At 37.4% G+C, this 123,976-nt stretch overlaps 7 protein-coding genes across 14 annotated transcripts; 5 read left to right on the top strand and 2 right to left on the bottom strand.

The window, feature by feature from the left end:
* The first annotated feature begins 8,701 nt into the window (after positions 1-8,701).
* On the top strand, positions 8,702-11,477 carry LOC137056348 (serine/threonine-protein kinase pim-2-like). Of its 2 annotated transcripts, none has more exons than XM_067430399.1 (6): positions 8,702-8,884; positions 9,039-9,133; positions 9,216-9,266; positions 9,522-9,903; positions 10,000-10,179; positions 11,364-11,477. In XM_067430399.1, the coding sequence occupies exons 1-6, from the start codon at positions 8,764-8,766 to the stop codon at positions 11,411-11,413; spliced, it is 879 nt and encodes a 292-aa protein (XP_067286500.1). In that variant the 5' UTR covers positions 8,702-8,763; the 3' UTR covers positions 11,414-11,477. The 2 variants fall into 2 exon arrangements, with proteins under 2 accessions (XP_067286500.1, XP_067286499.1); XM_067430398.1 differs by having other exon boundaries at positions 10,995-11,445.
* Positions 11,478-26,471: 14,994 nt separating this feature from the next.
* Positions 26,472-29,483, top strand: LOC137056236 (serine/threonine-protein kinase pim-2-like). 2 transcript variants are annotated; one of them, XM_067430254.1, is made up of 6 exons: positions 26,472-26,623; positions 26,780-26,874; positions 26,957-27,007; positions 27,250-27,631; positions 27,728-27,907; positions 28,722-29,483. In XM_067430254.1, exons 1-6 carry the CDS (start codon positions 26,503-26,505, stop codon positions 28,811-28,813), a joined length of 921 nt encoding a protein of 306 aa, XP_067286355.1. In that variant the 5' UTR covers positions 26,472-26,502; the 3' UTR covers positions 28,814-29,483. The 2 variants fall into 2 exon arrangements, with proteins under 2 accessions (XP_067286355.1, XP_067286356.1); XM_067430255.1 differs by having other exon boundaries at positions 29,091-29,483.
* A 4,192-nt stretch (positions 29,484-33,675) lies between these two features.
* Positions 33,676-76,171, top strand: sun1a (Sad1 and UNC84 domain containing 1a). 6 transcript variants are annotated; one of them, XM_067429957.1, is made up of 21 exons: positions 33,676-33,843; positions 54,062-54,238; positions 56,593-56,792; positions 56,906-56,932; positions 57,309-57,536; positions 57,849-57,953; positions 59,615-59,746; positions 61,331-61,411; positions 65,124-65,172; positions 65,871-65,926; positions 66,030-66,172; positions 66,480-66,743; positions 68,978-69,070; positions 69,289-69,362; positions 69,474-69,618; positions 70,342-70,605; positions 70,731-70,815; positions 72,751-72,866; positions 72,990-73,157; positions 74,164-74,256; positions 75,451-76,170. In XM_067429957.1, exons 2-21 carry the CDS (start codon positions 54,135-54,137, stop codon positions 75,565-75,567), a joined length of 2,544 nt encoding a protein of 847 aa, XP_067286058.1. In that variant the 5' UTR covers positions 33,676-33,843; positions 54,062-54,134; the 3' UTR covers positions 75,568-76,170. The 6 variants fall into 6 exon arrangements, with proteins under 6 accessions (XP_067286058.1, XP_067286059.1, XP_067286056.1 ...); XM_067429958.1 differs by lacking the exon at positions 33,676-33,843 and adding an exon at positions 34,284-34,436; XM_067429955.1 differs by lacking the exon at positions 33,676-33,843 and adding an exon at positions 51,013-51,132 and having other exon boundaries at positions 75,451-76,171.
* Positions 76,172-77,817: 1,646 nt separating this feature from the next.
* rac1a (Rac family small GTPase 1a) lies at positions 77,818-91,317 on the top strand. Its single transcript, XM_067430727.1, has 6 exons — positions 77,818-78,136; positions 78,720-78,791; positions 80,655-80,772; positions 81,309-81,371; positions 81,793-81,952; positions 90,051-91,317. Exons 1-6 carry the CDS (start codon positions 78,102-78,104, stop codon positions 90,179-90,181), a joined length of 579 nt encoding a protein of 192 aa, XP_067286828.1. The 5' UTR covers positions 77,818-78,101; the 3' UTR covers positions 90,182-91,317.
* A 3,126-nt stretch (positions 91,318-94,443) lies between these two features.
* On the bottom strand, positions 94,444-103,339 carry crym (crystallin, mu). Its single transcript, XM_067429405.1, has 8 exons — positions 103,012-103,339; positions 102,777-102,927; positions 101,650-101,712; positions 101,465-101,566; positions 101,197-101,380; positions 96,927-97,048; positions 95,492-95,576; positions 94,444-94,876 (listed from the first exon to the last, which is right to left on the bottom strand). The coding sequence occupies exons 1-8, from the start codon at positions 103,281-103,283 to the stop codon at positions 94,812-94,814; spliced, it is 1,044 nt and encodes a 347-aa protein (XP_067285506.1). The 5' UTR covers positions 103,284-103,339; the 3' UTR covers positions 94,444-94,811.
* Positions 103,340-104,380: 1,041 nt separating this feature from the next.
* Positions 104,381-108,092, bottom strand: snu13b (SNU13 homolog, small nuclear ribonucleoprotein b (U4/U6.U5)). The gene is made up of 3 exons (XM_067429399.1): positions 107,856-108,092; positions 107,449-107,569; positions 104,381-104,798 (listed from the first exon to the last, which is right to left on the bottom strand). The coding sequence occupies exons 1-3, from the start codon at positions 107,856-107,858 to the stop codon at positions 104,536-104,538; spliced, it is 387 nt and encodes a 128-aa protein (XP_067285500.1). The 5' UTR covers positions 107,859-108,092; the 3' UTR covers positions 104,381-104,535.
* Positions 108,093-109,166: 1,074 nt separating this feature from the next.
* Positions 109,167-120,908, top strand: uqcrc2b (ubiquinol-cytochrome c reductase core protein 2b). The gene is made up of 14 exons (XM_067429235.1): positions 109,167-109,290; positions 110,705-110,791; positions 111,898-112,047; positions 112,136-112,200; positions 112,496-112,552; positions 112,663-112,787; positions 116,741-116,838; positions 117,926-117,983; positions 118,078-118,173; positions 118,509-118,708; positions 118,793-118,873; positions 119,492-119,568; positions 119,676-119,829; positions 120,595-120,908. Exons 1-14 carry the CDS (start codon positions 109,258-109,260, stop codon positions 120,676-120,678), a joined length of 1,365 nt encoding a protein of 454 aa, XP_067285336.1. The 5' UTR covers positions 109,167-109,257; the 3' UTR covers positions 120,679-120,908.
* Positions 120,909-123,976: the final 3,068 nt, after the last annotated feature.

Consider the following 123,976-nt stretch of genomic DNA (forward strand, 5'->3'; position numbering starts at 1 on the left):
CAGACACGGCATGTTTTAAGTCTGCTTTAATGCGGCTTTGCGTCTTTACACAGAATTTTGAGCAGACACAGACCCGCTTTAGAGCCGCCTTAACTCGGCTGTGTAAAGGCATCTTTAGTGCTATCATTCAGTGGGATCTTGTTGTATTCATTACCAGTAAGGACACACTTCATCAATCCTTTCACAAAGGTGATGTTTAGACTTCAGTATTTTCAGAACTACATCTCCATGAAAATCGTCAAACCCTTCAATTGAGTGCTGGAGGAGTTCAGCATTTTATCCATGTAATGTGTTTTTGGAAATGGTTAATTTTCTTTATGACAATCAGACCATTCATGCAGTGTTTGTTTTGTTGTGGTTGTTTAGGTTTTTACCATTAATCACTCTTTGCACCATTATTACATTTCATCATGAATTTTCACTTTTTGGTTCAGGTTTCACTGATGTTTGGAGACATTTGTACACAAACCATGAAGTGTTTTCTATTGTGAAAGTCTTTTATTGTGTTATATTCTCAGATCATTTTAAAGTTTATTGCTTAAATGTTTAAAATTGTTAAATAAAGACATATGTGTTTTAATTGTGTCAATTTGTCTTGAATTAGATTTCATTTTGTCATTTTAACAATAAAAACTGCCATGTTCAATTTACATTATCTAATGGCACACAAATGCAAGTATTCTGGGATTGTGATATGATCAGAGTTTACTGGATGGAGATTCAGAAGATTATTGGTCAATCTTTTGCCCTTTCTCTGAGTATCTTTTGAACTGTCAAGCTGCAATTTCTCTGCGTTTATGATTTTCACCTAAACTCTAATGCTTTCTTGCATATTTGTTCTCCTAGAACTTAGGAATGTATGTTGAATGCCTTTATCTCTTGATTTCTGTTCATTCTGGTCCTGTCGCTCATTATACCTTCAGATTGTTCACCATTGTATGTCACAGTTACTGTGAGATACCTGTCCCACTGTCGTGTTATTGTAAAACTATTGCAAGACAGATACAAAAAATGGCACATAAACATGGTATATTTTAGCAGTGAAAAAAATTTCAAATACGTTTTATATTATTTATGTCCTTGTTCAAGCTCTTTCTGAACATCTGCATGATTGAAAATGTAATGTTGAGTTTGTTCAATAAAAAAGTGAATATTAAGTGACTTATATTTTAGATAGATGTTAGGCATTATATTTTACATGATCTCATGTACTGCACATGATGATTTTACATGTCTAAAGTATACTTTAAAAAGTATAAAACTTGCATTTCAATGAGGAAAAATGAACTGAATGCACCAAGAAAAGCTTTTGACAGAGCACAGTACCCCAGAACAATCCTTCTCAAACCTGTCCAGGACCCAGTTGTTCAAAAGTTTGGTCTAGATTTGGAAAAGCCGTGTTTTGCTATCCAGAATCAGGTAATCTTTCTTATCTTTGTGCTGGAGCACTGCTCATCTGGATTTGCAGTGCTCAAAATGGGGTTACTTTCCATAATGTAGAATGCTAGCTGTAAAGAACCACAGGTATAGAAGAGTCTAAATCTATTGACTCTCTTCATTTTAAATTGATATGGAAAAAAGAATTGGAACAGCAGGAAATCTTCAATACAGTCATACTCTACAGGAGGTTTAACGTTTGTTTTGTTTTTTTAAATGAGTTGGTTGAAAAAAGTTTAAAGGGGAATTCTGTTTGTTTCTGGATTATTAGTTTGATTTTTAAAAACTTACATTTTTTTGCTTTCATGTGATTTTTACATTTTTCAAACTTCCAAGCGTCATGGAAGCTGCATTAAACAACTTTTCTCTCATATAATATTAGGAATCTTATATTGTTCCCAGTGTTAGTCGTAATTGCATTTTTACTAGTAAGAATTCAGTTGTTGAGCTCTCTAATTCAGTTCTTACCAGTAAAAATGCAATTAGCCTACGAGTAGCGCTGGGAACAATTTAACAATTGAAGATAAACTGGCTTGCCAAAGTAAAGGGCGAATTAAATGAATAGACTTTATAATAAGATTATGTCCACATTTGTCCTCCCTTGTGCCGTTTTGCGCATTTTGGACAGAAGCAACGACTCAATCCATTAGACTGTAGGCGTTTGTGCAATGAATCATTTTTTGTATTATTTTCGGTGGAAAAATAATTCCACCGAAAATAATAGTCTAATAATAATAATAATAATAATGACTGTTCAGAAACCATACATCTTATTTTAAAAAAACGTCAAAGTTAAGTTTGTAGCTATTTAATAAAGTATTCAGATTGGATGTGTGATCACGTGCTTTGCTCATGCACGTGCAATTTTTGTTGCTACAGCGACGTGTGTTATGAATTCTGAACGCATATACCATAGACATGCGCGTGCATTTTAGTTGCTATAGCGACGCGTGATATGAATTCTGAATACAAATATACACACGCCAACCGATCGCTATCTGTTGGTTCAATTGACCAATTCACGCACTTGCAGAATATTTTCTGTGCTGCTGATTTTGCGATTTTGAAGCAAATTTCGGAGAGACTTTTATTCTTGAAGAACATCGGAAGATAATATCCTTTAAAAAGTTATATTTTTGTTCATTTTATCTTTGAAGATACTTTTAATTTATTATTCTTTTATTATTTTAGAAGGAGTTTGGAGTTTTATTAAATTTTTTTGTTTAATTTTTTTATTTTGGGAGGCAGTATTTCTAAGGAGAGTTGTAGATTATTGTATTTTGTATTGTATTGTGTTTTGTGTTGTGTTGTTTTTTATTGCAGTTTGCACTCGAAGGATGTCGATGGCTCACATGATGGGTGAAAGAGGAGGTGAGTGTGCTTTTGGTTTTCACTTGTTTATGGTTTGATGTTGTACAATGATTGACTACATTAATGTGAAGAAAATTGTGTAAGGTTAAAAATTCCCCAATGTTCTCTGCTTAGTGATCACATGTATTTGATTCCTTGCATATGAAATAAAACTTTTCAATTTGAGTAACGTAACTATAGTAACAATATTTGTTCACTGACATTGATCACTGACATTGTTTATTGATTATTATTGAAAAATGACCAACTAACATTATGTGATATGTGAAATATTCCAGACTCAGGGCGTTCCAGATCCAGAAGAGCTGCTTTCTCTCAGATGGCTGGTCAGGAGATTTGGGGACCCAGTTCTGATGACCGCGATCCGCTGCCAGACCCGACCCAGATCCAGGCCCTTCCCAGATATTTAGCACCTCCGTCTCTGTCTGAGTTTTCTGTTTTTGTGTCCACAGGTCAGGCTGACAGGAAGAGGACGCGGCAGAGCGACAGCCAACAGAGCTCAGATGATGATGAACATCCGCTCACTTCATCTTCATCTAAATGCTCTTGCATGGGTCAGAATAGTATTTTAATAAAGAAGTTATGGCTCCATTTCTATTTCTAATTTCAATGGCTGATTTGATGTCTAAAATTTTCCAGACTCAGGCCACTCCAGATCCAGGAGTGGATCGGACAGCTTTGATTGGTCGTGCCCTCCGCTGCCAGGTCAAGTTCCTGTCGAGCCAACAGGGACTTATAATGGCCGAAATGTTCAGGGTGCCGTGGAGGCGTCTATCCTGAACAAGATCTCAACAGGTGAGACTGAAATAAGGCTGGCCAGTGTAAAGTGTACAGACAGAGATTTTGCTATTTCATGCATAACTGCTTCAAGTTTTTATCATGGTAATGTCCGTTCACATTTACTGTTGCTCAGAACAATTTCGCTGAAAGTTTCTTAATTTTTTTAGAAAAGATTTGAATTGGACATTCGTCTAACATTTTCAGAACATCTAGAGAACATTCAAAAGTAAAGTTACCATAATGAAAAAGTATAAACTAGAACGTTCCTTTAACCAAGAAAAAATAAATATGTTTTAAACATTTAGGGAACATTTAATTTTAATATTAGCAATCTTAAATTGTTCCCAGTGTTGCTAGTCATAATGGCATTTTTACCAGTGAGAATTCAGTTGTAGACATTTAGCACCTCTGTCTCTGTCTGAGTTTTCTGTTTCTGTGTCCACAGGTCAGGCTGACAGGACGCTGCAGAGCGACAGCCAACAGAGCTCAGATGAGGATGAACATCCATTCTCTTCATCTTCATCTTCAACTTCATCTAAATGCTCTTGCATTGGTAAGAATAGGCTTTTAATAAAGAAGTTATGGCTCCGTTTCTATTTCTGTCTTCAATGGCTGATTTGATGTCTGACATTTTCCCGACTCAGGCCATTTCGGATCCAGAAGAACTGCTTCCACAGAATCTTCGCTGGGCATCATGTCATCCTTGTCCCTGAGCAGCAGAGGCTCGTACAACGTCATTTGGAGGTGGAGCGGCGATGAATCGGACAGCCGAAGGGAACAGGGCAGGTCTGACAGCTTTGATTGGTCGTGCCCTCCGCTGCCAGGTCAAGTTCCTGTCGAGCCAACAGGGACTTCTAATGGCCGAAATGTTCAGGGTGCCGTGGAGGCTTCTCCCCTGAACAAGATCTCAACAGGTGAGACTGAAATAAGGCTGGCCAGTGTAAAGTGTACAGACAGAGATTTTGCTATTTCATGCATAACTTCTTCAAGTTTTTATCATGGTAATGTCCGTTCACATTTACTTTTGCTCAGAAATGTTTTGCTAAAATTATTATTATTATTTTTGTTTAGAAATACTTTAATTGGACATTCTTCAGAACATTCAAAAGTAACGTTACCATAAGGCAAAATTATAAAATAGAATGTTCCTTTAACCAAATTAAAAAAAAAATTGAAACACTGAAAAAACTGGACGTTTTGAACATTCAGGGAAAATTTAGAAATAACGCTTTCTTAATTTAATATTAACATTAGCAAAATGTTCTCAATAAGCCAAAATCAATTTTTGAGCAAGTTCATAACCAGCCAGTGTTCAAAATGATCTTCTTACCTTAGTCCGATTCACAGCGGTAAGCTTGTAATAATGTTTTATAATTTGAGTGGTACTGGTGGGTTTCTGCTGGAAATTCGAGCATGTCTTTGCGTCTTTACGTCACATCTGTATAAAGAAGGAGTCCGGCTAGTAGTAGTATCGCATCTGAGGATGCTGCAGGTGGCGGATCATTTATAGCCTTTACTCACAGCAGCTGAAATAATTAAACTTGTCATTTTGATGGCGGATTGTAATCCAGAAAGGTCCAAACGACAATCATCAGTGACAACTGGAGATTCACTCGTAGTCAAAAGCAAAAGATTCGTCTGTACAGAAATTGAAACCTGCAGGAAACGCTAAAACACGCTAAATACATGTAGTCACGCAATACTGATGTTTTTAGCATGAACAATTTGAGAACAAAGTTTTGCAGGGAATTTTTTTTTTTTGTCATAAATTTAATGGAATTGTTTTTAGATACTTCACCTTTAAATTCATGTTTTTATAATTCGTGGAATTGTTAATTTGCAAATCCTTAATTATTCATCATAGCCCCTAAGCTAACTGAGTAGCTACAATCAATTCATTCAGTTTATTGACACCCCTTCCGTTAAAAAAATATAGGCATTTAATTCAGATGTATTTCATTGATTTGATTTAAAAGAATCCATCGGAAAAGTGAAGACAACGTTTTGAAGTTTTATTTTATTCATATAGCCTAAAGATAATTTTATTTGGATAATTTTGTTTTATTACCATACAATATTCCTAACACCTCTACCTCCGTAATATTTCAGTCCGGATCGGCCCATGACAGATTAGTTAAACTGTTAATAACTTAAATAATCTGTTAAATGTGTTTTGAGTACAAATATTTCTTATGATTAAATTAGCAATTTTAATATTAGCAATCTTAAATTGTTCTCAGTGTTACTAGTCATAATGGCATTTTTACCAGTGAGAATTCAGTTGTAGACATTTAGCACCTCTGTCTCTGTCTGAGTTTTCTGTTTCTGTGTCCACAGGTCAGGCTGACAGGACGCTGCAGAGCGACAGCCAACAGAGCTCAGATGAGGATGAACATCCATTCTCTTCATCTTCATCTTCATCTTCAACTTCATCTAAATGCTCTTGCATTGGTAAGAATAGGCTTTTAATAAAGAAGTTATGGCTCCGTTTCTATTTCTGTTTTCAATGGCTGATTTAATGTCTGACATTTTCCCGACTCAGGCCATTTCGGATCCAGAAGAACTGCTTCCACAGATTCTTCGCTGGGCATCATGTCATCCTTGTCCCAGAGCAGCAGAGGCTCAGTCAACGTCCTTTGGAGGTGGAGTGGCGATGAATCGGACAGCCGAAGCGAACAGGGCAGGTCTGACAGCTTTGATTGGTCGTGCCCTCCGCTGCCAGGTCAAGTTCCTGTCGAGCCAACAGGGACTTCTAATGGCCGAAATGTTCAGGGTGCCGTGGAGGCTTCTCCCCTGAACAAGATCTCAACAGGTGAGACTGAAATAAGGCTGGCCAGTGTAAAGTGTACAGACAGAGATTTTGCTATTTCATGCATAACTGCTTCAAGTTTTTATCATGGTAATGTCCGTTCACATTTACTGCTGCTCAGCACAACTATGCTGAAATTTTCTCTTTTTTTGTGTGTGAAATATTTTTATTGGATATTCGTCAGAACATTCAGAGAAAATTCAAAAGTAATGTTCCCATAATGCAAAATTATAAAATAGAATGTTCCTTTAACCAAGAGAAAAGCATTTTTGAAACATTGAAAAAAACTGGACGTTTTGAACATTCAGGGAACATTTAGAAATAACGCTTTCTTAATTTAATGGTAATGTTAGCAAAACATCTCAATAAGACAAAATCAATTTTTGAGCAAGTTCATAACCAGCCAGTGTTCAAAATGATCTTCTTACCTTAGTCCGATTCACAGCGGTAAGCTTGTAATAATGTTTTATAATTTGAGTGGTACTGGTGGGTTTCTGCTGGAAATTCGAGCATGTCTTTGCGTCTTTACGTCACATCTGTATAAAGAAGGAGTCCGGCTAGTAGTAGTATCGCATCTGAGGATGCTGCAGGTGGCGGATCATTTATAGCCTTTACTCACAGCAGCTGAAATAATTAAACTTGTCATTTTGATGGCGGATTGTAATCCAGAAAGGTCCAAACGACAATCATCAGTGACAACTGGAGATTCACTCGTAGTCTTTAATTCAGATGTATTTCATAGATTTGATTTAAAAGAATCCATCGGAAAAGTGAAGGCAACGTTTTTAAGTTTTATTTTATTCATATAGCCTAAAGATAATTTTATTTGGATAATTTTGTTTTATTACCATACAATATTCCTAACACCTCTACCTCCGTAATATTTCAGTCCGGATCGGCCCATGACAGATTAGTTAAACTGTTAATAACTTAAATAATTAGCAATTTTAATATTAGCAATCTTAAATTGTTCTCAGTGTTGCTAGTCATAATGGCATTTTTACCAGTGAGAATTCAGTTGTAGACATTTAGCACCTCTGTCTCTGTCTGAGTTTTCTGTTTCTGTGTCCACAGGTCAGGCTGACAGGACGCTGCAGAGCGACAGCCAACAGAGCTCAGATGAGGATGAACATCCATTCTCTTCATCTTCATCTTCAACTTCATCTAAATGCTCTTGCATTGGTAAGAATAGGCTTTTAATAAAGAAGTTATGGCTCCGTTTCTATTTCTGTTTTCAATGGCTGATTTGATGTCTGAAATTTTCCCGACTCAGGCCATTTCGGATCCAGAAGAACTGCTTCCACAGATTCTTCGCTGGGCATCATGTCATCCTTGTCCCTGAGCAGCAGAGGCTCATTCAACGTCCTTTGGAGGTGGAGTGGCGATGGATCGGACAGCCGAAGGGAACAGGGCAGGTCTGACAGCTCTGATTGGTCGTGCCCTCCGCTGCCAAGTCAAGTTCCTGTCGAGCCAACAGGGACTTCTAATGGCCGAAATGTTCAGGGTGCCGTGGAGGCTTCTCCCCTGAACAAGATCTCAACAGGTGAGACTGAAATAAGGCTGGCCAGTGTAAAGTGTACAGACAGAGATTTTGCTATTTCATGCATAACTGCTTCAAGTTTTTATCATGGTAATGTCCGTTCACATTTACTGTTGCTCAGCACAACTTCGCTGACATTTTTTTTTGTTTTAGAAATATTTTAATTGGACATTCGTCAGAACATTTTCAGAACATTCAGAGAGAATTCAAAATCTAATTCTCAATAAGCCATGAACTCAGTGGTACTTGTGCTGTCTGACACACACCCGAAACTTGCGCACAGAAAGCCGCTTCTCAGACGGCAAACAATCCAGAATAGAATTCTATTTCAAGACTTTTTGCTTTTGAATTGTCAAATACACAGAAAATTGTCAAACTGGCTGTCATATTACATATTACATTTATTATGGCATAAATAACACATAGCTATGCATTTAAAAATTAACGTTTATTTAAATATATTGTATTTAATATAACATAAATATATTATATTTGCCATTACCAGAACTGATTTGGTCAAATGAAGCCAAAAAGATCAGATAAAGCAAGAAAAATAACTATATTGTGACCACTAATATTTGTAAAATAAGATTTTGGGACATTTATGCAGGCATTATCTAGAAATCAGGAGGATAGCCTGGAAGTATTTCCATTACTTTGGATTTATAACATTACAGATGAAAATGTCAAAGTTAAATGTAAGTTATGTCATTATATCGTTGCTTAATTTGACGTCATTCAAATGAAAATCTTCATTTCAGAAAATCCTACAGAATGTGGGAAAGGGAAAAGAATTCGTTCTTTCTTCAAGAGGGTATGGAAGGCTATGAAGAGTTCTGTCTGCTGCTGTTGTCTCAGTAGTGCTGTGGATGTTGTGGAGCCTTTTTCCCCTGATCCTGAGCCATCATCATCTGCGTCAGATCCCTCCGGCGTCAAGCTAAATGATGGTAAATCGCTGATCATTATTTCTCCAACATCGTTTTAAACAGTATTGTCATCTTGTTTTTCACTGAAAATAATGCTTATGGCTTGTTTCGAGGAAATATTGAAAAAAAATTTTTTAGGTCATATATTTCTCATATTTTTCTGTTTGTTTTTCAGAGTCTTTTGAGTCTCTCTATAATGTGGGAGAGATGCTTGGATCCGGAGGATTTGGCAGCGTGTACAAGGGAACACGCAAATTTGATGGCAAAAAGGTAAATCTGACTGAATTGTTCAAACATTTTGCTCTTGAATGCATCAAAACATATTTCAAACTAACTTTCTTTTTTGTTGCAGGTTGCCATCAAGCAGTTAAGCAAGACTGAAAACAATCGTTATCTCTATATTGTAAGTTGGCCAAAACCTGAATATGTATTTAGTCGTTACAGTGCAGATTACTGTAGTTAATACACCCGTAGAAAGCATTAACTGTAAATGTGATTGACAAATAAGCCTAGAGGCACCAAATAACTTTGAGCTGAAAAGGCTCTTTTGAATGTATCTAAAAAGATACTTTAAAAAAAAGGACTTTTTCAAAGATACTGTGATATATTTTCTTCATATTTTTACTCAGCTAACCTTCTGATTAATATTTTTCTCTAGCCTGGGCATCCCAAACCTCTCGTTACAGAAGTGGCGCTGCTGCTGATGATGAGGCGAAAACCCATAAGCCCGCTCATCATACAGCTATACGAGTGGTTTGAACATCCTGGAAAATTCACTCTTGTTATGGAGTTCCCGGAGCCTTGCATGAGCTTGCGGGACTACATCGTTCGTAAACCCATCCTGTATGAACCCACAGCACGGTTCATCATGCGACAGGCTCTGCTGGCAGTACAGGTCTGCATCGAGCATGGTGTTTTTCATAATGACATTCATGCGGAGAATTTCCTGTTGAATGAAAGGACGTTGGAGCTCAAGCTGATAGACTTTGGCTGCGGTCAGCTATTTAGCAGTGATGGCTACGAGAGCAGAACATACGCTGGTGAGCATTTTGAGAGTGTGAAAACCTGAATGTAGTGACTTATTATTAAATGCTTTAAAAAAAAAGCTCATCAATGTGCAAATGTCTTGTTTACAGGACTACCGTATTACTGCCCACCTGAAGTCTTAACAGAGCCTCGTTTCCACGCCGTACCAGCAAATGTGTGGGCTCTAGGAGTGCTGTTGTTCACTATGGTGCACGTATTTCATCCCTTTCCCAATTGGAAACAAATCAGAGAAGCCAAAATTCCATTAATGTACCACAACTTATCCAAAAGTGAGTGAATCATATTGACAACATTGATAACACACACACACACACACACACACACACACACACACACACACACACACAAAGCAAAGGCTCTGAACAGAAACAGTTAAAGATGAAGTATGTAAGATTATATATAGCTCAACGTATAGCGAGAGTTTGGGGCGTGGCTACTGTAGCAGGTGGAGCCATGGGAAAAGAAATTTAGCTAAAGAAGTGAAAAACAAAATTCGCTGCATTTATACCTTACACAAGTCATGAACATGTCAAAGTGAACAAAGCATTGTGATACAAAGCACGCTTCAATAATAATAATAATAATAATAATAGATTTCATTTATAATGCAATTTTCATTCCGAAGAATCCCAAAGTGCAACAAAGGGAAAAAATAAAAAAAAATTAATAACAAGTAAAAATACAGAACAATACAAACAATCAACCAACACAGAAAACTGAACAGAAACAGAGCTGATGGTGAACAGAAAACAGAGCTAATGATATATCATAGTCATGCTCCCGTTCAGAAAGATACATTTTCATAAAGACAAATGCAACACCGCTGAAAGTATTCCTAATATGTTGAACCTTAAACAAGAGCTGTGTTTGTGATGTTGGGGAAGACATAATGAACAAAAGGGGCCGTTGCAAGGTTTTTTGAAAATATTATTTATTTTGTAATTCCGGCCTGTGCCACTAGTGTGACAGAAACTACATACTTCACTTTTAAAGTAAAGCTGAAGAACATTTTACAGTATAATAATCATGTTTTAGATGCTGTTTTCATAGATGAATGACTAACTCCTTATTAAAATTTGTACAGAATACAGGGATCTGATTAGCCAGTGCCTAGCCCGGGATCCAACTAAACGGCCAACGTTAGAGCAGATGTCACGACATAGATGGATGAGATGACCTTCTGTAGATTGGAGAAGTTCAGGAGATTCACTCGATCAGTGATTTCAGCAGGTGTGAGGAAGTGTAACAGACAGAGTAGGATTATTATCATTTGTCTTATTTCAAATTTGCGTTCTTGTTATAGTCAAGTCACCTTCATTTATGAAGTGCTTCATACAATACAGATCATTTCAAAGCGGCTTTACTGTAATAAACAGGGAAATATACAGTGTAATAAACTCTAAAAATCATGATTCATGAGTTGACTTGTTCATATAATCTTTGTATTGAATAGGAAACAACATACTTGCTGTCCTTGGTGGAGGGCTTGAGCTCGAGACTTGAGCCGAAGCCTGATGTCCAACCCCAACCTGACTGAGAACTCAGAGCCTGTCCACGTCTGAGCAAGAACACGAGAGACTGCAAGACTGGGAAGACGTCATCAGTCATCACAGCCACATTTGCTTTGATTTTAAACGTCAAGACAAGTCATCTTTATTTATATAGCGCCTTATATATGACCGATCTTTACTCACAGCAGCTGGAATATTTAAACTGGTCATTTTGATGGCGGATTGTAATCCAGAAAGGTCCAAACGACAATCATCAGTGACAACTGGAGATTCACTCGTAGTCAAAAGCAAAAGATTCGTCTGTACAGAAATTGAAACCTGCAGGAAACGCTAAAACACGCTCACGCAATACTGATATTTTTAGCATGAACAAATTGAGAACAAAGTTTTGCGGGGAAAATTTAATTTTTTCTCATAAATTTAATGGAATTGTTTTTAGATACTTCACCTTTAAATTCATGTTTTTAAAATTCGTGGAATTGTTAATTTGCAAAGCTTTAATTATTCATCATAGCCCCTAAGCTAACTGAGTAGCTACAATCAATTCATTCAGTTTATTGACACCCCTTCAGTTAAAAAAATATAGGCATTTAATTCAGATGTGTTTCTTTTATTCTGTTATTTGATTTAAAATAATCCATCAGAAAAGTGAAGTCAAATTTTCCAAGTATTATTTTATTCATATAGTTAATTTTTCCTTTACTACCGTACAGTATTCTGAACGCTTCTACTTCTGTTAAACGTCATCAGTCGCTGCCCAATACTGTTCCATTTCAAAGTTTACATCTAGCCAAGAATAGTTTAAATCCCCGGATGTGTCCTTTTATCAAGGATGCATCAAGAGGTGACTTTAGCCGACTTGAGACAGACAGGTATCCCAGAATGCATCTCGTGCCAAACAACAAGTGTCATTAGCAGAGGAGAAACCCAGTGTAATTTAAAAATACTACTGTTAATGTTTCACTAAATGTACTTGTTTAAAGTTCAAACCTGTGGTTTATTCATAAAGAGATCGCCTATTTGAATTTGATCTGCCGTTTTCAGAGTTGTGAGATCCAGTCGATCACCGGGCGCTCAGCGCTCTTTAACCCCTCTGAGAGCAGCCTTTCTTCAGCTAGTTCTTCTGATGTTTGCCGCTGACTCTGATGTCTCTGTAGTGGTTAAACATGAGATATAATTTGTCTAACTGGCAAATCATTTTGGCTGAGCTTGAGCAAAGTGAAGTTTCATAACTTTGTATTTTTAGGCTTGTTTAATAGTTGTAGCCTACTAGCACTGACTTTGTATGTTTGACTGGATTGTTTGCTTTATTTCTTGTATAGCTTCTTATACCCTTATAATGGCTATTTGATCTTACATAAACTGGCATTTAACAAAAAGAGACTTTTTTGTTATATTTAATTTTTTACACTGATAAATATATATGCACACTTATTGTCTGAACCACATATTGTTTTATATATTTTTTAATAAAAAAAGTAAACAAAAAGCGGCAGGGTTGTTTTTTATATTTTGTTTTGTCATAAATATACATGCAGTGAAGATAATAAAGGTACGCATTACCTGAACCACATGTGTGTGGTTATTAATATGTTTAAGATTGTTTTAAATGAAAATGAAATGAGGCAGAGTGGTGTTTTTTAATACTGTAGTTTAAAATACACATACAGAGGTATAGATAACAGGATTAGAGCGAGCTGAGTGACGCGATGAAGAACGCGCTGCAGCACGCAACAGTTTCAGAACCACGTCGTCCACAGAACCGTAAGTTAGCCGCGCTACCCATTCACGTGATTTTCTTTCGTTAAATATAAGCTTTCACGGCAGTTTTCACGTGGATTTTAATCGGAGCGATGTCTACAATATTTAACAACAATACTTTTTAATAAAGTCACTTTTCTGTTCATTCTGTTCTGAGATGAAACCTGGATGAAACTAGTGATCGACCGATATATCGGCGCCATCTTGTGGACGTTTTTAGAATTCCATACGCGCGCCATTAAAGGACAGCGTGATGATGAGTCAACAGCGGTGTTCAAAGGTAAAATAACCTGAATCCCTCAATTAATCAACTTTGTTTAACATAACAGTAATGCACAATTGAGATAACCTCAAATAGGATGTAATGAGATGATGGTATAGTTATGTAGTTGGCGCCAGGTAGAGGCGAACTCACTGACGGAGTCAGTCAGATAATCCGTCATCATGTCACAATAAAGATGTAACTTCACATGAATGAAATAAAACAGCCATGAATGAGAGCATGTTGAAAATAAAAGCGCCAAACTTATTTCTCTCTCTGTGTTAATTCTCAGTCGCATTGCTCCCGCATATAGGCTAGTCACTGTATGTAGGCTAAACAAGACCGACTCGTTTAAAACTCCTTAAATTATATTAACGTCTGCTATATAACATCGAATTAATTACAGCTCCCTGAAAATTAATTATTATGCCTATCTCCGCAAGACGTGTAACGTTAAGTTAAACGCAGAGATGAAAACAGCGCTCTGTCATCAGCATTTCATAGACTGGCACAAACATTCATTTTGATACCGTAGATGAGATTGACACTTTAAGAAAAGTAAACAAACCAGCGAATACAGCATAGCTTTTACAATGTTTGCATATTCCAGAGAATATTCACTCTTTAGTCTATTAAACACATAAACATTTTAAAACTGTAGTTTAAAATGAATTATTATATTTATGCTCATAGTTATGTGGAGTTGATAGACTCAACTCTCATTTATGTTCTCCATTTGAAAACATTAGACTATATAAATGCCTGTTGCCTGTTGTTAATATGGCCTTATTTATAAATAAAAAGGTAAAACAGCATTAATGTTAAAAAGACTTTGCACTGTATTAAAAAAAATCTGACTATTTAATGATGTAAATGTCTTGTTCTGTGTAAGCGAGTGAAACTGCAAAAATGACTCTGAAAAAAAAAAGCTCAGTTCAGTGCTGTTGCTGTAATTGTAAAAAACAGAAATAGCGCAATAAGTAAATATCGGCTCTATATTATCGGTTATCGACACATAAGCATACAAATAATCGGTATCGGTAAAAAAACAAAAAAAAAACCAATATCGGTCGATCACTAGATGAAACGCTGCTTGTCAATCAACAGTCATGGGAGGGGTGTCCGACTGTGTGGCGTTGGCTTGATTTGAGACAGGAACACATATAAGGAGATTAAAAAAACCACTGGATGGATTTTTTCATCATTATAGGACGGTTGTGTACATGCACTGCCAACACACATTTCCATACAATCAGCTTTTAAAAGTCCATGTACAATTATATGACTACTTTAAATCCTGATAAAGAATGTTTCTCTTATAAAAATGTGTTAATCAATTTTCAACCTGTCCTGATTTGTTGTCATGTTGGTAGTGTTTGTGTGTGTGTGTGTGTGTGTGTGTGTGTGTGTGTGTGTGTGTGTGTGTGTGTGTGTGAGTGTGTGTGTATATATATATATATACATACATGGGCGTCGGAACCATTGTGTGTGGGTGGGACAAGACCCACCCACTTTTTAAGACCAATGATATTGGACCCACTCACTTTTATCATCTCTAATTCAGCACATGTCTGCTTACATTGACTACCCTTTAACCGAGAAACTTATTATTAAACACATGTTAAACGCTTTATTTCCCCTTTTCTAATATTTTCTATTTTTTTTATTGAAAATAAATACCTTTCCGGTAATTTGAACCCGCATTTGGCGGGTTGGTTGGCGGGTGTTAATTGAGAACCCTGTTCATAGTCATCCTGTTTGATATTGAGACACACACGGATGCTTTTCAGATTTTCCATCGCAGCTTTCTCTCCATATTCTTTGCAGCCTTTAATACTCTGGATCCTTCACTGAATACCAGAAATAACTCAGTCCGGCTAAACATGTACTGTGAACAACTGAACACTTTTGTGACTAAAAGTTTTCTAAAAAGTATTTCCTTCTCAAGCAAGACAGTATTTGACTCAGTAGAAGCACATTGGGAGTGGCTTTGGACTGCACCATGCCCAGTGCATTATGGGTGTTGAGGTTTTCTGACTTGTTTGCCTAAAAGCCTTTCTACTAGCCTGGATGCCAGCCGAACTTAGCCCCGCCCACAATATTTTTAGGTTGGGCAGTTCGGTCTGGCCTTGCTCCATAGAGGAGTAATTATCCCCGAACAAAACACACCTCATAATCACAGCCCAATGGAGCAGTTTCAGACTCATATTCATACTAGAATTGAGTATGACCACGTCAGGCTACCTTTCTACTGCATAGGCAGCCAACTTTTATTTAAATCCCATTTTGCCAGCAGTGAATTACCCCTTTGAGTACACGTCACTTGGTTTGATCATATGGGTTGTGGATGTCATTTCATGTTGAGCTTTATTTAATGGGGCCTTTTTTATCGTTTTATTTTTTTCAGGGAAAGATGGAGCTGACTTTGGAGATTGAGAAGGAAGCAGATGGGAGACCTGCTGGAAAAGGCAGAGATGAGCCCAATATGAATCCGAAACTCTATATATAATATAACCTTATTATTATATACATATAACCTTATATGGAATCGTTTCCTCTGAACGGTTCACCTAATAATTGTCATCTGATGTGAATTAGCAATTAAAACACGTCTATATAAAGCAACTACCTAAAGGCTGAGGTACTGACAAAATGGCTGGGAAAAAAAAGATACCTTTCAAAAAGACAAAATCAATCACGACGAAGTCAATATCCTATTCTATCCTATCCTATTTTTCCCAGTCTTTGAAGTATGTTTTATACATTACTTATTTTATTCTTTTTTTTTTCTTGCACTTGAATAAAGTTAAAGGTGTAATCTGCCGGTTGTCCTGTAGGTGACCTCATAACTCTCTCTTCTTACGATACACTTCACAATTACTCCAGAGCACTCGATCATTTGTCTAGTGCTACTTAAGTTAGGATGCTTTTGGGAAACAGACCTTAATATTAAGATCACTCGTACGATTGTTTTTATGATCAACTTAGGCTGACGAAGCTTTTGGGAAACGCAGCTCTGGCTGACAGGTGGTTGTCACGACAACAATGTAGTTTAAGAGGGCACAAGTTCGCGTTCATTTACACTGAATCAAAACCGTTTCTATGTCGCTTTTGATATCAGGGGCCGTGGTGGGTCAGACACGGCATGTTTTAAGTCTGCTTTAATGCGGCTTTGCGTCTTTACACAGAATTTTGAGCAGACACAGACCCGCTTTAGAGCCGCCTTAACTCGGCTGTGTAAAGGCATCTTTAGTGCTATCATTCAGTGGGATCTTGTTGTATTCATTACCAGTAAGGACACACTTCATCAATCCTTTCACAAAGGTGATGTTTAGACTTCAGTATTTTCAGAACTACATCTCCATGAAAATCGTCAAACCCTTCAATTGAGTGCTGGAGGAGTTCAGCATTTTATCCATGTAATGTGTTTTTGGAAATGGTTAATTTTCTTTATGACAATCAGACCATTCATGCAGTGTTTGTTTTGTTGTGGTTGTTTAGGTTTTTACCATTAATCACTCTTTGCACCATTATTACATTTCATCATGAATTTTCACTTTTTGGTTCAGGTTTCACTGATGTTTGGAGACATTTGTACACAAACCATGAAGTGTTTTCTATTGTGAAAGTCTTTTATTGTGTTATATTCTCAGATCATTTTAAAGTTTATTGCTTAAATGTTTAAAATTGTTAAATAAAGACATATGTGTTTTAATTGTGTCAATTTGTCTTGAATTAGATTTCATTTTGTCATTTTAACAATAAAAACTGCCATGTTCAATTTACATTATCTAATGGCACACAAATGCAAGTATTCTGGGATTGTGATATGATCAGAGTTTACTGGATGGAGATTCAGAAGATTATTGGTCAATCTTTTGCCCTTTCTCTGAGTATCTTTTGAACTGTCAAGCTGCAATTTCTCTGCGTTTATGATTTTCACCTAAACTCTAATGCTTTCTTGCATATTTGTTCTCCTAGAACTTAGGAATGTATGTTGAATGCCTTTATCTCTTGATTTCTGTTCATTCTGGTCCTGTCGCTCATTATACCTTCAGATTGTTCACCATTGTATGTCACAGTTACAGTGAGATACCTGTCCCACTGTCGTGTTATTGTAAAACTATTGCAAGACAGATACAAAAAATGGCACATAAACATGGTATATTTTAGCAGTGAAAAAAATTTCAAATACGTTTTATATTATTTATGTCCTTGTTCAAGCTCTTTCTGAACATCTGCATGATTGAAAATGTAATGTTGAGTTTGTTCAATAAAAAAGTGAATATTAAGTGACTTATATTTTAGATAGATGTTAGGCATTATATTTTACATGATCTCATGTACTGCACATGATGATTTTACATGTCTAAAGTATACTTTAAAAAGTATAAAACTTGCATTTCAATGAGGAAAAATGAACTGAATGCACCAAGAAAAGCTTTTGACAGAGCACAGTACCCCAGAACAATCCTTCTCAAACCTGTCCAGGACCCAGTTGTTCAAAAGTTTGGTCTAGATTTGGAAAAGCCGTGTTTTGCTATCCAGAATCAGGTAATCTTTCTTATCTTTGTGCTGGAGCACTGCTCATCTGGATTTGCAGTGCTCAAAATGGGGTTACTTTCCATAATGTAGAATGCTAGCTGTAAAGAACCACAGGTATAGAAGAGTCTAAATCTATTGACTCTCTTCATTTTAAATTGATATGGAAAAAAGAATTGGAACAGCAGGAAATCTTCAATGCAGTCATACTCTACAGGAGGTTTAACCTTTGTTTGTTTTTTTAAATGAGTTGGTTGAAACAAGTTTAAAGGGGAATTCTGTTTGTTTCTGGATTGTTAGTTAGATTTTTAAGAACTTACTTTTTTTTTGCTTTCATGTGATTTTTACATTTTTCAAACTTTCAAGCGTCATGGAAGCTGCATTAAACAACTTTTCTCTCATATAATATTAGCAATCTTATATTGTTCCCAGTGTTAGTCGTAATTGCATTTTTACTAGTAAGAATTCAGTTGTTGAGCTCTCTAATTCAGTTCTTACCAGTAAAAATGCAATTAGCCTACGAGTAGCGCTGGGAAAAATTTAACAATTAAAGATAAACTGGCTTGCCAAAGTAAAGGGCGAATTAAATGAATAGACTTTATAATAAGATTATGTCCACATTTGTCCTCCCTTGTGCCGTTTTGCGCATTTTGGACAGAAGCAACGACTCAATCCATTAGACTGTAGGCGTTTGTGCAATGATTCATTTTTTGTATTATTTTCGGTGGAAAAATAATTCCACCGAAAATAATAGTCTAATAATAATAATAATAATAATGACTGTTCAGAAACCATACATCTTATTTTTAAAAAACGTCAAAGTTAAGTTTGTAGCTATTTAATAAAGTATTCAGATTGGATGTGTGATCACGTGCTCTGCTCATGCACGTGCAATTTTTGTTGCTACAGCGACGTGTGTTATGAATTCTGAACGCATATACCATAGACATGCGCGTGCATTTTAGTTGCTATAGCGACGCGTGATATGAATTCTGAATACAAATATACACACGCGAACCGATCGCTATCTGTTGGTTCAATTGACCAATTCACGCACTTGCAGAATATTTTCTGTGCTGCTGATTTTGTGATTTTGAAGCAAATTTCGGAGAGACTTTTATTCTTGAAGAACATCGGAAGATAATATCCTTTAAAAAGTTATATTTTTGTTCATTTTATCTTTGAAGATACTTTTAATTTATTATTCTTTTATTATTTTAGAAGGAGTTTGGAGTTTTATTAAATTTTTTTGTTTAATTTTTTTATTTTGGGAGGCAGTATTTCTAAGGAGAGTTGTAGATTATTGTATTTTGTATTGTATTGTGTTTTGTGTTGTGTTGTTTTTTATTGCAGTTTGCACTCGAAGGATGTCGATGGCTCACATGATGGGTGAAAGAGGAGGTGAGTGTGCTTTTGGTTTTCACTTGTTTATGGTTTGATGTTGTACAATGATTGACTACATTAATGTGAAGAAAATTGTGTAAGGTTAAAAATTCCCCAATGTTCTCTGCTTAGTGATCACATGTATTTGATTCCTTGCATATGAAATAAAACTTTTCAATTTGAGTAACGTAACTATAGTAACAATATTTGTTCACTGACATTGATCACTGACATTGTTTATTGATTATTATTGAAAAATGACCAACTAACATTATGTGATATGTGAAATATTCCAGACTCAGGGCGTTCCAGATCCAGAAGAGCTGCTTTCTCTCAGATGGCTGGTCAGGAGATTTGGGGACCCAGTTCTGATGACCGCGATCCGCTGCCAGACCCGATCCAGATCCAGGCCCTTCCCAGATATTTAGCACCTTCGTCTCTGTCTGAGTTTTCTGTTTTTGTGTCCACAGGTCAGGCTGACAGGAAGAGGACGCGGCAGAGCGACAGCCGACAGAGCTCAGATGATGATGAACATCCGCTCACTTCATCTTCATCTAAATGCTCTTGCATGGGTCAGAATAGTATTTTAATAAAGAAGTTATGGCTCCATTTCTATTTCTAATTTCAATGGCTGATTTGATGTCTAAAATTTTCCAGACTCAGGCCACTCCAGATCCAGGAGTGGATCGGACAGCTTTGATTGGTCGTGCCCTCCGCTGCCAGGTCAAGTTCCTGTCGAGCCAACAGGGACTTATAATGGCCGAAATGTTCAGGGTGCCGTGGAGGCGTCTATCCTGAACAAGATCTCAACAGGTGAGACTGAAATAAGGCTGGCCAGTGTAAAGTGTACAGACAGAGATTTTGCTATTTCATGCATAACTGCTTCAAGTTTTTATCATGGTAATGTCCGTTCACATTTACTGTTGCTCAGAACAATTTCGCTGAAAGTTTCTTAATTTTTTTGGAAAAGATTTGAATTGGACATTCGTCTAACATTTTCAGAACATCTAGAGAACATTCAAAAGTAAAGTTACCATAATGAAAAAGTATAAACTAGAACGTTCCTTTAACCAAGAAAAAATATGTTTTAAACATTTAGGGAACATTTAATTTTAATATTAGCAATCTTAAATTGTTCCCAGTGTTGCTAGTCATAATGGCATTTTTACCAGTGAGAATTCAGTTGTAGACATTTAGCACCTCTGTCTCTGTCTGAGTTTTCTGTTTCTGTGTCCACAGGTCAGGCTGACAGGACGCTGCAGAGCGACAGCCAACAGAGCTCAGATGAGGATGAACATCCATTCTCTTCATCTTCATCTTCAACTTCATCTAAATGCTCTTGCATTGGTAAGAATAGGCTTTTAATAAAGAAGTTATGGCTCCGTTTCTATTTCTGTTTTCAATGGCTGATTTGATGTCTGACATTTTCCCGACTCAGGCCATTTCGGATCCAGAAGAACTGCTTCCACAGATTCTTCGCTGGGCATCATGTCATCCTTGTCCCTGAGCAGCAGAGGCTCGTACAACGTCATTTGGAGGTGGAGTGGCGATGAATCGGACAGCCGAAGGGAACAGGGCAGGTCTGACAGCTTTGATTGGTCGTGCCCTCCGCTGCCAGGTCAAGTTCCTGTCGAGCCAACAGGGACTTCTAATGGCCGAAATGTTCAGGGTGCCGTGGAGGCTTCTCCCCTGAACAAGATCTCAACAGGTGAGACTGAAATAAGGCTGGCCAGTGTAAAGTGTACAGACAGAGATTTTGCTATTTCATGCATAACTTCTTCAAGTTTTTATCATGGTAATGTCCGTTCACATTTACTGTTGCTCAGAAATTTTTTGCTAAAATTATTATTATTATTTTTGTTTAGAAATACTTTAATTGGACATTCTTCAGAACATTCAAAAGTAACGTTACCATAAGGCAAAATTATAAAATAGAATGTTCCTTTAACCAAATTTAAAAAAAAATTGAAACACTGAAAAACCTGGACGTTTTGAACATTCAGGGAAAATTTAGAAATAACGCTTTCTTAATTTAATATTAACATTAGCAAAATGTTCTCAATAAGCCAAAATCAATTTTTGAGCAAGTTCATAACCAGCCAGTGTTCAAAATGATCTTCTTACCTTAGTCCGATTCACAGCGGTAAGCTTGTAATAATGTTTTATAATTTGAGTGGTACTGGTGGGTTTCTGCTGGAAATTCGAGGATGTCTTTGCGTCTTTACGTCACATCTGTATAAAGAAGGAGTCCGGCTAGTAGTAGTATCGCATCTGAGGATGCTGCAGGTGGCGGATCATTTATAGCCTTTACTCACAGCAGCTGAAATAATTAAACTTGTCATTTTGATGGCGGATTGTAATCCAGAAAGGTCCAAACGACAATCATCAGTGACAACTGGAGATTCACTCGTAGTCAAAAGCAAAAGATTCGTCTGTACAGAAATTGAAACCTGCAGGAAACGCTGAAACACGCTAAATACATGTAGTCACGCAATACTGATGTTTTTAGCATGAACAAATTGAGAACAAAGTTTTGCAGGGAATTTTTTTTTTTTGTCATAAATTTAATGGAATTGTTTTTAGATACTTCACCTTTAAATTCATGTTTTTATAATTCGTGGAATTGTTAATTTGCAAATCCTTAATTATTCATCATAGCCCCTAAGCTAACTGAGTAGCTACAATCAATTCATTCAGTTTATTGACACCCCTTCCGTTAAAAAAATATAGGCGTTTAATTCAGATGTATTTCATTGATTTGATTTAAAAGAATCCATCGGAAAAGTGAAGACAACGTTTTGAAGTTTTATTTTATTCATATAGCCTAAAGATAATTTTATTTGGATAATTTTGTTTTATTACCATACAATAGTGTTGTCAAAAATATCGATATTTCGATATATATCGATACTGGAATATCTGAAACGATACGATTCTCAGTTTTTACAGTATCGATATCAGCTGCGCTCTCCTCTCTGACCGTCAGCGAGTTGACACACACACCGGCATATTCTCACTCAGCCCGGTTAACCTCTGAGCACGGCGAACGCGCGTTCTGCTGGACTTTTTCCTCATGACAGTGTGTTAGTGTTAGTGTGTGATCGGTCTGAATTTCGCGCGGGATTGCACATAAATTAATTCTACTAATCACCGCAGATTTCGTGCTCACATCTGAAGCGCACACACATAGCCTACCGTAATAAAGCCGCCTCTGACATGATACAAGTGCAAACATTTGCTTCCTTTTCCAGCTTATTATTGGTCAAATACACTCAAAGAATTATCAGTGCGCATCTGGAAGAGTATTGACGTAAACACAGTCGGGAACACTTCAGGAAGAACGAGTAACAGGAGCAGTGTTCAGGATCCATGCGTCCGTTAGTCTTAAAGGGACCGCAGTCATTTGCTATTCAAACTACAAAAAGACAAACGATCAACTGCTCTTGACTGATCAACTTGTGTAACTTTAATAGTTTCATCTGTACGCTATTGAATTTTTTACAAAGAACATTATCCAATGTTGTTTTAAATGTAATTACTATGCATTTTTTTAATTCAGTTTCTTATCTGAATGTTAGACTTACCGGAAAAAATAAAGCAGTCTGTTTAATTTGTATCTTCTATTCTATTGCATGTATTTGCGCTATTGTTTGTAATCTGTTTATTTGTTCTTATTTTATTACTGTTTACTCGTCTTTTTAAATTCAATTTACCATTCGAAATCAAGCTTTTTTGTGCTGTGTGTAAGCTATTGCCACACAATTACCCTATATTGTAAAATATACATTGAGATAATTTTAATAGTAATTGATCAATTATTGTTCAAATCAAAACGATGCCCAACCCTAAGGAACATGCTGGCCACATTAATTTTTAGTAAAAAATAACAATGAATAATAACAAGTTCTGTTGTCATATTAAGCATCTTATTTATTTATTTATTTATTTTACTGTGGTATCGATTTAGTATCAATATATCGATATTTTAGTCTGATATCGTATCGAAGTCATAATTTTGGTATCGTGACAACACTACCATACAATATTCCTAACACTTCTACCTCTGTAATATTTCAGTCCGGATCGGCCCATGACAGATTAGTTAAACTGTTAATAACTTAAATAATCTGTTAAATGTGTTTTGAGTACAAATATTTCTTATGATTAAATTAGCAATTTTAATATTAGCAATCTTAAATTGTTCCCAGTGTTGCTAGTCATAATGGCATTTTTACCAGTGAGAATTCAGTTGTAGACATTTAGCACCTCTGTCTCTGTCTGAGTTTTCTGTTTCTGTGTCCACAGGTCAGGCTGACAGGACGCTGCAGAGCGACAGCCAACAGAGCTCAGATGAGGATGAACATCCATTCTCTTCATCTTCATCTTCAACTTCATCTAAATGCTCTTGCATTGGTAAGAATAGGCTTTTAATAAAGAAGTTATGGCTCCGTTTCTATTTCTGTTTTCAATGGCTGATTTGATGTCTGAAATTTTCCCGACTCAGGCCATTTCGGATCCAGAAGAACTGCTTCCACAGATTCTTCGCTGGGCATCATGTCATCCTTGTCCCAGAGCAGCAGAGGCTCAGTCAACGTCCTTTGGAGGTGGAGTGGCGATGAATCGGACAGCCGAAGGGAACAGGGCAGGTCTGACAGCTTTGATTGGTCGTGCCCTCCGCTGCCAGGTCAAGTTCCTGTCGAGCCAACAGGGACTTCTAATGGCCGAAATGTTCAGGGTGCCGTGGAGGCTTCTCCCCTGAACAAGATCTCAACAGGTGAGACTGAAATAAGGCTGGCCAGTGTAAAGTGTACAGACAGAGATTTTGCTATTTCATGCATAACTGCTTCAAGTTTTTATCATGGTAATGTCCGTTCACATTTACTGTTGCTCAGAACAACTATGCTGAAATTTTCTCTTTTTTTTTGTGTGAAATATTTTTATTGGATATTCGTCAGAACATTCAGAGAAAATTCAAAAGTAATTTTTCCCATAATGCAAAATTATAAAATAGAATGTTCCTTTAACCAAGAGAAAAGCATTTTTGAAACATTGAAAAAAACTGGACGTTTTGAACATTCAGGGAACATTTAGAAATAACGCTTTCTTAATTTAATGGTAATGTTAGCAAAACATCTCAATAAGACAAAATCAATTTTTGAGCAAGTTCATAACCAGCCAGTGTTCAAAATGATCTTCTTACCTTAGTCCGATTCACAGCGGTAAGCTTGTAATAATGTTTTATAATTTGAGTGGTACTGGTGGGTTTCTGCTGGAAATTCGAGCATGTCTTTGCGTCTTTACGTCACATCTGTATAAAGAAGGAGTCCGGCTAGTAGTAGTATCGCATCTGAGGATGCTGCAGGTGGCGGATCATTTATAGCCTTTACTCACAGCAGCTGAAATAATTAAACTTGTCATTTTGATGGCGGATTGTAATCCAGAAAGGTCCAAACGACAATCATCAGTGACAACTGGAGATTCACTCGTAGTCTTTAATTCAGATGTATTTCATAGATTTGATTTAAAAGAATCCATCGGAAAAGTGAAGGCAACGTTTTGAAGTTTTATTTTATTCATATAGCCTAAAGATAATTTTATTTGGATAATTTTGTTTTATTACCATACAATATTCCTAACACCTCTACCTCCGTAATATTTCAGTCCGGATCGGCCCATGACAGATTAGTTAAACTGTTAATAACTTAAATAATTAGCAATTTTAATATTAGCAATCTTAAATTGTTCCCAGTGTTGCTAGTCATAATGGCATTTTTACCAGTGAGAATTCAGTTGTAGACATTTAGCACCTCTGTCTCTGTCTGAGTTTTCTGTTTCTGTGTCCACAGGTCAGGCTGACAGGACGCTGCAGAGCGACAGCCAACAGAGCTCAGATGAGGATGAACATCCATTCTCTTCATCTTCATCTTCAACTTCATCTAAATGCTCTTGCATTGGTAAGAATAGGCTTTTAATAAAGAAGTTATGGCTCCGTTTCTATTTCTGTTTTCAATGGCTGATTTGATGTCTGAAATTTTCCCGACTCAGGCCATTTCGGATCCAGAAGAACTGCTTCCACAGATTCTTCGCTGGGCATCATGTCATCCTTGTCCCTGAGCAGCAGAGGCTCGTACAACGTCCTTTGGAGGTGGAGTGGCGATGGATCGGACAGCCGAAGGGAACAGGGCAGGTCTGACAGCTCTGATTGGTCGTGCCCTCCGCTGCCAAGTCAAGTTCCTGTCGAGCCGACAGGGACTTCTAATGGCCGAAATGTTCAGGGTGCCGTGGAGGCTTCTCCCCTGAACAAGATCTCAACAGGTGAGACTGAAATAAGGCTGGCCAGTGTAAAGTGTACAGACAGAGATTTTGCTATTTCATGCATAACTTCTTCAAGTTTTTATCATGGTAATGTCCGTTCACATTTACTGTTGCTCAGCACAACTTCGCTGAAATTTTTTTTTGTTTTAGAAATATTTTAATTGGACATTCGTCTAACATTTTCAGAACATTCAGAGAGAATTCAAAATCTAATTCTCAATAAGCCATGAACTCAGTGGTACTTGTGCTGTCTGACACACACCCGAAACTTGCGCACAGAAAGCCGCTTCTCAGACGGCAAACAATCCAGAATAGAATTCTATTTCAAGACTTTTTGCTTTTGAATTGTCAAATACACAGAAAATTGTCAAACTGGCTGTCATATTACAGAGTCGGTTATGGCATAAATAACACATAGCTATGCATTTAAAAATTAACGTTTATTTAAATATATTGTATTTAATATAACATAAATATATTATATTTGCCATTACCAGAACTGATTTGGTCAAATGAAGCCAAAAAGATCAGATAAAGCAAGAAAAATAACTATATTGTGACCACTAATATTTGTAAAATAAGATTTTGGGACATTTATGCAGGCATTATCTAGAAATCAGGAGGATAGCCTGGAAGTATTTCCATTACTTTGGATTTATAACATTACAGATGAAAATGTCAAAGTTAAATGTAAGTTATGTCATTATATCGTTGCTTAATTTGACGTCATTCAAATGAAAATCTTCATTTCAGAAAATCCTACAGAATGTGGGAAAGGGAAAAGAATTCGTTCTTTCCTCAAGAGGGTATGGAAGGCTATGAAGAGTTCTGTCTGCTGCTGTTGTCTCAGTAGTGCTGTGGATGTTGTGGAGCCTTTTTCCCCTGATCCTGAGCCATCATCATCTGCGTCAGATCCCTCCGGCGTCAAGCTAAATGATGGTAAATCGCTGATCATTATTTCTCCAACATCGTTTTAAACAGTATTGTCATCTTGTTTTTCACTGAAAATAATGCTTATGGCTTGTTTTGAGGAAATATTCAAAAAAAAAATTTTGTAGGTCATATATTTCTCATATTTTTCTGTTTGTTTTTCAGAGTCTTTTGAGTCTCTCTATAATGTGGGAGAGATGCTTGGATCCGGAGGATTTGGCAGCGTGTACAAGGGAACACGCAAATTTGATGGCAAAAAGGTAAATCTGACTGAATTGTTCAAACATTTTGCTCTTGAATGCATCAAAACATATTTCAAACTAACTTTCTTTTTTGTTGCAGGTTGCCATCAAGCAGTTAAGCAAGACTGAAAACAATCGTTATCTCTATATTGTAAGTTGGCCAAAACCTGAATATGTATTTAGTCGTTTCAGTGCAGATTACTGTAGTTAATACACCCGTAGAAAGCATTAAGTGTAAATGTGATTGACAAATAAGCCTAGAGGCACCAAATAACTTTGAGCTGAAAAGGCTCTTTTGAATGTATCTAAAAAGATACTTTAAAAAAAAGATACTGTGATATATTTTCTTCATATTTTTACTCAGCTAACCTTCTGATTAATATTTTTCTCTAGCCTGGGCATCCCAAACCTCTCGTTACAGAAGTGGCGCTGCTGCTGATGATGAGGCGAAAACCCATAAGCCCGCTCATCATACAGCTATACGAGTGGTTTGAACATCCTGGAAAATTCACTCTTGTTATGGAGTTCCCGGAGCCTTGCATGAGCTTGCGGGACTACATCGTTCGTAAACCCATCCTGTATGAACCCACAGCACGGTTCATCATGCGACAGGCTCTGCTGGCAGTACAGGTCTGCATCGAGCATGGTGTTTTTCATAATGACATTCATGCGGAGAATTTCCTGTTGAATGAAAGGACGTTGGAGCTCAAGCTGATAGACTTTGGCTGCGGTCAGCTATTTAGCAGTGATGGCTACGAGAGCAGAACATACGCTGGTGAGCATTTTGAGAGTGTGAAAACCTGAATGTAGTGACTTATTATTAAATGCTTTAAAAAAAAAGCTCATCAATGTGCAAATGTCTTGTTTACAGGACTACCGTATTACTGCCCACCTGAAGTCTTAACAGAACCTCGTTTCCACGCCGTACCAGCAAATGTCTGGGCTCTAGGAGTGCTGTTGTTCACTATGGTGCACGTATTTCATCCCTTTCCCAATTGGAAACAAATCAGAGAAGCCAAAATTCCATTAATGTACCACAACTTATCCAAAAGTGAGTGAATCATATTGACAACATTGATAACACACACACACACACACACACACAAAGCAAAGGCTCTGAACAGAAACAGTTAAAGATGAAGTATGTAAGATTTTTTTATATATAGCTCAACGTATAGCGAGAGTTTGGGGCGTGGCTACTGTAGCAGGCGGAGCCATGGGAAAAGAAGTTTAGCTAAAGAAGTGAAAAACAAAATTCGCTGCATTTATACCTTACACAGGTCATGAACATGTCAAAGTGAACAAAGCATTGTGATACAAAGCACGCTTCAATAATAATAATAATAATAATAATAATAATAATAATAATAATAGATTTCATTTATAATGCAATTTTCATTCCGAAGAATCCCAAAGTGCAACAAAGGGAAAAAATAACAAAAAATTAATAACAAGTAAAAATACAGAACAATACAAACAATCAACCAACACAGAAAACTGAACAGAAACAGAGCTGATGGTGAACAGAAAACAGAGCTAATGATATATCATAGTCATGCTCCCGTTCAGAAAGATACATTTTCATAAAGACAAATGCAACACCGCTGAAAGTATTCCTAATATGTTGAACCTTAAACAAGAGCTGTGTTTGTGATGTTGGGGAAGACGTAATGAACAAAAGGGGCCGTTGCAAGGTTTTTTGAAAATATTATTTATTTTGTAATTCCGGCCTGTGCCACTAGTGTGACAGAAACTACATACTTCACTTTTAAAGTAAAGCTGAAGAACATTTTACAGTATAATAATCATGTTTTAGATGCTGTTTTCATAGATGAATGACTAACTCCTTATTAAAATTTGTACAGAATACAGGGATCTGATTAGCCAGTGCCTAGCCCGGGATCCAACTAAACGGCCAACGTTAGAGCAGATGTCACGACATAGATGGATGAGATGACCTTCTGTAGATTGGAGAAGTTCAGGAGATTCACTCGATCAGTGATTTCAGCAGGTGTGAGGAAGTGTAACAGACAGAGTAGGATTATTATCATTTGTCTTATTTCAAATTTGCGTTCTTGTTATAGTCAAGTCACCTTCATTTATGAAGTGCTTCATACAATACAGATCATTTCAAAGCGGCTTTACTGTAATAAACAGGGAAATATACAGTGTAATAAACTCTAAAAATCATGATTCATGAGTTGACTTGTTCATATAATCTTTGTATTGAATAGGAAACAACATACTTGCTGTCCTTGGTGGAGGGCTTGAGCTCGAGACTTGAGCCGAAGCCTGATGTCCAACCCCAACCTGACTGAGAACTCAGAGCCTGTCCACGTCTGAGCAAGAACACGAGAGACTGCAAGACTGGGAAGAAGTCATCAGTCATCACAGCCACATTTGCTTTGATTTTAAACGTCAAGACAAGTCATCTTTATTTATATAGCGCCTTATATACGACCGATCTTTACTCACAGCAGCTGGAATATTTAAACTGGTCATTTTGATGGCGGATTGTAATCCAGAAAGGTCCAAACGACAATCATCAGTGACAACTGGAGATTCACTCGTAGTCAAAAGCAAAAGATTCGTCTGTACAGAAATTGAAACCTGCAGGAAACGCTAAAACACGCTCACGCAATACTGATGTTTTTAGCATGAACAAATTGAGAACAAAGTTTTGCAGGGAATTTTTTATTTTTTTGTCATAAATTTAATGGAATTGTTTTTAGATACTTCACCTTTAAATTCATGTTTTTATAATTCGTGGAATTGTTAATTTGCAAAGCTTTAATTATTCATCATAGCCCCTAAGCTAACTGAGTAGCTACAATCAATTCATTCAGTTTATTGACACCCCTTCAGTTAAAAAAATATAGGCGTTTAATTCAGATGTATTTCTTTTATTCTGTTATTTGATTTAAAATAATCCATCGGAAAAAGTGAAGTCAAAGTTTTGAAGTTTTATTTTATTCATATAGTTCATTTGTTAAGTTAATTTGATGTATGATTTTGTTTCATTACCATACAGTATTCTGAATGCTTCTACCTCTGTAATATTTCACTCGAATCGGTACATGGCAGCGCAGATTAGTTAAACTGTTAAAAACTTAAATCATTTGTTTTTGAGAAGGATAGTAAAAAGATAGATGATTGTAAAATACGACAATAAAATAATGACGAATGTCAACCTCCACTCCTTAATTAGCAAAATCATAAATGGGCTTTATATCTTCACCAGTCTACTAACCAGTTCATGATGCTTAGGCTATCGCAATCCATTTTAGCTTAAATTGTTCCCAGTATTATAGTCGTCACTGTATTTTTACTAGTAAGTAATAGCCTATTTCTCAAAATGCATTCTTAAGTCTGTACAAGAGTAAAATCATCAGTCACTGCCCAATACTGTTCCATTTCAAAGTTCTAGCCAAGGATATTTAAAATCCCCGGATGTGTCCTTGATCCGCCCCTTTTATCGAGGATTTATCGAGAGGTGACTTTAGCCGACTTGAGACAGACAGGTATCCCAGAATGCATCTCGTGCCAAACAACAAGTGTCATTAGCAGAGGAGAAACCCAGTGTAATTTAAAAATACTACTGTTAATGTTTCACTAAATGTACTTGTTTAAAGTTCAAACCTGTGGTTTATTCATAAAGAGATCGCCTATTTGAATTTGATCTGCCGTTTTCAGAGTTGTGAGATCCAGTTGATCACCGGGCGCTCAGCGCTCTTTAACCCCTCTGAGAGCAGCCTTTCTTCAGCTGGTTCTTCTGATGTTTGCCGCTGACTCTGATGTCTCTGTAGTGGTTAAACATGAGATATAATTTGTCTAACTGGCAAATCATTTTGGCTGAGCTTGAGCAAAGTGAAGTTTCATAACTTTGTATTTTTAGGCTTGTTTAATAGTTGTAGCCCACTAGCACTGACTTTGTATGTTTGACTGGATTGTTTGCTTTATTTCTTGTGTAGCTTCTTTTACCTTTATAATGGCTATTTGATCTTTCATAAACTCACATTTAACAAAAAGAGACTTAGTTGTTTTTTTTATGTCATTTAATTGTATTATAGTGATAATAATAATACATGCAGTGAATAAAGGTATGCTTTACCTGAAACACATGTGTGTGGCTATTAATATGTTTAAGATTTTTTTTAATGAAAATGAAAAGAGGCAGAGTGGTGTTTTATGACATATTTAGTTTTATTGTAGCTTAAAATACACATACAGAGATTGACGGATTAGAGCGAGCTGAGTGACGTGATGAAGAATGCTGCAGTTATATTAGCAGAATTGTAACTTGGCAAGTCTGAAATACCAAGGACACAAGTCAGAAGTTTGCATACTCGGTACTGAGAAATGGCCATCATATTCTTTAGGGCACTGACCACTCTTGATTGGTTCCTGCTGTATCAGTAGCCAATGAGCTGGAATGCTCAACCTTAAAATACTTTGCTAGCATTTGCTGTAATTGCAGCACAATTTTAGAAATCCTCCACCTTTCCCAGCTTTACCTGTATTGACTAAAATCGAAACCAGCAGCAAACAGGTCAATGAGAAATGGGGCCAGAATGGGTCCACAAGAACAGACAGAACAGACTCCAAAAATCCCTTTGTCTGTCTTCTCCCACCCCTGACCCTCAACAATGGGTTTAGGCCTCCAGAAGAACGGCTCAGTTGCCTGCAAAATTGACTCTCGACTTAATGCTGAGGGTCTGAGCATCTTGCTTCTGACCTGGTTGACTGATATTTCACGTGTTTAACTGTACATCAACAGACGTGAAGACCTCCAGCGGCTCCTGCATTTCCAGCTTCACATTCCACTCATCGTCATAGCTGACTGTAAAAAGATAGTTGGGATAAGTGCTAAGTTTGCTTTTTATGAAAAATGTTTGCTCCCGGTAAATACTATGTCTGCTGAGACCACAAAATCTCTTGAGACCCAAAGCATGCCCTCTTCACACTGAACCCTCTCCGTTGTTGCATTCTGTCTCTGCTTTGGAACCTCTTTATTTGCAGCTACTTAAAGATATTATAGTCAATATTAAACCATTGTTTGGCTCTCTTGGCATCACTCCCCCCCCCCCCCCCCCCACACACACACCCATGTAGTCTACCCCATGTAGAATACATGTAGTAACGCAATACTGTTTTCAACATGAACAATTTGAGAACAAAGTTTTGTGGGGAAAATTATTATCTATATTTTTTTTGACGTAATGAAATTACAATAATATTTTCGTGGAATTGTTACAATTTGTGGAATAATTTGTGGAATTAGCAAAGCTTTAATTATTCATCATAGCCCCTAAGCTAAATGAGTAGCAATACAATATGCAATCAATGAATTCTGTTTATTGACATAAACACAAATATTTTGATTATTTTGTTTTATTACACAATATACCTAACACTTCTACCTCCGTAATATTTCAGTCCGAATCGGCACATGACAGATTAGTTAAACTGTTAATAATTTAAATAATCTGTTAAACGTTTTTTTTTTAGAAAGATAGTGTTTATGATTAGATTAGCAGAAATGGAATAATTAATATTGTCATTATATTATCATTATTATATATTATCAGCTCATAAATCCTTTTCTCTTCCCTGATTGGTTTTAATATGGGCTTTGTTTTCTTTTCAGACTTAGAAGACAAAAGTAGAGATTTATATTCAATGATTTTATTGAAGAATATGGTATAATTGGTTTAAAACAGAACTATATTAATCTTACAAATACTATCCTTTCTAATTTTTTTTTTACCACTTTCTATTATCAAATTATGGAAAAAGAGTAGCCTATATCTGGCGCAACCACGACGTAGGACGTATAACAAGCGATTTGAACTGTGAGAGGCCTTACACTTTCTGTGTAAATTGAATACGGAAGGAGGTCTGCTGGAAGCTAGATATTTTACTTTACGTTAAGTTTAAATTATGGATATTTTTTCTTACACAAACCAATCGAATCACTTCAGAATGCCTTTATTAATCCCCCTGAGCCATGTGGAGTACTTTTATAATGGATGGATGCACTTTTTTGGGCTTCAAATTTTGGCCTGCCATTTACTGCCATTATAAAGTACGGAGCCATGCACATGACATGCAGTAAAAAACTATTAGGCTAAATCATGCGCACGTTTTACTAATTCGTTCCCTCGATTTATAAATAGTGCGCACATTTTACTAATTCATTCCCTCAATTTATAAACAGTGTGCACATTTCACTAATTCGTTCCCTCGATTTGCTAAATCGTGCACGTGCGTTTAACTATTAGTTCCCTCGATTTACCAATAATTACTAAATCGTGCACACAATTTATAAATCGAGGGAACAAATTAGTATAATGTGTGCATGATTTATAAATCAAGGGAACTAAATAGTAAATTGTGCGCACTATTTACCTTTTTTTCTTGCATGTCATGTAAGGGGCTCCGTAATAAAGCTTGGATTAGGTGGGATATGACTGTATTCGTCTGAAAGAAGAATTTCATATAAACCTAGGATGGAATGAGGGTGAGTAATTTTTCTTTTTGGTGTGGACGGTCTCTTTAAGGGGACTGCTGTGGGGGAAACACAAGTGGATTTTAATACCTCATAATAAATGTTAAAATCATGACAAAATATAGTAAATAGAAAATAAATTCCATAAATCAAAAATAATGACTAAAACTATATAACATATATTACAATAACCATTATTAATAATTACAAATAAATAAAACTAAACAAAACAAGGTAATGAAACGCCAGTTGAGCTTGGCGGATATGACGTCGTTTCTCAAGTTCAAGTGCGTGACGTGATATTTAAATAGCACCTGAGGCTTGATTAGAGAAATGACTCACCGTTAGCGCCATCTTATTGTAACGTGAAGAGAAGACAAACTAACGCATGATCGTTATTTTTAATAAACTGTAGATCAGGTTTTATAACGTTAGCTTCATATTTGATCTGAGAGGAAAATAACGACGTTTGAGCTCAGGTAAGTTAACGTTACTTTAAAATCAGTTTGAGCTGCTAACTGGCCAACGTTAGTCAACTCCGACAGGTGCTGCTGTTGCTTCAATATTTATAATAAAAATATTTGTAAAGCAACAATATTTTTTCATTATAGGAAAGCAGTTATGCCATATTTAGTGCGCCTAAACGGTATTTATTGTTTGCATTTCGTATTAAAACGTACACAATTTGAAAGCTGAGACTTTGTTTTCATATACGTTAAGTTTACATTTCTCCATGGCGTTTGGGACATTTATTGTGGGGTTTCATTCAGTTGCTGTTTTATTTAGTTGGTTTATACCTGTAGTAACATGAGGTTTCGGAATATCAGTGTTTGAAATGGTGTGTTTTAGTAGCTGATATTTAATGTTGGATGATATATTGTCTGTCATGTGCAGATATCAGTGTTTGTATTTCGCGGCGGTAAGCCGATGCTCTTCTCATTGGTTTGAGACGCCTTCTCTTGATGATGCGACATTTCAGCTGCTGGGGGCGGCCGCGTATATGGATTATAATGCTTTAACGGAGGTGCTGTTTCTTGTGTTAAAGATGAGATTCTGACGAGACCCGTTTCATGTAAGTGTCCTGTTTGTTCTCCATAGTTAAAGCGAAGACGCTGCATACGCATGAGACCGCGTATTGTCATCAAACCTGCTTGTGTAATAATACAACACAATGCTGGTCGATTGACTGCTCAGTTGCTTTGAGTATTTATCATTATTTTATATATTTTGGGCATTTGTATAGCTTAAATGTGTCCACGCTGCATTGTGTGAAAAATATGCTTATGGTAATTCCACAGCCAAAGGTACATGAGATCGTGGTTGTCATTGTACAGAGCTATGACTTCAAATTGTGTTGGATTTCCCCCCCTTCGTTTTGTTTGATTTTGTTTTTTTAATTAATTTTGTGTTGTTTGTTCATGCCAACACCACAGGCTACATAAGCATATTTGTTGCATGGTGTACACAGAGACGAAGGGTGTCAAAATTGTACCTTTAGAGGTACTACCCTTAAACGGACATCTTTGTACCCTTTTCTACTACAAAAGGATCATAGTTGTGCTAAATGTTCGTATTTATACTCTAATGGGCTAATATGGACCTCTAATAAGAACAAAAGTACAAAGATTGTCCACGTGACAAGCTGGTGTACCCCTCTAAAGGTACAAGTTTGACCCCCCCCCCCCCCCCCCTTTTTCTCTGTGTGCTTACAAGTATGCAAGCAGTGCTGTCAGAATAGAGCGAAGACATGGCATAGGCTTGTCTTGTATTTATATATTTTTAAGTGTTTTTATAAATGTTGTAGTTAGCTTGTCTAGAATTCTGTACTATGGAAAATCAAACTCATCATTTATAGGTTAGGCCTGTGTCTGTCAATGCTTGTCCTGTCTGTCTTGGTCTTAATACTTTATTTTTTTGCAGTAATTATTTGGACCAAGTTTTGTCTATACTTTAGACTATTCAAAATGCTGTTTGCATTTTGAATGCATTAGTACATTGTGGTTAGTTTGATGCATGAGTCCAACATTTACTGTTTTTTTTCTTTGTTTTGCCCATTTATTCTATATTATCTTGTAACATAACATCAACACTAATGCTAAAAAAAAAAATTTCATTGGTTTGAGTTGGGCAAACTTAAATTAAACAGTTCAGTCAAATTAACTTTTTATGTGTATTTTGCACTTTCTGTTTCAAGTTCACGGAACTGAACTTTTTCATTGTTTTAAGCTTTATGAAATAATTTCTTTTAATTTAGACAAACTTAAGTTTAACTGAAACTGGGCTGGGATTTCTATTTCCCGGCATGCTTTGCCCATGGCACTCGAAAGGGAGAGTAGTGCTTAATTTAAGTATTTTGTTGTTGTTGTTGTTTTTGTGTGTAAAATGAATGTTAAGTGAGAGATTTGGTAGTAGGGCTGCACGATTAATCGAAATCGAACCGCAATCGCGATTTGGCTTGTGTGCGATTATGAAAGCACAAAGGCTGCGATTTTAATTAAATAAATAAATGCCCAGTGTGTTAGTGAAGATCGGCTCTTTGATAAACGCTGCTCCGTCTGAAAGACTGCGAGTTTGAGTCGCTTATAAACGTGCGTTTGAAAAAGCAACACGAGTCAAACATCTTCATAAACCTGTTCAACAAAAGACAACGTTTAATAACATCTTTTGTTTTACCTCACTTCATCGTCAGTCAAGTGTTTGTGAGCTGATGTGGCTTCTCATCAGTGTGAGGCAGACGATGCGTTATTTTATAGCAGTCTATGTCAATCAGCACTGCATTATAATACACTTTATTATTATGAAAATACCCTTGACGGCTTGAAGAACTCAAATACTCCATATTTTGCTGCAGTCGTGTTTATTGTCGTCATGTTTAATCAAAGCGTCTCTCTTCTGTTTACAGCGTTAGCTTCACATTATGGATTTCCTGAAAACTAACGTCCATTACTTCTCTGAGGCGAATGTGGCGTTTTCCGCTCGAGGGCGACCTCTGGCTTTCAGTATTAATTAAAAACTTTTGGGTAATCAGTAATAAGAAATTAATGCTTAATACATTTTAAAACTTAATAAACTTAAACAATTATAAATTTGTTGGACAATCCATGTTTTTCTTCAATGTACAGGAGTTTTTTCCCCCACAGTGGATGCACAAGAGGTTCATATTTCGTATTAAAAACAGACTTTAAAGGGGGGGTGAAACACTCAGTTTCAGTCAATCTCATGTCAATCTTGAGTACCTATAGAGTAGTATTGCATCCTTCATATCTCCGAAAAGTCTTTAGTTTTATCATATTTATAAAAGAAATATAGGCTGTACCAAGTCTTTCCGGAAAAAACCGAGCGCCTGGAGGCGTATCGTGTGGGCGGAGCTAAAGAATGACAAGCACGCAAAGCGGTGACGTCCTCAAGCGTGGAGAAAGCCATGGCTCTCTCAGCAAATACAGATAATGATCCAGAATCTAATCTGAGGGAAATAAATTGAACAGGAGAAACGGCAACATCAGGACGTCCGTCTCTGTGGTATGTAAGTTACTGTATTTAATGGCCTCTCCACATTTCTGTGTGTTTACTCGCAGTGTATGAGGACATGATTCGGTTTATGGACTATTGTATGCGACTAGACCTTAGAAGTAGCAAGCATACTGTAACGTTATACAGAGAACAACAATGGAGTAACCGTTAGCGCATTTGAATGACGAAGCACGCGATCGTGTCGTTTACTGATGTTTACTCATGCGTCCGTAGCCAATAGCAGAGACATTTGAAGCAGTTTAAGTTAACTCACCGGCTGCTTCCAAAGACGGACCGAAACTTTATCGCTGGGACTGCTCCGTCAAAAACACACTTCTTTGGTATGATTTGGTAAAGTCCTGTGACAGCAGTAGCGTGTAAATCCATTTTGAGACGCAACTGAAACGATGTTGTGAAGCTTCCCGTCATTTCTGCGTTCAAATCGGTTCAAATGCAGCGCTGCCTTCCCGGAATGCTGTGCAGAAGCGTTGAAGTCGCTCGACGTCACCCATAGGAATAAAGTGGAGCGCGGCGCCACATAAGTGTTCACGGACGACTGGATCTGCATCTGAGGGACTGTTTACAGCGTGCTCTAGTCACGCGCGCGCACACCCTACCGGGAGAAGAGCCCGTACTGCCCATACAAGGACCTTCCGCTCTTATTAACGTCAAGTAGACCCATACTCGAAAAAAACTCGCCGAAACTTGTGAGAAACCGGAAGGAGTATTTTTGACACAGAAATACTCATCAAATGTCCAACATTAGTTTTTGAAACTTTGTCTATGTTTAGGATGGGAATCCAAGTCTTAAACAGTGTAAAAAGCTCAGTATGCATGAAACAGCATTTCACCCCCCCTTTAAGAATAACTCCTTAGGCTTAGACCTTTCTAATGTTTTCAGTCATAGGCTGTCTGCATATTAACAGGTAACCCAGCAGTTTTTTTTTTTGTAAAATAAGTTTCTGTAAAATATTACAAAAATAATAATAATAATTAGTATTAGTATTATATTGTTATATTTATTCTGACGTACACTTTTTTATTTGTAATTATGAAAATGTTATTGTAATGGTAATATTTCTTATTTTTAAAAATATTTTTTGCAGTAATAATAATCATAATAGTTATTATTAGTCACATTAATATAAAAACACAATGTTATATACACACACTTTTCATTTGTAAAAAATTATAATAACAATAATCACATTTTAAATCGCAATCGCAATTTTACCCAGAATAATCGCAATTATATATTTTCCCCAAATCGTGCAGCCCTATTTGGTAGTAATTAATGTTTCATGCAAATGTAGAAGAGTTTCTGTTAATGTGGGTTTTTGAAGTTGCCATCATGGCGACAAGTGATGTATGCAGCTTGTTTTGAGAGCAAGTACATTAAATGCTTTATACGCTGTCAGAAAAAATGGTACATTTCTGTCGCTGGGGCGGTATCCTAAGGTACAAAACCGAAAAGGTACTAATATGTACCTTTAAGGTTCTACTATGTACCTTTAAGGTACTAAATTGCACTCTTAAAGTACTGATATGTAACTTTTAAGGTACTAATATATACCATTTTGGGGTGAGTAATGTACAAAGATGTTCCTTTTCACTTTTGTAACTTAGGGTACTGCCCCAGTGACAGCACTGTACCTTTGTTGCATTAATTCAGCGAGTGCTGCAAGCTATTGTTAAGTTAGTGTTTTCTGAATTGGCTTGTTATAGCTAAGTTTATACTAAAAATGTTCACATTGAGGTTGCATGAAAATTAAGTTAAATGTTTGAAAAAGTGTACTCAGAACATTTGAAGTTAAGAACAATTAAAATGTATCGGTTAACCGATAACTTAAAAATTGACGCAACTGATTGGCTCATTTTGAGTTTTGCCAACTTATTCAGGTTTACAGCATACAATTCAATAGGTGTGTCATCATCATACAGTCTACATGCATGTCTTACCCAAGTTTTTTTGTCGTTTATTAGTTGTAGGTGTGTTTTGTTTCTTCAGTAGAACACAAATTAAGATGTTAAACTCCAACCGTTGTTCGTATAATGCATGTCAATGGGGTCTAATTATAAGAGCAACGGTTGGAGTTTAAAATCTTAATTTGGTCTGGGTGTAAGCAGATAATGGATTTGAGATTAAATAAACTGCTTAAGTATTGTTGAGCTTGTAGTATTAATTTTCACATGCAGTTACACATTATTGGTTAAAATAAAAGAAAGTGGCTGGTAGATTTTGAAATCTACCAGCAACAGTGGCCGGTGGACAAAAAAAGTTAATTTCCATCCCTGAATAGATTTACATTTTAAAATGCTCATAATCAGACTACACTTTTTTTTAATTAATTAAATGATTTAAAAAAAACTATTGTTTATGTTCGGGAAGTGTAATTTTTACAGTGATGCTTGCTAATTTCACACTCTGTCTGTCTAGTGTGGGTGAATCAGACTCTGAAGCATCACTCTGGATGTGTTTGTTCAACATTGTGGCTGAAATAGATTTTATCCAACATGTTCAAAAAAGTTAATTAGGATTTAAGATTTTTGCTGTTGTATGGGCTTGCAGTCGTTTACCCTATTGTTTTCCTAAGGATTTTTTTTTTCAAACTTTGAGGGGCCCTTAAAGGAGTACTTCAGTGCTGGGAAGATGAATCTGTATTTAAACTGGGTTATTAATGTAGTAGAAATGTGAAAATTATTTTATTTAGTGCTTTCTAGACTTTCTAGACAGAAAACGTATTTTTGTCTCATGGGGATGAAAGATAACAATTCCCAGAATGCTTCGCTCCCCTACAAGGCCACTCCCAAAGCCACGGCTACTAGATTACTGAATCACTGATCACTTTCCCACCGCAACTGTGTTCATTTTCATAAAATCAGTTCAGTTAGAGAGCAGACACTACAATTAAAAGCTGAACGTGGCTGTTTAATATGTGATTTAGCCGCTGAGGGAGTCTCACAGCCCAAAACGGTCTATTGACAGTCATGGTTGAGCTTTTGATGAGAGCTGAGGTAGACGCGTCCGTGGCATAGATTCACAGCGCATGTTCAGTCTGGTGCATTTTCAGTTCATGCCTTTGAAAGCTCCCATCCCCCACGCGTGAGTTGAAAACATGAGGAAATGGCTCCCTCTGCTGGCTGTAGTCTTTAACCTCTGGCCAACAATTCCTCCGATGGCAAAAATTGACGATATTTGCATCATGGGAGGAATTTTTCCAGAAATAAAATGCATAAATCTCTCGTCTCAGGGGGATATGAGAGGGGGGAGCACAATCATTCGAATATACACCAGGGTTTCTACTGATACAAAGCCATATGCTAATCGCTGAAGTAACCCTTTAAAGCATACATGGGCAATATACGGCCCGGGGGCCGGATCCGGCCCGCATAGTGCTTCAATCCGGCCCCCGCGATGTGCTCTGTGCTGGCAATTTGGATGGAAGTTGAATTTTTGTACTCAGGATTACAAATGAAATGTTTAAGCTGTTGATCGCTATGGTCGCATATATGGGATTTTTACTTCTGTGCCCCTGAGAGTACGGTCCCGCATGGTATTTAGAATGTTCAGTGATGTCGCATGCTGGATTCAAACTGTGCTTTTGCTCGTTGGTTGGCACTGAGCCAGAGACGGACAAGCTCAGCCTCAGCGCTGTCATATATCACAACTATGCAGTTTTTTTTTCACACTCATAATGTTTATTTTAGGTTTCAGACATTTCAATACACATAAGCACGAGTAAAACAATACATTTGGAGTAAAATACACACTGATGGCTGTGGAAGCAGCAATAAGAATCTATTCAAATATATTTTTTCCGAAAGTAATATTATATCAAACAAACATAGTGGAATTTTACTCTATTCTTGTCACAGTTTATTGGCCACTTTCTTGCATGTATTTCAGGAGAAACTGATGACCCGAATTCTCTGGGAATAAAAGCGATGCATCTGTAATACAGTGTTATTGTCGGTGCGGTGTCACGTGACAAATATGACACATTGCCATGGAAACATTAAGGGGGAACAATCTAAACTAGGAATTGCCTTGAAAAAACTCACTCGGGAGTCAGTTAGAATAATAAAATTAAGCGTGAAAGGGTCAATATATGCATAATAAAGGACACTGGCTTATCTTTTTATTAAGATAGTTATCAGTGTGTATTGATCATTGATGGTATAAAGTTAAGCCTCCTTAACAATTTCACGTGGGGATGATGATACAGCTAAATCAAATTTAAATTTTGTGAGACGCATAGAACCATTCCATGTTGTTCTTTAAACCTTAAGCAAGCATACGTGTGATGAAGTTGACCTGCAGTTAAATTGTGTTCCATTTCATAAAAGTTTTAAACAACATTTGTTAAAAAAAAAAGAAATTACAATAAAGGAATAATAACAAGTGAAATAAGCTGAATATGTTTTTTTCATTTAGTGATGAAGGTATCCCCAATTAAATTAGATAATTCCAAGCCAGATTGCCTGTATGTCTGTATGTTAATGTGATCTGCATACATACATTTGCAGTTTTGTTAATAGTTTTCGATCTTGAATAGCAACAGCTGGTTTGAATGAGAGTTGAAAAATATGCAGGGGGTAGTGTAGTAAATCCAGTTATTGTAACCTTAAAGTAGTCTATGTCAGACAGACCTAGCAACAAATATTTATCAGGCCTTGAATTAGGCTGGCAAAAGTCAAAGTAACTGTAGCCTTATACATATCTGCATTTAATAATTTTGTACGATTTAATCATGTAGCTATGTTTAACTGCAATTGTCCTGTGTGGCCCTCCGTTTACTTTGCCAAAGTAACTGTGGCCCTCAGACTAAAACTGTTGCCCACCCCTGCTTTAAAGGGTTAGTTCACCTAAAAGTGAAAATTCTGTCATTTAAAGGGGTGGTTGCATGCGATTTCACTTTTAATGTGTAATGTTTCTGCTTGAGCATAAACAGTATCTGCAAAGTTACAGCGCTAAGAGTGCAATACAAACGGAGATGGATTTAAAGTTACGGCAGTTGATTGACTATGAAAACGGCCGGTTTGGACTACAACAAGCTTCTTCCTGGGTTGGTGACATCATAATCCCTTGCTAGTCACCGCAAATGTGACTTTGCCCGTAATGGTAAGGGGTGTGGCGTTTCTGGCAACCTGTGCTTGGCACTTCAGCCAATAAAAATACAGGAAACTACATTTAGCCATCTAACCTATCTAAGACCATTGTGTTTTTCGGAGGGGTGGGCTTCATAGAAGCAGGAAGCAAACAAGCTGTTCAAAGGACAGTGGAGACAGCAGTGTGGAAGGTCAAATATAAGAAAAATGTTGTTTCAAAAAATAAAATAAGTGTTAAGACATCAATCAATGTTTATTTATAGAGCACATTTAAACACAACCAAGGTTGACCAAAGTGCTGTACAAGGTTTAAAAGAAAACAAAGAAAAACAATAAAATAAATAATGTAAACGAACAAAAACATGCACGCAAATAAACAATCAATAATAAACAAGGAGAGCCAAGATAGCATAAGCAGTGTTAAAAGCTAATGAGATTTATATGTATTTAGAGAAGAAGCGACTCTAATATAGGGAGGAAGGCTATTCCAGAGTTTGGGTCCAGCGGTAGCGAAAGCCGCGATTAAGTGTAACTCTAGGTACTGTCAGCAGGCCACGATCACGTGATCTCAAGTCTCGCGTCGGGCTATATGGAACTAACAGATCAGTAAGATAGCGAGGGGCTAGGTCATTGAGGGCTTTATAAACAAATAACAGCATTTTAAAGTCAATCCTATACTTGACAGGGAGCCAGTGCAGAGACATTAAAATTGGTGTTACATGATCATATTTTTGTTTCCTGTTAAGCAGTCTAGGAGCAGCGTTTTGGACCCGCTGCATTTGAGAGATGGATGCCTGAGAGATACCATAGTAAAGTGAGTTACAGTAGTCAAGCCGCGATGTGACAAAAGCATGGATTGCAATTTCAAAATTGCTCCTTAATAAAAAGGGTTTAACCTTATTGAGAAGGCAAAGTTGATAAAAGCATGATTTGACAACAGCAGTGATCTGCTTGTCAAATTTTAAGCTGGAGTCAAAAAGGATGCGCAGATTCCTGGCACACTGTGTATTATACAGGGTGAGAAATCCGAGATCAAAATCAAAGGCGCTGGTTTCCCTAGGGCCAAACATAATAATTTCTGTTTTATTTTCATTTAAAAGTAAGAAATTGCTTGAAAGCCATACCTTTAGTTCAATAAGGCAATCTAAAAGAGGCTGAAGAGAAAATTTGTAATTGCACTGTAAGGGGAGGTAGATTTGAGTATCATTGGCATACAGATGAAAGGAGACACCATATTTTTCAAAAATAGAAGCCAGTGGAAGCAAATACAGGGAGAACCGCACAGATCCAAGAATAGATCCCTGTGGGACACCACAACCAAGAGGTATGTTGGAGGATGAATAATGCCCCAGGTGAGAACATCTATTAGTCAGATAAGAGCCAAACCACTGTTATACAGTACCACAAAGTCCTACACAAGACTCTAAACGAGACATGTTATACTGGGTCCCATAAACACAACCAAGCCTAGAAAAAAACCACGGAACAACCCCTTTAATTATTCACCCTCATGTCGTTCGACACCGTACGACCTTTGTTCATCTTTGGAACGCAAATAAGATATTTTTGTTGAAATCTGATGGCTCAGAAAGGCATTTCTGCCTTTCCCTCTCAAGACCCATAAAAGGCACGTCGTTTAAAAGTATATCTCACTCACAGTGGTTCTGTAATAATTTTATGAATGGAAGAGAATAGTTTTTGTGCTCAAATTTTTTTGTAAATAATGACTTTGTTCAACTTTATTCTTGTCTTCCATCTGGGCCTCTGATGTGAACTCACGAAACACCATGACCCGTGCGCGAAAATATGACGTAGAGCCAGCGGAAGCGAGGAAATTTGTTTACAAGCAGAGGAAGACGCGGCATATCTGAGATGTTGAATTCTACATTAATTGTTCTTTAGTCTTGGCACAGTGCTCATAATGGTGCTAAAGTGTGCATTTCCTGGATGCCCAAAACGTCATTCTACGTCATTCTTGTGCATGCTTTGTGGTGCTTCAGGAGTACAATCATCTGCCCATCATTATATAAAGCTTGCCCTCACAATTTGATTGGTCCGAACAGATCTGGTTCAAGTAGTTAGTCCACAACGAGTCAAGTCCGGACCAAACTTCCCGACCTCAAATTTTTTGGTTGCAGGCAGGGGCGTAGTTTATGGGGGGGTGGGGGTAGGTAACCCCCCTCCCCCCCAATACTCAAGTCCATCAGTTACAACCCCCCCCCCCCCAATATTTCAACATGAAAATCATTTATTTTGTAACAATAATTTTGTTCCTAATCAAATATGACTATCATAATAAATCAGACACAAAATTCTCCCCCTCCATTGAATCGATTGGTAACGCCCAACCAGCGAGTCACACTTTCACCAAAACAACGCGAGTGGTGTTTGAATGGGAGAGACACGGGTAACGTTAGCGCCAAAAATGAAGAGAAGTGATGGACAGCAGACTATATTTAACTGCTGGTCAGAGAGGGATGCAAAAAAATAAAGCATGTATGTACTGAGAATGAGGTATGAGAATATTGTGTAATAGCTAAGTACACATGACATAAAATATTTAGCTAGCTAATTCATTGCAATGTATTTATATGCCCTATAACTATTAGTAAAAGTTACCAAAACAGCTGTCTTTTTTGCTAATTAATTTTTCAATAGTGTCTGTAATTATCACTGACAAAAGTATTCACATCGGTTTGTTTTCTTCCTAAATCATCTGACTTTTGAACGTATTGGATGAATGAACGATTTTAGTGACTCACTCATTAAAACAGTGAATCGCTGCCCCCTATATATATATATATATATATATATATATATATATAAAAAACCAGGCAGCACACCAACGTTTAACCCCCCCAATGTTCGAACCAAATTTACGCCCTTGGTTGCGGGGCTAAGTTCAGCTGGCATCCAGGCTAGTAGGCATCTGGCATCTGGTCAGAATCCTCAAACTGAAAGAGTGGTTCTTTGTGCAAGTCTGAATTTGTTTCAACCCATTTGTCATTGTGAATTTGGCTCAGGACCGATCAAGAAGAACAAACTGCAGACAGTGTCTGAGGGATCACAAATGCTCTTCTACTCTGCTGTTTGCAGGATGATTACAAAGAGAGAAAAATGCTGCCAGCTGCACCAGCAGGATAGAAGGGTCAGTACTTGATAAGATGACTAATTCATTCCTCTTTATTTTGGAATGAGAAATTTATTGGAAGAAAAAAAAGTCCATAAGAGAGAGTGCAGTAGTCAGCTTGATTTTTGCTAGTTGTCAAATGTCGCATCAGATTTGATTTTGCAGAAACCCATTTGACTTCAAGCATTTGTTGTGTAAACACTGACATTTACATGAGGATGACAGAGCACGCTTAAAGTTCAGCTAATATACATACTTTTCCGTTTGTAACTTTTAAAAATTATTTTTTCTCTTTTGTACTAAAATTGTGTGAAATCCTTTCACACTAATTAAAAGCTATAAGTATTTATTAATTTACTACTTAAGTCAGACACATATTATAATTATTTTTTTATAAAGTCAGGATTTAAAACTGTGATGAATTGAGAAATCAACTTTCCCATGAGCTTTTGATGTATAAAAGGTCATTGTAATATAAAAATATCCTGTAAGCTGAAAACGTCCTTGTTAGTCAAAGAAATGCTTTTCTTTTAACACCAGGCCAAGAAAACAATCGTGTTCACATCTTTACATCATCGCGTGACAACCTGCCTCTACAGTAGGGCTGAACGATGTTCTGTTTTTACATCAACATCGCAATGTGCGCGTGAGCGATAGTCACATCGCCGGAACATGCGATGTGAAGGGTAGTAGCCCATGGTGTATTAAGAGAACGGTAGCACACAGTAAACACAAGTTTGTTGCTGGAGTGACATGCACGTTCCGCATGCCTGCCTACACAGTGATTGGTTCGCTGTGCCGCTGTTTACCGCTCACATGCAGCCAACGTTCACTTGGGACTATTTCGGCTTCAAAAAGGAGAATGCTGACCAAAAAGAGGTACTTTGCTTGGAGTATCAGAAAGCTGTGGCCACAAAACAAGAAAACACCACTCATTTGTCTGATCACTTAACGCTAAAAAGGCACCACAAAGCTCTTTACGATGAATACAAAGCAGGGCTCGACGTTAACGCTTGTCCGGGACAAGTACGTTTTGAAGGGACAATTAAGAGAATTGTACTTGCCCGACGGACAAGAGCCTGATTAAAACAAAAAAGAACTAGCGAATCACCAAAATGCATGAATGTTTGCGCATTAATTTAGTGTAAGTGGCGATCGATAGCGATGGATAATATATAATGAACTGATGATAATAAGGTCGTGCTGTTGACGCACGTGTAGCCTCTTGAGAAGAAATTACAACACTTGAGCGTTTCCTGAATACCATCATGACTGAAAATGACACTGATTTCATATGACAGTTAAACAACTAATTAACATTCACTTAAAGTCACGTACATTTTAGATGCAATATTGAATGTTTTTGTTCTATTTCAACAGTGAAAATCATTCACAGCAGACCCGTAATGCGTCTCACTCACAGCAACAAGTGTGTTACTGAACGATTCAGCGTTTGAATGAACAAATCAGTGACTCACTCATTAAGACGGTCACCTGCTGCCACCTACTGGAGGTTTAGTTTCAGGTTTACACATACTTTCCAACATTTCTTTTTGTCACTTGTAATGAAGCTTGCTTATTAGTGAAATAAAAAATATAATGGAATGGTAATAATTGACTTTAGCCTGGATTGCTGGCTCTCAATATCGCAATATATATCGTTGGGGAAAATATTGCAATGTAATTTTTTTTCCAATATCGTGCAGCCCTACTCTACAGCAAGTCTTATTCAGTAATTCACGTCTAATTCACCGACTCATGTAGCTGCAAAGAATATAGCAAGATTGGTTGGGGAAGATCCTAATATTAGGAATGTGTGGTTGAACTTTATTTTAATTTTTAATGCTCAAGTTGGGGAAGACATGTTCACTTCATTTCGCTGCGGAATCGTTTGTAAACAAATCTCAGGTCGATGCTGGATTTGCAGACATTTGAGATTGTGTTTTAATGTTGTTTCTCTTATATTGGATCTGACAGGAATGGTCCAACACTTATGTGAGTAAAACAGTGTTTTTTATATGTAATAGTATTGCATTGTTATAGATTGTTTTGCTTATGTGTGCGTGTCTAACAGAACATACCTTTAGCGCGTTGGACTCAGACATGAATGGGCCAACGAAAGCCCAACGTCCTGTGGCTTTGTGTTTACCAGACGGGCTACCAAAACAGAAGCCCGTCGGCAGGCCAATATATCTCATAATATTCCTTTCTTGTTCTGCGGTGTTCTCTCTCTCTCTCTCTCTTGAAGGTTTTAACAACGATTCGATTCGTATCACGATTTAAGGTTGTCGATACGATTCAAGGATGGTATTGGTTCATTTAGAACGATAAGATCCGAAACAATTCAGTGACTTGAAATCGATTCAGTAAAAAAAATGTAAATCAGTGTGACTGAAATATACGTGCCGGTGAAGTTTCCAAGATTCCTGTTGTTTCTTTTAAAGGGGGGGTGAAATGTTGTTTCATGCATACTGAGCTTTTTACACTGTTCAAGACTTGTTTCTCACAAGTTTCGGAGAGTTTTTTCGAATATGGGTCGGCTTGACGTCGACAGAGCGGAAGGTCCTTGTATGGGCCGTACGGGCTCAAATCCCGAAAGGGTGTGCGCGCGCGTGACTAGAGCGAGAGAGGAAATGCACGCCCCATAAACACTGCTCTCAGGTTCCGATCCACTCTTCCGTGCAACACTTCTGTCGTGCCGCGCTCCACTTTTTTCCTATGGGTGACATCAAGCGACTTCAACGCTTCAGCACAGCATTCCGGGAAGGCAGAGCTGCATTTGAACCGTTTTGAACGCAGAAATGACGGGAAGCTTCACAACATCACGTACAGTCATGTTGCAAAAGTGGATCTCCACGGTCACTGCTGTCACAGGACTTCACAAAATCAACAGTTACCAAAGAAGTGTTTTTTGTCAGAGCGTTCCCAACGGTAAAGGTTTGCGGTCCGGCTTTGGAAACAGGCGGTGAGTAAAACTGCTTCAAATGTCTATGTTGTTGGCTATCGTCGCGTAAGTAAGCATCAGTTAACAACACGATCGCGTATAACGTTAGTTAATTTATCAATGGAGCATGCGATCTATGGTGTGTGTTTAAATACATTTGTTTAGCTGACCAATATAGGTGTCAGTTTGTTTATTGTAAAACCACCCAAACATAAACCTAGCGTTCTCACAAAGCGTGCATCTTCATTCAAATGCACTAGCGGTTACTCCATTGTTGTTCTATGTATAACTTTACACTAACCTGACAAGCCAGACCCACATCAAGATGTTTGGTCTGGAAACTCTCCATAGACAGGGCTCAATCCGAGGGGCGGGATAAACGGTTGTCTTTCAAACTCCCTCTGCACGCGATTGGATAGCGCTACAACCAACCAGAGCAACGAAGGTGAAACGGAGCTTGTTGATAGATTAAACATTCTCCGTATCTGGTTGGCAAAGCTTCGAACACATCTTCCCTTTTTAAGAATGACTTCTGTGCCGTTCTTTGTTCTTTTCTCAGAGAAAAGCTTAACTCCAAGTCTTCCAGAGTCGCGGTCAAAGCTGATTCGAAAGACTGCCTCCAGTTTCTGTGTTTACTAGAAGCACGCAAACGCAACTCGGCCGTCGTCATTATGGCCTCGCCCACCGACTCTATACACGATGTGATTGGCCCTGCAAGAGTTAGGGGAATACAGCTCAGAAGGGTATTGAGAGTTGCTAGACGACACTCACGGCCAGATTAGATTTGCTGCCGCTAGGGTGAGTCTAGATTTCTAGGCTAACGTTACACTGGTCTGACGTGCAAAACCGCTTTGCTTGCTACTGCTAAGGTTTAGTCGCATACAATAGTCCATAAACCAAATCATGTCCTCATAAACTGTGAGTAAACACACACAAATGTTGACAGGCCACTAAATACAGTACATACCACAGAGACGGACGTCCTGCTGTTGTTGCTTCTCCTGTTCAATTTATTTCAACCTACGGATTTGATTCTGGATCATATCTGTATTAGTTGAATCAGATTGATAGCTATGGTTTATTTAGGGTAGCGTTTTCTTCTCCACGCTTGAGGACGTCACTGCTTTGTGCACGCTCGTGATTCTTTAGCTCCGCCCACACGATACGCCTCCAGGCGCTCGTTTTTTTCCCAGAAAAACTCGGTACAGCCTATATTTCTTTTATAAATACAAAAAAATTAAAGACTTTTCAGAGATATGAAGGATGCAGTACTACTCTAGGTACTCAAGATTGACGTGAGTGACTGAAACAGAGTGTTTCACCCCCCCCCCCTTTAAGGGAATACGATATCAATTAATATGGATATAAACAAACAATTAAATAATGGCAAATGTGTTCACATTTTATTTGAATAAAGTGCAACCAACAGTTTAGGTTGAATTAACAGGAAGTTAACCTTTTCTGCTCTCATTTTCAATAAAAGTACAGTAAGTGCAACCAACATTCTTCTGCTTGTTTTTCTAACAGAAAAATATTACATTATTAATTTAAAAGTGCAACTAACATTTCTTTAGGTTGAATGAGCAGTGGCTGAACCTGCTACTCCTACAAACAGCGATCGACTTATTTAGAACATCTTAGTTTTTACTAAAGTGTGTTCTCACACTGGACCGCAATGGTGGCTTGATGATTTCTCGCTCGTTGGCTTCTCCTCTGTCATCCGCCATAGGTTTTGTTTTCCTTGCGCTGCTGCTGCTGCGTGCGACTGGCGTCTCACATATGCAGACTGAGTAACGTTTAACTACTAAGTCATTAAAAGAGCTAAGAAAAAACATTCATATAAAGTCTGATGTGCTTAAATAAAATGCGTTATTTCCCATTATCGATACAATCGATCGATTACCTTTTAAAACAATATTAGATCGATATATGTTGTTCGGAAGGCCAACTTGCCGAGCACAGATCGTTGTAGTTGGATCATAGGAATAGAAATCGATACATCGATGTAGTAGATGAATCGTTACACCCCTAATTACGGGCCATAATTTTATGTAATCCCTTAATGCTTTACAGTATGGAATTGTTATATGTTGATTAAATAAATGTTCCACTGTATGAAATGTGATGAATGCAATCTATATAAACCAATCGTGCGGGCTATGTAATACAAAAATAATAGTCCAATCAATCGCGGGTGTATGAGAAATAAATCATTGTTTGTGTGATAAAGAGGTTTACGAGGATTAGGATTATCCAATCCTAGCCGTGGGCGTTTACTTCCAAGTCTCCTGTGCGGCACGCCCATCAAAACCCAGTGTTTTGGAGAGAGCCTCAAAACCAGTGTAGAAAATAGCCTATTACTTATTAGTTATGATGTTTTTGAATGTAAAAAAACACACAAACGTTATTAGTTGACCTCAGACAACAGTATACTTTTTTTAAAGCCAGTTCACGACGCCTTTAAAACATTTAAAAGCATTCTTGCCAATGCATCAAAATTATCACAATCATTCTTGCAATTTTAGAAAAACAAAAAATATTTCAACAGAATTCACAAAAATAAACTTTAAACATTCAGAAAACCAGCATTAATATGAGCAAGGCATGAAAACAACTATCCAGTGCGAATAAAGATCTGTTAACTTAGCCAAAATGCACTCACACTGACCCTGGATCAGCAGAACACCCTGCATGTTACTGCTCCGATGTGTCTTGGCTGATCACATGTGATTGGATCACCAGAGATTAATACCAGGTCTAAACTGGGTCTGACACTAAGTTTCCTTTCCTTTTTTGATTTTTTTTTTTTTTAAAGAAGTTTTACAGATGCAATTCATCCCAAGTTCAAAGTACAGCAATGCAGCTTTAATGGATGGAGATCATGAGGGAGGGACAGGGACTGTTTAGTGGCTCACATGTCACGTATACAGGAGCTAAACACAGGAAGTAGAGCAAGCCTTCTTAATACGCTTGATCCCTCCAGAGCTCCTTGTGCCCGTGAGTGAGTACAGATTTTTTCCATGGGATGACTAGTGACGACACATGGGATCTGGAGAGCTGGGGTTGGACTGTGCTGTGTGTATTCTCTTTGTATTGATTGTTTTTAATATATTGATATAAAGGCTTAGCCTGAATCCTAGTGCTTTTTTATAATCATTTTAAGGTTTAAATGGTAGCGATTATCTGATGTTAATTATACATTGTCAGGTTACTGTTTAGCATGCATTTTGCTGCGCAGCTGCTTTCTGAATAGCCTTTGTCACACTGTAAAACCTCAAGTAAGCAGAACAGCTCCAAAGTTCACAGACATGAATGCTGGGATTGTTCCTAGAGAGAGATGGCAATTGCTGCTGTCCGTGAACCATTGGCACTAATAGATTGGAAACACTGAATTTAGAACTGACTGGGCACAGTTAGTTGAGAATGACCAAACTCTGTATTGCTTTTTTATTAACTTCATTGTCAGGTTCTGAGTTGGTTTTCTCCCTCTTAAGCTTTGTTGTGTTTGTTAGGTGTTGTGCTCTATCCAATCATAATAGAAGTTTTAACTCTGGAGTCTGAGGGTTTTTCTGGGCCCTAGGGGTGTTTTGACATGCCCTGACATTTGTTGCTTATTTTATTTTTATAATTTTCATGACTAAAGCCTATTTACACATTTTTCTGCACAAACTCTGCTACAACAATGTGATATACACTCACCTAAAGGATTATTAGGAACACCATACTAATACTGTGTTTGACCCCCTTTCGCCTTCAGAACTGCCTTCATTCTACGTGGCATTGATTCATCAAGGTGCTAAAAGCATTCTTTAGAAATGTTGGCCCATATTGATAGGATAGCATCTTGTAGTTGATGGAAATTTGTGGGATGCACATCCACGGCACGAAGCTCCCATTCCAACCCATCCCAAAGATGCTCTATTGGTTTGAGATCTGGGTTCTCATTTATAAAGCGTGTGTACACACAAAACGGGCCTGGAAACGTACGTACGGCAGTTCCCACGCAAACTTTGTGATCTATAAAAAACAAATTTGACAGAAGAATGTGCGCACCTTTAAGCAAACTTTGAACAGTCCGTACATTCTGGAGACAAAGGGAATTGGCGACACAGATGGTGAGGTCATGAACTGAAGTTAGATTGTATAAAATAAATGTGAGAAGAAAGTTTATAAGAATTAATGACATTTAATTTTACTCCATTGCATATGTTATATCCACATTATCATGAAGATTAAATCCAACAGTGTTATTTGTGCTGATTGTTTTAGGCTATAAACATCTAGTAAAATTCGAACGTAATTCAAAATGTATTAAAAAATAAATAAAAATAATAATCAGCGCTGCCTTACAGTCACATTGTCCACAGCGAGAGTGCGGGAGGAGATGGTGCGACTACGTGTGATACAGAATAGCATGAAATGCCTTTTTATTAGAGAACTGCAGAACACAGTAAACTAAATATTTCCCTTAAAGGGGTACTGCAGTGCTGGGAAGATTAATCTGTATTTGAACTGGGTCATCAATGTAGTAAAAATGTGAAATTATTTTTGAATTTGGTGCCTTCTGGACTGAGAAGAGACAGAAAATGTATTTGTCTCATGGGGATGAAAGACTACAATTCCCGGAATGCTTCGCTGCCTTGTGAGGCCATTCCCAAAGCCACCAACTTGATTACTGTAACTGAGTTGGAGAAGACACTACAATTAAAACTAAACGTGTCTGTTCAACATAATGAGTGAGTCACCGCGCGAGTGTCACAGCACTGAGCACTAACTGCAGGAGTCAGATAAATGAGCTGATGAGCTCTCATGATGAGCGCTGAGGTAATCGCGACCACACTCGCGGCATACATTCACAACGCGAGTTCAGTCTGGTGCGTTTCACTTTATGCCTTTGCAAGCTTAACTTTCATAGAAATTTATTTGAGAAGTTAAGACCTACATTGCTCACCATAGCTCTGTTTAAATGAGTGCCTGCAGCTGTGCTGTGAGTGTAATCTCCATCCCCCATGCGCAGGTTCAAAACATGAGGAAATGGCTCCCTCTGCTGGCTGTAGTCTTTAGCCTTTGGCCAAACATTCCTGCTATTATGCAAATGTTGTCAATTTGCATCATAGGAGGATTTTTTCCAGAAATAAAATGCATAAATCTCTTGTCTCAGGGTGATATGAGGGGGGAAAGCACAATCATTTGAATATACTCCAGGGTTTCTGCTGATACAAAGCCATATGCTATTCGCTGAAGTAACCCTTTAATGTACATATATCATAAAATGTCAATGTCTGCAAATACAGTCATGAAGCACAATCGCTACTCATCATTGGTCCAACTATTACGGTGGTCATTACAAAACCATCATGAAGAAGCATGTGTTCAGTTACAGCCACGCGGTGGGAGGACAGTTTTCTCTTTGCCTTCACCTTGAATGAATCTTTATTTTGCATACTGTAGTAAATAACTTTTTGAAAATCAATATAGCCTAATAAAGCACAAATGTAATATGTTGGGGGGAAAAAAAGTATACCTTCAGGTCGGACTATCTTTTTCTTTAATTCTGCAACTGTCCGTTCTGTCCCACTGACAATTGACGGCAGAAGCAATACTTTGCAACTCGCACTGCTTCTTTTTATTAGTGACCCCACTTCTGTGACTACCAAATAACTCAGTTTTCTGAGCCTGCACCTCACCTACAAGTTTTTCAACCTTAGTAAATGAGATATTAAGTTTTTTTTCCCCCCTCTTTTCTCACTTATTGCCATTATTCACATATATATAGCCATATATACACTCTTCCCTTTCTTGGATTAATTAATTTGCGGGTCGCTTGCCAGCTTTCCAGGTATATATGGGATTTTACTCTCATTTACTTGCCGATCAGCATTCATGAGGTGATTGAACACATGCTTCATATATATATTTATTATTATTATTATTTTTGTTATTATATATATTTATGTATTTTTTAATTAGTCTGGCACTTTTTCTCTCTCTCTCTCCCTATCAGTTCCAGCTATTCTTCTTCAGCGCTAGACTTTGAGAGGGAGCTCCAGATTGGGTCCGTATACGAGTCACCCAGGATGTCCAGACGCAGTCTCCGTCTGCACACCGGCACGAGTCACTATGGAGACGACGGTCTGCTTGACTCGTCACTCCACCACAGCGCCACCTTCAGCCACGATAAGTGAGTACAATTTGCCCATTAAAATCAGTTGTGGATTAAGCCAGAGGATGTTACTTTTAAAGTTGACAAGTTTAGAAGAAAAGACAAAATGATCAGCTAAACTTGGAGATACAGAGAAAAGCTACAATTTAAATTACATTAAGTTTTTCCAGTTGTATTTTTTAGACCACTAAGATTAGTAGTTCATTTGTCTAAGAGCTTAAAGGCTGGAATTCACTAAATTGGCAAGTACACACTTACTCTTCTGGTGATTAAATTTGCTTCACGCACACTGTATGCTGACCCTCACATGCACGTAAAAAGTTGTGCATTGTATTCCAACATTAATTCACTTGCTTGTCCCAAAACGTAAAAAAGCACCACTCTCCGTGACGCTCCCCGTGTGAAAATGGGACGTTTCAAACTATACCTCACAATATTAATGTGGTCGCTATCATCATGTCATATTTAATGTGTTCTTCTCTGTGTCCTAGTCTTTATTTGAGAACGTATGATTCCCAGTGCAAAGAGACTTACCAGATTACGAAGAAAATTTTTGGTTGGTGTCTTTTTTTTAAACAAAAAAACATTTCTTAAACCGTTTGTTTCTCAGAGATATTACTGAATTATAGTTTGCAGTTTCATCAGCAGAAGCCAGCTTCAAGTCTCACAAAGAGTTTGCAGGCCGCGCTCCCCCTCTACCTGTCCCTCTTATAATAATTTCTCAACAGTTTTCAATGACTAGCCCCATTATTTCTGCAAGGTGTATGTAGTGTTGTCAAAAGTACCGACCGCGATACCAAATCTGTACTGAAATTTTAAAAATGTGACTCTTTGAGCGCTGTTGAGCGGAATTGTAAACACCTCTGACTGGCCATTGTGCTCACGCGCTCATATGTCTGTGATTGGCTACTACGATCAGCGCTTCACAAACATGTTGTAAAAATACATCAATGATGCTTTTCACGGAGAGCTTGCACAGATAGACACGGAGTGTTTGAATGCAGACTTATCAGCCTGCCGGTCTGCTGGTTGACGCCTGCTTGTGCTTTCAAACGCTCCCTCTCCCTCTTTCAAAACACTTTCAAACACTTCAGTTTGCTTTCAAACCGCTGCCGTGCGTTGATCATTGTAGCCAATCACAGGCACATTCGATGAGCTCGTGAACACAATGACCAGTCAGAGGTGTTTACGATTACAGCTCAACAGTGCTTAGTCACATTTTTAACATTTCAGTACCGATTTGGTATCGTGGTCGGTACTTTTGACAACACTAGGTGGATGACTCTTATTGGCTCAGAGAAAATGAACAGTCATAGTAAATTTCCATTAATTGGCATTTTAATCAGATACACGTGTCCATAGAGTACTTGTTGATGCTTTCACCCCGGAAATTGGGCACATAGTGACCTTCCAGGTTTGGAGCAGGAGCCAGCTTACCCAGAACAAGAAGTCCACCCATCTCTTAGGATGCCTGTAATCCACCTCCAATACTGATCTGTAACGCAGAGTACTGCGTAGATGCACAGTTTCTCCAAGGTTCGAGTTGATTAAGCTCATGTGGTTTCTCTCAGTGTGATGTACAGGCAGTAGTACAGGCAATATTCATTCAAGATTCTTTAGTTTTTCAGTAAAAGGAAATATAAAAGGAATAAAATATAATATAAATGAAAGGTAAATCCATATTTCATCTCTGGAAGCCGGGCTAATTGAGCAAGCACTGTTACTGTACTCTTGGCATGTTAGGGGTGTGTGATACCTCCAAAATCCAAACACACGACGACAAGTTCTGCTATCAAGTGTTTAGCCACACATCCTCTTGTCCAGACCCTCAGTCACTCCTCAGAGACTAAACATATATTATATACAAACATACATTACAAAACATATGAAGAAACAAACAATCAGTGGTTGGATTAAGTAAAGTCATAACTGGAAAGACTTATTAAAAAATTATTATAATAATATTGGAGGATAAATATAGATTTTAAGGCTTTGCTTTATTAATTCAATTCGGACAATTAAATTTTTTATTAATAAAATCCAGCCTTTCAGTATAAAGTATAAATCTTTTTTACAGATGTATCTATCAATTTAAGGATGGGCTTTCCAATTATTTCTAATTTTGGGAATATGTAATGAAAAAAATGCATATAACACACATGCATACATTAACATAACAATTGCTGCAATAAAATGTATTTAAGACCTATAAATTGTGTAATGTCTGGCATTACCTTTATATCGACCATCAAACAATCCATATATTATATATTGATCACTGATGTTAAGACATTGGTTGGTTTTGTGAGCATATGAAAATGTTATACCTATTTTAAACTTTATTTTTATTTTTATAAATGTCTATCTTGTAGGACTCTGAAGAGCAGAAGAGCTTATCACTCTTTATCAGGGTCAACACAGGTGGCTCAGACCCCAAGGTCTGCCTCAACGTCAATCCTGCAGGCCCATAACAGCACCCTCAACAGCTGTGCACCCAGTGATGCCTCTCTGCTGTCCTCACTGCTAGATGAGTCCTCCATACAGGAACGCACTTTAGTTGACAGCTTCTGGGGTCAGTGCCAGCATACCTTCGTGATCACCCCGATGTTATACTCTGAGTTTAAATGAACTGAGATGGAGAGCTGAATCATCGATTTTGTAAATGTATTTGTTGTTTATTATTAGGCTTGGATGAAGACGGTGATGTCAAGGGTAAGTGTTTGCTCCAGCTGGGTTCCAAAGTTAAAATCTTTATTTTTTTCTTAGAGAAGTAGTTTAACATTAGCCAGTAAACAAAGACAGACTTGCCATGAGTTCATAGGATGTTTTAGTAATGTGTTTCTTTTGAAATGATGGATGAAGTAGATTGAAAGAGAATAATTGATGATTAGATGGCACGAAAGATAATAGGGATGGATACATGAATAGATTAATGGAAGATGACGGGGAGCGATGCATGGGTAGATAGAGGGATAAAAGGATAGAGGGTTTGAGTAAAGGCTTTAACCTGCATATTTTTCGACAAGTGACTTTGATAATGTAAATGTGCTCTGATGCTGTATGATCACCAAATAGTTTTTCATTTCAGACCAAACTATCATTGAACACCACAGCACAGTGGAGGCCAAAACACAGACTTCTACAGTACAGAACGGCTACATTTGCAGAGACTGCCCCCTCACCTCTCCCTTCAAGAACAACAGTTCCCATCATAATGCTACTGGGCATCAGGCATCTTTTACAGAGATACCCAGCACAGCTTCATTTCCAAACACTACATTGTACTGCAGGGACAAGATTCGCAGGAACAAACCAGGTGAGAGGGTTTAAAAATGCACTATAAAGTGTTTTTTTATACAGCCGCAGTGTAAAAGGTTTTTCTGTCTCCCAATATTTTATTTTTTGTTCATATTAAGCACATTACATTTGTGGGATACAGACAGTATTCATGTGTTCCTAATGTAGTGCAAACTCAACTGTCTTTTCTTTATCAAGTCCATGTCATCAGATTTTTCCTGGTGTATGGAATTGGGCCCTCACGAGTCCTTCTGCTCTTTGGATGCTGCTTTGATAAGATGTCTGTTAGTAATATTGAAGGCAACAAGCAGGCTTGACTTTGTGTCTGCAGGGGTACTGGGGATGTTGTATGAGATGTGCCTTCGTAACAGCAGGCGAATTGCTGCATTTGTAGTGTACATATGCACAATCCTGATGCAGACTGCTCTACTCAAAGGTATCAGCATTTCAGTCTGGTTCTCGCCTCTCTAGTCTGTGGTGTTTCTCACGGGATGGTTTATGCTTGTTTGGGAATCTTTCACCTGCTATAACATGTTTTCACTGTCAAGACATAAAAACAAACTCTATACTAAAGGTGCACTATACCAAAACTCTCCAGAATCCCTTATTGACTGCTATCTGTAACTTGACTGATTACTAAACACTAAGTTATAACAAAGTGTATTAGACTCAAGATGGCAAGTCATCTAAGCGGGCATAACTGTTCATTCATACACAAAATAAGGCTTTGAACACAATATAAAAAAAAAAAAAAATCCACTCATCTTGCAGATAGTCTATTGAGTCAGTTGGAAAATGTGTTTTGACAGCTGATGTGATATTGGGCAGGACATGTGCACTGCTTGTGGTGTTCTGCCCAAGTTTAAATGTTATTGCATAGTGGGCATTTGTGGCCTAATGGTTTAAGAGTAGGACCCAAAGGTTGTGGGTTTTGAGTCTCAGTACGGTCAGGATATGGAGTGAAAGAACAGCAGACTCTTCCACCCTCATTACTCACAACTGAGGTGCCCTTGAGCAAGGCACCTAACCCTCAATTTGTTCCTGGGCGCTGTAGTGAAATTGGCTCCCCATTGCTCTGGGTGTGTTCAATACTCACCGTTGTGTGTGTGCACTTGGATGGGTGAAATGCAGAGCTCAAATTCTGAGTATGGGACACCATACTTGGTTACACATCACTTAAACTTTTTATTTATTTAATTTTTTTCACTAGCTGCTTCACATCAATAGGGCATTTTACATCTCTGTAAATATCAAGAGGATAAGAAACTCTTGTTTAATCTTTACTCTGTGCTTGCTTTCTCTTTTCAGGGCCAAGCAGATACTCTTAACATTTATAAAGACCACTGCCTTGCAGCATGCAGTGTGTACAGCCAAGTTACTTATGATTTGATGGTATTCTATAAGCAAGCATTGAGTCACACAGACTTCAGTTTTGAACAATATGTTGTACAATATGCATTTATAAAAGCTACTATAGAACTGAATCTTGAAAAATTCTTTGGCCAGAAACATTTTATGCAAGTACATGTCCTCACACGTGGTCTGGTTGTTCATGCTTTAATGTAGTGATATCTCAGAGCTCAAGAAAAAAAAAAATCTCAACTCAAGGGGGCGATAGTTACTTTCAAACGTCTGTCTAGATGCTTTTGTTTGTGTACTTGCATAGTTTGTTTTTGGACTTAGACATGTTCTATATATGCATGTGAAGCAGCTTATTGGGGAGGGATGTTCTTCTCAACAACTATCACTGTTTGGTCATTGGGATTTAGCATAGTAAGACATGTTTACATCTTTTGTTGATCCTGGAACAACATTCCTGTCCAAAAACAGTCCTAACCCCTATACCCAAATCTATCCTAAAATAAGAGGGAAATTATAGGTGAATAAGAATTGTATAGAAGCACCTAACCCTTGTTGTAAGCCTAAACTCTAAAACTATGCCTCGTGGTCTGGTTGATTTGTAATGTTAAGGACGTTGATTCAGGAACATGTTTTAAAATCATGTTCACCCTCTCTAGCCACTGTCTCTCTGCACAGCACCATCAGTTTCAGATGCCTTTGACCATCATTGCTTAATACCAGTCCATGTTTCTCCAGGCCTGCTGTTATCTGTGTTTCACTGGTTTGTGCGAGTGTTTAATGGAGTTGTTCGCTCCACAGCCACTGTGCTGAAGAAGACATTGCAGTCTGTGCAGCAGAAGAGAGCCATAAATGGCTGTGCTAACAGAGGTATTAAATTCTTTCAGATCCTCTGGTGATAGGATTGTCCTCTTATTCGAACTTCTGTGCACACTGTACATACAGCCTGAAACACCATTTTAAAGACCTCACACTCTTAAAGGTGTGACATATTTTGCTTGTGATGTCACATCAACAAATTTAAGAAAAAATGATTTATTTTGGGAATTTGGGGTCATTTTAATAGAAATGTTAAGTCAATGGTTCTAAACTAGGCTCTTAATCGGTGACCGACCTTTTGTCTGCAGCGAACAATTCCGATATACCTTCAATATACAATATACCTTCAATATTGCAAGGAAAATAATCTGGCCCTCAAAACAAATGTAATTGAGGAGTCCTGATGTAAATGGCCCCTTTCTGGTATCCTTGCAGGCATCATGCAAAGGTTACAGAGTTTACCAGCTTTCCGTCGTCTTGCAATTGAAGTTTCAATAATGGATATAACTGTGCGTAACCCAGGTTAGTGGTTTTTATCACAGTGGTCTTATGTTAACATGTAATGCTTAAGTCACCCTAAAGGTGAAGTGTATCTTTTGTCACTTGCGGCATTAAACAGAACTTCAAAAAAATGTTACCAAACATATCAAACAGCACAGAGGACATTTTATTATTGTTTTATGGCAAAATGACCATCACCTTTTCCACTTATATCTGTTAAAGCTGCTGTCCGTAACTTTTTTTTGTGTTCAAGATTTACAAAAATTATATAATTAGACTGTACAACATGAATCCATTTTCCAAACAGTGTTTTTGTCTTACCCTGGATCATTATGGTACACTTATAATATGTGTTTATATTGGGACTATTTCAGGCCACTATTTCAGTACCGCTGCGGAGGAGCACAGTCCCTGCGTGATCCGCCATAGACATAAACAGAGAGAAATCGCTCTGGCTGTAATGTTCTTCTGCAAGACATGTGCAGTTCTGTTTATTAATCACTAGTGCAAAAAGTTATGGACTGCAGCTTTAACTGTAAAATATAGAGCACTTTCACAAATCAGGTTAATGCGTTTATCCAAAATTTGTCAAGATCTCACTACAAAAAAACAAAACAAAAACAATTGTACCCTTTTGTTAGTGCAATGACATCAGTTACTGGTTGAGGACACCATGTAAAATTTACTAGCCCCCCCCCCCCCCCCCCACACCCTTTTCTAAAGTTACTCCTGAGAAACTGGGAGTGGCTAATATGGCCTGTGTTTGTTTTACTCATCATCAGCTATCCCATGATGCCTTAGGGTATGCTAAGCAGCCCTTTTCTAATGACACTTTCTCACCCTCTCTCACTCATTTAACAGGCCGCTTTAGTCGCCACATCTCCTCCATGGTGTTTGACCTCCTACATCCACTATAACCTTAAAGTTTTCTTCCCCTGTAGATGTTCTGTGAAGCATGATTACACTGTGCATAAACAAATGCGCCTCTCCACTACGAGCACTGCCTTGGTTACATGCAAATCTCTTTCTGCTCGAGTCTGTCTGTGCAGAGCTATGATTGGAGGGATGGAGAGAAACTGATACTGAACTCTTGGTTTTATCTGATGTTTGTTTTCTCTCTCTGATTCATCATAGGCAATGAGAAATACTACAGCAATATGAGCGTTAAAGAGGTAGTGCTGCAAAAGGAACGGCCAAAGTTTAACGGCATATTGTGTAAGTACATATTCTTGACTTTAAGATATTTGTCCACTTCAAATCATTAGGTCTTGTTTAAAGTTGATACTATGGGGAAACAAAGTCATACAGGGTTGGAACATTGAGGGTGAGTAAATTTACTATTTATTTATTTTTTGGGTGAAGAATCTATGTAATTTCGATTGCCTTACAGTTGGGCCAAAGATAAGCTATAGAAATGTTGAATTATAATGCAAAAAAAATCAAAAACATAATTGTAATCAGTGCACCAAAACGCCTGCTTTTCACATGATTTTGACACTGTAATTGGCCGCTTCTGATTCCAATTCATTTACAATTGGTAATTGATTTATTGGCAAGGGTCCAATTTGCATGGCAGTGTATTTCTCATTGTAGGTATACTGTTTAATCATCCCTTAGAAAGCCACATTTTCTGCACAGCCACATTGGTCACTTGGAAAATTATTAACTAGTTTAAATGCTACCTCGAAGGTAGATGCAGATAGTCTTACTAGGTTGTGTAGCAGAGCCTGTTGTATACTCATGCATATTGGTAGAATGATTCATAAATGAATGTAGATATCACATGCTCAGTGTTTGCACACTAAACACAACTGCTGTATACTGCCTGTCTACTGTGGTGGATGTCATTAGATGATGAAGACCACAGCACAACAAATGTAGGTGTAGAACTTTAGCCTACCAGTTATTACATTTTTCAACCGTACACTGATTCTAACAGGTGATGACTGCAAAAGGAAGCAGAACTTTGCAGCGGACACTTCGCAGGAACAGAAGCCTGTAGGGCCCTTATGGTGGCTCATAGATTGTACAGGTTATATGATCATCACTTCTTACCCTAAATCTTGGTCCTTCCTAGAGCTTCTGGATTGGAAATGGTTGGCAAGCTAGTTAATGCTGCTGTATGCTCCTTCCCAGGGTTAAGGTCTTTCATGTTGTGACAGGGCTGTTCCCCAGCAGTTGTGGGTTTGTCCTGGTGAAGAGCTTTTAGACTTCCTTGCATGGCTACTTTTGCTTCCTCTTCTTTCTTTTTTTTCTTAAAAAACAAAAACCTTTTTTTAGACGCCAATGCTCTGATTCCATTTGGGAATCACTTGGTAGATATTCCTCTTCAGTTGCTCTCAGGACGATATTCATTTAGTTAAGGGTTGTATACTTGTGCTGTGATCCCCTTCATCCCCTTTGCTGTTTTTAGGTGGAGTGTCTTGTCATGCATCCAATGTTGTTTTTGGTTTTTTTTCATACTTATTTAAAACATCATATGCCAAAGATTTATGCAATGGAGTTCTTGTTTACAGATACAGTGTGGTCAGAAATCTGACATGGCCTTCATTTTAAATCTGGAAATAAAGTTTTTATATTTAAAACAATGAAACATCATGATAAAAATGGAGATATGCAATTTGGTGTTGAAGTCAGTACTCAAATGTAAGCAAATTAAACAGACTTGGATTTTCTTCAATTGATGCACAAGATGCTCTTTGCTGCTTTCTCATTTTTATATATTATTATAATTTAAAATTATTTTTAACACGTTACATGGTCATTTTTTCACTCCGTCTGTCCTTAAAGGCACAACAGCAAAAAGGGCCAGTTTACGTTTAAGACATTTATGTAAACATCCTCTTTGCATGTGAAATGCTGCACTTGCAGTAAGTTTGGTTTCATCATTTTGAACTGCCCCACTCCTTAATTTTAGCCTCTGTTTCAGAGCAAGACATTTTAGCAGCTTCATTAATAAATTGATAAGGGTGGATGTTTTTAAGTTTTATATTATTTTTATAATACAATGAACGCTTCTAAAAAAAAAAAAAATCATGGGAAAATTGATTTCTCATTACATAAGACCTCTATGTCCCCACCCTAAATTTCTACCCAGCAAGAAATGGCATTAACTTTGTAATCTATACAATAATTAATAATTGCATCAGTCCCCTTTTAAACTCATATGAATCTGGCAGCAGACTTTGGCTCATCCCCATATTTTATTCTGTGTTAAGCGCATTCTTTAATCCGCATCAGCCTCAAATGCAGAGGACAAAACACCCTTATTTTGCATCTTTTATTATTTTATTGTATTGTTTATTTTTTGTATGCTGATGTTATACATGTTATTATTGCCTTCTGCAATAAAATAAACATGAATCAAGGAAAAAAATGTAATGAAAATAAATGTTAATTACAAAGGTGGATGTGATCTAGCTAGTGCAAGAATATGTATTGCAAAAATTTATATTTTTGTGTAAAAAGATAAACTGCTTAATTCAACAGCATTTACAGCAATGTCACAAAAAATAATAATAATCTTTACAAACAAATATCTTGATTACTAAGGAACAAACAATGTAAGTGAATGGGACTAAATATTGAAGGCCATAGGGTCAGCCATCAAACACTGAACTGGACTAGATCCAAAAAGCAACAGTCTGAACACAAAGGGGTCTGAGACCACATTCCTACTAAAGTGGACCAAAAAGTATCCGAGTCCTCTTTCAGGTACAGGGACAGTGTGAACGTAAAGAGAACTGGGTCCTTTTTCACTTGGTTCACTTCTTGGTCCACTTAAAGGAGTCTGAATTTGGTTCTTTTAAAGAGGACCCAAGTGTGAAAAAACCGTGGACCAAAAAAGGATCGGAGTCCTCTTTCAGGGACTGGGACCGTGTGAACGTAATGAGAACTGGGTCCTTTTTCACTTGGTTCACCACTTGGTTCACTTAAAGGATTCAGAGTTTAGTTCTTTTAAGGAGGACCCAAATGTGAAAACACCCTGAAACACATGAGATTGACTTTTCTTACCTTGCTATAACTTCTTCAGTGCAATAAAATTGCTAAATTTCTATTTGTTACTATATAAATTTTATAATAAATCAAAATCAATATATATATAAAAAGAAATATAAAAGGGAGTGGAAAGGACAAACAAGCTAATGAGAGGTCCTCTGCTGCCATATACTGTTTATAATGGTAATTGTTATAAGTGTGTTTTCCACCAGGTGACAGAAACCACCAAACCATGGCACATTTTTCATGTTTTCTCCATGCGAAATAATATAATATATAAATTTAGAGCTGCTTTAAAGTAAAAAATATAGTTAAAAAAGTAATAATTATATTGTTTAAAACATTACACATGTTGAAAAAAATATTTACAAAAATATTACCAACATGCCAGTTTAATGACAGTTTCAGTCAATATGTTTGTCTATATTCTTAATGAATATTAGCTGTTTATTTAAAATCATTAGAAATTAATATTTAGTGATTGACTTGATTGGTATTGTAGAAAGTTGCTGTATTGTTCATGCCTCACCTGTATACACATTTTTTATTATTATTATTATAAATCATACCCTCATTTGGGGCCGAGCCCCCTTAATATTGAATTTCTAGAATTCCCCTGAAGTCTTTGTGAAAAGGTGACAAATGAATTTAATGACTTTGTCTGTCTTTGTTCATTCAATGCAAAATGTAAGTATTTCCACTAGTCTCAGATATTTTGATCTTACTGTATGTTCCATCTACTCTAATTTTAGGAGGCCTATTTTTTTACAGGATGATTACTATTAAGTGCAAAGTCTGTGCAGTTTGCCAGCTTTTTTTCTTCTTCAATATTGTGAGCATGACTTGTTGGTCACCCTAAACCCACTTAGTGCTCTGGATTAGCACAGTCAGTCTTTACTTATGGTTTATTTTGTGTGTCTTTTTCCAGGGAGGATAACCTCAGGAAGCTTCTTTTGGCTTGTCAATTTCTTTGCAAAGTAAGTTTTGTTCTCTTTTTCCCCATGTGTTTTTTCTTTTTCCACCATTCCTGACAGTAGATATGTTTCCATCCAAAGTTGGGAATTTAACTGATGAACTAAATTGAATTATCGCAATCGGGGAAGCCACTGTTGCTCTTTTTGCCCACATCATAAATGTCATTTTATCTTGCATTCAGATGTTTGATGTTTGGGTACGCTTTCATGTGAGATGCTGGAAGAAAATTAAACCAAATTTTCAAGCATTTCAGAATAATCAAACCAACTTTTGCTGTAATGTGCAATGAAATTGGTCTGCTGGTTAGTCCACTTATCCTCTGATGCAAAGTGACTGAGATTGGTTGTGCAACTAGGGATTTATTCAGTAAATGTTTCTATCATTGTTTAACAACAAAAAAAATCAATTAAGTGTATGTGCAATGCATAATTTGCCGCTTTAATGCACTTTGTTTTTTTGTTTTTTTAATGCAGTATTCCAAAATGCGCATAAAAATAGATGAATGGAAGCATAGCTAGTGTCTAATGCATCTCCATTGTGGTTATATAAAGATTATTTTATTTGTCAATTTAAACAATAAAGCTTATTGTCAATTTAATATTGAAAATCGTCTTAATTTGTGCAGTGGCCAAAACACTGCCAGTGTGTTGAAGTACAACGTGACTAAAAAAATTTAACCATTCTCACCATTCTCTTCCAGGTCTCTCCCAATGCTTTCAAAAGTCCTATTTCTTGTACCTCTCCTTCTGTTCTTCGGTGAGCATATACCATTTATGACTGCATACATGCTATTAATCTAAAAGGAAACAAGGTGCAGCATCCTAATTTTTCTGCATTTCTTCTGTGTCGTTCCTGATAGCTCTGTGCTACTGGGGTCCCTCCGGACTTTTGGCCATGCTGCCTGCTGCAAATGTGATGGAGTGGAGGGATGCATCCTATCTCACTCCTTCGACCATGGACAACTCGGAAAAGGGACAAGCTCCCACTGACACAGACTCTCAGGTAGTATTTAGCTTTCAAGATATTACTCATGTATTGTAGCTGATTAAATGGACTTTACCAATATTAAAGGGTTACTTTTAATAAATATATTAACTTTAATATATTAAAGTTTGTTAAAGTAAACTTTACTTTAATACCCCCCCCCCCCATGTTTATTTACTTTATGTAAATAAACGATGTTCTGGCTGATGCATCATACTGCACATCTTAACTGTATACCTAAATGTTACAATTTAAAAGTAAATGCACACTGTTCTTAAGGTATGCATCTTCCCCATCTTAACCTACCATGTATCACTCCTCCCAGAGGTCCTCATCAGCGTCCGTAGAGGCAGAGAGGCTGATGCGTTTGGAGGAGAGCCTGTCTCAGCTGTGGGATCGAGTGGCAGGGGGTTTGCTCAGGCAGGAAGAGCAGCACACGGAAGTGCTCAGTCTATATAACACGATGCGATCAGAGCTGCACCGACACACAGACAGAGAGAGCCTGGGCCAGTGGATAGGAGACCTGCTGGAGGAGAGATTCAGCCTGCTGAAGGGAGAAGTGCAGAAAGAGGCTAAGAACACACAGCAGGTAACATCATGCTTAATCCTATAAAGCCTACTCCATAATATTTCATATGCAAATTTCAAAGACCTCTATATTATTAGCTTGATTTCAACTTTTCTGAAAAACCTGTTGTACACAATCTACCCACATGCCTTTCATCCGATTGATAGTTTATACTTATTACAGTATAATTGTAAAAATGGGGGGGGGGGGTCTTCCCCCTCAATACAAAGAGCTTTGATCATCAAACTTAGAATTTAAATATCATTTTAAATGGGTCGTACACCCAAATTTAATTTAACATTTAAAAATAACTAACTTCTGGCAGACCACCATACATGTCGATTTACGGTGAAAGAGTAACCCTTGACCCTTGATGCATGCATATTCACGTATGCTGAAGCGCAGAGGACCGAGTAAAACAAAACACCAGTCATGTATTAGTCTGACTGATATTAGATTTCAATATAACATGAGGTGCTTGAGTTTGTTTCCCAGCCTTGCGATGCTCCTAAACATTGCATCAGTTACTCTTTTGCTGTAAGTTGACTTGTGTATGGCTCTCCACCGGAAGCTAGTCATTTTAGTTTATAAAGTTTTAAATATGGATATTTTTCCTACACAAAATGCATCACCTCCCTTCAACAGGCCTTTATTAACCCCCCGGAGCAGTTATGATGGATAAATGCACTTTTATGGATTTCAAAACAGAACTTCCCATTCACTGCTATTATAAAACTTGGTTTAGCTAGGACATTGTTTAATATAACTGATTGTATTCGTCTGAAAGAGGAATTTCATGTACACCTAGGATTACTTACTTAATGGGATATTTCTCAATAGTTTTTATGAAGTTCATCCTTAAAGAGTAACTTGGGTGAGCTAAACTCACTTACAGCTGTGAATTACAGAGAGAACTAGAGATTAATATCCTAACATAACTAACATAATATTGTTCTTAATTTAACAGCATTATAAACACGTTTCTATTCAGTTATACACTGTTGTCAAAAGTATTAGGACACCCCTCCAAATAGTTGAATTCAGATGTTCCAATCAATTCCATGGCCACATATGTATAAAATCAAGCACCTAGGCATGCAGACACTTCTACAAACAACATCTGTGAAGGAATGGGTCGCTCTCAGGAGCTGTGAATTCTAGCGTGGTCCAAGATAGGTTGCCACCTGTGCAATAAGTCCATTCGTGAAATTTCACTTCTAAATATTCCAGAGTCAACTGTTAGTGGTATTATAACAAATTATAGTGGTATGATAGCGCATGCTGAAGCGCACAGTGCACAGAAGTCGTCAACTTTCTGCAGTCAATAGCTGCAGATCTCCAAACTACTTGTGGCCTTCAGATTAGCTGAAGAATAGTGCATAGGTTCATGGAATGGGTTTCCATGGCCGAGCAGCTGCATCCAAGCCTTGCATCACCAAGTGCAATGCAACGTGTGGGATGCAGTGGTGTAAAGCATGCCGCCACTAGACTCTAGAGCAGGGGAGATGTTCTCTGGAGCTAAGAATCAGGCTCTGTCTGGTAATCTGATGGATGAGTCTGGGTTTGGCGGTTGCCAGGAGAACAGTACTTGCCTAACTGCATTGTGCCAAGTGTAAAGTTTGGTGGAGGGGTTGGTGTGTGTTTTTTTTTATATCTTTTTTTTTTTCTGTTCTTCAGAGGTTGGGCTTTTTCCCTTAGTTCCAGTGAAAGGAACTCTGAATGCTTCAGCATACCAAGACATTTTGGTCAATTTCATACTCCCCTACTTTGTGGGAACAGTTTAGGGGTGGTCCCTTCCTGTTCCAACATGAGTGCACCAGTGCACAAAGCAATGTCCAAAAAGATATGGATGAGCGAGTTTGTTGTGGAGGAACTTGACTGGCCTGTACAGAGTCCTGACCTCAACTCAATAGAACACCTTTGGGATGAATTAGAGCGGAGACTGAGATCCAGGCTTTCTCGTGCAACATAAGTGCCTGAACTCACAAAAACTCTCCTAGAAGAATGGTCAAAAATTCCCATAAACACACTCCTTAACCTTGTGGAAAGTCTTACCAGAAGAGTCGTATTATATACTTCCCATATTAAATCCTACACATTAAGAATTGGATGTCATTAAAGTTCATGTGCATGTAAAGGCAGGTGTCCCAAAACTTTTGGTTTGTGTATGATCAATTCAGTTAATTGAATGCATAAGTCCTTGTTCAGCAAACTAATTAGTTCCTGATGTCCACTCGTTTTGCTTCTGTCTGCAGCGTCAGGAGAAGCATGCGGAAGAGCGTCAGTCAGAGAATACTCGACTTGCCGAAGCTGAGGCTCTGCTCCAGACATTGGCACGTAAAACTGAGGTGTGACATTCAAATTTAAACCAGGAACACACAAGGTGGTTTATATCAGCATTGCAGGATTTCGTTTTTATTCTGAACCACAGGCCCAAAGTTACACTGAACTTGCACAAAGCACACATTTTTTGAGTGCGAGATGATGACCTTTGATTCAATAGGCAACAGAATGGTGAATTTTGTTTATTTTGTTTTTTATTTTTTATTTAATATGTTCAATATAGGAGCTACAGAGAAAACAAGAGCCCACATTTAGAAAGATTCCTGAAGCTGAGGCGCTCACCCCTGATCCTCACAGGTTATCTTCTTCAATCTAATTTAATCATTGAAAGACATCACTGTTGACTGTTTAAAGTAATATTCCAGGTACTTCATGTAAGCTGATGTAGATGTGTCTGTTTCTCTTTAGCGAGGAGGATGAGAGCAGCTCCAGCGAGGTTTTACTGGCAGAGGTGAGGCGGCTTGAGGACGCTTTGGAGCTCATCAGAGATGATCTGCAGGGGCTGATGGGATGCAAAGACAAATGTGAACAGCTGGCCTCCTTTTCAAGCTCAGTAAGTGCTCTGTGCCCTCTGTTGTCATATATAGTGTTTGCAGTGTTCATACCTGACATTTGAACTCCCTTATAACACAAGAAACCCTAATTAAACACCTGAACCAGCTTCTAATCAAGGTCTTTATGATTACTAGAAGCTTCCAGGTAGGTGTTTTCGAGCTGGTTATAGCTACAACAGAACTGAGGCCATTTACGCAACACTGAACTAAAAATGTTAAACTTTTTATGCGCCTTTATCTGTTCATTTACATGACATGGCCTAAAAACAAAAATTTTTGAAAATGGGTTTCAAAGTACACGTTTTTGAAAACAAATCGGTTTTGTCTTTATGTAAACGTCAAAAATTTAGGAAAATTATTAAATAACGCGCATGCATATAAACCACGTTCGCTTTATAGGCACGTAGTGTTTCTTTATGACACAGCCATCTAGCCTGTTATGCATAACAGCATTTTTAGATGTTTTTTTGGAGCTGTTATTGCCTATTCAAAAACTTTATTAAAAAAAATATATAATTTCATATAACAATATATTCAAATAAAATGTATTGCATCACATTTGCTTTGCAATAGTGTTATCTGACATTTCAAAGAATAACTTTTTTTTTTTTTGACCACTATAAAATTAATGACAACTAAACAAATATTCAAATATTCCAAAATCAAGATCAGTCTGAACAGTCATACATGGTGTCATAACTCCTGAATCTTTTCTCTTGTAGGTGTCCGAGCAGGTGGAAAGGGAACTCAAGTCTCTGTTTTATGGCAGTGACAGAGCAGCAGAGCTGGAGCTTCCTGAATCTCTCCTGCAGTGGCTCTCTGATCACTTCGTGAGCACCACAGAACTGCAGGCTTCACTCAGTGTATTGGAGAGCAGCATTCTGGGTAACCTGTCCCTTCAGGTAGAGGAAGGCCAGTCGCCTTCTAGAGAGACAATCACCAAGACTGTACTACAAGCCACAGGGGAGGCAGGCCTCTCAGAGGAAGTAAGCTTTAGAGAACTTGTCTTTTGAGAAAGCTAAATAATAAGTAACCCATTATAGTCAGATGCATGTAATGCTGCCTTTTGCATTTTGGTGATTTTTTTTTTTTTTTTTTTTCTTCTCCACAGCACGTACAGTTGATTGTCAACAATGCAATGAAGCTCTACTCTGAAGACCGCACTGGTTTGGTGGACTATGCATTGGAATCTGGAGGTATATAATGATGTTAACTGTGGATGGATTTTAAATAATTTTTAAGTGTTTGTTTTGCTTATTTGAGGATTGTGCAAAACAGAATTAGAGATTTCATGCATTCCCTGTTGCAATATTTGTGGATGTTAGATGAGTCCTGAATGACCTTCTATGCCCTATGGACTTAAAGGGGGGGTGAAACACTCAGTTTCAGTCAATCTCATGTCAATCTTGAGTACCTATAGAGTAGTACTGCATCCTTCATATCTCAAAAAAGACTTTAGTTTTATTATACTTATAAAAGAAATATAGGCTGTACCGAGTCTTTCCGGAAAAAACAGAGCGCCTGGAGGCGTATCGTGTGGGCGGAGCTAAAGAATGACAAGCGCGCACAAAGCGGTGACGTCCTCAAGCGTGGAGAAGAAAACGTTACTCTAATAAACCATGGCTATCAATCAGATTCAACTAATTCATATATGATCCAGAATCAGATCCAGAGGCTGAAATAAATTGAACAGGAGAAGCAACACGTCCGTCTCTGTGGTATGTACTGTATTTAGTGCCCTGTCAACATTTGTGTGTTTACTCTTGGTATATGATGACATAATTTGGTTTATGGACTATTGTATGCGACTAAACCTTAGCAGTAGAAAGGAAAACAGTTTTGCACGTCAGGCTAGTGTGACGTTATACATAGAACAACAATGGAGTCCGTTAGCGCATTTGAATGAAGAAGCACGCTTTGTGAGAATGTCCCCTAGGTTTATGTTTGGGTGGTTTTACAATAAACTGACTGACACCTTTATTGGTCAGCTAAGCGAATGTATTTAAACACACACCATAGATCGCATGCTCCATTGAACTAACATTATACACGATTGTGTTGTTTGTGAAACTGATGTTTACTTATGCGACGCTGGCCAACAACAGCAGTTTTACTCGCCGCCTGTTTCCAAAGCAGAGAAGAGAAGAGCCATATGGCCCATACAAGGACATTCCACTCTGTCGACGTCAAGCCGACCCATACTCGAAAAAAACTCTCTGAAACTTGTGAGAAACCGCAAAGAGTATTTTTGACACAGAAATACTCCATCAAACGTCCAACTTAGTTTTTGAAACTTTGTCTATGTTTAGGATGGGAATCCAAGTCTTTAACAGTGTAAAAAGCTCAGTATGCATGAAACATTTCACCCCCCCTTTAAACTACATACTGTGTAATTATTATCAGGTGGAGAAATTTTAGAAGGGTATTTTTTTCTACCAATCTACACTTCCTTGTACTACATAAGGAGAGACGTAACTAATGACTGTATATGTTTTTTTCCCTATTTAAATGCAATAAAAACATGCTGCAAATTGTATTTCAAAGATGTGTAGGGTGTCACACTTGTAGTTCGGTTCTTTTTTTCGTTTTGGTCCAGACCAAAAAAGAAAATGACACATTTAGTCCTGTTTGTTTTTAACTGCTGTTCTGAATACCGTTATATTCAAAGGATTTGTTTCAAACGGGGGAATGCATGTAATGCAACCATGTCATGTTTAGGGGAAGTCAATGTCCCTACAATAACAGACGGGTGTGCATCTTTAAATGATTAATTAAAGAGCATTGTGGAACTTTACTGCAACAATGGAGCCGCAAACTTCACATACTTTTGAAAATCCAGTGTTTAGTTGATCCTGGTTAGCGCTTATTGTCACAGTTGTAAACACAATGGCGTTCTTCTTCCACGAGAAGGTTTGGCGTCACAGCATTTTATTTCCAGGTGAATTGTTAAAGAACGCAACACACGTCTCGTGGACATCCTGTAGAATTCAGATGACGCCTTTAAACTCCTGAAGTGTTTCCAGAAAAGTGTGCCATATGCATCAGACGTACAGCCAACGGTCCGTGGGCATGATGTCTGAGGCTAAGACCAGCCTAAAAATGACATACTCTGCATTTCTTTTTGTTTGTAGGAGGCAGCATCATAAGCACTCGTTGTTCAGAGTCATTCAACACCAAAACGGCACTGCTGAGTCTGTTTGGCCTCCCGCTGTGGTACTTCTCTCAGTCACCACGTGTAGTCATACAGGTCTGAAACCTTTGAAAATTCTGATTTCATGTGCATTCATTTGTACAGTCAAGCTTTGATTTTCAATGGACACTTTCCCTTCTGTCTTTATCAATGTTTCTCTTCATCCATTTGTCCCTACAGCCAGACGTGCATCCTGGGAACTGCTGGGCATTTAAAGGTTCATCTGGTTATCTGGTTATCGGCTTGTCAATGAAGATTGTGCCTACAGCCTTTTCTCTGGATCACGTGCCCAAATCCCTGTCGCCCACTGGCAACATTAGCAGTGCCCCACGAGACTTCAATGTATTTGTAAGTACCTTTGGAATTCAAACCATATCAGGGTTTCTACATCTTTCCAATAAATATTCTGAATTAATATTTTTTTTTTCTTAAATGTCAAATAAAATGTACAATAGAGCAAAACTAGAACTATTGGTCAATTGTTAAGAATTAATAAATATATATATATATATATATATATATATATATATATATATATATATATATATATATATATATATATATATATATATATATATATATATATATATATATAAATTATAATAAAATTCTATAATTATAAATTCTAATCAATTTCTAGATTCATTTCCCAAATCTAGAAGAATTTTTAAAATTCCTTGATATTTCCTGGTTTTCATAGTGCTGGGTAGATTACATACAAATTGCAATCCATTTCTGAATACTAATTACATTATAAAAATTGTAGTTGATAATGCCATATATTACATTATACATTGTATATCTAACTATTACATTTTATCTAACTAATATAATATATAACATGTGTATGTGTATATGTATGTATGTGTGTAAATATTTATATATTTATATATATCATAACAAACATTTTTTTATTGATTAAAAAATAGAAAAAGTGCTATTTTTATAGTGCAATAAAACATTGTTACCAATTTAGAATTGGTAATCTCGCCTTAAAAGTTGGTGATCTGTGTGTGCAATTCCACAACTTTTAAAAAGAAAATTTTAAACAATAAAAAAATCAATATAGGGAGAATCAATTGATTCTGAATAATGTATTGCCATTTTTTTTAATCAAGTAATCATATATATTCAATAAAGTAACTGTATTCTGATTGAGTATTTTAAAATGTAGTATAATCTAATTGCAAGTATTTACATAGTTGGATCTGATGACTCAATCCAGATTACATATCAGTTGCTACCCAGCACTGAATAACTTCTTTCAACATATTAGATACAACATACTAGAAAAAAAGGATGACTTCTTTTAACTTGGGCCAAAGAAACATGTTTTCTCTGTGTTCTGTTAAAGGGTCTTGATGATGAGCAGCAGGTAGAGGGGCAGTTGTTGGGACAGTTTGTCTATGAAGATGATGGAGATTCTCTACAGACCTTCTTGGTCTCTGTAAGTATCTCACAATTTCCTGTTTATTTTAATCATTTAATCAGCCTTTTGCTAAATAAAATTAAATCAAGGCATAACTGATTGGCTGGTGGATTTATTTATTTGGCAAAAAAAATCATAAGTATACATTTGAAAAAAAAGATGGAGAGAGTTGCTTTAAAAGAATAGCTCACCCAAAAATGGTAATATCCCATAATTTACTCAACCTCAGCCATCCTAGGTGTATATGACTTTCTTCTTTTAGGTGAACAAAGTTATTTTAAATATCATGGCTCGTTCCAACTTTGTAATGTCATTGAATAGCACCAGAGTTTTTGAAGCTCCAAAGATTGCATTCATCCATCATAAAAGTAATCCATACAGCTCTATCGGGTTAAAAGAAAAGCCGTCTGAAGCAAAGCAATGGCTTTTTGTAAGAAATATCCATATTTACAACTTTATAAAATATAATCACTGGCTTCTGGCAACTGCGTACGTGTGATCACGAGAGAGTTGTGTGGTTGTTGCAAGAGGCGTCTATTCCCACATAAGCTTAAAGCAGGGCTATTCAAATCTTACCCTGGAGGGCCAATGCACTGCAGAGTTTAGCTCCAACCCTGATCAAACACACTCACCTGTGATTTTCTAATGATCCTGAAGACATTGATTAGCATTTTCAGGTGTGTTTTATCAGGGTTGGAGCTAAACTCTGCACCGCATTGGCCCTCCAGGGTAAGATTTGAATAGCCCTGGCTTAAAGGGTTAGTTCACCCAAATGAAATGAATGTCATTAATGACTCACCCTAATGTCGTTCCACATCTGTAAGACCTCCGTTCATCTTCGTAACACAGTTTAAGATATAATGACATCAATTTAATTTTTGGGTGAACTAACCCTTTAAGCTATGCCTTCACACTGTGAGCCGGGTCAGGCCAATGGTTACACTGGAGCTGTATGGATTACTTTTATGATGGATGGATGCATGCACTTTTTGGAGCTTCAAAATCCAGATCACTATTCAATACCATTGCAAAGCTGAGAAGTGCCAGGATATTACTTAATATGACTCTGGCTAAAAGAAGTAACTTGTATACTCATATTTTAAGCTTTAATTTAACCACTTCTTGTGGTGAGATGGTGTTTATTTGTAATCTTTTTATTTTTGTGGGGATGACTCTTGCCTAAATTTGTAATTCTGCACCTCTGTCTTCAAGGAGGAGGTGACACGAGCTTTTCAGATCATTGAGATGAGAGTGCTGTCTAACTGGGGTCATCCTGAATACACTTGCTTGTACCGTTTCCGGGTACATGGAAAGCTTGTTGATGAATGACTTGAAAGCACTTGAGACATTATGAACTCCTGACAATTTGTCACATATGCACTCAAAAGAAGTGGAATGGGTCACTTGAGAAACGAATAATGTGCCATAGCGCTACACTGTTAATATATGATTGCATGCTGGTACATGTACTGCTAGCCCTCAAAGCCAGACTCAGCACTTGCAATCTTGTCTCATTCTGATGCATCACACTGTTTCCACTGTTTCTTTTTTTAAATTATTATTATTATTAATATCTGTTAATTACAGCAAAAAATTAATGACAAAATTCTACAAACAAACCGGTGAAGAATGGGTTTTAGACAACATGTACATTTTGTTAGTAAGTTCTTCAGTTTTTTTGCTGCTTTTTGTTTTCTTTTTGTTTTGTTTTCTGGCTGGATATGTGCTTTATTTAAAAATGGCTAGAGATAAATAACTATTTATTTTTGTGTATTTAAGTTGATATAGATGAGTTTGGGTTGAGTCTTTTTGTAAATGCTTTTCATGATCTTTATGCAAAGGATTTTGTAATTGCCATGTGATCTTCATAGGTTGGATTTTCAAATAAAAATCTATTTTTTTTATTATTTTAAAAAAGGATTGGGTGCATTTATTATTGTGGATAAGGTGGAGCAGTCATTTGACAAATGGGGGAAAATAGTAAACAGCCTTATTAGAGTGATGTTTTAACTTCACTGTAATCTGATCAACAAAAGATTATTTTTGATTGTGTGCTGCATTTTGTATTTTTAACCAATGAAATGCTCTAAACAGTAGACATGAACTAGGGATTTGGAATGGATAGAAACTGAGACTTTCTAATGATGTTCTACATCATAAATGAAACCTTTTCTTAATCTTCCATTAAATCTATTCCAAAATCCTGGCAGAAACTATCATTTATTAATGCAATTTGTTAGTTGACTGAAAGTCTAATATATCATATTTGATGTGTGAATTTCTAAGACATTTAAATGATCAGTATAATTAAAACTTTACTGAAAAACCTGTTGTACACAATCTACTACATGTCTTCTGTCACCTGATTGATAGTTTTTATATATTTTTTAGTAAGTAAAATGCCTTTTAGTATAATATAAAGTCTATCTTTAGGTTGTGGCTTTTTGCAGGGAAAAACAAGAATACATTTTATACATTTCAAGATGAAGATTTACTGGATTAAAGCAACTATGGTTTACTTGATTACTAATACACAAAAATATAAAATTTATTTTACATTTCAAATATGATGCATCAAGTTTTTTTTGGAACATTCATTTATCATTTATCATTGTATTACATTATATATTTTGCCCCTGCCACAGAGCTGAGATTATATTAAAAATCTTATATAATCTCTCAACATATATTTAGGTAACTCAATAAGGTTTCATTAGTTAACATGATACTAATATTGAACTGCATTTTCTACAGCATTTAATATTAATTTCAACATCGAATGCATTATTAAATCAAATGTTGTATTTGTTAGCATTTAATACACTGAGCAAGCATGAACAAACGGTGAACAACTGTATTTTTATTAACTAACATTAACCAAGATGAACAAATACAGTAACACATGTATGGCATTGGTTAGTATGTTAGTTTATAAATTAATGTTAATGAAACATAGTAAAGTGTTACCGATATTTATAAGCATTTCATGTATGCTGATATATTATAAAAAATCTTTGGCAATATAAAGCACCATAATTTCTCTGAATAAAAGTTTTTCTCTTCTCGAATGTAAACACCATATTCTCCTACATAATACTATATGAGCCATAAAAGCCTGATGTATCAAATTATACAAATCAAAAAATATATTGCAACCTTTTTATATACGTTTTATCTAAAGGTTCATAAACTTCCATAAACTTATTGGCAAGCTAAAACTAGTTAAAAAGTTTAAAAATCTAATTCAACATGATTCAAACATTTTTCTAATTCAAGCCATTAAAGTTTTGATAATATTTGAAAATGCAATCCTGCTGACCTAGAACTATCTAGTTTAGGTGACCAAAATGTGGTCGTTGAGATGTAAAATGTTACCAACAAGTAAAAAAATCACTAGCAATAGTTCTATTTTTTCTTAGAGTTACTTCAGTGATTTAGCATTAAGCATGATCAATAGGCTATGTTTTAAAATGTTGATCATTGTACATCATGACATATAAGAACAGAAATAGATCCGGGAAAGATCCGCTCCAGTCCTTTAGGAGGCAGCAGAGAGTGTGTTAATTGTTCGGGACGGGACGGGATATGTGTGTGTGCAGACCGGGATCTGAGATTTTAGGGTGGTGGCTGTTTGTTTAACTGGAGCAGCAACAACAGCAGCAGCAAATGCGCTGGAATGCGGTCGGCTAGCTAACTTTATTCCGTCGAGTTTAAGTGAAATTTCACGTTATCATTCAACTTTTGTCGACTCCGCTCTTGTTTTGTGCGTGTTGAATTTTGAGGACGGGTTATCCCGGGCAGAGCAGCTTTTATTGATTCATTCACAGATAAAGCTAGCGGGATAGCGCGCTAAGTGAACACAGATGCAGGCCATAAAGTGTGTGGTCGTCGGGGACGGGTGAGTTGACCCCTATTTTAAGTATTTATGTTTGTTGTGGAATAAAGTTTTGCCCTTACCAGCCGTTTCTTGGCTTGCTCTCTTGTGTTTTGAGGTTGGGTAACTTGAGGGCCTTTGATTTGGGAACTTTTGTGCGTCTTTGTAGCTCACAGATATTTTAAAAGTGCATTTACCAATTTATTTTGTGGCAGCAAATGAATGCTTATGAAAATGCTTATGAATGACTCTAGACTTGATTTAAACTGGAGTCGAATTGTTTTATCAGAGTTTTTCATTGTTGCTAAACTAACGTTAGCCCTTCCCTGGGTTTCCTTTAAATGTTACGTCATACAGTAAACTTGAGCAAATGCTGTCTGGAAGTATGGGAGTGCTGCAGTGATTCATGAAGTCAACCAAACCCACTTTTATTATTCGTATGAGTAACAATGTTATGTTTGTTTAAAATTAGTCAATTGTAATATAATTCATTTTAATATGGAAATAAGTCATTGTTCAGCTGAAAAGCAATTGTAGGACATTACATCAGTTTATTGCATCACAGATGTATGAGTGAAATGAGATGTTTGTTTTTTTTCCCTCACAGGGCTGTGGGAAAAACATGCCTTCTGATCAGCTACACCACCAATGCTTTTCCTGGGGAGTACATTCCCACTGTGTAAGCTGACCTCGCTCTGAGTTTCCTAAAGGGACAGCTCAGCTAAATAGGAAAATTATCATTTACTCTCCATTTGGTTACTCGCCGTCATTTATATTTGAGATGGTTTTGGACCCAATTTGTTACATGGACAAACTAGTTTCTTTAAGGGTGTGTTAGTACTTGTAGTTTGGTCCGCACTAAAGAACAAAACATGTAGTCTTGGTCTTAGTGTTCACACTGGCATTTTTAACAGCGAACCTAAAGTTACCGAACCAAAGGCATAGGGAGACGGCCACAACCTGATTGGTTGGCTTTTAGGACGTAGGAGCTTGCTTACCGAACATTCAAAACAATGCTGTGTGCTGGATTAAACGCGATCATTTTATGCGTGTACATATGGCATTATTTTTACAAGCTGAGAACTCACGAAGAGCTCATAAAATGTTTAAAACAGCACCAGGATTTCCTCTGTTGTATGCAGAAACGAAGATCTGCTGCAAAAGAGACAGCAGTTCCATTGTCTGTACCGACTAATAGGCAACTCGGGTCCTTTGATGAGAAGAACCTAGGTATGCTTTTTGTGTGGATTTTTTTTTCTATCGGTTTCGAAACATGCTCGTGGGACCAAATATTGATGAGGCACTTTACATCCTCGTTGCTCCACGTTTGCCCTCTAACGTTAACGCTACTCATTTTGGCGTCACATCTTGTGACATTACGTCCTGTTTTTCGTTCGTTTACATATCTTTGGTCCGTGTTGCGTTCATATATCAATCGAACCGCACCAGAGTTTGTTTGAAAGCGGACTGAGACCCATCTTTTTAGCGGTCTCGGCCTGTTTGTTTGGTGCGCACCAGGGTTCGGATGGCAGCGTTCAGGTATGTTCAAATGAACCGCACTAACCAAACAGCCGCACCAGGGTTCATTTTAATCGAACCAAACATGACCAGTGTGAACACACCCTAAAACAAATGTTCTTTGAATTTTTGTCTTTGTGTTGGGCTGTTTCAGTCATGCTGGTTTGAATTGGAACAAGTTTTTATTTTGGGATGAACTTTCCCTTTAAAGTCAAATGCATAATTTTCTGGTTTTATTTGAAAACCATGTTGTAAAATCTATGGAAGTATGTTTGCTCCACAGAAAAAGCGATTTTTAAGATAATTGACTTATGTCTCAATTTCGAGTTTACATCTCGCGATTCTGCAGTTGAGTGTCTCGCAATTTTGACTAAATTTCTCAGAATACTGATTTACTATTTATAAAGTCCAATTCTGAGTTTATATCTCGCAACTGACTTTATAACATTTAATTCTGACTTTATAACACAATTGCAACTTTATATCATGTAATTATGACTTTATAACTCAAAATTCTTTTTTCAGTCAGAATTGCGAGATGTAAACTCGCAATTGCTTTGGAAAAAAGTTTACATGCAATTACCTTTTTAATTTTTTATTCTGTGATGGAAACAAGCTTCCATAGTAAATGGCCCCTTACACAAGTATTAAATATAATTATGGTTTTAAATTTTTAATCTAATTTATATTATAATAACTAAATGCGTATATTATTTTCAATAGTTAATATTACAATGCTATACATTAGTATAATTCATTTTTTTGTTTTTGATTCCAACATTTACTTTCTAAATCCACTTTCCTGGTCTTATTGTGGCAGCTATTCTAAGTTTAAAAAAAGGCTTATCTTTAATCTTTCATCAATGTAATAACTAGCTACAAGTGCTTTTTGAATCGTTTTTTAACTCCTCCCCTTCCTACCTGGTAATCACTTCCCACTGGATAAAATAATTTCTCATGTCAGATTTCCCATTAATTTAATATTTGTATTGTCTCTGAACCAATGCTGTTAACTTTCATTTAGGTTTGATAATTATTCTGCCAATGTGATGGTCGATGGAAAGCCGGTGAACCTGGGATTGTGGGATACAGCAGGGCAGGAGGATTACGACAGGCTTCGACCACTTTCTTACCCTCAGACGGTAAAGTCCTAATAATGGAGTTAAAATGGATGTATCACGATATTTGAGTTTTTTTCGTAGATAATGTTTATTTGAGTGGACCCATTATTTAGATAATTCTATTACAGCAAAGCGAGAGTTTTCGACTAGAGTTTTTGCCTTAAGTCTTGACACCAGGAAGGATCTCAGCTAGTTTGATGATATGAAAAGTGTAATAAACACTAAGCCATAGGATGGTGAACTGTGTAAAAATAGCCCATGTCTTGATTCCTGGCAGGCTAAAGTGTTTTCTTATTTGCTGCTCAGAGCATTAATGACAGCTCTGTGTTGCCGTTGTCTTTCTTACTAAGGCCATGAGAGTGAATGGCTCAATTGTTTGTCGTTTAGGCACAAACCTCACTGTGTTTTTGAGAAACAAGTGGAGTCAATTTACAGATCATTAATGCAACAGTCTAGTCAATTCTGTGTTTTACAGATAGACAGATCATTCTAAAAGAAAATATTTGAACATTAGATGGTATGAAAGGTTTTTGTCTGATTTTTTTCATTTCTTATAGGATGTATTCCTGATCTGTTTCTCTCTGGTGAGTCCAGCCTCGTTTGAGAACGTCCGTGCCAAGGTAAGCAGGCCCTCAGATATTTTGTTGTTTTGAGTCGATGTAGACTACTTCTGAAATTCACAATTAATGCAAAAGAGGAAGAAGCTCTAAGAATAGTCTGTCTGGCCTGGCCGATTGAGCAAATGTGGTTTCAAAGCCTCAAAATAGCATGTTGATGCTGTAATGAAGCAAACAGAATTTCCTTTTAATTTGCTGTGTCTGCTAAATTTCCATTTCAAAGGAACAAGTGACATTTGCCATTGTTGGTAGAGAGGATGTTGTGGTGCTTATCCACTGGTAAAACATAGGTTTGTTAATGGCACACCATCATGCTATTAGTATTTCTAGAGTATAGTATATGTGTATTGTGCAAATTTTCTCTGCCCATGAATGAGTTGCATTCAATGGAAGATCAACATGTCTTTTGTGATTTCTTCAACAGTGGTATCCAGAGGTCAGACATCATTGCCCCAACACTCCCATAATTCTTGTTGGGACTAAGCTTGATCTGAGAGATGACAAGGACACCATTGAAAAGTTGAAAGAGAAGAAGCTCACTCCCATCACCTACCCTCAAGGCCTCGCTATGGCCAAAGAAATAGGTCAGCACTTCAGTATTACTACACTGGCCTTTAAATGCATTTTTGAGTTGTCTTTACACGTTTGTTAGGGCTGGGTTAGTCTAGACCTTCAGACTGACGGCAGAAGGTCTGGACTCCATCGCAACTTTCATTGTTAAGTCACCTTTATTTATATAGTGCTTTTTACAATGCTGTTTGTTTCAAAGCGGCTTCACAGTGTTAAACAGGAAAATAATGCAACAGAATTTGATTCGGCTGTACAGCCACTCTGGAGAAAACAGTAGTCAAGTTATCCATTGGTTAAAGGCTGCCCAGGAGCACATTTGACTGACATGTAACGCAACCAATCACAGTTTTTGTTCCGCGTCAAGTATAGAGCCATGAAAATGTAAAGTCGATGTCCCTGCAATAACAGACTGGCGAGCGTCTATAAATTGATTCAGAAATGTTGTTCAACTTACTGCAACAATGGAGCCGTGAACTTCACAAACTTTTTTAAATCCAGCGTTTATTTGATCCAGGTAACCGCTCATTGTTACCATTGTAAACACAGCAGCGTTCTTCTTCCATGAGGGGGTTTTCACAGCATTTGTTTCCAGGCGGACCGTTAAAGAACGCAAAACGCGTGTCTCGCAGACATCCTGTAGAATTCAACCAATCAGATGACGACTTTGAAACTCCTGAAGTGTTTCCAGAAAAGTGTGCCATATGCATCAGCCAGTGGCCCGGGGGTGAGACTAGGGCTGGGTTGACAGTGAATCATCAGTGAATCAATTTTATTTAATCTTCATTTTGATAAAGAACCAATATCGATCTTTTAGTCTATGCTGCTTTCAGTTGACTTCATGTAACTAAACATTATTTGTAGTGTGTCTACCGTCCAGTAATCGCAATAAGCTTTGTGCTCGGAATGTTCAGATCTAATCTGACTTCTGATTTGTAGTGTTTGACTGATCCTAGTTTCTCCCTCCATTTTTTTCACCTGATGAAGTTTTGGTTCATTTGCCACCATTGCCTTTTGTGCCTTTGGCTTGCTTAGTTGGGAACACTAAATATTAGTGATCGCCCGATAGATCTGATTCCCGATATTTAAGCATTTTCCTATAATCGGGTATCGGTTTTGTAATATCAGATTTCCCAATAAATGGTGCCATCTTGTGGACATTTTGAGAATTGCATACAAGCGCGCCAGCGTCTGAGGGCAGATGAGTCAACAGCGGTGTTCAAAGGTAAAATAACCTGCATCCCTTAATTAATAAACTTTGTTTAACATAACAGTAATGCACAATTGAGATGATATTGTGTATTTTTGTAGTTTAAACTTGCGGCTAAGTAGAGACAAACTCACTGACGGGAGTCATCAGGTAATCCGTCATGTCACAATACAGACGTAACTTCAAATGAATTAAATAAAACAGCCATGAATGAGAGCATGTTGGAAATAAAAGTGCCAAACTTATTTCTCTTTCTTACGCTAAGTCGCGTTAAGCCGTTCTCTCACCGAGTTGTTGCTCCAGCATATTGGCTAGTCAGCATATGTAAACAAGACCGATTTGTTTAAAACTCCTCAAATTATATTAACGTCTGCTATATAACATTTATATAATAAACATCTAATTAATTACAGCTCCGTGAAAATGAATTATGCCTATCTCCGCAAAAGTAAGTAAAACGAAGAGATGAAAACAGCCCTCTGTCATGAGCATTTCATAGACTGACACAAACATTAATTGATACCGTTCTAGATGAGATTGATAGCCTGACAAGTCAGACCCACATCAAGATGTTTGGTCTGGAAACTCACCATAGACAGGGCTCAATCCGAGGGGCGGGATAAACGGTTGTCTTTCAAACTCCCTCTGCACGCGATAGGATAGCGCTACAACCAACCAGAGCAACGAAGGTGAAGCAGAGCTCGTTGACAGATTCAACTTTTGGCGTATCAGGGCGGCAAAACTCAGAACACATCTTCCCTTCTTAAGAATGACTTCAGTGACGTTCATTTTCTCAGAGAAGTCGCGGTCAAAGCTGATTCGAAAGACCGCCGTTCGGCAGTTTCTGTGTTTACTAGAAGCACGCACAACTCGGCTGTCATTATATGAAGCCCCGCCCACCAGTTGATAGACTCAACTCTCATTTATGTTCTCCATTTGAAAACATTAGACTATATAAATGTATTTTACCTGTTGTTAATATGGCTGTATTTATAAATAAAAAGGTGAAACGGCATTAATGATTTGCACTCTATTTAAAAAATGCACACTTTTTCAGACTATTTATTGATGTAAATGTATTTTGTTCTATATGTAAGGGAGTGAAACTGCAAAAATTAAATAAAAACCTCAGTTCAGTGTTGTTGCTGTAATTGTATAAAACCGAAATAACACAAACGAATATCGGTTCTATATATTGTTTATCGGCACGCAAACATGCAAATAATCTGTATCGGTTATAAAAAAATCAATATTGGTCGATCACTACTGAATATTCAACTATATCACTGACACACTAAGCTGTCTCATTTCATTTAATTTCGAAAGATACGTCCTCCAGTGGACACATCCTGTGAAGGATGCAGTATGTGGACTGTCCTCAATCAGAATTAAATGAGACTTCCTTTGAAGGACACGCAGGAAGGAAGTATCACGTTGCTCTCACGCCACTTTTATGAATCTAAATTATTTATAACTTGAAAATGAGTCTCATGTTTCTTGTCTTGACAGCAATGTACTGTCAAGACAAGAAAACGTTTAAAAAGCACCAAACACGTGTAATCCTGTTTACTATGACTAGCTTGCATGTATATCTGGCGGTGGTGCCATTTTTTCAAATAATATAAAAACAAATATGACTATTGTTAACGCAGATGCAAAGAATTGTGGGATATCTGCAGCAGCGAAGGATACACATCAGAATTCCTGTAAAAGGACGATGCATTCGAAGGTTGCACTTGGAGTGTCCTAATCACTTTTTCGGAAATGAGACCGCCTTACAACACATGCAGCCTTTGAATGCGACCTCCGGAGGACGCAGCCTTCCGAAATGAGACGCAGCTTGTATAGTTATTTAACTAAGCTGGATGACAGCAGTTTTCTCCAGAGCAACTATACAGCTGAATCAAATTGTGTATGTATATATGTGTGTGTATATATTAGGGATGTGCATTTCAAGCAAAAATAATATTCGATGATCGCTGGGAATTATTCGAATATTATTCGAAAATCGCACCCCTCCCCCGCATGCACGCAAACTGGCATAGGTATATCGTTAAATAAAAGCCTTTGGTCAATTAAACGCCGGATAGTGGCGTGGTCAGCACAAACAAATAAAGGCCGGGGGAAAATGTGTGTATAATCTCCTAAATGCCTTTCATTTAATGGGCACTCAAGTTCATCGTGTAGGCTACAGTATGGTTGTGCCGTGAAGGCTGACCAACATCACGCAATCATCCTGATGCCACGCGCCCGTTCTTGCGAGTGCGACACATACTAATTCTATATAGTCTCTTATATAGTTAACCTAAAAACTTTGTAGGGATGGCTCTGTAAATTAAATTGAGAATATAACTGATGCATTTATGCCATTTTAAATAGGTTAAACGATGAGAGATGAGATCTGTGAAAATACCGTGTCAGGCAGGCTACACAAATATTGATCTTCTCGTCTTTTTTATACGTCTTAAACACTATTCGCACGGGATTAGTATTATCTAGGGACCTCTGTGATTTAGAAATTACTCCCCCACATCTGAGTTTTGCGTGGCGCGCATTCGCACGGGATAAGCCTGTGATTTTACTCGAATTTACTGACTTATTACCCGGATATGATGTCAAGACTTCGTTATAGATATAGCTGTATGAAATCATTAAACAGGCATCGATTTCGTTTTGATTATTTTATAGTAATAAATAAACATAATTTCGTTTTTTATTTATTACGCAAAACTCAGATGTGGGGAATTAGCCTAATTTCAGAGGTCCCTAGATAATACTAATCCCGTGCGAATAGTGCTATAGCCTCTGCATTTAACTTAAAAAATATTTTATTTTGTACACAGAACAAACAAAATAGAATAGGCTTCAAAATAAACTATGTTGATGAAATATTGTAAATTGGTCATGAACTAGCTACACGTTAATAAAAATAGGCAAAATCAAAAATGAATAGGCCCTATCTCCGAGAAAAGTGCGTGCAACCTATTGGAAGCACGGGTGAGTAATTAGTTTGGTCAGAAAAATAACTAAATTATAGTTAAAAAAAACTTAGTTAAAAAAATTATGTAAAGCGACATATAAAGTGCATAAACTCTTCTTACGTGGAAGGAAGCTTTTTTCCCTCACGTGATAGCCTTTAGAAAGCGCGGAGTCATTAATTGGGTTAAAAAAATAACGAAATTATATATATTTTTTAATAGAAAATAATATTTATGTAAAGAAATATATTAAATTAAAAAGTGCTTAAAAGTACACTACTCTTAATGGAAGGAAGCTTTTTCTCTCACGTGCAACCTAAAGCACTGAGTAGGCTAATTAGTTGGGTTAGTAAAATAACGAAATTACAGTTTAAGGATAAAAAATATTTATGTAAAGAGATATAGTAAAATAAAAAGTGTTTAAAAGTGCACAACTATTCTCAAGTGGAAGGAACCTTTTTCCCTCATGCGCAATATAGAAAGCGCAGATGCATCATTAGTTGGGTTGGAAAAATAACGAGATCAGTTTTTTTAAAGTAGACAATAATATTTTTGTAAAGAGATGGCCTATATTAAAATAAAAAGTGCTTAAAAATAGGCTATACAACTCTTAAGTGGAAGAAGGCTTTTTTCCCCTCAAGTGCAACCAGGCTGTAGAAAGCTGAGTCTGGTTCGGCTAAAATAACCTCACGTGCAACCTATATAAAAAATTAAGCGAGGAATAAGCATTTTACATTTTTCTCAATGCTTGTTACCGATTAGGCTACAGTAATTCTGACCGAAATTGCTTTGTCGACTTTCTAGCTTGGGTGATATGTTTGCATGTTTCGAAAAAAAAAAAAAAAAAAATCAATGATAGATATCTGTCCACTGGAACGTTATCGCTTTTATTCGCTATTAATTTAAAACGGTTTAAAGGCTACATATATGAAGAAAGAGAGGGAGAGAGACCAATGGTGACTGTTTAATTCATTATATAGTTAACAATTAATTCACTGTAATGTGGATAAACGCGCTGTCCATGAATCTGTCGTCAGTGCCATTTTTTCAACTATCCCTAACTGACTGTGCAGCTCCCTTACGGTCATCAAAAAGTTTCTCCAGTCTGACAGTGATCGTCTTTCTAGACGGGACAGTAAACTCGGGTTCTACAAACTCCATCAGACTTCTAAAACCCTCTCCTTCTACAAAGCTGATCGGAAGCATATCTTTAACGATCATCTTCGTGATGAGGGCCGTTGTTTGCTCTGCCCGTCTAGCATCCGACTTGGTTGATCGGATCATAAAACACTGATCCCTGCTGACCTGTGGATGGACCGGATTTTGCTCTCAGATGACTGTGCATTGTAGTGGTTGACCTATGATAAGCAAGCATCGCATGGCAGAGTTTGCACTGCACTTCTTTTTCATTAATTTTATTATAAGAACTCCACACAGAACTCTTATTCGACATCGTGACTCTAAGTAGTGTGCATGATGATGTATTATTTTTTTGTTGTGTGAAAACTGATTGACAGCTTTTACGTGCGGTTTTGACAGCGCGCGCCACCCGCTGGTTACATTAACACGTCACCACCGCATCAGCGCAGCAAACCTGGATTTTTTTTTTAGACGACAATCGCACAGCCTATTCGATATTCTATAGTTAAATCAACTAATCGAATATTCGAAAATCGTGACTCATCCCTAGTATATATATTATATATATATAATACTTGACTTGCAATCACAGGGCTCCAGACTGCCACCAGATGCATTTTGCTACCAAAATTTGTGCAACTGAATTTTACATCCAGTAGCACGTGCAACCAGTGCATTTGGGCGTCTTTATTCATTATCTCACTCTAACTAAATGCTCTCTAGAATCCTATATTTGCTGACGTTACACACGAGATCTATTTAACCAATACTGGCACTTTTTGTTTTATGTTTTACAGTTTTTATAGAAGTACATGAGACAAACATAATGAAGTAATTTTATTTAGGAAACCTAAACATACATAAACATACATAATACAAACACAAAACCAGTGCTTATACTTAGTAATCAATTAACCATCAGCCTGCATTATTACGCTGGTTTCATTACAATGGTGAAGTGTACATTTCTTTGTTTGCTGCAAATATGCCAAACTACACAAGCCAATCTCTACCTGTTCACTATCAGTATTGTTCAATAACTGGTTCATTATGTTAACCTCACGATGTACCAGTTCATTCAATTCGTTCATGAATAAGATATCTTTTTCAGACTCAAGTATTCGTTCACTGAATTTAACAAATCACATGCTCCATCACATCTCATACTCAATGCTATTGGCTTGAGATTTTGTCCCCCTATACTCTGGAAATTAGCATGATGATTTATGGTGAGCCCCTGAATTTTCTGGTTGTGTTGGGGGCCACTGTGCTCCTAGTGAAAAACGTTAGTCTCTAGAGCAAGGTTATTATAGTTTTGCTTTTTTAAATTAGTTTTTATTTTATCGTTTTCAATTTTGCTACAAATTTAAGTTTAGTTTTAGTTAGTTTTATAATTGGTTTTGCTAGTTATAGTTTAGTTTTTATTTTGCAAATACATTTCTATTTAGTTTTTATTTATTTAGTTTTAGTAATTATAGTTTCGCAGAGTTACCAGAAAGAAGTGTAGAGACCAAATCAAGGTTTTTAATTTCAGAGTTTAGAGTTTTTAAGTGAAATAACTTGATAAAAGAGCATTATTGTTTTAACCCAGGACAGTCCAGCAAAATTGTTTAATGGAGAGGGGTCTTACAAAACATGAATAAAGTTGGGTCTTCACTTTTAAGCAAAAAAGCTTAAAGGGGTACTTTAGCGCTGGGAAGATGAAGCTGTATTTAAACTGGGTCATTAATGTAGTAGAAATACGAAATTATTTTTGAATTTGGTGCTTTCTAGACTGAGAAAAGACAGAAAATGTATTTTTGTCTCATATGGATGAAAGACTACAATTCCCCAAATGCTTCGCTGCCCTGTGAGGCCATTCCCAAAGCCACCGCTACTGGATTACAGTGACTGAGTTCAGAAATTACAATTAAATACTGAACGTGTGTGTTCATATAACGGCCGAGTTGCCGCGTGAGCCTCACAGCACTAACTCAGATTAGGAGTCAGATTACATTTAACGTCATAAATGAGCTAATGAGGTCTCGTGATGAGAGCTGAGGTAATCGCGACCACATTCGCGTCATACATTCACAACGCGTTTTCAGTTCATGCCTTTGGAAGCTTAACTTTCATAGAAATTAATTTGAGAAGTTAAAACACTTACATTGCTTAGCATCCGTTTAAATTAATGCCTGTAGCTGAGCTGTGCTGTAAGTGTGATCTCCATCCCCCATGCACGAGTTGAAAACATGCGGAAATGGCTCCCTCTGCTGGCTGTAGTCTTTAGCCTCTGGGCAAACATTCCTCTCGTGACGCAAATATCGTCAATTTGCGTGTCGAGGGGAATTTTTCCAGAAATAAAATGCATAAATCTCTCGTCTCAAGGGGATATAAGAGGGGGGAGCACGATCATTTGAATATACTCCAGGGTTTCTACTGATACAAAGCCATATGCTAATCGCTGAAGTAACCCTTTAAGTCAAACTATGACCTATACAAACAACGATCTGAGATTAAAAATATTTTGATATAAAAAAAAAATTATATTTGATATTTGACATGCATAACACCAAATAAATGCAATGTAAAATATAAAAGTAAAAATAAATTCCAGACAACTCATTCATATTAAAGATGAAATATTGTTAAACAATTAAAAGCTTATTTTAATTTATTCAGTAGGACAATGTAGGCTAACAGTGTGACCACAACTAGTCATCTGAATACAGCCAACACACACTGTTGTGTGCCAAACTGCCAAACCGTAGCTGACTGGATCTACTTTTTCTTTTGTTTTACCCACAGGAGCTGTGAAGTACCTGGAGTGCTCAGCCTTAACGCAGCGCGGCCTTAAGACGGTGTTCGATGAAGCCATCCGTGCGGTCCTGTGCCCGCCTCCGGTGAAGAAGAGAAAGAGGAAGTGTTATATCCTCTGAACTGACTGCACACACAGAAACTGCTGCAATCTGAGCTCACCTGAGAGGAGAACAATGGAGGCAGGGATGATGGGAAGTGTGTGTTGGGGAAGAAGAAAAGTCTGCACAGTGTATGCATACAGATATTTCTCTCTCTTGCATTGTAATTAGATTTACGCCACTAATTAGCTGATAAGACGCCAGAGTATTCGCTTCTGAGAGATGGGAGCAGCATTCATAGTTGCTTCCCCTCGTACACTAAGAAATTCCTGCTGCCTTCTAATGATGTTCTTTATTTCCCTCTCGTTTTGATAAGAAACTAAATACTCCTTTCAGTTTCTCCATCTTTGTGAGCCCATATCTTTTTTGTTTACAATCTGCATTTTTGTAGAAAATGAATTATTGCCAAAAGTTAAACCAAGTCATGGATTTCAATTCACAATGCTTACACTAACAATCTTGTTTTTTTCCTAAAGGGAGGGGGGGTTTAATCATGTGTACTTGTAAGAGTCAGAGATTGCAGTAATATTGAAGGAACTATTTTACTAGAGGACAGCTGAAGAAAACGCTTTATTGTTTCTTGTGTTATGGTTCCCATGTTGGAGAGTTTATTTTGTTTAACTGAATAAGAAACAAACCTAGTTAAAATGCATTTAATAATGCCGTTTTGTCAGCATATAGCATATTTTCACTACTGTATCTGCATATTCCAAAGGGCAGATCTCATGTTTAACCTCTCTGTATTTTAGTCAGTCTGTTGGAGGAGTCTGGCAGTGTTTTATCCATTTTACAGTCCCAGTATTGTGTTTAGACTACAGATATTCCAGTGCCTAGTATCAGACCAGGATTTTGTTTGAAAGATCAGCATGTCAGAAGTTTCTATATCCTAGACACTGTCATGCGGTTCTTATCCTCTAAAGATCCCCATGAACACTGCTACTGCTAAATGTAGTGGTTACTTGAACAGTAATTCAACTTATTTGTTGTTAGGCTACAGACATCAAGTATTAAAATTATAATTGGTTTTGGTTCAAAAGAAAATGGTTGTAATGGTTCTGTTTCTAACAATGGCAGTCTAAATGCTTAATCATACTGTCTCCTCTAAAACTGCAATGTATTAACTTTTATGTCTGAAATAGAAATCCAATCTAAAAACATTTGTCTTTGTCATTTGTTTTCCATGTCTGCTGAAATCATTAGTTTATCCACATAACACTCGTAAGTAATCGGGCACAATGCAGCAAGTAATTTGTCTAGGTTGTGCCTGGATGAGGACTGCACAATATTATTTTTTAGTGTGTAAAATAAATTAAAAACTGATAATGATATAACCTATGTTTTACTTTTTTATGGGAAAAGAATGCATCATTACAACTTCTGAAAGTGAACAGCAATGTTTAAGGATTACATAAAATGTAATATCACACATCTGACAATGTCATTTTAACATTAATGTGAAAAAAAAAATGAAATTAAATGAAATGCCAAAACCTCTTTGCTCAACTTGGTAATATATAATGTCATCCTCTAATGTCATCCATCCCTAAAGGGGTCCCATAATGCCCCTTTTTACAAGACGTCCCCAGAGTGTATTTAAAGTTTTAGCTCAAAATACCCCACAGATCATTTTTTTATAGCATGTTAACGTTGACATTTTGAGGCTGACCAAATGCTGTTTTCGTTCCCCTTTAAATGCAAATGAGCTAGTGCTCCCTCCCTTTCTAGAAGAGGGTGGAGCTTCAAGAGCTTGTGTTAGCAGTCCATTTTAATCGATTTTCATTTTTACAAATGATTGCGATTCTTAAATCCCAAGAATCGATTAGTCTATCCTGTTTTCAGTTGATGAATGAAAGGAACATTGTGCCGTGCCTCTCCCATCCAATAAATTGCGATAATCTTTGTGCTTTGTTACTATTGCCATGAAAAAACATAAATACCTTTTTGGTGCAGTCTGCACATACAAATGTATGAAATTAGCATTTGTACCTTCTGCCCATTCTGACCAGGTATGTGTTGGTGCCCTGGGCCTGCAGGGTCATGGGCCCTGGGTTACAGCCCAAAACACGCACCACACTCCATGACAGCTGCTCAATACGAGGAATAACAGCGGACATTTTCTACAAGACTAAGTTACTCAGACTTTATATAACCCCTGAAAAAGCTCTTGCGACAAATCAGACTGATAGCACATTAGACAGAAACTTCCTGTATTCAAGTCTGTGTTCTGCTAAGGGGTTATTCCTCAAAATACAATTACATCATCATAAAAACAAATATGCTTTTATTGTAATATTTGTCGATTATGTTTGATTGAGTGGTCTGTTATACTTTATAATAAATTGTATATCCCACTTTGCTATAATCTGTATAATCTGCAGCTCCGCTAACTCCCGTTTAAGCAGCTGTAAATGTAAAAAATAACAGGCTTATATCCCTATAAATAATAAAAAGTAATGAACAGTTTGTACAAAAGTACAACAGAGATGTATGTGTATGAATTAAACATGGTAAGTTATTCTTTTTATTTGTATTGCAAGTTTAGTTTTAATCCAATGAAGCAGCCTATTATGTCTCCCATCATTCACAGACTACGGTCTATTGTCAAGTCATTTATTCGTGAGTAACCTTGAGTACAGAGGCATCGACCTAGGGGCGGCAGTGGTTCATGTAGGTTGTCTACAAACCAGAAGGTTGGTGGTTCAATCCCCAGCTCCACCTGACCAAATGTCGAGGTGTCCATGAGCAAGATCTAAAAAAGGGACAACTGGAGCAGAAGCCGTAAGTCTATTCTCTTCAGGGAGCACCTGCACCCAACAACATCCCAGAGAAGAAAAAGCTTAACATTTCTGAGCCACTGAGGCAGCCTCCAGTCTATTCTCTAAAGGGTGCATGTCTCTGTTGCACACAGGATTCTCAGGGTGTCCCTGACAAGATCCCAGAGATGAAAACTCTGAAAATCCCTGAGTTGCTGAAGAAGGAGCAGCTGCAGCAGAATCCTCAAACCTTGTCCTTACAAGTAGCACCCATGTCTACCAAGTCCCCACTGGACACACCTTTACCCAACAGTTCCCGAAGGGTGCACCTGTGCATGTCAGGACCCCACAGGAAGGAGCAGTATCAACCAGGTCTTCACAGCCAATGGATGTGCCCTCCAAGTCAGCTGCATTGCCTGCCCGGAAAATATTGAGAGACTCATAAATGGGCTCTACTACATTACATTTACATTTATGCATTTGGCAGACGCTTTTATCCAAAGCGACTTACATTGCATTCAAGGTACACATTTTACATTATTGTCAGTTCTTGCTTTCCCTGGGAATCGAACCCATGACCTTGGCGTTGCTAGTGCCACGCTCTACAGGAAAGCCTAAAAACAACTAAAACAACTCTTCTTCCTCTCAACATGGCCTTTGTTTGTGGCAGTGTTTATGTAAATTTCATGTGATGTCACTAACCTATGAATAAGCTTATGGTCCCTACCAGCCATCTGTTGTAGTCCTTAAAAAAGTGATTTCTTTAAAAGAAAATATCTCCCTTTGCTTTGAACTTTGAGCGTTGTAACTGATGCAGATATTGTTTATTCTCAAACAGCAGCAAATGTAACATCAAACATTGCATAGGCTTCACATGAATTAAATATACATGGATTCATATTAAAGCTACAAAAGTTCCTCAGTCAAAAGCAGAGATTTTTCTCCTTTAGAGTTACAGTCGTGTGCCCAGTCTATGCGTCGACATTTCGCAACCTTTTGAAGTAGACAAAAACCGCTGCGTAACACATATCACAATACATAAATTTGCGATATTGTGCAGCCGTAACCTGGTTAGGATATGGTGTTGGCTATACCTCAAATTGTTTAAAAAAATTGATAATTGCTAATAGCGTGCCCTCATGTTTTCTTAGAATAATAAGGCTGTGTCCTATGCCAACTAAATATAGTAGGTGAAAAACAGTATGTACGCCAAGTAGTAAGACAGAATTCAATAGTACTCAGTGAAAACTACCCGGATGACCTATTACTGCCAGTGAAATTCTGAAGTGTGTATTCTATGGTCACTTTACTATCCTACAAGGCCACAGGATTAGATTTATGAATGAAGGTGAAGCGACTCAACTGACGCCATAGGTCACATGACAATGGCAACATGGCAGATGTAGCACGTCCAAAAGTATGCAATTTCAGACCAGCATAAGTCTATTTTATGTAAAGAGTGAGAGCAGTTTGTTTGCATAATCGTTGATTGGGGTAAAGATGACGCCGCCACAATTGCACACAAGATGATTCAAGTCAAGTCACTTTTATTTATATAGCACTTAATTCAAAACAGATAGTTTCAAAGCAGCTTTAGTGATAACAGGGAAATTATGCATTTCGGCTATTGATTCAGTTTTTTGTAAAGATTATTAATTATTACATTTGTTATTTTCATCTATAAAGCAGTTCTGAAATAATCAATGTTCAATTCTCATACAACAGTGTCAGTACAGTCAGATTAATAATATTGTTGAATATTATGTGTCCCCAACTGAGCCAGACAGTGGCAAGGAACCCAAACTCCATCAGGTTACAGAATGGAGAAAAAAACAGGCTCAGCCCTGGGGCCAGTTCTCCTGTTGTGCAATCAGCAGACGAAACTGCTGGTTGGTTCTTCAATGTTCGCTGTTCCACTTCTCCAGCACGAGTTTGGCTGAGACAGCATCCTGTATCCCCATGCCTGCGTTTAAAAATGCAAAATGTCCAGCTAGTCATCACAAATAGCTTTCTCCAGTTTTCTCTGACATAGGCCAATGATAATTCCATGGGCCTCATTTATAAAGTTGCGCATATAATTATCGTAAATGTGAACGTATAATAATTTCCAAACAATTCATAGGAACATGCTCCTAAAAAATGTTCTTCAATGCATCTTACTTTATAAATATACTTAAATTCAAGTGCACATTTATCAGTGTTATATGTGTGAGTGTGTGTGTGTGATCTATACACCGATCAGACATTATATTGTGTTGGTCCTCCTCTGAAGGTGTGCTGTGGCATGAATGTTTTATAATCGAAGACCCTGGACTAATTTGTGCTTTCCAAGAAACACAACTCCCACATGACTGATCCAAATTTCTGGCTCAAGATTAGCAGGGTTTGCTTGAGCTTAAATAATGAATGTTATAAATAGAAATGTTTCCTTTGTGTCTCTTGAGAGGACTGAAATCCAAACATCAATCTTTTTAAGGCACGTTTGGCTACTATGAATTCATACCAGTGATTTATTTGTTTTATCTTCAATACATTTTGATCTTTATTTTTGGATCGCAGCTGTGGAAAAACAAGTTACCCAGTGACTTGAATACCGTAGTCTTCTCACGCTGAGCAGGAAAGGATCCATTTATAACTTCTCCGAGCTCTGCGAAAACTTGAGCCTGGGGAAAAACAATTAGCATTTAAATATTGAAGAATTTATAAATACACTCACCTAAAGGATTATTAGGAACATCTGTTCAATTTCTCATTAATGCAATTATGTAATCAACCAATCACATGGCAGTTGCTTCACTGCATTTAGGGGTGTGGTCCTGGTCAAGACAATCTCCTGAACTCCAAACTGAATGTCAGAATGGGAAAGAAAGGTGATTTAAGCAATTTTGAGTATGGCATGGTTGTTGGTGCCAGACGGGCCGGTCTGAGTATTTCACAATCTGCTCAGTTACTGGGCTTTCACACACAGCCATTTCTAGGGTTTACAAAGAATGGTGTGAAAAGGGAAAAACATCCAGCATGCGGCAGTCCTGTGGGCGTAAATGCCTTGTTGATGCTAGAGGTCAGAGGAGAATGGGCCGACTGATTCAAGCTGATAGAAGAGCAACTTTAACTGAAATAACTACTCGTTACAACCAAGGTATGCAGCAAAGCATTTGTGAAGCCACAACACGCACAACCTTGAGGTGGATGGGCTACAACAGCAGAAGACCCCACCGGGTACCACTCATCTCCACTACAAATAGGAAAAAGAGGCTACAATTTGCACAAGATCACCAACATTAGACAGTTGAAAACATAAACAAATTGAAAAATGTTGACTGGTCTGATGAGTCTCGATTTCTGTTGACACATTCAGATGGTTTGGTCAGAATTTTGCGTAAACAGAATGAGAACATGGATCCATCATGCCTTGTTACCACTGTGCAGGCTGGTGGTGGTGGTGTAATGGTGTGGGGGATGTTTTCTTGGCACACTTTAGGTCCCTTAGTGCCAATTGGGCATCATTTAAATGCCACGGCCTACCTGAGCATTGTTTCGGACCATGTCCATCCCTTTATGACCATCATGTTCCCATCCTCTGATAGCTACTTCTAGCAGGATAATGCACCATGTCACAAAGCTCAAATCATTTCAAATTGGTTTCTTAAACATGACAATGAGTTCACTGTACTAAAATGGCCCCCACAGTCACCAGATCTCAAACCAATAGAGCATCTTTGGGATGTGGTGGAACGGGAGCTTCGTTCCCTGGATGAGAATCCCACAAATCTCCATCAACTGCAAGATGCTATTCTATCAATATGGGCCAACATTTCTAAAGAATGCTTTCAGCACCTTGTTGAATCAATGCCACGTAGAATCAAGGCAGTTCTGAAGGCAAAAGGGGGGTCAAACACAGTATTAGTATGGTGTTCCTAATAATCCTTTAGGTGAGTGTATCACATGTAATGTAAGGTTATAAATGTTGGTGAAATCTTGATCAGTGTTAAAGACTTGGGAGTGTTACATACTCCAGACAGAATGATGTCTCCTGACTCTGCTGTAGCCCCCTCTCTGCTGTCCACGTACACCACAGCCCCTCTCATCAAGACGTCATCTAATTCCCTCCAGTCTGGGCGACAAGCGCCAACCGCTGTCACAAAACAGCACCACAATATATGAAAAACAATGTAGTAAACACCTCTGATGTGAAAATTCAGTTTATTTTCCATTGTATCACTGCACAGCGCTCAGGGAGGCAACTATTAAGGCAACAAAATTAATCTGGTTATGTATTTTATTTGTTTTGAAAGAACATTTCAACTTCAATACATGTTAAAGTTGTCATGAAACGTAAGTAGCAAATGAATTTTTTCCATATGTTGATGTACATCTAAGTTTAATGGATAAAAAAATACCCTGACTTGGTTCTGTGCATCGTTTGTTGATTGTATTTTGAGATGTTGGCATTGCACTCAACAATGGTGGCAGAAAAATGCAAGCTTGCAGAGGCAGGGTTTATGTGCCCTAAATGATTGGAAAAGTCCTACATACAGTCTTGTTCAAAATAATAGCAGAATAATGTGACTAACCAGAATAATCAAGGTTTTTAGTATATTTTTTATTGCTACGTGGCAAACAAGTTACCAGTAGGTTCAGTAGATTCTCAGAAAACAAATGAGACCCAGCATTCATGATATGCACGCTCTTAAGGCTGTGCAATTGGGCAATTAGTTGAATTAGTTGAAAGGGGTGTGTTAAAAAAAATAGCAGTGTGGCATTCAATCACTGAGGTCATCAATTTTGTGAAGAAACAGGTGTGAATCAGGTGGCCCCTATTTAAGGATGAAGCCAACACTTGTTGAACATGCATTTGAAAGCTGAGGAAAATGGGTCATTCAAGACATTGTTCAGAAGAACAGCGTACTTTGATTAAAAAGTTGATTAGAGAGGGGAAAACCTATAAAGAGGTGCAAAAAATGATAGGCTGTTCAGCTAAAATGATCTCCAATGCCTTAAAATGGAGAGCAAAACCAGAGAGACGTGGAAGAAAACGGAAGACAACCATCAAAATGGATAGAAGAATAACCAGAATGGCAAAGGCTCAGCCAATGATCACCTCCAGGATGATCAAAGACAGTCTGGAGTTACCTGTAAGTACTGTGACAGTTAGAAGACGTCTGTGTGAAGCTAATCTATTTTCAAGAATCCCCCGCCAAGTCCCTCTGTTAAAAAAAAGGCATGTGCAGAAGAGGTTACAATTTGCCAAAGAACACATCAACTGGCCTAAAGAGAAATGGAGGAACATTTTGTGGACTGATGAGAGTAAAATTGTTCTTTTTGGGTCCAAGGGCCACAGGCAGTTTGTGAGACGACCCCCAAACTCTGAATTCAAGCCACAGTACACAGTGAAGACAGTGAAGCATGGAGGTGCAAGCATCATGATATGGGCATGTTTCTCCTACTATGGTGTTGGGCCTATTTATCGCATACCAGGGATCATGGATCAGTTTGCATATGTTAAAATACTTGAAGAGGTCATGTTGCCCTATGCTGAAGAGGACATGCCCTTGAAACGGTTGTTTCAACAAGACAATGACCCAAAACACACTAGTAAACGGGCAAAGTCTTGGTTCCAAACCAACAAAACTAATGTTATGGAGTGGCCAGCCCAATCTCCAGACCTTAATCCAATTGAGAACTTGTGGGGTGATATCAAAAATGCTGTTTCTGAAGCAAAACCAAGAAATGTGACTGAATTGTGGAATGTTGTTAAAGAATCATGGAGTGGAATAACAGCTGAGAGGTGCCACAAGTTGGTTGACTCCATGCCACACAGATGTCAAGCAGTTTTAAAAAACTGTGGTCATACAACTAAATATTAGTTTAGTGATTCACAGGATTGCTAAATCCCAGGAAAAAAAATGTTTGTACAAAATAGTTTTGAGTTTGTACAGTCAAAGGTAGACACTGCTATTTTTCTGAACACACCCCTTTCAACTAATTGCCCAATTGCACAGCCTTAAGAGCGTGCATATCATGAATGCTGGGTCTTGTTTGTTTTCTGAGAATCTACTGAACCTACTGGTAACTTGTTTGCCACGTAGCAATAAAAAATATACTAAAAACCTTGATTATTTTGGTTAGTCACATTGTACTGCTATTATTTTGAACAAGACTGTATATCATCAGAGAGAAGTCTGTAATTTTAGGCCTGGGACACAATAGAAGATTTTCAATCCAGCACCAACACCAGGCATCATGGAGGAGTTCCCTTAAGATAGTGGAGCTGTGCGTTTTGAGAACTGGACCAAGATTTTTTTCCTTTCTCTTTTTTTTCGCACTCCCCTCTCCCCTCTTGTCTCTCCTCGTCCTTCCGTCTTCTTTCTCTTGCCTTGTCTGCCCATAACCCCACATGATGTGGCCGCTGTTTGGCAGGGAGGGGAGTGGAGCGCAGTGTCGAGGCTACCGCCCAGCCAGCGAAGGGCGATGGGGGTATGTGACAAGAAGCAGAGTAGGACAGAGAGAGAGTTGTGGAAACAAACTCGGAGCGAGGCCTGTGACACAATTGTTAATGATCTTGAGTCCCACAATGGAGATCTGGATAAAAGGAGGCTTGACGAGAAAGGACCAGGCCTGGACTTGTTTTTGCGGCAGTCGTCCGTGAGAGGCTGTGTGGGGCTCGCTTCTTCTTCCCTGAACTATGAACATTGTTACACAGATTAGGTTTGTTGAAGTTGGACAAGCGGATTTTCCATATTGACCATCAGAAAGCTGCTTGGTTTGGAGCTGTGCTACATACATTACTAAACTATTTCTTTTTAAAGGGGTCATATAATGTTACATGCACTTTTACAAGCTGATTGTATGGAAATGTGTGTTGGCTGTGCCTGTACACAACCATCCTATAATGATAAAAATCCATCCAGTGTTTTTTATTTTAAATTTCCTCATGTTTTCTCCTGTCTAAATTCAAGCCGTTCACCCCCCCCCCCCCCCCCCACGACTGTTGATTGACAAGCAGCGTTTGACCTCAGACCCGCCCTGAGTGAGCTCTGTCATCATCACAGTCCGCCTTTGTTGATGCGCTGGAGCAGAATGGCGTCTAAGCGATTGTGGTGTTCTGTTCTCGGGTGTAATAATGAACAGAGCAGTCATTCTGATGTTCCTAAATCTGAACAGCTGAAGACGCAGTTGTTTGAGTTTTGCGGCTAAAGTTTACAGAGTGAGTTATATAACGGCATGCTTTCTATGTATGACGTTCTCAATATAATTCATAATCCCATGTTTATAATGAACAACGCATTATGGTTATTGTGTTATTACAAACTGTGTACGCTGGTGATAGAGTGAAAATGGTAACACTACACCTAGCTTACTTTTGTAGATGGATTATAACGGTGTCTGTTACTGTCAAAAATAATTTATTTACACTGCATAGATAACATTACGCATCACTTACATGCCTACATTTACCGAAAAAACTTTTTTATTGGCATTAGCTGTAACATTGATCTGTCAATGAACTAACATATACTACATCAGTAAATCTCACTACGCTAACGTTACCCTGCCTGTACAAAGATAGACATAATGTCAAAGTGACATTACGTTAACCAACCATTCAGAAACGTCCTGTACGAGAATTAATTGTCGAATTTCATTGGGGCTCTCATCTTGTCCCAGGTCAGACTCCTGTTCAAATTGACACAGTTGCACAGATGTGTCCTCAGAGACTCCCGGCGCCATTCTTTAAAGCAACACTCCACAGAGCGGCGGGGTGAGCAAAGCTCATTAGCATTAAAGACACATGCACTGAAATGGCTTGGTGAAAACAGAGCAGCTTTTGACCAGGTAAACTGAGTTTTCAACTTTTCATACAATACTAATGCAAATTTTGAATGAAAGTATATTACCAAGTTTTCATTTAGACACTAAAGAATCATATTAAAATGTCAATATGTAACATTTAAAGCAACATTTTTGGGCTTTTTTGCCTTAGATAGTAGGACATCAGGAGGACAGGAAATCCCAGGAGATGAGAAAGAGGAACTGGAAGGACCTTAAGCTGGGACTCAAACTAGGGGTACAACCACAAAAAACATGTTGGAGCACTTGTCCGCATGGTTATGACCCCGTCACATTACCACACTTTTGAAAATCAACCTTGTTTGCCTTTAAAAACGAACGTGGCTGAATGTCAACAGTATTCTTTAGTTGTGACAATATAACATGGCCTCTTGTAGCATATGGCTTAGATAACACAAAATATCTCTACTGGGAATCTGTGAGCGAACTGACCTGCTACATGGGCACCCGGTTTGACCCACTCGCCAAAGAGAATCGGTTCACTAGCACCTGTGGCAGTGACTATTACATCAGCTCCCATCACAGCCTCCTTCACTGAAGAACAAACTCTAACAGGGCCTTGGAGATCATTAACAAACCGGTGAACCGTTTCTCTCCTTCTACTCCACACACGGACCTGAAGTATAAACACAGAATTGGATAACAAATAAAAAATAGTTTTCAATAAGCTGGACATATTTCCCATGTTCAGACTTGTTACCTCTTTGAACTTGAAGATCTTAGTAAAGACATCATAATGGCTTCTAGCCTGTTGCCCTGAACCAAGTATGCACAACACCTCTGAAAGAGCTGGCATGAACAGCTGGAGAGCGAAAACATATTCAGAATAAATTCATTTATATATTACACCATACCAAATGCGGGGTCTGTTTCAGAGGAGCTTACTTTAGCTGATATGGCTGACACTGCTGCAGTTCGTTTGGCTGTGATGGCCTCCCCATCCATGATCTGACATGTATCACAGAGATACAGTTACAGAACTAAAGCAGAGAAGAATTATGCAGTAGTAACATTTACTTTCCATTACTATGTTCTGAATTTATACAGTTATATTTTAAGATGTGTCAAGACAATCATCTTTTATGGAGGACCAACCCTGCACAAATTAAAAAAATAAATGAATGAATAAGTAAATAAATGAATAAATAAATAAATGCATTATGTAAATTAATAAACACATAAATAAATAATTGTGATAATAGGAAAATAAATACGAATAAACGACTTGATAAAATAAATATGATTTATTTTTAATCAAATAAAATGTTGTATTATCTTTCCCGTAATTCATTATTTTCTGCTTTTATATAAAAAAAAACAAATAAAAAAAACTTTTATTAATTTGTTCATTAATTTTAACATTTATTTTTATATTTATGCGTTCAATTATTTTTACATTTATTTTTCCCACATGTATTTATTTTTACATGTATTGATCGATCGATCGATTCATTTCTTTTTCTTTTTCCGTGTGCAATGAGGAGGGCGGTCCTTGTGTAGCTTCAGCGCATCATTGGTTGAGAGCTCACCACAGTCTATGAAGCTCATGCACGCAGAATCGCCAGGCCAGCTGAGGAGAGTTGTCAGTAAATGACGGCCGGGTAGTTATTTCACAGACACCAAACAACAATGTTTCCAGCAGTTTGACCCATTGAGAGACAAGAAATTAAATCTGTTTTTTGTTGTATTTTTTATTTTATAAAATAAATGCAGCCTTGGTGAGCATAAGAGACTTCTTTTAAAAAAACATTTTAAAAAAACGTTTGAACGGCAGTATATAATATATAACATTATATAATATTGTTATTAATGGTTATGCAACATTGTACCATTCTATAAAGTTGTGTAAATGTTCTTCAAAACCAAGTCAAGATGAATGTAACGTGCATGTGTCTACGAACACGTTTTAAAATAATTATCGTAGTCTCTTATGTGATCGACCCCTCACTCAGACGAGCAGAGAATATGAAGGTAATCTGTTTGCCTAAATGAATCAGGTTTGTGTGGCTCACCGCTGTGACACGCCCATGCTCGGGATCAAACAGTAACACCGTGGCTTGAGTTGATGGTAAACTGGAGCCCTCTGCACGTTTGTAGAAAGTCACCATCTTGGTGCATAAAATGCCCTCAGCGGCCATATATGCAGGCATCACGCCTAAAAACCTAACCAATGCATCACGTGTTACTTATAGATAGATCTATGTCGGTAAACGAAAGCTATATTTTGAAACATGGATTCGTTCATACCCATTGTGTTGCTGTATAGGGACCACAGATCTCACAGGCTGGATTATTTCTAAACTGTCCCGTTTAGAAAACTTTCCCATGACAGACTCCAGTCTGGGAATCAGATCATCGTAGCCGAGCAAACGGTCCACCTCATGTTTGCTTAATAAAACGGGAGAATCTGGCATAGTTGTTTCACCCGTCTGTCTTACTGTCAGACTTCTCGGTTTGTTTTGGACTTTGAACCTGTCACGTGGTTCGTTCGAGTCCAGCGCGAAATCAAAACTCTTCATACTAAAAAAAATTTAATCGCAACTTTAAACATTTATATTATAACCAAACAACGATGAATACCTACACACGTGACGTCACACTTCCCTGGTTGTAATTTTCAGACCATATCTTACGATGCAAAATATCAAAATTTAAATTTAGTACAAACATAATGTCTAATTTGTAAGCCACATTGCACCTCAAAATAAGCGTGCGTCATTTTTATTCACAAAAACCCAATGAACATACCACCAAACATAAATATTACAAAACTCCCAGAAAACTGACCCAAGATGTTTTGCTACAAGAGCATGAAAATGCTTTTACTTAAAGGAACTGTAAGAAATGTATTTCAATTAATCATTAAATGGCCCTGATATAATAGAAATCATGTTAATTTCAAATACTTATATCACTGACAACAGTAGTCCGGCCAGGATAATGTTATTTAAAAGTTCTTGTTGCATGCAGCTCTCAACTCATGTTGATATGTTGTTTTAGCCTGAAGCTCCACCCTGCACCTATCGACCAATCACGAAGTCAGCATCAGGATTGCCAGATCTGCTCTAGTCGCCACAGTTGCAGCAACAAACTTTCCTGCAGCCTATCAGGCAATCTCGAGTCAGGGTGGAGGGGGAGAGGGGGATACACCACTCTAAAGTAATTTGAAAGTGATTGCGGTACAATTTTTGGCCACAATCTTACATACACTTCCTTTAATTGAGGTTCGATTAAAATATTTCATTTTGGGTGACTTTTAAAAGCCATCTTGAATAAAGTAATTAAAAAAAAACATTAAACAAGGTTCAAATTTATGTCCAACCAAAATTTTCAAATCTCAATTTCACAAAATCTGCAGCATTTACTACAGTGAATTTCAAGGTTTAATATACAATTAAAATGCATTATTTGCCAAAATATTGTGTAAATCTTAATATTTATTGTACTTTTAAATTCACTATACTATGGGAAAATGTATGCAATGTTAACATTCTCCAGTTTATACATTAGGTAACACCAGAAAAGTTAGACCCTTATTCTATTTTAAAAACACCAGTGTATTAAAAACGTTTTGCATTTGGAAAATGTTCATACGGCAAAAAACAAACAAACGTCACTTTGTTTTAACCGAACTTTATTTCGGCTGTCAGAAACTGAGGATCATACTCAACATTATTTGATTAAGCATACAAAAACAAAACAAAAAATTCCTTAAGGATTGTACAAAGATCATTGTTTAAAAAACCTGAAAGCAAGTGTAAAAAAATTAGCTCAAACGAGGAGTCTTTCAATAGCCATCTGCACAGACTGAATCTGAGGTTTGAGCTGCGATCCTTCTTTGATGGTGACTGATGTGGCAATGACAGGTCTTGACACTCCACATGCACGTCCGAGAGCTTGTTTAGAGCGCACAAAGACATACGGCACGTTCTTATCCTCACACAGCAGCGGCAGGTGCAGGATGATCTCTAGAGGTTCGGCATCAGCTGCCATCACAATGAACTCAGAAATGCCACGGTTGAGAGTTTTGGTGGCTGTGGAAGACACTGAAAATTAGAGCCGGCAAAAGCAACATACCCAATATACAGAAAATTAGCTGATGTTATGTTTATCAAGTTATTCATGTCGCTGATTTAAGATGTTATCTTTGTCTCCCACTCTGACTTACAAGTGAAGTGTGTAAAATTTATGAGGATCTTTTGGCAGAAATGCAATATAATATACATAACTATGCTTTCAGTGGTGTATGAAGACTTTATATAATGAACCGCTGTTTTTATTACCTTAGAATGAGCCATTTCTATCTTCATACACCACCAGACTCTAATGTTTCTACAGTAGCCCTAAATGGACAAACTGCTTTATAGAGTGCTAGCTACTCTGCTCTCTCAGACGACGATATCCTTGTCCTGTGTAGCTTTATGTGCGTCGAAAGGTGTGTGGTTGCAATTCACAACCTCAAAGAATCGCTCAAATTTACACAGTGCACCTTCAACACCAAAGAGCTTGAAAGTGCAAATTTTAGGCAGCAAAGAAATTGTCAATATACCATCCACAAAAGACAAACAAATCACTTTTGCACACTTCCATTACTAAACAGGATTGTGAGCACTTTGATTTTTGGTAATGTGTATTAAAGTTTCAGTGTTTAAGGGAATCTAGTGGTGAGGTTGGGAATTGTAACTGCCCACCCCTCCGTTAATACAAATATAATTAAATGCTTTAAAGCTACACTGAGTAACTTCTTTAGTTTATTCTTAGCTAAAAAACACAGTTCTTTGTGCTTATCAACATATATTTACTTCTTTCAAGTAATAAAGTATTCTGGTAAGTTTATAATATGCCATTGAAAATACATACGGGTGAGGGGTTTGAGTGCCGGTCGCCATGTTGCCCCTCCATCTTGAAAGTACATTAGCCAAAGAGGGATATACCCATAAATTCAAGCTTCGCCTTTCGCGTTAACACTCGATGGCACCGTGTCTAATGTGAAGAGCGGGATTGCCATGTTAATCTTGGACTAAATCGGCCACTGTATGAGTTAAAACGAAATTGGAATGAGAAGAACAAAAACTGGTTCTGAAAATTATCTTTTTGCAGAGTCGCTGTGTGTTGCGCTTGCCATGCTTTCTGCCTCACTTTGTGTGTGAGAGAGAAAGTTAGCTCGTCCCTCCCTCATGCAATATTATTGGTTGACACTGCGTGATTGACAAGAACAGAGGCTGATCAGACAGACGAAATGAATGTGGTCTAACAGCGCTCAGATGGCCAATCAAATCAAAGTATGCAGGGTTTACATTCTCTTTTGGCTCATGCAGTTTTCACTCTCACACAACACACAGTCGAGCGCTTAATTTTATCACTTAATGCCGTTGCGGAGAGAGACTTTTTTTTCCGTTGAAATCACAAAACTACACACACAAAATGCATGGTGCGATTTTTGCTGTCGTACGAACTCGCAGACAATTTTTTTTTTCTCGGGAGAAATCGCGTGGACAAAGTGGATGCTCGTATGGTCGCAGCTCGCAGCATGAGAGGGGAAATGCGAAACGAGCCGAGCACGTTATTAGCTATAAGCTAATGAATGTTCAAAATTCAGAGGAACAGTTCATGTACCGAAGAAACATTCATGTTGAAGAACTGTTAATAATAATAATACAGATTTAGAAGATTGGATCTGTTGTGCTATTGTTTTTTTGTGTGGAAAACTTGCTTCAGTCCAGTCTGACCCACAGTCTACTTCCATCAGACCCCATGTAAATTTAGTTTGAGACCATAGACAGTAAAAGAAATGGACAGAGCTATCCCATTGACTTCAACGGCGGAAAGTGAGGTCAGTAAAGAGCACTCATCCTGATGGTTGAGCGAACTGCGCCTACGACGTAGATGTGACGTGAGCAACCTGTCTGACAGCTGTAGGTCTTCTAGTAGTTGTGGAAAGCGAAATCTGAATCACGTTGTTTAAATATTTTCTCCCATTACTTTTGGCTCACTATGGGCTTCTCCCTTGACTTTATCAGACTTTATGTCTCCATGACCCCCCGACTGTCTCATAGACAGTAAAAGATTGCCTGCGAACGTCTACTCTGGTCTATAGGGTAATTTCTCAACAGTGCGACAGAGTCGCGTTGGTTATGACGCAATAGTTAGCCTATTTTTTACAAAGACAGCTTCTATGGGGCGATAGTGTAAGATACAAGGTAATGGAGCCTTTTATGCATTGTCGTGTTTCTTTAGAAATAAACAATAGACAAATGGAGTCTTTAAACGCCTCTGATGTAAAGTTATTCACTGTCAAAGCGACTCAAAAATGAATGGGAGTCAATGGGATGCTAACAGCAGGTGATGGCTTGGTTAGGGTGGAACGCTTTCCGAGTGCTAGATTACCCCCTTGTTTGAGACCCCTGCATTAGAAGCTCATCACCAGATCTACGCCATCAAGCGGCGAATTTCTCAGTTATTTTTTTCCGAATTTCAAGCGAAGAACAAGAAATTATTCGAAACAGTATGGCGTAGCGTAGCATAATTTGCTGTAATCGCGCGAGTTTGATACAAGCGTCGGAATTTAATGAAGAACTGTTTCGAAAGCGTCCACCACCAGTAGGTTATAGTTTAAGATTATCAGAATTAATATTGTTTAAGGTCTAAATGTATAAACAAATTCATAATGTTCAGGTACTTTACCTTCATTGGCCCCTTTTCTCAGCTGTTTGTAGTTCGACGCTTGCTGCACCAGGTCCAGAATGGTTTTGGAGAGCGTGGCGTCTGCCAGTGGGTAGGCTTTGGGATTCACTTCAGCTTCAGTCTGTGTAAAAACGACAGATATACAAACAGATAAAGAATTATCAGCAAGACACCCAAATACATAAAGTTTTAAACCCAGAGGTTATAAACATAATCCCAGCGGCACGTATTATATGGTCAACAATGTTTGTATTCAGATGTGCAATAAACTTTATTAAAAATCTTTAAAATAAGATACAGTATACGAAGATACGTTCGGCAGGCAAAATCAAAACATAAGACGTTGAATGTAGTAAACGAACAAGAGAAAAAGTAAAAAGCGGTCCCACACGTGATAAGTTACTCACCATCGTGTTTGTGTTTGCTGCGTTTTAGCCGGTGACTAACTTAGATAAACACGGGTCCTCTCGGCGATAGCTTCACGGAGGACGGTACTGTTTAACTAAACAGAAAGAGTAGAGTTTAGCTAATAAACAAAATAAATCGCTTTAGTAACCAGCACGGCTGAGATCTCACACCCTGAACCTATGCTCGCTCGCAACACGTGTTAGTGATAGACACACTGCGCATGCGCAGATTGCTCAAACAGTTAATCTTCTTCTTCTGTTGTTGTTTTATGGCGGTTAGCAAACCAACATTCGGTGCATTAACGCCACCAACTGGACTGGAGTGTATAGCATCAGTAATCAGGGAACACACAACCCCCCCACTCCCCACCCCACTAAATTGCTAAATTCTCCCGTCTATTCCTATTTCTTTAATATATTTTATAAGAGCACCATATACTCTTCTATCTGCTTTATTTTTCAAAAGGCTTTGCATATTAAATGAGTCAATGTCCATTCTTAATCTTCCATGAATTTTAATCTTTCTGTTTAATTTTTTTTTTTACAGTTTATCAACACATACTCTATTGTTTCTGCCTTATCATTAGTCTAGTGTGCCCTATTCTGTTGCAAGAAATAATTGTAGGCTATCTTCTTTTCTATTCCTAAAAACACTTCTACCATGTCCTACTAGCTTCTGTATATTTTACATATGTCTGCTCTTACTATCACAGTACCATATTTCGTGCCATTTGTTATTTATAAATTCTTTAATTTTCCCTTAAACCTCTTTTTTACTGTGTGTTACTTGTATTTCAATCTCTGAATGTTTTAAAGCTTACTTAGCTAGCCTGTCAACCACTTAATTAGCCTCTACATTTATTCATATTAATTTTTTTCAAAAAGAAAAAAAGAAAATGAAAGAAAAATATAGTGAAGAAACTTTTAAACAGTAGTCTATATTGTTATAAAATATTCCTGTTTTAAATAAATGCTGTTTTCTTTTTATTCATCAAATCCTGGAAACAAGTATCACAGGTTATAAAAAAATGCTAAGCAGAACAAATTCCAACATTATTAATAAAACAACATATATGATTTCTGAGGAATCATGTGATACTGAAAACTAAATAACTGTAAAATAAATGTATGTAAAATAGTTTCTGTATCTATTTGTACAAAATAAACAAAGTCAATAATCAGTTTTATATCTTTTTAGGAACTGGTTTGTAGGATAAAAGGATTCTCGATTGCATGAAACGGCAAACGCTTACTGAGTAAATCCTCCGAGTAGCCAGATGGCAGTATGCCCTTGCGCTTTATTTTGGTTTCGACGTAAAGAAGCAGAGAGCGAAGGATTTTGGGTAGGACATCCTTAGGTCAGCCATATTGCTGTGGTCTGTCTGAAGGAGAGAGAGAGAAGATGAGGGGGATCCGGGGAATAAGCCAGTTATCGGTGAGAATTTGATTAACGGGCCTTAAGAAGAAAAGTAGAGGTTCTGCTGCATAGTTGTGTGTCTTGTTTTGTGCAGGGGACCAGATAGGACCGACGCTGGCTCTCAAGAAGAGAGAGCCAGTTGTCAGTTCAGCTCTTAACATGTCATTTGATTAACTTCGTCGTGTTATCCATATTTTAAATTCAGTTATGTAACTTAGAGCAGCAGCTTTCAGTCTCTCGGATGCAACGGAACCACATCCTAAAATTTAAAAGCCATCTATAGTTTCTGTATAAAGACCAACAATGTTTTGATACTCCTTATAGTACTGTTAGATCTATAGTGTTAGTTTATTTATACCTTTGTTTACTATAAGAATATAATGTATATAGGAATGCTGCTTGAGTTCATGGAAACGTTTAGAGGTTTACAACGTTTAAACGTTTATACTTTATATATATATATATATATATATATATATATATATATATATATATATATATATATATATATATATATATATATATATATATATATATATAAAGTATAAATATATATTAATATATACTAAACGTTTCCATGAACTCAAGCAGCATTCCTTACTGATATGACAGCACTTTCATGTCAGCAGGACTAGAGCAGGAAGAGTGACAGAATGAACATTTAGTGAGAGAGAGAAAGGTTTACTTATCCAAGTTGTCATGTGATTCATTAATCCTTGTTGGCCCTTTTGGTTTTATATCTTTTGTTTGATTTAAATTACCAGATAAAAGTTCATACACTTGTCTATATTTATGTTTTTCATGATATAAAAACTTGGTTAATGGTTAAAAATTAGTAGTGATACATTTTTTTTATTTTGATTTTTCACACAGCCTTATACTCAACATGATGTGTGATGTTTTTTAGAATTCTATAAATAAAATTACAATAGGAATAAAAAAACTATAAAGAGCATAATATATACTCTACCGGTCAAAAGTTTGAGAATGGTAAGCTGTTTTAATAAAATAAATGCAGCCTTGGTGAGCATAAGAGACTTCTTTTAAAAACATCGAAAATCTTACAGATCCCAAACATTTGAACAGCTAATGCATTGAGTTGCCTTAATTTATTTAGAGGGTGTATAAACTCATGAAACAGAGAAGTATTGTCATGTAATCCATTGATTTCAACAATGTAACTATTATAAATACAAAATATTTACATTGTAACTAAAACAGAATACTAGCATTACATATGGACCATTCCTGGTGTCATTATTACTTCATCTGAAATTCACATTAAAAGAACGGCCTGTAGCACTCTTATTTACCCAATTTTCATTTCTTTTGTACATGTGAAATACTGTTTTAGTAGCCTCCCCATGCCTTGCTCTTCCCCTCTTTATTCTGCTCTTTTTGCACACAATCTTTCTTCTTTTCTGATTTTCAGACGAGGCTTTATGCAGCTCAGGCTGCCCGTAAGGTGGAGGGTACGGCAGCCGTGGAGCCACTAAAGTTTCTGCCGCAGGAAGTGCAGGTCAGTAGATGAAGATTTGTCTCTCTCTCCACGCAAATATTGTATTGCAATACCAGAAATAGTTTTATTAGTTTAATGCAAGTTTTGTGTTTAAACAAATTATTTCATTTATCAATTCTATTTAAAACAAAACGTTATTCTCTGAAATGTACATTATATATATTTTTCAACTGAAATTATGTGTTTTTAGGATTTTTTTCTTTTCTTTTTTCAGGTAGCTTATATTTATAAAAATAAATATTGACATCAACATTTTGATTACATAATATATTACTTTATTATTATTAAGTGCACTAATATTAAACATTCCATAGTTCCTTATTTCTATGAATGTTTTTTCTGTAAATAGTGAGGATTAAGTATTCATTTATTATTAATTAATTATTGATTGAATAAATGTTATAAAATGAATTAAATCATTTCAGCATTCCAAATGTTTTTTGTTAACTATTCATATGTTTGGGGTTGTGTTGTGTGTTTGATCACTCAACACATTAACCATGTTTATGGTTCATTCAAACCTGAACATTTTAATTAATTATAAAATTATTTATTAAAAAAAACAAAACACCTTATAAACACCTAAAATGGCACGCTCTTTTGGGTGTTTATTATAATTTATAGAGGATATTGAATTAAAATTCACATTCCAATTTCGTAATGATGTAAACTGGACATTTAATCAATTTACTTGTAGCAAAATTTCTATATAGCCGATAATTCCTGATACTGAAAAACAGAAGCCCTTCAATCAATATGGTAATGATATGTGGCTATTTTACAAAATAGTTACATTTATATTAACTTACATGGAAAAAGTTGTTGAAAAAATACATTTTTAAAATGTATCAAATATTTGATGACCGCTCAGTGAGAATTTGACATGTTTTTATAACAGTCAGACAAGTCTTTCAGTGTATTGTTTGACATCAGTAAATTATATTGTTAATCATTTGATAAATGTATCAATCTATCATGGCTGAATCAGTTTGATTAGTTAACATGTTAATGTTTAGCCTGACTTGAAAATACCAAAACGGTGATATTTGTAAGCAGTTGGTACAGATTGGAAGGTGTAAATACACTCATCCTTTTCCTCATTCCAGGTGACAAAATTGCCCAGTGGGTTAGTGATTGCTTCCTTGGAAAACTATTCTCCTGCTTCTCGGATTGGTGTGCTTGTCAGGGCCGGAAGCCGATATGAGGGGATTGACAACCTTGGTGTCACACACTTGCTTCGTCTGGCTGCAAGTCTGGTATACATCGATCATGACTCTGTTTGACTGTTGTACTGTGTGCAGTGACTCTTCTTATTAGCATTCACTTCTCTGCCGCTGATTCCAGACAACCAAGGGAGCATCTGCCTTCAAGATCTGCCGCGGTGTTGAGGCTGTAGGGGGAAGCTTAAGGTCAGTTTACCAAAGTCACAGAACACCATATTCTAAACTTCTATTATGCATGACATATTCATAGCATAATTTAGTGGTTCTCAACTGGTTTGGTTTTGCTTCATTATCCAGGTTTACCTTCTGTTTTTTGCCCTTTTGCTACTCAAGTCCTTATCAGAACAGACCTGCCACAAACTTTTGGTTTGCAACCCACCATTTGAGAACCGCTAAAATGATATATAGTGTGCATTATGCGCAAAGCGTATCTTTTATTGTATACTTTGTGAGTAAATGTATATGATGTATTTTTGTGCAGTGTGTCAAGCTCCAGGGAAAACATGGTGTACACCGTAGACTGCCTGAGAGATCATATGTGAGTAGCACACATGATTAATTTGTCTGATAATGTGTAAAGATTAGTGTGATCTCTTCCTCCACTGAAAGCATCTGTTGTCTGTAAGAAGCTGTCTGTTCTTCTTACAGTGACACTGTAATGGAGTATCTGATCAATGTAACCACTGCACCAGAGTTCCGTCAATGGGAAGTGTCAGACCTCACTGCCAGGGTGAAGTTGGATAAGGGACTTGCCAAGCAGACTCCACAGATTGGTATGCAGTGTTTAACCCTCCATTTTGGTCAATATTTAGACATTTTGAATTGTTTACTTCATTCGTATGGTAAAAAACTTGGTGTCTTTTGTGGCAACACATTTATTTGTTATTTTAAATATAAATGAATGGTGCATAAATTAGAGGTGAATGTAGTCTACTACCATAAAATCCATTACAATTAAAATGTACATATAAAAACGTATAAATAAAATTATAAATATACCGTAATTCCTCAAGTAAAGACCGGGGCCTTTATTTACCTGAACTGCAGAAGGTAACAGGCTTTTATTTGAAGCAGGCTTTTGTTAGGGGCAGGGCTGTATTTCTAATTCCATCTGTTTGAAAAATAGTTGCTTTAAATAATCCGTTTTAAATTTAAAGCATTAGCGGACAGATATCATTGGTTTTTTTAAAGAAACATTTGCAAAAATATCATAATTTACAACAACAGCCAGAAAGGCGACAAAGCAGTTTGGGTCAGAATTACTGTGTAGCCTAATCAGTAACCACCATGGAATCAGTTTGAAAAATGTCAAATGTTTATTCCGTGATTAATTTCTACATAATTTGCAGATGTGGTTATTTTAGCCTACAAAGTTCTTACCAAACTAATGACTCCACGCTTTCTATATTGGTTACATGGGAGGGAAAAAAAAGCTTCCTTCCACTTAAGAAGAGTTGTGTACTTTTAAGCACTTTTAATTTTAATATATCCCTTTACATAAATATTATTTTCTACTTTAAAAAAACTATAATTTCATTATTTTTCTAACTCAACTCAGTGCTTTCTATATTGTTTGCACGTGAGAGAAAAAAGCTTCCTTCAACTTAAGAAGAGTTGTGCACTTTTAAGCAGTTTTTATTTTAATAGCATGTGTCTCTTTACATAATTTTCTTTTCTACTTTCAAAAAAACTATAATTTCGTTATTTGTCTAATCTAAATAATGACTCCGCGCTTCCAATAGGTTGCATGCACTTTTCTCTATCCATTACGGAGATATTACATTTTGATTATGCATATTGTTTTTTAAACAGCCGTTCGTGTAGCAGTTCATATGACCACTTTACAATATTTCAACAACAGTTAATTTTGAAGCCTATGGTGTTTTCTTGTGCAAAATAAAATAATTTAATTTAAATGCAGAGTATATGCAGACCTATAAAAAAGACTAGAGGCTAATATTGTAAAGACCATTATTTGTGTAGCCTGCCTGACAGTATTTTTCACAGACGTCACACCTCTCATAGACTATAGTAGCCTATTTAAATTGGCATATGCATCGGTCAATTCTCAATTTTATTTACAGAGCGATCCCTGCAATGTTTTAACTATAGATGAGACCAGGGTTAGTTTGTGTCGCACTCACAAGACTTTTCAAGAATTAGGATGGTTGCGCTCCATCGTGATGTCGGTCAGCCTTCACGGCACAACCCTACTGTGGTCTACATTACGATGAACTTGAATGCAAATTAAATGAAAGGCATTTAGGAGATTATCCACACATTTTCCCCCAGCCTTAATTTGAGACCGGTCTTTATTTGTTCGTGCTGACCACGCCCCCGGCCACTGTCAGAGGCCCGGCGTTTAATTGACTACAGGCTTTTATTTGAGGAAATACGGTATATACAGGTCGCTATATACCGTATTAGAACAATAAAAGACCTGAAATATTTCAGTTGGTGTGCAATTAATCTAAAATATATGAAAATTTAATTTGTATCATTACATAATGGAAAATAATGAACTTTATTACAATATGCTAATATTTTGAGAAGGACCTGTATATATATGCTCACCTTAAGGATTATTAGGAACACCTGTTCAATTTATCATTAAAGCAATTATCTAATCAACCAATCACATGGTAGTTGGTTCACTGCATTTATGGGTGTGGTCCTGGTCAAGACAATCTCCTGAACTCCAAACTGAATGTCAGAATGGGAAAGAAAGGTGATTTAAGCAATTTTGAGCATGGCATGGTTGTTGGTGCCAGACGGGCCGGTCTGAGTATTTCACAATCTGGTCAGTTACTGGGATTTTCACGCACAACCATCTCTAGGGTTTACAAAGAATGGTGTGAAAAGGGAAAAACATCCAGTAAGCAGTCCTGGTGGCGAAAATGCCATGTTGATGCTAGAGGTCAGAGGTGAATGGGCCGACTGACTCAAGCTGATAGAAGAGCAACTTTAGCACTATTCGCACGGGATTAGTATTATCTAGGGACCTCTGTGATTTAGAAATGACTCCCCCACATCTGAGTTTTGCGTGGCGGATTCGCACGGGATAAGCAAGCCTGCGATTTTACTCTAATTTACTGACTTCTCCCGGATATGATGTCAAGACTTCGTTATATAGCTGTATGAAATCATAAACAGGCATCGATATCGTTTTGATTATTTTACAGTAGTCTAATAAATAAACATAATTTAGTTCAGTTAGCGAACAGACACCATGAACTGAGCTCAGACCATCGGCAGGAGATTTCATTTATCACGAGTGAGAAGCTGACAATATAAGGCGGAAGATTCAGTTTCAAAACTAAATGTAAAAGCGCCTATTTAAACAAGCTTGTCATTGTACTGTACTGTTCTGTTATGATTTTCATTAAGAACAGTATTGATGTTAATATTAAACATACCATTCAATCAGATTACTCCCAAATTGATAATCATTCTTAAGTGAAAGTATAATCCTGGCCAAATCTCAGAGATGTCGATTCGCACGGGACTACTATCACAGGACCTCGGTGTTCGGCGAAATATGGTAGGTAATTTGCGGAGGAATTTTTACTTTACAAATTACAGACATGGCCGATTCGCACGGGATTAGGATCCCAGACATTCTCTGCAATTATTACAAATCACCAGAGGTCCCTAGATAATACTAATCCATACTAATACTAATAATACTAATCTACCTCGGTTGTAACGAGTGGTTATTTCAGTCTAAAGCCCCAAGCCCCGGTGCGAATGGGGCTTTAGACTGAAATAACCACTCGTTACAAACGAGGTATGCAGCAATGCATTTGTGAAGCCACAACACAACCTTGAGGCGGATGGGCTACAACAGCAGAAGACCCCGCAGGGTACCACTCATCTCCACTACAAATAGGAAAAAGAGGCTACAATTTGCACAGGCTCACCAAAATTGGACAGTTGAATACTGGAAAACTGTTGCATGGTATAATTTCTGTTGAGACATTCAGATAGTAGAGTCGTAATTTGGCGTAAACAGAATGAGAACATGGATCCATCACCTTGTTACCACTGTGCAGGCTGCTGGTGGTGGTGTAATGGTGTGGGGAATGTTTTCTTGGCACACTTTAGGCCCCTTAGTGACAATTGGGCATCTTTTAAATGCCACGGCCTACATGAGCATTGTTTCTGAACATGTCCATCCCTTTATGACCACCATGTTCCCATCCTCTGACTGCTCGAATAATTTCAAATTGGTTTCTTGACAATGAGTTCACTGTACTAAAATGGCCCCCACAGTCACCAGATCTCAACCCAATATAGCATCTTTGGGATGTGGATGAGTCCTAGATGTGCATCCCACATATCTCCATCAACTGCAAGATGCTATGCTATCAATATGGGCCAACATTTCAAAGAATGCTTTCAGCTGCTTGTTGAATCAATGCCACGTAGAATTAAGGCAGTTCTGAAGGCGAAAGGGGGTCAAACACAGTATTAGTGTGGTGTTCCTAATAATCCTTTAGGTGAGTGTGTGTGTGTGTGTGTGTGTGTTACATTAACTTCATTAAATTAAAATGTTACACTTATTGTCTTTGGTCTGTTTGGACCACCAAGGATTACAAGTGTGACCCCTAAATGAGGAATACCAGAAGAGAATGAACGGTCTAATTTTGTCAGTGGTTTAGATTCACTTTGGTGAATGGCAGTTCTAATGTATCTAATTTCTGTTTGTCATCTGTTTGTGCCTCAGGTGTCATAGAGAATTTGCATGCTGCAGCTTATAAGAATGCCCTGTCCAATTCCTTGTACTGTCCAGACTACATGATTGGCCAAATCACAGCTGAACAGGTACAACAACTTTCAAACTCATTTGAATCTTTTATACAGAATTTGTCTTGTCACTGTTTATGCTTAGAAATAAGTATAATTCGTATAATGGCTAAACACTCAGTAAAGCACTCAAAATGGTAGCATTTAACATGATAAAAATACATTCTTCACTTTTTTAACACTTGTGACCACACGTCAATTCCAACCTTCTTGATGAACGCACCAAGTTATGATTGTATTAAAGGGTTACTTCAGCGATTAGCATATGGCTTTGTATCAGTAGAAACCCTGGAGTATATTCAAATGATTGTGCTTTCCCCCCTCATATCTCCCTGAGACAAGAGATTTATGCATTTTATTTCTGGAAAAATTCCTCCTATGATGCAAATTGACGATTTTTGCATCATAGGAGGAATGTTTGGCCAAAGGCTAAAGACTACAGCCAGCAGAGGGAGCCATTTCCGCATGTTTTAAATCCGAGCATGGGGGATGGGAGATAACACTCAGCTTGCAGGGAGAGCTCAGCTCAGCTACAGGCACTCATTTAAACGGAGCTATGGTGAGCAATGTAAGTGTTTTAACTTCTCAAATTAATTTCTATGAAAGTTAAGCTTGCAAAGGCATGAACTGAAACGCGCCAGACTGAACTCGCATTGTGAATGTATGCCGCGAGTGTAGTCGCGATTACCTCAGCTCTCATCACTCCTGCAGTTAGTGCTCAGTGCTGTGAGACTCGCGCGGTGACTCACTCATTATATTGAACACACACGTTCAGTTTTTAATTGTAGTGTCTTCTCCAACTCAGTCGCAGTAATGAAGTTGGTGGTGTTGGGAATGGCCTCACAGGGCAGCGATGCATTCTGGGAATTGTAGTCTTTCATCCCCATGGGACAAAAATACATTTTCTGTCTTTTCTCAGTCTAGAAGACACCAAATTCAAAAATAATTTCACATTTCTACTGCATTGATGAGCCAGTTTAAATACAGATTCATCTTCCCAGCGCTGAAGTACCCCTTTAATGGTACAGCAAATAATAGTGTATTACACAATGCAAATAAAAGTTACATTTAGTTGTTTCCTGTATTTTTATGTCCTCTTACACAGATGCACAGCTTTGTTCAGAACAACTTCACAAGTGCAAGAATGGCCCTCGTTGGCCTTGGTATGTAATTAAATCATATTTTTCAAGAAAAAAATGTAATCTGATCCAAAAAGGGCAATGAAATCAGTAATTTGTACTGTATGTTATTGTGTAGGTGTGGATCATGCCACACTTAAGCAGGTTGGCGAGCAGTTCCTGAACATCCGCAGTGGAGCAGGCACTGTTGGATCCAAAGCCGTGTACCGTGGAGGTAAATATATTACTACTAGAACAGAAAAAATTCATGTTAACCAATACAACACCAAAATACATTACATTTATTTTACATATTTATTAAAAGTCAGTAATGTAAAGAGGGACTATGACACGTCTTTATTTATTGTAAAAGATCTCGATGCCTTCATAGACTGCTACATCCTGACTGTTTTTTTTTCTGTCCGTCTACTGCAAGTCTATTCAAACAGAACTCTGATGCTTCAAAATGGTCATGAAGAGATTGGAAAAGAAATCCATATGAAATCCATATTTCTATGTTTTAAAGGAACACTATTTTTTGTAATATTGGCCTCTGGCTCTGTTCTCCAGGTGAGCTGAGGCATCAGACTGGAGGAGGGCTGGTTCATGCACTGGTGACGAGCGAAGGTGCGAGTGCAACATCAGCTGACTCCACCGCGTTCAGCGTACTGCAGCATGTGCTCGGAGCAGGTCCACGTGTTAAGAGAGGCTCCAACACTACAAGCAAACTGAGTCAGGCCATCTCAAAGGTCACAGCTCAGCCCTTTGATGTGAGTATCACTTTATGAGACCTTCAGCTCAAAAGAGGCTTTTATGAAGGACTCTGTAACCATGTCTGTCTTGCTTTTTTGCAGGCCTCTGCCTTCAATGCCAACTACACTGACTCTGGTCTGTTTGGAGTGTACACCATCTGCCAGGCTAACGCTGCCAAAGACGTACGTGGGATTTACATTACTCTCTGGTTTTAATATGAATTTATTTTACACATAGTGTAAGCCAAGGCCATTGGTTTGATTTCCAAGAAACATTGAATTTATGATTGACTAGATTATGACTAATGAAGTTATAGTTAAGCTGTTGTTCAAGAAACAAGAAATTAATTTTAGTCTTAATTTTTGAATATATATGGCTAGTTACTGTTTTTGTTCCATCAGAAATAAATCCATCCAATAGTTCCCTAATATACATAGAATAGAGCCTTTTCATAGTTCCTGTGTGTGTTCGCACCGCAGGACGATTTTAGTTCTAGGAACACCTTTTGGGGGAAATAAATTAGCTCCTACTTAAGAATAGGGTCTAACCCAGCATAAGTTAGTAACTACCAGTGATTTAAGAGTACACCGATATGCCCAACGCACATGGAACACCGCCACCTGCCATTTAAAAAAAAGCAGTGTACACACATAGATTATAGTCTATATATTTTCTCCACAAACTAATTCTACAAACACAAAGCCAGTGATTTTAATGTACATGCAACATTTTGTTAACAACAAAAGCTTGTGGTGTTACCCATGATTTTTTTCCCCTTTCTTTTTCCTCTTTCTGTTCAGGTAATCAAAGCAGCTGTCAGTCAAATTAATGACATTGCACAAGGAAACCTTTCGGCGGCTGACCTCAGCACAGCTAAGTGAGTTTTCATCATTCTAATATCTTGAGAACTACAGTGCAATACGTTTCATATTGTACAACACATACATGTTTTCATGTAATTATTAATGAATATCGTCTGAGCAGGAATCAGTTGACAGCAGAGTACCTGATGTCTATTGAGAGTTCAGAGGGCTTAATGGAGGCTATAGGATCTCAAGCGCTGGCAGAGGGTACCTACCAGACCCCTGAGGCTGTGACCCAGAAAATTGATGCTGTGTCTTCAGCTGATGTTGTCAACGTAAGCATCTGTTGTCTCTTAGGGTCGCGGTATCTCAGTGCAAAGGCTATTGGATGGTAACACAAGAATAGCATAGTTTCAGTCCTGGGTCAAGATAACCTTCCACCGTTGTGCTTTTACAGAAACTCCTTTACTCCAGTTCACTTTCCTCTGGGAGACCACCTATTAGAGTGCTAGTGTACTGTATTTTCCGTTGCATCTCGTGTCATTGTCAACACATGCACAGTACAGTTGCATTTGTTTTTTTTAGTCTACCAGACGTCAGAGGGCAACAGTTGTCATTTACAGGAAATTCGCTCAGAAGAAAAGTAGAAGATCCGCCATTGCATGCAAAGTTTACAGGAACCAAACAGAAACGTAGGAGACGCATAATAGGCAGCTTTGTTTACTGCTTCATTTCTCTCTTTCTGCACTCTTCTTTGACTACATCAGAACTGTGCATATTGCCAACTAGTGGATTATTCCGTCTAAACATTCAGCTTTCACATGTACTGTTGTACGTACACAGTCTGCGCAGACACAATAATTGTGTCCTGATAACAAAAAATATGTCAATTTTTACAGTGTTTGGGCCATCACGGAACATGGTTGGCCGAAGTACACTTTGGGCTTTAAGGCTATTTTAAAATTTTATTCTGAAAAAAAGTAGTGATAAATAAGTACATGTTAACTGATACTATATATTTTGTTAACAGTAATGTATTTAAGGCTTTGTCATTTGGATTGAAATTTTCTATTACAAAATTGGTCTCATTTGTTTTTCAGGTGGCAAAGAAATTCATGTCTGGCAAAAAGACTATGGCCTCCAGTGGAAACTTGGCCAACACACCTTTTGTTGATGAAATCTGATGGGCAATCAGTACTCACAACATTTTATCTTACAACAGTGTCTAACTCTTAATTTCACAAAAATAAAATGAGAGTATGTTCATGATATCTTTATTGTCCCTATAAAAAAAAAAAAAACTTTATTGACAGTTGGTCTTGATGCTTATAGAGAAGAACTCAGCACTTGTCCATTTGAAATGTATAGATGTAAATTAATAAAGTATCTACCAACACCAACAAACATTTATGAACCAAGTTGTGTTTTTGATCCTCTTACCACTTAACCCTTTGGATTTTTATAATAACAAAAGAGTGTTCTTCATTTAAATGAAATTGGAATATGACCTTTTTGAAATCTGAGTGTAAAAGAATAATGGTAATTGACCAGTGGAGGTATTAATGTGTTGTTTTTACAGTAAACCATAACTTTGGAAATGTCAGGGTTTTTTAAGATTTTTATTAATTGGCAAGAAGTTGTTTTTTGTAAGTGCAGTCTCTTTTAAATTTTTAAATACATATACATGACTCATTAATGACTGAAAATATTGTGATTCACTGGTCAAAGGCCTGAGGAACTGAAATGTTCATTCATAATATAGAATGAACAACATGCCACAAACTAAAGGGTTAAATTAAGCAAAGGTAAAGTTAAAACGAACAAAAGCTCTTATTTAACAACATATTTAATAAAAACAATTCTAAATAAAATAAGTATCTTTCAAATAAAAAAAAATTGTAATGGCCTTGCATTATTTTACAATTATACAAACATTAAAGTTTACACACATTCAAATTTAAAAAGTGAAAAAACAAAGGTATCTGCCATTAAAATATATATATTTCCCACAAGGTTGTAATTATATGTTGGGTCAGTATCTTTCAAAAATTTTCCAAGGAGGCTCATTGATGCACGTGGGTAGCGAGCGACTAGCGAGTAGCGGCGGTTGTCCTTTGAGGTCTGATCAGATCTGATCCGTTCTTCGTACCTCTCTTAATACATCCGAGATGATTTGACAGATCCCAGATCTTTTATTCCTGATAATTGATCTCTGGCTAATTTAGTTCTTCAAACGAATTTGCGGATTGGATTAATATATCTGGATTAAATTATCTGAGATTACTGCTCGTGCCTGTGTTCCCTGAAGAGAGCAGATGCATCGATACTCGAAACCAGGATCAACAATGCAGCGATTGGCTGGCGTCAAGACAACGTAATGACATCATATAATTAAAAAAGGCACCTGGCAAAAAACCAAAACTTGTCAAAGAAAAAAAAAAAAGAACCTTTATAAGGAAATAGACAAACGAACAAACCAACATAAAAGTTAGATAAATTAAATGTGCACTGTTTTGATAAACAAGATTCCTAATTATTTATATTCACGATTTTATAATATTTGTACACACTTTACAGTTTTATTTTAATGTTGTAAATTCATTTTTAATTCAATTTGAAGCAGATTTGTTATGTGACAATATTAATCAAAGTTTCTTAGCAGTCAAAATCAAATTATCTGCATCTCTTGCGCTGCATTACTCCCATAATATCCGTCATCACTCACATTAATGCATGACAAAGATTAACTGCACATTTGGAATAATAGATGCATTCAATATAAAAATAGATCTCTCTTCTATAATAATGGGTATGAAAACAACCTTGTGTTAGTTAAAAAACTTTTCAATTCAAACTATTTTATTATCTAATAGTGAATTTTTGGATACATTTCCAATTACACCAAAAGAGTATGCTGTTGTATTTGATGCCATACCTCAACAAGATATACAATTTGCAAGAGTGTGTGGAAGTGATTCTTCTGAGGCAGTATATGTTTAAGACAGAATGTTTTTAAGGAGACATTGACATTCTGAAACACAGTTGTACTAATGAACATATTAGGGATAGTATAACAGATGAAACAGCTAGTGTGTATTAATATATATTTTCTTTGGTGTATTTTACATGTTTTTTTTCTGGCAATAAAATAAAATAAAAGATTAACTGCACAATGTGTGTAAACCTCCAATACATCTATAAAGTAATCATTCCATCACAATTCACAAATACATCTCTCAATCAAGTGACTGTGTCCATAGTATTATACACAAATTTTACACAACATTTAAATATTATTTTCAAATAAACTTTTATATTTATTATTATTTTAAATTATTATCACCCCTGGTTCAGTAATGAACTCTTTTAATAAAGTAGCAGTGGCTGGGACAGATTTTATGCATCACCTCAAGATGCAATCTAATCCTGTTTACATGAAATAAGCCTGCTCCGAGCAGGTTTAAGCTAACGGACCTGTTGCTATGACAGCAAGTCCAGAATGAGCTTCGAAGAACCAAACAATCCGAGATCAAACCAAATCTTCAACAGACAAATCCAGCTAACTGAGTTAGCGACGTACAAAGAACAGGCCCAAGGTGTCAGAATACAAAGTGCATTGCAGTTTTTTGCGTATGGGGCTGCATAGTCGCAGACCCCCCTCCACCGCTGAAAGCGGCGACAGTGGGCATGTGAGCATCAGAACTGTACCACAGAGCAATGGAAGAAGGTGGCCTGGTCTGATAAATCACGTTTTCTTTTACATCACGTGGGTGGCCTGGTGCATGTGCGTCGCTTACCAGGGGAACACATGGCACCAAGATGCACTATGGGAAGAAGGCAAGCCAGCAGAGGCAGTGTGATGCTTTGGGCAATGATCTGCAGGGAAACCTTGGGTCCTGCCATCCATGTGGATGTTACTTTGACACGTACCATCTACCTAAGCATTGTTGCAGGGCATGTTGTGGCCGCTTTCAGCAGAATAATGCGCCCTGCCACAAAGCAAAAAATGGTTTGAGGTGCACAACAACAAGTTTGAGGTGTTGACTTGGCCTCCAGATTCAGAATCATTCAACCTGCAGTAATGACGTGGCTAGACCTTGAAAACAGTATAACTGTTGAGAAATTGTATGAACGAAAAAAATTTGAAGGACAGTGTGGCCTACAAACTCCTTGTGAGACTTGAAGCTGGCTTCTTTTGATGAAACTGCAAATTATTCTTCAGTCATTTTTTAATTAATTAATTACACTCTGGACTCTTGGTGTTCATTTTTTCACAACTGGTCTTGGGTCCTAAACTGTTATCCCCTAAGAGGACATATGGTTAGATGTGGTTTGACACTGCAAGAACAATCAGCTGTCCTTCCTGTCTGCCTGTAGCACTCTTAGGCATCTTACATCATGGACATAGCAGTTTATTGCTATGTTCTCAGAGAGGCCTGCAGCAGGTCTATGGCATGTTCACACATATGTTCAGATGTTTCT

This window comes from Pseudorasbora parva, chromosome 21 (assembly GCF_024679245.1).
Source record: "Pseudorasbora parva isolate DD20220531a chromosome 21, ASM2467924v1, whole genome shotgun sequence".
Lineage (NCBI taxonomy): Eukaryota > Metazoa > Chordata > Actinopteri > Cypriniformes > Gobionidae > Pseudorasbora > Pseudorasbora parva.

Coding starts and splice junctions, on each gene's coding strand:
- crym (XM_067429405.1), bottom strand. CDS start 103,283: ATGAAGAGTTTTGATTTCGCGCTGGACTCGAACGAACCACGTGACAGG. Junction 101,567..101,649: donor TGTCAGCCATATCAGCTAAA/GTAAGCTCCTCT, acceptor TTCGCTCTCCAG/CTGTTCATGCCAGCTCTTTC. Junction 94,877..95,491: donor TACGGTATTCAAGTCACTGG/GTAACTTGTTTT, acceptor TTTTAAACGCAG/GCATGGGGATACAGGATGCT.
- LOC137056348 (XM_067430398.1), top strand. CDS start 8,764: ATGAAGAGTTCTGTCTGCTGCTGTTGTCTCAGTAGTGCTGTGGATGTT. Junction 9,134..9,215: donor GCAAATTTGATGGCAAAAAG/GTAAATCTGACT, acceptor TTTTTGTTGCAG/GTTGCCATCAAGCAGTTAAG. Junction 9,904..9,999: donor CGAGAGCAGAACATACGCTG/GTGAGCATTTTG, acceptor TCTTGTTTACAG/GACTACCGTATTACTGCCCA.
- LOC137056236 (XM_067430254.1), top strand. CDS start 26,503: ATGAAGAGTTCTGTCTGCTGCTGTTGTCTCAGTAGTGCTGTGGATGTT. Junction 27,008..27,249: donor ACAATCGTTATCTCTATATT/GTAAGTTGGCCA, acceptor ATTTTTCTCTAG/CCTGGGCATCCCAAACCTCT. Junction 27,632..27,727: donor CGAGAGCAGAACATACGCTG/GTGAGCATTTTG, acceptor TCTTGTTTACAG/GACTACCGTATTACTGCCCA.
- sun1a (XM_067429955.1), top strand. CDS start 51,083: ATGACTAGTGACGACACATGGGATCTGGAGAGCTGGGGTTGGACTGTG. Junction 51,133..54,061: donor AGCTGGGGTTGGACTGTGCT/GTGTGTATTCTC, acceptor TCTCCCTATCAG/TTCCAGCTATTCTTCTTCAG. Junction 65,173..65,870: donor CTTGTCAATTTCTTTGCAAA/GTAAGTTTTGTT, acceptor ATTCTCTTCCAG/GTCTCTCCCAATGCTTTCAA.
- uqcrc2b (XM_067429235.1), top strand. CDS start 109,258: ATGAGGGGGATCCGGGGAATAAGCCAGTTATCG. Junction 116,839..117,925: donor GCCAAATCACAGCTGAACAG/GTACAACAACTT, acceptor CCTCTTACACAG/ATGCACAGCTTTGTTCAGAA. Junction 118,709..118,792: donor TCACAGCTCAGCCCTTTGAT/GTGAGTATCACT, acceptor GCTTTTTTGCAG/GCCTCTGCCTTCAATGCCAA.
- snu13b (XM_067429399.1), bottom strand. Junction 104,799..107,448: donor GAGAAAAGGGGCCAATGAAG/GTAAAGTACCTG, acceptor TGTCTTCCACAG/CCACCAAAACTCTCAACCGT.
- rac1a (XM_067430727.1), top strand. CDS start 78,102: ATGCAGGCCATAAAGTGTGTGGTCGTCGGGGACGG. Junction 80,773..81,308: donor CACTTTCTTACCCTCAGACG/GTAAAGTCCTAA, acceptor CATTTCTTATAG/GATGTATTCCTGATCTGTTT. Junction 81,372..81,792: donor TTGAGAACGTCCGTGCCAAG/GTAAGCAGGCCC, acceptor TTTCTTCAACAG/TGGTATCCAGAGGTCAGACA.